The 119693-nt window shown below is 48.0% G+C and overlaps 4 protein-coding genes and 1 long non-coding RNA gene across 20 annotated transcripts; 3 read left to right on the top strand and 2 right to left on the bottom strand.

Moving 5' to 3' along the window:
- The first annotated feature begins 5807 nt into the window (after positions 1 to 5807).
- On the top strand, positions 5808 to 16204 carry LOC140419180 (uncharacterized). 2 transcript variants are annotated; one of them, XM_072502951.1, is made up of 2 exons: positions 5808 to 5954; positions 12869 to 16204. In XM_072502951.1, the coding sequence occupies exon 2, from the start codon at positions 13497 to 13499 to the stop codon at positions 14649 to 14651; it is 1155 nt and encodes a 384-aa protein (XP_072359052.1). In that variant the 5' UTR covers positions 5808 to 5954; positions 12869 to 13496; the 3' UTR covers positions 14652 to 16204. The 2 variants fall into 2 exon arrangements, with proteins under 2 accessions (XP_072359052.1, XP_072359050.1); XM_072502949.1 differs by lacking the exon at positions 5808 to 5954 and adding an exon at positions 11594 to 11978.
- A 17004-nt stretch (positions 16205 to 33208) lies between these two features.
- LOC140419175 (uncharacterized) lies at positions 33209 to 94950 on the bottom strand. Of its 13 annotated transcripts, none has more exons than XR_011945587.1 (3): positions 94842 to 94940; positions 81158 to 81220; positions 33209 to 33734 (listed from the first exon to the last, which is right to left on the bottom strand). XR_011945587.1 is itself a non-coding variant. In XM_072502937.1 (3 exons), the coding sequence occupies exon 3, from the start codon at positions 74315 to 74317 to the stop codon at positions 72944 to 72946; it is 1374 nt and encodes a 457-aa protein (XP_072359038.1). In that variant the 5' UTR covers positions 74318 to 74425; positions 78799 to 78934; positions 94842 to 94940; the 3' UTR covers positions 72800 to 72943. The 13 variants fall into 13 exon arrangements, 6 of the variants coding, with proteins under 6 accessions (XP_072359038.1, XP_072359040.1, XP_072359039.1 ...); XR_011945582.1 differs by lacking the exon at positions 81158 to 81220 and adding an exon at positions 78799 to 78934; XR_011945585.1 differs by lacking the exon at positions 81158 to 81220 and adding an exon at positions 78799 to 78893.
- Positions 33380 to 46872, top strand: LOC140419177 (uncharacterized). 2 transcript variants are annotated; one of them, XM_072502945.1, is made up of 5 exons: positions 33380 to 33436; positions 34767 to 34850; positions 39632 to 39741; positions 42718 to 42833; positions 45665 to 46872. In XM_072502945.1, exon 5 carries the CDS (start codon positions 45776 to 45778, stop codon positions 46727 to 46729), a length of 954 nt encoding a protein of 317 aa, XP_072359046.1. In that variant the 5' UTR covers positions 33380 to 33436; positions 34767 to 34850; positions 39632 to 39741; positions 42718 to 42833; positions 45665 to 45775; the 3' UTR covers positions 46730 to 46872. The 2 variants fall into 2 exon arrangements, with proteins under 2 accessions (XP_072359046.1, XP_072359047.1); XM_072502946.1 differs by having other exon boundaries at positions 42718 to 42840.
- LOC140419179 (uncharacterized) lies at positions 78655 to 81271 on the top strand. The gene is made up of 2 exons (XR_011945588.1): positions 78655 to 78789; positions 80994 to 81271. It is a non-coding gene; the product is annotated as an uncharacterized lncRNA (long non-coding RNA).
- Positions 94951 to 95144: 194 nt separating the features above from the next.
- LOC140419176 (uncharacterized) lies at positions 95145 to 101327 on the bottom strand. 2 transcript variants are annotated; one of them, XM_072502944.1, is made up of 2 exons: positions 101259 to 101327; positions 95145 to 99468 (listed from the first exon to the last, which is right to left on the bottom strand). In XM_072502944.1, exon 2 carries the CDS (start codon positions 99271 to 99273, stop codon positions 98248 to 98250), a length of 1026 nt encoding a protein of 341 aa, XP_072359045.1. In that variant the 5' UTR covers positions 99274 to 99468; positions 101259 to 101327; the 3' UTR covers positions 95145 to 98247. The 2 variants fall into 2 exon arrangements, with proteins under 2 accessions (XP_072359045.1, XP_072359044.1); XM_072502943.1 differs by having other exon boundaries at positions 100877 to 101271.
- Between the last annotated feature and the right edge of the window lie 18366 nt (positions 101328 to 119693).

Below are 119693 nucleotides of genomic sequence, written 5' to 3'. Positions count from 1 at the left end.
TGTATTTGTATCAGCTGCCTGTAGCGTTGCCATTTGTGGGTATTATTGGTACCTATGTAGAATATGTTGAACTTTCTGCTTATAAATGTGTTTTCTGTGAGGTGCACGCTGCCATCAGGTGACCGAATGCAAAAATACAAGGAGGTGCCTCAGGAGAGAACAGTGAAAACCCAGGGAGAATTCAATCACCAGTCTGGATGTGGATTATGGGGAATCGGGTTTAGCATACTGATAAGACGAACAAGAGTGCTAAAACAATTATGTTGCACAAATAGATACTTTCAGACATCCTTATCATTATGGCCTTTGAAACCCTTCAGCCAGTAAGCTAAGTGCCGTCTTGTAATGTCAGTAACTGAATTCTTAGTCTAGAGAACCGTTTACTTCCAAATTCCCTGCTTGGGGACTGGGAAGATATTGAGTTAATAATCTCCCTCTCTCTGGTCAGCTCAGCAAATTGCCTTTGGGTTCTCCCTGCTGGAGGTGGAGATACAGAGAGTTCACTCATCACCTTCCTCCTCTTTTGGTCGGGAATGTGGAGGTAAAATGGGTTAGTATTGCCCCTTTGCTGGGGAAGTGTGGGTACAGTGGATTAAATAATGCCCACCCACCTCTCTTTGTTGGGGAAGTGGGGAGACAGTGGATTAACAATTTCCCTTTCCCCTCTCTTTGACTAGGGATTATCGGTCTATGTTTCTGTGTGACCCTCAATTCAGTTCCCAGTGGGTGTGATGCAGCAACTTAAAGCTGACATTAATTTTAATGGGATGGACAATGGGAGAAGCAGGAACACCGAGATCTAAATATGATGTGTTTGTTTGTCTGAAATGGGAAAGTATCCGATTTCTCCTCAGCGGGAGGAAAGTCAATGAAGATATTTTGCTGAATCCTGGAATGAATGAGTTTTGCTCTGTCTCTAACCCAGGGTGTATCTGAGCTGGGAGCACTGGTTGTATGAGACTTGGGGACCAGACCTGTAGAAATCCGGGTCACATTGAACAGATCTGACCTTAGCAAAGTGGAAGCTCCATTAATTAAGTGGCTGTGCATTTAAATCACAATTGGAGGAAAAAGCCTTTATTATTTTTATTTTAGTTGCAAATATAACCAATAGATACTCATTGACCTGAATTAACGGTGTCCATCAGAGCGAGGGAAATGTTCACAAAACTGGGTTTACCGCTGGATTTATCAACCGTTCTGTTGATGATCTTCAAGGGGATGGCTTCATGTCCCACCACACAGGAGTAAGAAGCGCCGCTGGCCCACTCCTCCGCTGCAATGGATAACAGGCTGTACATGAAGAAGGAGCTATTGCCGTTCTCCGCCATCACCTCGGTGTTCTTGTAGTTCCCGGGATTCACCGGCTTGTCATTGACGGTCCACTTGACGAAGATCTCTCGGGGGGAGAAACCTCTCACTAAGCAGCTGAGGGAGACGAATCTCTGAGCGGAGACGTCTTCAGCCGAGGGCAGGAGGACAGAGACGGACGGTTCCCGCGGATTGGGATCTGCAGAAAATGTACAATAAATGTCAATAAAATGGGGAATTCCGGAGACAATGGAACCGCGGGTTGGATGTGAGAGAAATGTGTTTTGTGTTGGATTTTAAAGGTTTCCATTTCCCAGTTTGGGATCTGTCCGGTTTCCCAGCTCGAAGCTGAGGTGGACACAAGCCTTTACCCTGAGAATTTACGGATAATGGATTCGAAAGTTTCAGAAAGTGTACAGCAGGGAAACAGGCCATTCGGCCCGCCTGTTCTGTGCTGGTGTACAAACTCCACTCCAGGCTCCTCCCACCTTACCCCAAGAGGATTGGGAAACTGCCAATGTAACACCCTTATTCAAAAGGGAGGGAATCAAAAACGGGTAACTATAGGCCAGGGACAACAATAGCTGAGCATTTAAGCATACAGAGTGGAATCAAGCAGGGTCTGCCCGGCTTCGTGAAGGGTAAATCATGCCTGACAAATTTATTGCAATTCTTTGAGGTGATAACGAGAAGGCGAGAGAGAGGGGGACCAGTAGATGTGATATACATGAATTTCAAAACTGTGTTTAATAAGTGAATGTACTATTGCCATGGCTGCAGATACAAAAATGGAAAGGTAAGTGGTGAGGTATACAGAATATCCACAGAGGGACAGAGACAGCGTAACTTACTGAGTAAAAACTTGGCAGATGAAACATAATGTAGGAAAATGCGAGGTTAGACACTTTAGTAGGAGGAAGAACATAACGGAATATTATTTAGATGGAGAAAGACTGTAGAAAGCTAAAGTAACGGGGGAATTGGGGGTCCTCGTGCAGAAACCACACAAAGCAAGTTCTGCAGGTAATATGGAGACAAATTGAATGTTGACATTTATTTCAAAGGGAATAGAATATAAACATGGGGAAGTCGAGCTAAAACTATACAAGGCATTAGTTAGACTGCACCTGGTATACTTTGAATAGTTTTGGTGCCCTTATCTAAGGAAGACAATTGGTTTTGAAGGCAGTCCAGAGAAGGATCACGAGGTTGATCCCGAGTATGGAGGGATTTTCTTGTGGGGAGAGGTTAAGTAGGCTGGGTTTTACTTATTGGAGTTTAGAGGAATGAAGGCAGCCGAATCGAGACATGAAAGATTCTCAGAGAGCTTCTTAGGAGGTTGTTTTCCCTTGTGGGATTTCTGTTTATTTTTCAATGCCTGCCGATTTTCCTGCCAAAAGCTTTTTTCAAAGAGATTGAGGGAAGGATTACTTTGTTCATATGGGGAGGGAAGGTGGCCAGAGTTAGAAAGGTGCTGCTACAGAGGGGAAGCAGGCAGGGGGTTTGGGTCTTCCGAATCTGATGTATTACTACTAGGCGGCGAATGTGGAGAAGGTGCGGAGCTGGGTCAGTGGGGTTGATTCCCAGTGGATCAGAACGGACGAATGGAGGACAGTTTGTGCAGGGGGTCCGGATTGAAAGCACTAGCATCAGCGCCGCTCCCGATGGCCCCGGGGAAATACTCAGGGTGTCCCGTAATAATAGCTTCATTGAGAATTTGGAGGCAGTTTTGCCAACACTTCCGGTTGGGGGCAGGGTCAAGGGAAATGCCGATTCAGGGAAACCACAGATTTGAGCCAGGGAAGTGGGATGGAAATTTTCGGAAATGGGAGGAGAAGGGGATTAAGACACCAAAAGATTTGTTTCTTAGGGGTCGGTTTGCAAGTTTGAAGGAGCTGGAAGCGAAGTATGGGCTGGAGCAAGGGGAAATGTTTAGATACATGCATGTTCGGGATTTTGCCAGAAAGGAGAGACAGAGCTTCCCGGTGGAGCAGGTCTCCACATTGCTGGAGGAGGTGCCGATGACAGGGGGACTGGAGAAGGGGGTAGTGTCGGCGGTTTACAGAGCTATTTTGGAAGAGGAGAAGGCACCACTGGAAAGGATCAAAGCAAAGTGGGGGGAAGAGTTGGGCGAGCATATGGAGGAGGGGTTCTGATGTGAGGTGCTCCGGAGAGTGAATGCCTCCACCTCATGCGCAAGTTTGGGGCTGGTACAGCTGAAGGTGGTATACAGAGCACACCTCACGAGGGCGAGGATGAGCCAATTCTTTGAAGGAGTAGAAGATGTGTGTGAACGTTGCGGGCGGGCGGGTGGGGGGGGGGTGCTGCTAATCATGTTCATATGTTTTGGTCCTGTCCAAAGCTAGAGGAGTATTGGAAGGAGGATTTTAGGATAATTTCTAAAGTGATGCACGTGAAACTGGCCCCTATTCGGGGTGTCGGACCACCCAGGGTTGGAAACGCGTGCGGAGGCAGATGTTGTAGCCTTCGCCTTGTTGATCGCCCGAAAGCGGATCCTGATAGGTTGGAGAGCAACCGCTCCACCCTGTGCCCTGGCGTGACGGGGGGACCTATTGGAATTCTTGACTCTTGAGTAGGTTAAGTTTGAAGTGAGGGGAAGGATGGAGGGGTTCTACAATTCATAGGCATTATTCATTATGCACTTTCAAGAAGCAGATAACATCGAACATTAGTTGGGGCGGGTGGGTGGGAGGGTTGGGGGGAGGGTGTGTGTGTGTGTTAATGGCGACTATGGGTGATCCCTAATTCCTTTTTGTCATTTGTTTGTGTGAACATGCGGGCTAATGTTTGGGGTTTGGTGGGAGGATGGGATCGTTGTTATTGGTATGGGGATTGACATATTTGTTACTGATTATTGTTTATTGTTGGTGGGTGTAAGTTTGGGAGAAAATGTGAAAAAGGAGGAGAATAAAAAAAATATTTTAAATTTTTTAAATAAACAGTGCCAGTGACTGTGAAAGACCCCTAGACGCTACATTCCGGTGCCTGTTTGGGTACGCAGAGGGAGAATTCAGAATGTCCATATTACCTAACAGCACGTTTCGGGACTTGTGGGAGGAAACCGGAGCACCCAGAGGAAAACCCACGCAGACACGGGGAGAACGTGCAGACTCCGCACAGACAGTGACCCAAGCTGGGAATCGAACCTGGGACCCTGGAGCTGTGAAGCAACAGTGCTATACACTGTGCTACCATGCCGCCCATCCCACCCAGCAACAATGCACTGTTTTAATCAGACCCAAGAGTAGATTCAAGATGTCACGCTCGGCACAAGGATACTAGATATTATAGACTGTAAGATCCACAAACTCTGCCAAGGTGGCTGCAACTTAACAGGTTATTATGGACATTAAACTGTGGGCAACATTCGATTCTGTGACCAATATTTAGTTAACACGGATCTGAGTAAGGAAACTTTACAGCCACCTGTGAAGCTTAAATGTCTCGTTGTGTCAGGATGAACCAGCATTTGAGGAATATGAAATCTCGGGACTGTTGGTCTCCAAGTGTCATATTGAACACAGGAGAATGAGCTCGAATTGGGGCAGAGATAAGCGTGAGTGAGCATCGTAAACTGCTATTGTATAGCGGTGTTCTGGGTCTGAGTTTTAACCCTGCAGTTAATAGTCAGGGATACAGTATAATAAACCCTGAACAAAGCAAATGTGTGTGTGAGAAGCATCTGAAGCACCAGGAACCAGCTGAACCAGCAGAGCTGAATGTTTTCCAGTGCAGCCACAGTACTGAACATATTCCAGCTTCCAAGTCCACCTGAGAACCAACCTCCTGGCGATTCATCTACAGAAAGCTTCAGAGCCTCGTGAGAATTATTCGTTTCTAAAAATGCTTCACTCCAACTAAAGGATTAGTTCAACACGAAGACAACAGACCTGCAGCGATATGAAGATTGCAGTCTACATTCCATTTCCATCATTACAGCTTCAACTTGATCTGTACCTAATTTCTGTGTATGTGTCAGTGAGTGTGAAAGAGATGAGGAGCTGAGATGTTCAAACATCCAGGGAAATAGTGTGATAATAAATAAACTTTATTCCTTTAAAAATCACCAGTCAGCCTGCTGCTGAAATGTATTTTAAATAAAGAAATATCACTCTGAGGGGAAGAAAATATCACATAAACATCCTGATAGTGAACTGGAAAGGACCACTAAGTGTAATCAAACACTGTATAACCCCCTTCAGGTAGCTAGATAGAGGCTGAACCCTCTCACACTGAATGTCTACGTGATCCACAGACACCTCCAGGCGAAAAAACATCAGCTTCAGCCTGGGAGTGGGTGAAACATTAAAAAAACCTGTTGCCGTTTAACAGTTCGCCGGGCACTAGGACCCGGCTGGGAACAGAAACCTTCAGGCCCCGCCCACTAGCTGCAGCATCACCAAGACGCCTGCGCATGCGCCCTGCTTCCCCAAGATGGCGGCTGTGAACCAGGGTCTGGCCCCGGGAGAGAGAGCTGACCGGCGGTGATGTGACCTGAGGATCACCGCACCTCAGGCAAGGGGGCAGGTTGGGAAGGCGGTGCCTTCAGGAATAACTGGGAAGGTGATGTTTGGTCAGTTGCTGCAGTCTGTGTAGTGAAGGTGCTGTCACAGTGGTGTGAGGTGAGGAAGTACAGGATTATCGCCCAGCAATGATCAATTAAGGGGAATGTAAATCCAGCTCCGGCTGCTTTCAGATTGGAAAGGGAGCGAAGGTGTGTCCTCAGAGCTGGTGAATGTTGGGGCTTTGGCACTTTCTCTATAAATTAATTCCCTCCCTCCCTCCCTCTACCACCTCTACCTTTAAAGTCGTAGAATTTTACAGCACGGAAAGGGCCCCTTCGGCCCATTCACAATCTTTATTATTGTCACAAGAAGGCTTACATTAACACTGCAATGAAGTTACTATTAAAATCCCTGAGTTGCCACACTCCGACACCAGTTCGGATGCACTGAGGAATAATTCAGAATGTCCAATTCACCTAAGAAGCTGGTCTTTCGGTACTTGTGGGAGGAAACCCACGCAGACACGGGCAGAATGTGCAGACTCCGCACAGACAGTGACCCAAGCCAGGAATCGAACCCAGGTCACTGGCGCTGTGAAGCAGCAGTGCTAACCACTATTCTACTGTGCCGCCCATAAGATTATTAGATTACTAGGTCTGCATGAATTGTGTCCCAGGATGCTGTGGGAGGCCAGGGAGGAGATTTCAGGGGCTCTGACCCAAACTTTTAATTTCTGGCCACGAGAGGAGTTGCCAGGTGACTTGAGAACAGCTAATGTGGTCCTATTATTTAAGAAAGGTTGTTGAGATAAGCCAGGGAACTGCAGTCCAGTGAGTCTTACATCAGTGGTAGGGAAACTATTGGAGAAAGTTCTGATGGACTCTATTTCCACTTGGAGAGGTTTGATCAGGAATAGTCAGCATGATACTGTCAGAGGGAGGTCATGCCGAACAAATTTGATTGCATTTTTTGAGCATGTGACCAGGTGTGGATTTGGGGGTTGTGCAGTTGATGTAGTTTACATGGATTTCAATAAAGCTTTGGACAAGATCCCACATGGAAGACTTGCGGATAACTCAAAGATTGGCCAGATGGTTAACAGTGAGGTTGAGTGTCTTGGGTTACAGAAAGATATAGACGGAATGGGCAGAAAAGTGGCAAATGGAACTGGAACACTAAAAAGTGAGGTGACACACTTTGGAAGGGGTAATGTGACAAGGAAGTATTCAATGAACAGCATGACACTGGGAAGTTCTGAGCAACAAAGGGACCTTGGCGTGTTTGTCCAGAGATCTCTGAACGTGGAAGGGCAGGTTAATAGGGTGGTGAAAAAGACATATGGGACATTACTGTGAGCATTTCTGGTTGCTACATTATAAGAACTAGAACTACAAGCAGGAGTAGGCCATCTGGCCCCTCGAGCCTGCTCCACCATTCAATGAGATCATGGCTGATCTTTTGTGGACTCCGCTCCACTTTCCAGCCCGAACACCATAACCCTTAATCCCTTTATTCTTCAAAAAACGATCTTTATCTTAAAACCATTTAATGAAGGAGCATCTACTGCTTCACTGGGTAAGGAATTCCATAGATTCACAACCCTTTGGGTGAAGACGTTCCTCCTAAACTCAGTCCAAAATCTACTTCCCCTTATTTTGAGGCTATGCCCCCTAGTTCTGCTTTCACCCACCAGTGGAAACAACCTGCCTGCATCTATCCTATCTATTCCCTTCATAATTTTATATGTTTCTATAAGAGCCCCCCTCATCCTTCTAAAATCCAACGAGTACAGTCCCAGTCTACTCAACCTCTCCTCATAATCCAACCCCTTCAGCTCTGGGATTAACCTCTTGAATCTCCTCTGCACACCCTCCAGTGCCAGTACGTCCTTTATCAGGTAAGGAGACCACAACTGAACACAATACTCCAGCTGTGGCCTCACTAACACCTTGTACAATTGCAGCAGAACCTCCCTAGTCTTAAACTCCATCCATCTAGCAATGAAGGACAAAATTCCATTTGCCTTCTTAATCACCTGTAAACCAACTTTTTGCGACTCATGCACTAGCACACTCAGGGCTCTTTGCACAGCAGCATGTTTTAATATTTTATCATTTAAATAATAATCCCTTTTGCTGTTATTCCTACCAAAATGGATAACCTCACATTTGTCAACATTGTATTCCATCTGCCAGACCCTAGCCCATTCACTTAGCCTATCCAAATCCCTATACAGACTTCCAGTATCCTCTGCACTTTTTGTTTTACCACTTATCTTAGTGTCGTCTGCAAACATGGACACATTGCCCTTGGTCCCCAACTCCAAATCATCTATGTAAATTGTGAACAGTTGTGGGCCCAACACTGATCCCTGAGGGACACCACTAGCTACCGATTGCCAACCAGAGAAACACCCATTAATCCCCACTCTTTGCTTTCTATTAATTAACCAATCCTCTATCCATGCTACTACTTTCCCTTTAATGCCATGCATCTTTATCTTATGCAGCAAACCTTTGTGTGGCACCTTGTCAAAGGCTTTCTGGAAATCCAGATATACCACATCCATTGGCTCCCCGTTATCTACGGCACTGGTAATGTCCTGAACAAATTCCACTAAATTAGTTCGGCACGACCTGCCCTTTATGAACCCATGCTGCGTCTGCCCAATGGGACAATTATAGGAAGGATATGATTGGAGACAGTGCAGAGGAGATTCACCAGGATGTTGCACGGGATGGAACATTTATGAAGAGAGGTTGGATAGAACAAACAAAGAACAAAGAAAGTTACAGCACAGGAACAGGCCCTTCGGCCTTCTCAAACCTGCACTGATCATGCTGCCCGTCTAATCTAAAACCTTCTACTCGTCTGGGGTCCCCCATTCTATTCATCTAAATGCCACTATTATACCTGCTTCCACCACCACCTCTGGCAGTGAGTTCAAGGCACGCCCTACCCTCTGTGTTAAAGAATTTCCCTCGTACATCGCCTCTAAACTTTGCCCCTCTCACCTTAAACCTGTGTCCCCTAGTAATTGACTCTTCCACCCTGGAAAAATATTTCTGACCATCCTCTCTGTCCATGCCCCTCATAATTTTGTCGACTTCTGTCAGGTCACCCCTCAACCTCCGTCGTTCCAGTGAGATCAAACCAAGTTTCTCCAACCTCTCTTCACAGCTAATGCCCTCCATACAAGGCAACATCCTGGTAAATCTTTTCTGTACTCTCTCCAAAGCCTCCACACCTTCTGGTAGTGTGGCGACCAGAATTGAACACTATGTTCCAAGTGTGGCCGAACTAAGGTTCTGTAAAGCTGCAACATGACTTTTCAATTTTTAAACTCAATGCCCCGGCTGATGAAGGCAAGCATGCCGTATGCCTTCTTGACTACCTTCTCCACTTGCGATGCCATACTCTTAATGGTTCTGCCATTTGCTGTATATTTCCCCACTGTATTAGACCTTCCAGAATGCGTTACCTCACATTTGGCTGGATTAAACTCTATCTGCCATCTCTCTGCCCAAGTCTCCGACCGATTTCTATCTTGCAGCATCCTCTGACGGTCCACATCACTATCCGCAATTCCACTAACCTTTGTGTTGCCTGCAAACTTACCAATCAAACCAGTTACATTTTCCTCCAAATCACTTACATATACTACAAATAGCACAAGTCACAGCAGTGATCCCCACGAAACACCACTAGTCACAGCCTTCCATTGCTACCCTCAGTCTTCTATGACCGAGCCAATTCTGTATCTATCTTACCAGTTCAGCTCTGATCCTGTGTGACTTCACCTTCTGTACCAGTCTGCCAAGGGGCTTACGACCTTCATCAATCATCTCCGTCACTTCCTCAAAAAACACTATCAAGTTAATGAGACACTACCTCCTCTTCACAAAACCGTGCTGCCTATCACTAATACGTCCACTTGCTTCGAAATGGCAGCAAATCCTGTCTCGAAGAATCCTCTCCAACAATTTCCCTACCACTGACGTAAAGTTCACCGGCTTGTAATTTTCTGGATTATCCTGCATTTTCCTTTAAATTTTCTGGGTTATCCTTAGGTTTGGGTTGTTTTCATTGGAGCCGAGAAGGGGGCCGGTGCATGTGTGTGTGTGTGTGTGTGGGAGGGGGGGTGGGGGTGGGGGGGGGCGGGGGTGTGTGACCTGATCGAGGTGTACAAGATTATTAGGGGCTTGGACAGGGTGGATAGGGAGCAGCTGTTCCCCTCAGTTGAAGGTCAGGCACGAGGGGCCACAAGTTCAAGATGAGGGGAGAAGGTTTAGGGGGGTTTTGAGGAAAAACCTTGTTACCCAGAGGGTGGTGACAGTTTGGAACCCACTGCCTGGGAGGGTGGGAGAAGCGGGTTGCCTCACATCCTTTAAACACTTGGCATGTCATAACATTCAAGGCTATGGGCCAAGTGCCAGCAAATGGAATCAGGTAGGTCAGGTGCTTTTCATGTGTCGGTGCAGACTCAATGGGCCGAGGGGCCTCTTCACTGTTGCTGTTGATACAAAGTTCGGTGGCATCACAGACAGACTAGATGATAGCATAAAATTGCAAGAAGATATTGACAGACTCGGTGAATAGGCAAATTTGTGGCAAATGGAATTCAAAGTAAACAAGTGTGAGGTTATACATTTTGGACCAAAAAAGAATAGAAAAGAGTACTTTCTAAATGGAAAGAGGTTCGGTCCAGTGGATGTCCAAGCTGCAAACCATTCCTCCCAATCCTGGCCCTTCAAGAATTTAATGAAGGCCAAGGCAATCATTGGATTATTGAAAGACTTGACGGAGTTGTTGGATACCATTTTTCGGGTTGCAGGATAAAGCATAACGTAATTCACTCCCCACAGCCTTGAGCTGCATTTAAACTTCAACAAAGTCTCGAAGCTTCGTTTGTGTTGCTGCTGAAAAGTCCTGAATCCTCACTCCCTCCTGGGGCCAGGTGCCATCTCACCGTACCCGTCTCCAGGACCTTCTTTCAAGTTGTGGAAATGAAAATGAAATGAAAATCGCTTATTGTCACAAGTAGGTTTCAATGAAGTTACTGTGAAAAGCCCCGAGTCGCCACATTCCGGCGCCTGTTCGGGGAGGCTGTTACGGGAAGCGAATGTTTACAGGCCTGGGATGAAAACTATCCCTCAGCCTCAGAGACAGGATACGATGAACCCTTTCTAATTTGAAATGCCCAGGCTTCAAATCCAGTTGCGAAAACGTGGCAGTCGGTCCTTAAAGAACCTCACGGGAGCCTTACCCTCCACACTGAATGGACAGAAAATAACAGAATTTATGGGCAGCATGGTAGCACAGTGGTTAGAACAGCTGCTTCACAGCACCAGGGTCCCAGGTTCGATTCCCGGCTTGGGTCAGTATCTGTGCGGAGTCTGCACGTTCTCCCCGTGTCTGTGTGGGTTTCCTCTGGGCTCTCCAGTTTCCTCCCACAGTCCAAAGATGTGCAGGTTAGGTGGATTGGCTACGATAAATTGCCCTTAGTGTCCAAATAAAAGGTTAGGTGGGGTTACTGGGTTCCGGGGATGGGGGGGAGGTATGGGCTTGGCTGGGGTGCTGTTTCCAAGGTGCAGACTCGATGGGCCGATTGGCCTCCTTCTGCCCTGTAAATTCTATGATGAGCATCTGACAGACCAATGACTCGGATGTTCTTTCTCTGACCCTCAGTTCTCCATATCCTCCAGGACCTCCGCCAGCCACTCGGCTGGTTTTCAAAGGGTTGAATTCTTGCCTCCGTCGAGGAGGCATCTTGCTGAACGTTCAGGATTCTCTCCTCTGGATCATCGAGCCTCTTCATGGAGCTTTGCAGGTGGTGCTCACAAGCTCACAGATATTGAGTCAGCACACTCCGCCTCTGGTCAGTAACACGGATAATGTCGGCAGCCATAATTTTCGCCGCCTCCCAGAGCCCCGGAGAGCGCGGGGTCGAGAGACCTCCTGAGGGTCAGGCCGCCATGTTGAAAAGGCAGCTCCATTCCCGCTGAATCCACCTGCGCTGTTTTATCGACGCATTTCTTGATTCCTTTTGGCAGAATCCGACCAAACTAAACCCTGACATCTTCCAGGGACACGATCACAATATTAATTCAAGGATTAGGTAGATGGGAGCCGGGCAATCAGGTAAGTGACAGATTATAGGTGAGTGGTGCCAGAACCTGCGGAAAAACAGCTACTCCAGCTCCCATCTCACAAACCCGACATCCCCCCCCCTCACACAGACTTCTAATTGATGAGGGTGTCGAGGGTTATGGGGAACTGGCAGGTAAATGGAGAGAAAGCTGAAATGAGGAGGGATCTCTACTCGAAGATGTTGTGAAGCTTTGGAAATCTGTACCCCAGAGGATTTACAGTGCAGAACGACACCATTAGGCCCATTGACTCTGCATCACCCTTGGAAAGAGCACCCTACTTAAGCCCACACCTCCACCTAGCCCCGTAACCCAATAACCCCATCTAACCTTTTTGGACACTAAGAGCAATTTAGTATGGCCAATCCACCTAACCTGCACATCTTTGGACCATGGGAGGAAACCGGAGCACCCGGAGGAAACCCACGCAGACACACCGAGAACGTGCAGACAGTGACCCAAGCCGGGAATCGAACCTGGGACCCTGGAGCTGTGAAGCAACAGTGCTAACCACTGTGCTGACCATTGTGATAGGGGGATAGTGCAGGAAAACAGTGCTGAGGTTGGTCAGCCAATGATCCCATTGAATGGTTCAGGTTCGATGGGCCGAATGGCCGCCTGCAGTTCATATTTGTTGTGATCTCCTGGACAGGAAGCTGTGAGCTTGGATCTGTCAATCAACATGAATCAGCACCTTCAGGAGAATTGGGAGGGTGAATATTAGATACAGCAGAGTGAGAATGGAGGGAGATTGTGTGGGATGGAGATTTACAGCTTTCGCGGAATAAGAGAGAGGAAAAATGTTCCATAGAAACGAGAATTGTCTTTTCTAAGTTTCGATCCTGTACTAACAATGATGAATTTTGTAAATTGTTTTTACAGGATATTAGATGAGGAAGAATTACAGACAGAAATCTCAAACATTACGTCTCGATCTGACAGAGTCACTCGATTCCCTGGAGCCTGAACATCATCGGCCTTTGAATCTAGAAGGAGAAATGTTTACCCGAACTGTCACCTAAAGATTTCAAACATCAGTGTGACTGGAAAAGCACCGAGACCCACACAACACACACCCGGGTGAGAGAGTTCATAGACTCCCAGAATTTACAGTGCAGAAGGAGGCCGTTTGGCCCATCGAGTCTGCACCGGCCCTTCAAAAGATCACCCTGCCTAAGCCCACACCTCCACCCTATCACAGTAACCCAATAACTCCACCCAACCTTTTTCGACACTGAGGGCAATTTAGCATTGTCAATCCACCTTACCTGCACATCTTTGGACTGTGGGAGGAAACCGGAGCACCCGGAGGAAACCCACGCAGACACGGGAGAAAGTGCAGACTCCGCACAGACAGTTCCAGCGAACCTACTGTGGAAAGAGCTTTAACCAGTTCCACAGCCTGAATAAACATAACGTTCACAGCAGGGAGAGACCATACCCGTGTTGTGTCTGTGGAAGAGGCTTCAATTGATCATCCAACCTGGAGAGACACGAGGAGACCCAAATCATGGGGAATCCGTGGAAATGTGGGGACTGTGGGAAGGGATTCCGAGCCCCATCTGAGCTGGAGACTCATCGACGCATTCACACTGGGGAGAGGCCATTCACCTGCTCTCAGTGTGGGAAGGCATTCAGTCAGTTATCTAACCTTCAGGCACACCAGCGAGTTCACACTGGGGAGAGGCCATTTACCTGCTCTCAGTGTGGGAAAGGATTCTGTGATTCGTCCCACCTATTGAGACACCAGCGAGTTCACACTGGGGAGAAGCCATTCACCTGCTCTCAGTGTGGAAAGGGATTCACTCAGTTATCCCACCTGCGCATTCACCAGCGAGTTCACGCTGGAGAGAAGCCATTCGCCTGCTCTCAGTGTGGGAAAGGATTTACTGAGTTATCCACCCTGCGGAGACACCAGCGAGTTCACACTGGGGAGAGGCCATTCACCTGCTCTCAGTGTGAGCAGAGATTCATTGATTTATCCGCCCTGCGGCAACATCAGCGAATACACACTGGGGAGAGGCCATTCACCTGCTCTCAGTGTGGGAAGGGATTCAGTGATTCATTCACCCTGCTGAAACATCAGCGAGTTCACACTGGGGAGAGGCCATTCACCTGCTCTCAGTGTGGGAAGGGATTCACTCAGCCATCCAACCTGCAGAGACACCAGCGAATTCACACTGGGGAGACGCCGTTCACCTGCTCTCAGTGTGGGAAGGGATTCACTCAGTTATCCACCCTGAAGACACACCAGCAAATTCATACTGGGGAGACACTGTTCACCTGCTCTCAGTGTGGGAAGGGACTCACTCGGTTATCTCACCTGCAGAGACACCAGCGAGTTCACACTGGGGAGAGACCATTCACCTGCTCTCAGTGTGGAAAGGGATTCACTCAGTTATCTCACCTGCAGACACACCAACGAGTTCACACTGGGGAGAGGCCATTCACCTGCTGTCAGTGTGGGAAGGGATTCACTCAGTTATCCGACCTGCGGACACACCAGCGAATTCACACTGGGGAGAGGCCATTCACCTGCTCTCAGTGTGGGAAGGGATTCACTCAGTTATCCACCCTGCAGTCACACCAGCGAGTTCACTCTGGGGAGAGACCGTCCACCTCTCAATGTGCGATGGGATTCCTTGCTTCAGCGCACCTGCTGTGACACCAACAATTTCACAATTGATTACAGGGGTTGGATTCTGCTGTTATTGTTTCTGCTCTACATCCAGGACTGCATTTTGTTCATTCTGACAGGTGGTCAGTGGGGATGGTTGGAGAGTTTCTTTCTGCTGGACTGGCCGGTCTCACCACTTTGCCTCCAGTGGGCTGATGCTCATTAAGCCTTGTTGCTAATACCTGGCTTCAAATTGCACAAGGATCACAGTGTGAAAGGATGTTTGGAAGTTTGAAGATATTTAGTTCCTATTTCTGTTTGGAACCCCCCAAAGCATGCCACACTGCCATGGAGATGAGCCCTGGTAGTTACATGATTCTTTTGTTTAATTTATCTGGGTGTTCCTCACAGAAGAAAACTATCAGGGTGTGAGGGGCAAGTTGTCTGAGGTTGACTGGAATCTGATTGGTACAGGGAATACCTAATGTTTAAGGAATTATATATTTATCAGGGGTCGGTTAGGTTAGTTGGCAGGATGACTGGTTTGTGATGCAGAGCAAGGCCAACAGTGAGGATTCAACTCCCGTACTGGCTGAGTTTATTCATGAAGGCCCCACCTTCTCAACCAGGCCCCTTGCCTGAGGTGTGCTGACACTCAGGTTAAATCACCTCCAGTCAACTTTCTCTCTGTCAAAGGGGAGAGCAGCCTGTGGTCCTCTGGGATTTTTGCAACTTTTATTTTGCATATATACAACAAATATAGATTCCTTTAAGGAACAAAAATCTAACAGGAAAAGTGATGTAACCGGGGTGAACAAGAAAAGTTAAAGATTCCACGAGATCTATTCGAATTCAGCAAATGAGGATCAAGAAACTGATGAGAGCAAACCGGCGAGAAACGTAAAAACCGACTGGAAAAGCTTCTACAGGAATGTGAAAAGGAAAAGATTAGCAAAGACCAATGTGGGTCCATTCCAGGCAGAGACAGGAGAGTTTATAATGGGGAGTAAGGAAATGGCAGAGAAACTAAACAATGTGTGTCTGACTTCACAGAGGAAGATGCAGAAATTGTCCCCAAAACACCAGAGAACCAAGGGACTGGCAGAGATTAGTATTGGTGAAAAAGTCGTACTGGAGAAATTACTGGGCTTGAAAGTGAATAAATCCCCAAAAGCTGATGATCAACATCCCAGAGTGTTGAACGAGGTGGCTGTAGAGATCTCTATTCCTCATTCTAAATTCTCCTGACTCTATCTGGAACGGACAAAACTTTGCCTGAGCCAAATGTTTCCTTTTTACGTAGCCAGAAAACCTTTTACAGTCTATTTTTATGTATTTTGCCGGTTCACATTCTATTCTCCCTTTTCTTTTTCCTCGGTGCCTTGGTCGAAGAACGGAAGTAAATCCTCGAAAATGAATCCTCACTTGGACAAATTCTGAGACAATTAAGTTTCGACTTCCAGGACAGAGTAACTATAATCGTGGAGTGTGATTTTAGATTGTGTAACAGGACAAAGTTCTAGTTTATAGTTTACTGTGTAGGTTTCCAAGTTAAAGTAGCTTCTAGTTTGTTTGTTGTATTAAAAGTCATAAAACTTGAAGTGCTGTCGTCTGATCCTTTCATTTGTTGACTGGGAGTTTGATTTTTTAATAAGAAGTTGGTGACCTTTATGGGGGTCCAAATCCACAAGTTTTGTCTTCCTATTTGAGCCTCGGGCACCTTTCTGTCTCTATTGCTCGCGTCAATGACAGCCAGGTGATGGAGCTGAGGGCTGACTTTCGCTGAATTTAGCTGAGAATAACGGGGCCTGTTCCCCAGTAGGGGAACTGCCATGGGCGTCGCTACTAGAGCCAGAAAGGTGCTGGAGGCTTGACTGAAATGAAATGAAATGAAAATCGCTTATTGTCACAAGTAGGCTTCAAATGAAGTTACTGTGAAAAGCCCCTTGTCGCCACATTCCGGCGCCTGTTCGGGGAGGCTGGTACGGGAATTGAATCGTGCTGCTGGCCTGCCTTGGTCTGCTTTAAAAGCCAGCGATTTATCCCTGTGCTAAACTGGGAACTGGACCTCCAACCAATCAGGTTTTGGGAGGGGGGTGACAGGGGATGACGATGATGTGACCCCCAAGGTTCAGTACTCCCGTGTCCCAAGCGGGAAGTCACGGGAACAGGGTACAGAGGAGCTGAAGGGAATCCATGTGTGACCAGAACATTGTGAACATCCTGTTACTCTGGTTGTCTTTGATCCTCAAGTAATTTTCAGTTAGTTTTTTTAACCATGTTTCTGTTTCATCAATAAACCTTTAACAGGAAAATATTTGAATTTGTTGGACTTTTCCTGATTAAATTTGTTCACTTTCGGGTAAGTGGGTGAGAGGGCTTGGCAGGCTCTTGAACAGAAAGTGAGTCCCTCTAAGGTAATTGGCAAAGGAGCCAGAGGGGTAGAGCAGATTTTATTTTTCTTTTGACACAGTGTTTGAAAATGCAGTTCAGAGAATCGATCGTGACTGACTAATTTATCAAGTTTCTCTGAGGAAGTAACAAGGGATGTCAATAAAGGGGAACCTGTAGATGTGCTTTATCTGGATTTCCAGAAGGTATTTCCCGTTGTGCCACATCAAAGGTTATTACACAAAATAAGAGCTCATGGTTTGGGGGCAACATATCAGCATGGATAGAGGATTGGTTAGCGAACAGGAAGCAGCCAGTAGGTATAAATGGGTCATTTCTGGGTGGGTATGATGTGACAAGTGGAATGTCACCAGGATCAGTGCTGGGCTCCCACCCATTTACAATCGGTATGAATGTGGTGGATGACGGGATTCAATGGCGGCTAAATTTTCTGATCCCTCAAAGACAGGTCGGAAAGTAATTTGTGAAGTGGATTGAAGGAGTCTGCAAGTCAACACCATAATCCCAGCCAAGCTCATATCAAAGCTCCAAAACCTAGGACTTGGCTCCCCACTCTGCAACTGGATCCTCGATTTTCTGACCAACAGACCACAGTCAGTAAGAATGAACAACAACACCTCCTCCACAATAGTCCTCAACACCGGCGCCCCGCAAGGCTGCGTACTTAGCCCCCTACTCTACTCCCTGTACACACACGACTGCATGGCAAAACTTGGTTCCAACTCCATCCACAAGTTTGCTGATGATACGACCATAGTGGGCCGGATCTCGAATAACGATGAGTCCGAATACAGGAGGGAGATAGAGAACCGAGTGGAGTGGTGTAGCGACAACAATCTCTCCCTCAATGCCAGCAAAACTAAAGAGCTGGTAATTGACTTCAGGAAACAAAGTACTGTACACACCCCTGTCAGCATCAACGGGGCTGAGGTGGAGATGGTTAGCAGTTTCAAATTCCTCGGGGTGCACATCTACAAAAATCTGTCCTGGTCCACCCACGTTGATGCTACCACCAAGAAAGCACAACAATGCCTATACTTCCTCAGGAAACTAAGGAAATTCGGCATGTCCACATTGACTCTTACCAACCTTTACAGATGCACAATAGAAAGCATCCAATCAGGCTGCATCACAGCCTGGTATGGCAACTGCTCTGAAGCAAGAAACTTCAGAGAGTCGTGAACACCGCCCAGTCCATCACACAAACCTGCCTCCCGTCCATTGACTCCATCTACACCTCCCGCTGCCTGGGGAAAGCGGGCAGTATAATCAAGGTTTAGAGTAGGGAATATACAGTGAATGGTAGAACCCTCAAGAGTATTGAAAGTCAAAGAGATCTAGGAGTACAGGTCCACAGGTCATTGAAAGGGGCAACACAGGTGGAGAAGGTAGTCAAGAAGGCATACGGCATGCTTGCCTTCATTGGCCGGGGCATTGAGTATAAGAATTGGCAAGTCATGTTGCAGCTGTATAGAACCTTAGTTAGGCCACACTTGGAGTATAGTGTTCAATTCTGGTCTCCACACTACCAGAAGGATGTGGAGGCTTTAGAGAGGGTGCAGAAGAGATTTACTAGAATGTTGCCTGGTATGGAGGGCATTAGCTATGAGGAGCGGTTGAATAAACTCGGTTTGTTCTCACTGGAATGAAGGAGGTTGAGGGGAGACCTGATAGAGGTCTACAAAATTATGAGGGGCATAGACAGAGTGGATAGTCAGAGGCTTTTCCCCAGGGTAGAGGGGTCAATTACTAGGGGGCATAGGTTTAAGGTGAGGGGCAAGGTTTAGAGTAGATGTACGAGGCAAGTTTTTTACGCAGAGGGTAGTGGGTGCCTAGAACTTGCTACCGGAGGAGGTGATGGAAGTAGGGACGATAGTGACATTTAAGGGGCATCTTGACAAATACATGAATAGCATGGGAATAGAGGGATACGGACCCAGGAAGTGTAGAAGATTGTAGTTTAGTCGGGCAGCATGGTCGGCACGGGCTTGGAGGGCCTAAGGGCCTGTTCCTGTGCTGTACATTTCTTTGTTCTTTGTATCCCTCCCACCCGGCTTACTCACTCTTCCAACTTCTTCCATCGGGCAGGAGATACAGAAGTCTAAGAACACGCACGAACAGACTCAAAAACAGCTTCTTCCCCACTGTCACCAGACTCCTAAATGACCCTCTTATGGACTGATTTCATTAACAATACACCCTGTATGCTTCATCCGATGCCAGTGCTTTTGTAGTTACATTGTATATGTTGTGTTGCCCTATTATGTATTTTCTTTTATTCCCTTTTCTTCTCATGTACTTAATGATCTGTTGAGCTGCTCGCAGAAAGATACTTTTCACTGTACCTCGGTACAGTGACAATAAACAAATCCAATCCAATCCAAAGGACTACAAATAGGTTAAGTGTCTGGGCAAAAAACTGACAGATGGAGCACAACTTGGGAAAATGTGAATTGTCCACTTTGTCAGGAAGTATTAATAAAACAATGTTATTTAAATGGAGAGAGATTGCAGAACTCTGAGGTACAGAGGGATCGGGGTGCCCGATCCCAAGTTAGTCTGCAGGTACAGCAAGTGATTGGGAAGGTCCATGGAATATTATTGTTTATTGCAAAGGAAATCTAATATAAATGTAGGGATGCTTTGCTGCAGTTGTATAGTCATAGAGGTTTACAGCATGAAAACAGGCCCTCCGGCCCAAATTGTCCATGCCACCCAGTTTTTACCACTAAGCTCATCCCAATTGCCTACATTTGGCCCATACCCCACTATACCAGCATTCCCACATAACTGTCTAAATGCTTGTACCCACCTCTACTACTGCCTCTGGCAGTTCGTTCCAGATACTCGCCACCCTCTGTGTGAAAAAAATTTCCCCTCTGGTCTCTTTCATATCTCTCTCCTCTCACCTTAAACCTATGCCCTCTAGTTTTAGACACCCCTTCCTTTGGGAAAAGATGTTGACTATCTACCTCATCTATGCCCCTCATTATTTTACAGACCTCTATAAGATCACGCCTAAGCCCTCTATGCTCCAGGGTAATAAGTCCTGGCCGCATCCGAGTAAATCTCTTATGCACTCTTTCTAGTTTAATAATATCCTTTCTATAATAGCACCAGAACTGTACACAATACTCCAAGTGTGGTCTTATTAATGTCTTGTACAAATTCAGCAAGACGTTCCAACTCCTGTATTCAATGTTCTGACCAATGAAATCAAGTATGCCAAATACCTTCTTCTTCACCCTGTCCATCTGTGACTCCACTTTCAAGGAGCTATGAACCGGTACTCCTCGATCTCTTTGTTCTATAACTCTCCCCAACTCCCTACCACTCACTGAGTAGGTTCTGCCCTGATTCAATCTACCAAAATGCATCACACTCACATTTATCTAAACTGGTACTAACGACATAGGCAGGAAGGGGCATGAGGTCCTGCAGCAGGAGTTCAGGGAGCTAGGCAGAAAGATAAAAGACAGGACCTCTAGGGTTGTAAACTCAGGATTACCCCCTGTGCCACGTGCCAGGAGGCTAGAAATAGGAAGATAGAGCAGCAAAACACGTGGCTAAACAGCTGGTGTAGTAGGGAGGGTTTCCGATATCTGGACCACTGGGAGGTCTTCCGGGGCAGGTGTGACCTATATAAGAAGGACGGGTTGCATCTAAACCGGAGAGGCATAAATATCCTGGCCGCGAGGTTTGCTAGTGTCACACGGGAGGGTTTAAACTAGTATGGCAGGGGGGTGGGCACAGGAGCAATAGGTCAGAAGGTGAGAGCATTGAGGGAGAACTAGGGAATAGGGACAGTGTGGCTCTGAGGCAGAGCAGACAGGGAGATGTTGCTGAACACAGCAGGTCTGGTGGCCTGAAGTGCATATGTTTTAATGCAAGAAGTATTACGGGTAAGGCAGATGAACTTAGAACTTGGTTTAGTACTTGGAACTATGATGTTGTTGCCATTACAGAGACCTGGTTGAGGGAAGGGCAGGATTGGCAGCTAAACGTTCCAGGATTTAGATGTTTCAGGCGGGATAGAGGGGGATGTAAAAGGGATGGCGGAGTTGCGCTACTGGTTAGGGAGGATATCACAGCTGTACTAGGGGAGGACACCTCAGAGGGCAGTGAGGCTATATGGGTAGAGATCAGGAATAAGAAGGGTGCAGTCACAATGTTGGGGGTTTACTACAGGCCTCCAAACAGCCAGCGGGAGATAGAGGAGCACATAGGTAGACAGATTTTGGAAAAGAGTAAAAACAACAGGGTTGTGGTGATGGGAGACTTCAACTTCCCCAATATTGACTGGGACTCACTTAGTGCCAGGGGCTTAGACGGGGCAGAGTTTGTAAGGAGCATCCAGGAGGGCTTATTAAAACAATATGTAGACAGTCCAACTAGGGAAGGGACGGTATTGGACCTGGTATTGGGGAATGAGCCCGTCCAGGTGGTAGAAGTTTCAGTAGGGGAGCATTTCGGGAACAGTGACCACAATTCAGTAAGTTTTAAAGTGCTGGTGGACAAGGGTAAGAGTGGTCCTAGGGTGAATGTGCTAAATTGGGGGAAGGCTAATTATAACAATACTAGGCGGGAACTGAAGAACCTAGATTGGGGGCGGATGATTGAGGGCAAATCAACATCTGACATGTGGGAGGCTTTCAAGTGTCAGTTGAAAGGAATTCCAGTGACGAAGAAGGATAAATACGGCAATTTTCGGGAATCTTGGATAACGAGAGATATTGTAGGCCTCGTCAAAAAGAAAACGGAGGCATTTGTCAGGGCTAAAAGGCTGGGAACAGACGAAGCCTGTGTGGAATATAAGTAAAGTAGGAAGGAACTTAAGCAAGGAGTCAGGATGGCTAGAAGGGGTCACAAAAAGTCATTGGCAAATAGGATTAAGGAAAATCCCAAGGCTTTTTACACGTACATAAAAAGCAAGAGGGTAGCCAGGGAAAGGGTTGGCCCACTGAAGGATAGGCAAGGGAATCTATGTGTGGAGCCAGAGGAAATGGGCGAGGTACTAAATGAATACTTTGCATCAGTATTCACCAAAGGGAAGGAATTGGTAGATGTTGAGTCTGGAGAAGGGTGTGTACATAGCCTGGGTCACATTGAGATCCAAAAAGACGTGGTGTTGGGCGTCTTAAAAAATATTAAAGTAGATAAGTCCCCAGGGCCTGATGGGATCTACCCCAGAATACTGAAGGAGGCTGGAGAGGAAATTGCTGAGGCCTTGACAGAAATCTGGATCCTCACTGTCTTCAGGTGATGTCCCGGAGGACTGGAGAATAGCCAATGTTGTTCCTCTGTTTAAGAAGGGTTGCAAGGGTAATCCAGGGAACTACAGGCCGGTGAGCCTTACTTCAGTGGTAGGGAAATTACTGGAGAGAATTCTTCGAGACAGGGTCTACTCCCATTTGGAAGTAAATAGACATATTAGTGAGAGACAGCATGGTTTTGTGAAGGGGAGGTAGTGTCTCACTAACTTGATAGAGTTTTTCGAGGATGTCACAAAGATGATTGATGCACGTAGGGCAGTGGATGTTGTCTATATGGACTTCAGTAAGGCCTTTGGCAAGGTACCTCATGGTAGACTAGTACAAAAGGTGAAGTCACACAGAGTCAGGGGTGAGCTGGCAAGGTGGATACAGAACTGGCTAGGTCATAGAAGGCAGAGAGTAGCAATGGAAGGATGCTTTTCTAATTGGAGGGCTGTGACCAGTGGTGTTCCGCAGGGATCAGTGCTGGGACCTTTGCTGTTTGTAGTATATATAAATGATTTGGAGGAAAATGTAACTGGTCTGATTAGTAAGTTTGTAGACGACACAAAGATTAGTGGAATTGCGGATAGCGATGAGGACTGTCAGAGGATACAGCAGGATTTAGATTGTTTGGAGACTTGGGCGGAGAGATGGCAGATGGAGTTTAATCCGGACAAATGTGAGGTAATGCATTTTGGAAGGTCTAATGCAGGTAGGGAATATACAGTGAATGGTAGAACCCTCAAGAGTATTGAATTTCAGAGAGATCTAGGTGTACAGGTCCACAGGTCACTGAAAGGGGCAACACAGGTGGAGAAGGTAGTCAAGAAGGCATACGGCATGCTTGCCTTCATTGGCCGGGGCATTGAGTATAAGAATTGGCAAGTCATGTTGCAGCTGTATAGAACCTTAGTTAGGCCACACTTGGAGTATCGTGTTCAATTCTGGTCGCCACACTACCAGAAGGATGTGGAGGCTTTAGAGAGGGTGCAGAAGAGATTTACCAGAATGTTGCCTGGTATGGAGGGCATTAGCTATGAGGAGCGGTTGAATAAACTCGTTTTGTTCTTACTGGAACGACGGAGGTTGAGGGGCGACCTGACAGAGGTCTACAAAATTATGAGGGGCATAAACAGAGTGGATAGTCAGAGGCTTTTCCCCATCGTAGAGGGGTTAATTACTAGGGGGCATAGGTTTAAGTTGAGAGGGGCAAGGTTTAGTGTAGATGTCCGAGGCAAGTTTTTTACACAGAGGGTAGTGGGTGCCTGGAACTCGCTACTGGAGGAGGTGGTGGAAGCAGGGACGATAGTGACATTTAAGGGGCATCTTGACAAATACATGAATAGGATGGGAATAGAGGGATACGGACCCAGGAAGTGTAGAAGATTGTAGTTTAGTCGGGCAGCATGGTCGGCACGGGCTTGGAGGGCCGAAGGGCCTGTTCCTGTGCTGTACATTTCTTTGTTCTTGTTGTTCGAAACTCCATCTGCCATTCATTTGTCCGCTGGCCCAATTGATCAAGTTCCATTGCAATCCTAAATAACCTTCTTCACTCGTCATTATGCCACCAACCTTGGTGTCATTTGCAAACTTACTAACCATGCCCCCTACATTCTCATCCAAATCATTAATATAAATAACAAATAAAGTGGACCCATAATTGATCCCTGAGGCACACCGCTGGTCCCAGGCCTCCAGTTTGAAAAACAATCTTCTACAACCACCCTTTGTCTTCTGTCATCAAGCCAATTTTGCATGCAATTGGCTACCTGAAAATGAAATGAAAATCGCTTATTATCACAAGTAGGCTTCAAATGAAGTTACTGTGAAAAGCCCCTGGTCGCCACAGTCCGGCGCCTGTTCGGGGAGGCTGGTACGGGAATTGAACCTGCGCTGCTGGCCAGCATTGGTCTGTTTTAATTGTCAGCTATTTAGCCCTGTGTGAACCAGCCCCTGAACCTACCTCACCCTGGATCCGTGAGATTTAACTTGTGCAACAACCTACCATGCGGTACCTTGACAAAGGCTGTGCAAAGTCCATGTTGACAACATCGACTGCACTACCCTCATCTACCTTCAAAAAACACAAATCAAATTCGTGAGACATGATTTTCCACTCAAAGCCATGCTGACTGTCCTTAATCAGTCCTTGCCTCTCTAAATGCCTGTAGATCCTGCCTCTCAGAATACCTTCTAACAACTTACCCCCCACAGACGTTAGGTTCACCGGTCTGTAGTTCCCAGGCTTTTCCCTCTGGCCTTTCTTAAACAAAGGCACAACATTTGCTACCCTCCAATCTTCAGGCACCTCACCTGTGGCTGTCGGCGATTCAAATATCTCTGCTAGGGAACCTGCAATTTTCCCCCGAACCTCCCGCAATATCCTGGGATACATTTCATCAGGTCCCGGGGATTTATCTACCTGGATGTGCTCTCCGCTTTGTGGGTAATCTGCGATCCCAAAACCAAATTTTAACAGTCCCAGCTCTCCATACCTTCCATACTGTCTCTCCTAGCCTTGGCATCTAGGGATGGTTTTGCGAACCTGCCTGTGTCTCTGCACCTAGCAGTGTTTGGTGATAGAGAGGAACTGGAGCTTTACTCTGTATCTAACCCCGTGCTGCACCTGGCCTGGGAGTGTTTGATGGGGACAGTGCCGAGGAGGATATACTTTGTATCTAACCTTGTGCTATACCTATCGTGGGAGTGTTTGATGGGGACAGCATCGAGGGAGATTTACTCTGTATCTAACACCATACTTTATCAGCCTTGGGAATGTTTCATGGGACAATGTAGGGGGAGCTGTGCTGTAACTGATTGGAGAATGGTTCAAGCTGGCACTTGGTACTCATCCATCTAACCTGTGCATCTTTGGACTGTGGGAGGAAACTGGAGCACCCGGAGGAAACCCACGTAGACACGGGGAGGAAGTGCAAACTCGACACTGTCACCCAAGGCCGGAATCGAACTCCCTCCCTCTGATCTCCAGTCAGCCTCTGTTCGAATGAAAAGAGCCCCAGTTTCTCTAATCTCACCTGATAACTAAAGCCTCTCTTCCCTGGGATCATCTCAGTGAATCTCTTCTGCACCCTCTCCATGGCCTTGACATCCTTCCTGATGTGAGATCCCCAAAAGCTGATCTAATATTCTAACTGCAGCCGAACCAATGATTTGTACAGGTTTACATGACCTCTGTCCTTTTGTACTCCACACCCAGAATTATAAAACCTTGGATCCCATGTGTTTTTTAAACACTTTATCAACTTGTCCTCCCACATTTCAAAGTTTATGTATCTGAACTCGTTTTAGGGTTTTGGAGACATTAACATAACATGGCTGAAATACATTGACATCAAATGTCTGATATAATATGTGTTATGGGAGAGAGAAGTTTAGTCTGAGTTAGAAACTCAAGCAGGTGCTTCACTGCAGACAGATCACCATGGAAACGCTGATCAGACATTCTATTCCACAGAATCGTCCCATTGGAAACTCTAATCGGATCGGGGAGAGGACAGAGTTTGTTTGTTATTAACCTCAACATAAACTTAAACCAGAGTGCATAATGGAACAGATTAAATTCTAATGTGTGATGTTTATAGCTACAGTAATGGAATTATCAGAAATAATAGAATTAATAGGCAGGGTAGTTTAGGGAAAATGAGGAAATTACCGAAGAAACTTAACTGCTGGGAACCAAGAATGTGTCCTTGTAAATCACAGATTAGAGAAATTCCTGCATGAACTGTGTTCCGTACTGGGCACCAAACCTCAGGAAAGATACATTGCACTTGATAACAGTCCAGTACAGATTGACCATGAAGAAGTGAGGCTGGTGAACTGAGTGAATCCCTTCCCACACACGGAGAACATTAACGGTCACTCCTCAGTGTGAACAGGTCGATGAATCTCCAGGTCTGATTAAATCTATTCCATAATCCCCAGATTTCCAAGGTTTCTTCCAGCATGACTACATATCGTTCGAAAGGTCAGACCATCGGCTAAAACGTCATCCACATTCCGAACACGTGAACTGTTTCTCCCACATTGAACAGGGTCTTTGAACAAAGAACAATACAGCACAGGAACTGGCCCTTCGCCCCTCCAAGCCTGTACGGGTCATAATGCCAACCTTTGCCGAAACCCTCAGCGCTTCCTTGTGTCGTATCCCTCTATACCCATCCTATCCATGACTTTGTCAAGATGCATTTTGAACGCCGTTAATGTACCTGCTTCCACAACCACCCCGTGGCAATGCGTTCCAGGCACTCACCACCCTCTGCGTAAAATAAACTGCCTTGCACATCTCCTCTAAACTTTGCCCCAGGGACCTTAAACCTACGTCCCCTGCTGATTGACCCCTCCACCCTAGGAAAGAGTGCCTGCCCATCCATTCTGTCTATGCCCCTCTTAATCTTGTCGACCTCTATCAGGTCACCACTTAACCTCCGCCGTTCTAATGAAAACAGTCCGCGTCTATTCAGCCTCTCCACATCGCTAACACCCTCCAGTCTAGGCAACATCCTGGTAAACCTCCTCTGCACCCTCTCCAAAGCCTCCACATCCTTCTGGTATACTGTGGCGACCAGAATTGTGGACAATATTCCAAGTGCAACCTTAACAAGGTTCTATACAACTGTAGCATGACTTGCCAGTTTTTATATTTGATGCCCTGTCCAATGAAGGCAAGCATTCCGTATGCTTTCTTGAGCACCTTGTCCATTTGTGCTGTGAACTTCAAAGATCTGTGCACATGCACACACAGATCTCTCTGGCTTTCTATATTCCTAGGAGTCTTGCCATTTACGGAATATTTCACATCATAATATAATAATATTCTCCTTAACCAGTAATGCTACTCCCCCACCCCTTTTACATCCCCCTCTATCTCTCCTGGAGCATCTCTATCCTCCAATGTTCAGCTGCAAATCTTACCTTTCCTTTAAACATGTTTCTGTGATAGCCACAACATCGTAATTCCAAGTACTAATAAATGCTCTAAGTACCTCGATCTCCCCGCTATACTTCTGGCGTTGAAACAAATACTCTTCAAACCACTATGTTTGAGCAGACAGGGTGATGTGGTTCTCTTATTTTTGTTCTCCAATTCCCCTTCAGTTATTACACCTTCTACGCTAGCGCTCTGGTTCCCATCCCCCTGCGATACCAGTTTAAATCCTCCCGAATGACTCTAGCAAACCTCCCAACCAGGATATTGGTGCCCCTCCAGTTTAGATGCAACACGTCCTTCTTGTACAGGTCACACCTGCCCCGAGGAGATCCCAGTGGCTGTTCACCCTCCCCCTTCAGGATGTCCTGTGTTCGCTCAGAGACATCCTGGACCCTGGCACCAGGGAGGCAACATACCATCCTGGAGTCTCTTTCCTGCCACATAAGCGCCTGTCTGTGCCCCTTCCTCTCGAGTCCCCTATAGCTATCGATCTCCTGCACTTTGCCCTCCCCTGCTGAGCAGCAGAGCCACTGTTCAGGCTGCTGTTGTTGTTTTCCCCACTGGGCTATCCCTCCCCAACAGTATCCAAAACGGTATACCTGTTAGAGAGGGGAACAGCCATAGGGGATTCCTGCACTCCCTGCCTGCCCTTTATAGCAGTCACCCATCTGTCTGATCCAGTGAACAGACTGTGGAAATAACTAACCAGTTATACAGCCTAAAAAAGAATCACACCATTCACAGCAGGGAGACACCATGCACGTGTCCTGTGTGGACAAGGTTTCAACTGATCATCCAACCTGGAGAGACACAAGGACACCGGCACCATGGAGAAAGTGTGGAAATGTGGGGACTGTGGGAAACGGTTCAAATGTTCATCTCAGCTGGAAAATCATTGACGCAGTCACACTGGGACATAACGCTCACCGGCCTGCAGTTCCCTGGATTATCATTGCTACCCTTCTTAAACAAAGGAACAACATTGGCTATTCTCCAGTCCTCCGGGACATCACCTGAAGACTGGGAGGATCCAAACATTTCTGTCAAGGCCTCAGCAATTTCCTCTCTAGCCTCCTTCAGTATTCTGCGGTAGATCCCATCTGGCCCTGGGGACTTATCTACCTCAATATTTTTCAAGACGCCCAACACCTCGTCTTTTTGGATCTCAATGTGACCCAGGCTATCGACACACCCTTCTCCAAACTCAACATCCACTAATTCCTTCTCTTTGGTGAATACTGATGCAAAGTATTCACTTAGTACCTCGCCCATTTCCTCCAGCCCCACACATAGATTCCCTTGCCTATCCTTCAGTGGGCCAACCCTTTTCCTGGCCACCCTCTTGCTTTTTATGTACTTGGGATTTTCCTTAACCTCTTTGCCAATGACTTTTCGTGCCCCCTTCTAGCCCTCCTGACTTATTGCTTAAGTTCCTTCCTACTTTACTTATATTCCACACAGGCTTTGTCTGTTCCCAGCCTTCTAGTCCTGACAAATGCCTCCTTTTTCTTTTTGACGAAGCCTACAATATCTCTCGTTATCCAAGATTCTCGAAATATGCCATATTTATCCTTCTTCCTCATAGGAACATGCCAGTCCTGAATTCCTTTCAACTGACACTTGAAAGCCTCCCACATGTCAGATGTTGATTAGCCCTCAAACATCCGCCCCCAATCTATGTTCTTCAGTTCCCGCCTAATATTGTTATAATTAGCCTTCCCCCAATTTAACACATTCATCCTAGGACCACTCTTATCCTTGTCCACCAGCACTTTAAAACTTCCTGAATTGTGGTCACTGTTCCCGAAATGCTCCCCTACTGAAACATCTACCACATGGCCGGGCTCATTCCCCAATACCAGGTCCAGTACCGCCCCTTCCCTAGTTGGACTGTCCACATATTGTTTTAAGAAGCCCTCCTGGATTAGCAAGATCCTTCGCCAGTCTACTAGGGACGCAAAGGCCAGAATGCCGGCCTCTTTCGCCTCCTGCACTCCCTGCCCATCCACTACTCCAAATAGTGCTAACCACCAGCTTGGCTTGACCCGGACTTTCACCACCTTAGATAATGTTCCGACAACTCCCGTCCAGAACCCCTCCAGTGCCGGGCATGACCAAAACATAGGGACATGGTTCGCCGGACTTACTGAGCACCTCCCACATCTGTCCTCCAACCCAAGGAACCTGCCGATCCTGAATCCCTTTCAACTGACACTTGAAAGCCTCCCTCATGTCAGATGTTGATTGACCCTGAAACATCCACTCCCAATCTAGGTTCTTCAGTTCCCGCCTAATATTGGTATAATTAGCCTTTCCCCAATTTAGCACATTCATCCTCGGACCACTCTTATCCTTGTCCACCAGCACTTTTAAACTTACTGAATAGTGGTCACTGTTCCCTAAATGCTCCTGGGTGCTCCTTACAAACTCTGCCCCGTCTAAGCCCCTGGCACTAAGTGAGTCCCAGTCAATATTGGGGAAGTTGAAGTCTCCCATCGCAACAACCCTGTTGTTTTTACTCTTTTCCAAAATCTGTCTACCTATCTGCTCCTCTATCTCCTGCTAGCTGTTGGGAGGCCTGTAGTAAACCCCCAACATTGTGACTGCACCCTTCTTATTCCTGATCTCTACCCATATAGCCTCACTGCCCTCTGAGGTGTCCTCCCGCAGTTCAGCTGTGATATGCTTCCTAACCAGTAGCGCAACTGCACCACCACTTTTACATCCCTCTCTATCCCACCTGAAACATCTAAATCCTGAACATTTAGCTGCCAATCCTCCCCTTCCCTCAACCAGGTCTCTGTAATGGCAACAACATCATAGTTCCAAGTACTAATCCAAGCTCTAAATTCATCTGCCTTACCCGTAATACTTCTTGCATTAAAACATATGCACTTCAGGCCACCAGACCCGCTGTGTTCAGCAACATCTCCCTGTCTGCTCTGCCTCAGAGCCAAACTGTCCCTATTCCCTAGTTCTCCCTCGATGCTTTCACCTTCTGACCTATTGCTCCGGTGCCCACCCCCTTGCCATACTAGTTAAAACCCTCCTGTGTGACACCAGCAAACCCCGTGGCCAGGATATTTATGCCTCTCCAGTTTAGATGCAACCCGTCCTTCTTATCCAGGTCACACCTGCCCCGGAAGAGCTCCCAGTGGTCCAGATAATGGAAACCCTCCGTCCTACACCAGCTGTTTAGCCACGTGTTTAGCTGCTCTATCTTCCTATTTCTAGCCTCACTGGCACGTGGCACAGGGAGTAATCCCGAGATTACAACCCGAGAGGTCCTGTCTTTTAACTTTCTGCTGAGCTCCCTGAAAACCTGCTGCAAGACATCATGCCCCTTCCTGCCTATGTTGTTAGTACCAATATGTACAACGACCTCTGCCTGTTTGCCCTCCCCATTCAGGATGCCTGCTACCCGTTCGGAGACATCCTAGACCCTGGCACCAGGTAGGCAACATACCATCCTGGACTCTCTTTCACGTCCACAAAAGCGCCTATCTGTGCCCGTGACTATGGAGTCCCCTTTGACTATTGTTCTTCTGTGCTTTGACCCTCCCTTCTGAACAGCAGAGCCAGCCGTGCTGCCACTGCTCTGGCTGCTGCTGTTTTCCCCTGATAGGCTATCCCCCCCGACAGTATCCAAAGAGGGTTCGAGAGGGGGACAACCACAGGGGATCCCTGCACTGACTGCCTGCCCTTTCTGGTGGTCACCCATTTCTCTCCCTGCACCTTGGGTGTGACCACATTTATATAACTGCTATCTATGACGCTTTCAGTCACCTGCATGCTCCTAAGTGCATCCAACTGCTGCTCCAACCGAACGATGCAGTCTGTGAGGAGCTCCAGTTGGGTGCACTTTTTGCAGATGAAGCCATCCGGGACGCTGGACGCCTCCTGTACCTGCCACATCTCACAGTCAGAGCACTGCACCCCTCTAATTGACATTGCGTCAATTAATTAGTAACTTAAATTTAAAAGTTTTTTAAAAACGTTACTGTTAACTATATGTTTCCTAGCACTGGATTTCTACTATAAATGTGAAAGCTAAATACAGTACTCTCCGATCTCTGGCTTAGATACTCTTCTAAATTATAATTAAGTAATTAAGTAATTATGTTTAATTGGTTTAACAATGCGTAATTTTTAAATTTAGTTTAGCTTCCCTGCTGTTATTGCTGCTGTTAATCACATACAAGATTGATGGTCTTACAATATTTGGTTATTTCTGCTGATGTCAACAACCCGTATAACTGGCTGCAGTTTAACATTCTGGATTCGTCACTGATTTTTGGGGCTGCAGTGTCTCTTTTTAAAAACATCTTTCCTCTTTATTCAAGATATTTCCCAGGAACACACTTGCAATAGCGTTATGAACTTTTACTTTCATCTTAAATAGTTTTTGGTGCAAAATCTATAATTCAGTTTCTGAAACATTCTACTGTTCTCCAATTGGAAAATGCTGATTAATCATTGCTGACAATTCTTTCTGACTTACACATTCTTCCCTGTGACACCAGCATTATGAAACTAAATTATCAACATGAAATCAAACCGTAAAATATTTTACAGGCTCATCAATAGAAACGTAATCAATCAACATTGTTACCGATGAAGTTTGGAAGTCACTGAGTTGAATCATTTCTGACACAGCAGCAGCAACATTTGGTAAAGGTGGAACCCACAACAAAGACTGGTTTGAGACCCACTCAGCAGCGATGACATCTGTTGTTGAAGCAAAAAGCAAAGCCTACCCGATGCCCAACATAAACCCAAGAGCTAGAACAGTGCTAGAACTTGTTGAAAGACACCTTCATGACCTGCTCCTCCTCTGTTGTTAGGTTGTCGGCTGTACCTCATTTCGAGGGTGACATCTACTCAGGGTCATGTGTTTTCTTGTGTGGTCTTTCTGAGATTGGCGAAGGTGTTTCTCGACCCGCAGATCTTTGGCAGAGATCCCTCTCTGCCTCTTCATTGAGGCATTGGAATTCAAAAGTAATAATAATAATAATATTTATTATTGTCACAAGTAGGCTTACATTATCACTGCAATGAAGTTACTGTGAATATCCCCTAGTCGCCAGTCTCCGGCGCCTGTTCGGGTGAATTCAGAATGACCAATTCACCTAACAAGCAAGTCTTTCGGGGAGAACGTACAGACTCTGCACAGACAGTGACCCAAGCGGGAATCAAACCTGGGACACTGGAGCTGTGAAGCAACAGTGCTAACCACTGTGCTATTGTGCCGTCCTAGTGATGCAGTTTGATGGGCACGCTGTCATGATAGTGACTGATTGGCAGCAAACTCTTGCCAGTCATTACGGTCAATGTTTATTACATAAGTGGGGAGTGAAGAGGCAGGAGTGGAGTACATTCAGAGACAGGCAAGGCAGCACCCAGTTATTAGTCTTGGCCAGAACACCAGCTTTTACAGCATTGTTTCTCCAGAGTTATTAAAGCTTTTGATTGTCTCACAGGAAGGAAACACAGGTTCAGGTGTTGATGGAGACCTCGTGGATCCTCAGCCATCAATCGTAATTATATATAAAATCGAGGATTTGAAATATGTGAAGGTACAATCGATAAGTTTGCAGATGGAAAATTGTTGGTGTGGAAACTAGCGAGGCAAAAGCCTTAAATTATGTGATGATACAGATGGGCTGGTTATATGGGCAGAACAGTGGCAAATTGAATTTAACCAGGAAAAGTGGTAGCTCTTGTACAGAGTCAGTACAGACATGGTGTGCGGGTGACTTCCATCAGTGCTGGATCATTTTAGATAACACTAAACATTCAGTATCACGAGCAAGAGGGAAGAATATGGAGGAATTACTGATTCTGGGATTGAACCCAACAAGAATTTGCATCTTCTGGGGAGGAGAAAAAGGACCCATTGGGGAAAAAAACCTGAAGTTCTGCACTGTTCCACAGGAGAGCAGCATTTAATCATTTTGAGAAATGAAGAATAGCAGAATATGCATTGATAATTTGTTTGATTATTTTATTGGTAATCACGTTATTTTGTATTAACTGCTTGCGATGTCAATGGTGCGGCTATTACCCAACATTCCCTGCGACTGTGAATGTGCCCGAGTCACTCCACAGGAGCCCAGTGCGCAGTCGCAATGCTGGGCGTATCTGGAGCATGCGCAGTATCACTTTGCTCGGAGGTCCGCGAGTGCGGGAGCGGCCGTTTCGGGCGATGAGAGTTGGTGAGGCGGAGGGAGGAATGGAGCCGGGAGTCGGGGTGGGGAGGGAGTGAAGGCTTCATAAACACCTCCTGCTGGTCACAAGGCCGGAATAAGACCCTGCAAATCCCGCGTTTGCAGCTGCGGAGCTTTTATTCGGTATCAGGCCCAGTTCCACGGCCGCCATCTTTGTTTAGCGGCCACCTTGATGACGTAACAGAGGCGGTGCTTCCGGATCCTGGTGACCAGGAGAGAAAATCATTGTCTCGATGATTGACAGGCCCCTCCAGAGGGGAAAGGTGCTGCTGCCATGTGTGGCAATCTGAAAAACAAGAATAATAACATCAGAATTAGCAGCAGGAGTAGGCTATTCACCCTGCTCTGCCATTCAATAAAGGCATGGCTGATCCCAATGTACCCTGAATTACATTTTCCTGCCTTCCCCAAAAAACCTTGTCAACCCAGTGTATAAAAAAGGACTAACTTAACTTTGAGTTTATTCAGTGACCCAGTGCCACTACTCTCTGGGAAAGAAAATTCCACAAACTCAGCTTTGACAAAGCGTCATCCAGACTCACTGATACTGTCAGACCTGCTGAGATTGTCCAGTATTTTCTGTTTTTGTTTCAGATTCCAGCATCTGCTTTAAAGCAGTAATTTGCTTTTATCCACAGACTGATGACCCTCTGAAAGAAGACATTTGAAAAATGAAATGAAATGAAAATCGCTTATTGTCACAAGTAGGCTTCAAATGAAGTTACTGTGAAAAGCCCCTAGTCGCCACATTCTGGCACCTGTTCTAGGAGGCTGGTTCGGGAATTGAACCGTGCTGCTGGCCTGCTTTAAAAGCCAGTGATTTAGCCCAGTGTGGTAAACCAGCCCCTTTCTCCTTATCTCAGTGTCAAATTGGATAATTCTTATCTTTAAACTGCACCCCTTAGTTCTTGAATCCCCATGTGGGAAAATATTCTTTCATCAAAAGCCCTCAGAATCTTAGATGTTTCAATAAGATCACCTCTCATTCTTCTAAACTCCACCGGGTACAGACCAAACAGGCTCAATCTTGCTCCATAAAACAAACTCTCCTATCCCAGGAATCAGACTAGTGAAACTTCACTGAACTGCCTCCAATGCATGTATAGCCCACATTATATAATCCTGGGACTGGCAACAGGGGGAAAGAATGTTTGGAACTTCTATCCTGGACTCGAAGAGTGATGGATTTTGGAAACTCCTTTTACCGGGGGTTAGGAGAGGATTTACACCCAGTAAACTCAAACTAAGATAAATGTTTGTCTGATCTTAATTTCTAACCTCAACTAACATTTCTGACCATTGTAATTTCCTTTTACAGCTGCTTCCAAAGCTTCCGATATCTCTCCAGCCGAAGGTTGCAGCAGGAGATTGTAAACTTGGAAACACTGAAATTGTGACAGAGGTGAGTATTATTATTATTTATTATAAATTTAGAGGACCCAATTATTTGTTTCCAATTGAGGGGCAATTTAGCATGGCCAGTCTGAAGCTGGCACTCCCAGTGCAAACTTTGGTGTTGTGAGGTTGTTGCTGTGGTGAAAAGTGGCTGCTGCTCTCTCTCTCTCTCTGTTGCTGCTGCCGTTGCTCAGTTTGCTGCCTGTTTCCAGTGCTGAATGCTGCTGAGCTGCCTGGAGGAAGGAGAGGTGAGAGAAGGAAGGCGAGGGGAGAGAAGGACAACAACAAGGAGGCAACTTCAAAAACAAGATGGGAGTAAAGCCCTTTGGACTGCTTGTTTGCTGGGCCCCTCCCGGGATGAGGGCCCGGCTCTGCCCAGTTCTCCCAACTGATAAGATCTGCCTTCAGCAAGGACAAAACCCTCCATATTCTATCTGGTGTGCTTGTTCCAGCGCAGGGAGGATCGAGTGGGCTGTGTGTTTACTGAGCCCCCTCCCGGACTGAAGACCACACACACCAGCCGGGAGGAAGTGGATTCCATTGGGTGGGTGTTCCAGGGTGGGAGCACGGACTGTTTTGCTGAGTCCTACTTGGGCCGAAGACCTCGCGAACCAGCGCCACTTATCTCCTTGTGAACCTGCTTCTGGGCCTGGTGAAGCATGTCAGTTATGGGTCCAGGCAGCGGGCGACCGAGGGGGTCACCTGACCAGATTGTTTGCCCCTTTTCCGCGACTACACTCACAGCTGGGTGTCCCTAGAAAGGGAGTATGCAGTGTCCATGGGCACCATCATAGCCTCACATGCCCTGTGGGTACCGCAGGGGTTGGGGTGCTTTATTCACCCCTTTAAATGCACTCTCATTAGATTTTTTAAGTTTCTGCTGATCTTTGTCACATTCAGGCAGTGCCCCTAACTGGAGCTGCCCTTTTTGCTTTGTCCCTAAGTTTGTTTCCTTGGTTCTATTTTGTTGGTGGACCTCAAAAGAGTGGCCAATCCACCTAGCCTGCACATCTTTGGGTTGTGGGGGTGAGACCCATGGAGACACAGGGAGAATGTGCAAACTCCACATGGCGGTGACCCGGGGCCGGGATCGAATCTGTGAGGCAGCTGTGCTAGCCACTGCCACCGTGCCACCCTTTATCATGATGGTTCCAGTCCTATTTTATCACACACCTCCCAGTGACACTCACTATAACACAGAAACCTCAAAATATCAATGCTACCTTGCATCTTGCCCTCCCATTATTGTCTAATGATAACAGTAACAGAGTAACACACACCAGAATTGGAATATCAGATAGGTTGTTGTCTAATAATAATAGTGACAGACTTCCGGTGACGGCGGGCGGGAGGCGGCCGCACAATGGAGAGCCCCCGCTCGGGAACGGCAATTTCGGGGCTTTAAGCCCGGTCCCAGGGTCCGCGGAGGCGGCAGAAGAAGGGAGAAGGCACGGAGGAGGCACTGAGAAGACACAGGAGGAAAAAAAGAACAAAGAAAAATGTCGAAGGTGAGCAGAAAAACGGCCGAAAAAAACCCAGCTGGAGGTCCGTCGGGGAGTGGAAAGGTCACCGTGGGGTCACCAGGAAAAATGGAGGCTGGAGCACCAGGGAAGGCCGCACTGCTTACGGCTGAAGAAATAACCAAGGTGATGGCTGCGGAATTTGAAAAGCAGTTGGCGCAGATTGCGAAATGCATGGAGACGGTGAGGAAGGAGATGAGGGAGGCTTTGAGTGTGCTGGTGGAGGAGACGGTTTCCCCGGTGAGGACGGAGGTGGCGAGCGCAGTGGCGGAGGTGCGAGAGCAAGGGGAGGCGCTGAAGGATGTGGAGGAGACGGTATTGCAGCACGGTGATCAACTTACCTCGATGGGGAAAGAGATGCGGAAGGTGATGGACACGAACAAGAATCTGCGAGGAAAAATGGAAGACCTGGAAAACAGATCCAGGCGACAGAATTTGAGGATTGTGGGGCTGCCCGAAGGAGTTGAAGGACCGAAGCCGACTGAGTATTTTGCCGCGATGCTGGCAAAACTACTGGGAGAGGGGGAGGACCCCTCCCGATATGAACTGGATCGGGCTCATCGGTCGTGGAGGCCTGTACCAAAGGCGAGTGAGCCGCCAAGGGCAGTGACTCTGTGCTTCCGTAGGTACAGAGTGAAGGAGAAGGTCCTGAGCTGGGCCAAGCAGAAGCGGGTGGTGCAGTGGGCTGGAACTGGTATACGTGTATACCAGGACTTTACGGTGGAGCTGGCAAGGAGGCGGGCTGCCTTCAACCGGGTGAAGAGGGCACTGTACATTAGCAAGGTGCGGTGCGGCATTGTATATCCAGCGAAGCTGAAGGTGACTTACAAGCTCAGGGACTTTTATTTTGGAACGGCGGAAGCAGCGGAGGAGTTTGCGAAAGCAGAAGGACTATGGCAGAACTGACAAACTGAGGAATGGCCATGTGCCGATGTAACCTCATGACTGTAGTTTCTTCTTTTTTGTATCACTGCGCGCGGGTGTAGAGATTAAAGGAGCCAAGGTGGTATATATTTGGACGAGGGAAGGGATGGGACTCTCACTCGAAATGAGAGTTCTTTGGGGATAGGCGGGGTTTGTGAGCTAAAAGGGAATGTTTGGGCTTTCCTGGGGAAGGGCAAGTGGGAAAGGGACCCAGGCGGGGGCCTCCACGCTGGCCGGTGTGTGCCGGCCAGTGAACGGGAGTGAGGTGGGGGGAGAGGCTGCGGCCATCAGAGCCTGGCAGAACAGGGTCCGAGTGGTCTAGCCAGGGTGGAAAGTTGGGGGGTAAGGAACCGAGGGTAGGGGGAGGAGTTTTACAAGAGGCAGTGGACGGGAGGAGCTGGAGGCCTGGGGTGGGGGGGTGGGAGCTGTGTAAGATTAAGGGTGATTACGGGTAATCCCTGATTTATTTTTGTCATTTGTTTATGCAAACATGCGGGTTGAGGTTTGGGGGTTGGTGGGTAGATGGGATCATTGTTGTTATTATGGGGACTGACATATCTTGCTGATTATTGTTTATTGTTGATGGATGTAAATGTGGGAGAAAATGTGAAAATGGAGGAGAATAAAAAAAAATAATAATAATAGTGACAGAGTAACGTACACCAGAATTGGAATAACAGGCAGGTTATTGCCTAATCATGACAGAGTTACGGGGGTGGCTCGGTAGTTAGCATGTGTTGCCTCAAGCACTAGGTACCTGGGTTCGATTCCGACCTTGGGTCACTGTCTTTGTGGAGTTTGCACATTCTCCCCGTGGCTGCGAAGATTTTCTCCCACAGTCCAATGATGTGCAGGTTAGGTGAATTGTCAGTGCTAAATTGTCCCTGGGTGGGGTTACGGGGTTAGGGTGGGGGTTTGGCCAAGGTAGGGTGATCTTTCAGAGGGTCGGTGTAAACTCACTGGGCCAAATGGCCTCTTTCAGCACTGTAGGGATTCTATGATTCTACACTGGATCCAATGATGTGTTCACTCACACACTGCAGCCTGACCTATTGGAACTAACAATGTGTTTCTTACACTCAAAGTAAGTGAATCCTTTGCTCTTTCCCCTCTGGGTCCCATCTCCATTATTATTGTCTGATTGTCCCACTGAGACTCTCACTGTTATTATTGGACAGTCAGCCTGAGCCTGTGGCCGCTCTCACCATCTGGAACCGTCACAATGCCCAGGTGATTGACGGCAGCTCAGGACCAATAGGAAGAGGAGGGGTGGGACTGGGAGCAGCTGGTCCTCCAACTAATTGGTGTGAATGAAGGGCGGGGCCCGCTGTGATTGAAGCATGCGCAGTGTGGGTAATAGCGAAGGAGAAGAGCGTCTTCTTCAGATCCGAAATTGGTGAGAGGCGTTTAACAATATGGAGGGAGCGAGAGATCGCGGGGGTGGGCGGAAATGTTGTGTAAAGTTGTTGTAAGCTGCAAACCTCGGAAAAGAGTTTCCGGGACCCCATTTGTACTGAGCGGAGCTGCAGCTCCTCATGTTCGGCTCGGGTTAACAGCCGCCATCTTTATTGGATGTGCGTCAGGGCGCATGCGCGTTTGTCATCTTTGTCGGGGCGATGTTTCAATGAGTGGGAGGAGCTTGTTCCCCATTGTTCAGAATGGAGACAACCTGTCCATCAACCTGGATTAGTCTTTGAGTCCCAATGTCTTATTGATGATGGAAAGCGGTGGCAGAGATGGAAAGGAAAGGAAGCCAATCCTGCTCTCCGGATTTCACTGTCTTATTAGACATTCTGTCCCATGTATTCAAAGCTCTGCGGCTCTGTTCAGCCACATGTAGACCCAGAATAGAAATTCACAACTCTGAGTAGACGTCACCTCAAATCGAGGGACAGCTGATGACAAAAGGGTCAGTGTGCAGCGGGGGGCATGAGTGATCATCCTGGACCAGGGAGCAGGAGGAGAGAATGGTGTGAATTTCTATCCTGGACTGGCGGTGATTAATTTTGGAAACTCCTTTTACAGGGGATTAGTAGGGGAGGATTTACACACAGCAAACTCAAACCAGGAGAAATGTTTATCTTGCCTGAATTTTATTTCTGGACTGACAGTGATGCCTTTGTAAACCTCTTTCACCTATCTCTGGATCTGTAAAGACTTAATTAACTGCAAATGCTCACATTCTAAGCATTGTCTTGCATCTTTGAATTTGTCTACATATATGTTTCTGGAACATACCTCTTAATTCATCTGAGGAACGAGCAGTGCTCCGAAAGCTAGTGTTTGAAACAAACCTGTTGGACTTCAACCTGGTGTTGTAAGACTTGTTACTGTTCATTCACAGGGGCTTGGAAAGAGATTCGTAGACAGGAAACTCACAACCAGTCCTCACATCAAATTCTTCTAACACCACTGTTCAAGTTACCAGGACCTGAAGATTATCGACCTTTGTGTGTAAGCATTGAGTTCTATATCATTATCACTCACTGTATAAAAGTCTACCTCCTATCTCCCCTGTAGATCTTGTTCACAATCTTAAATCTGTGAACCGTAATCCTTATACAATCGACCGATGGGAACAGTTTTTAAAACTCTTTTGCTGGGTTTGCTGTTGTCGTTTCTGGTGCCTGGGTCGATGCCGGGTGGTCTGTCCGGCTTCATTTCTTTCTCATGTTTTTGTTGTGTTGAATCAGCTTGGACCAGTCCATTTAGGATCCAGAACACAATTGAAGTCTCCGCCAAGAATCAATTGATCTGTATCCAGGTCTGGGATGGATTCCAATAATTATTTTTTACAAATGTTTCTATGAGATCCCCTCATTAAAAAAAAAGATAGAGAAGCAGAATTAGCCCATCGAGTTTGCTCTGCCATTCGATCATGGCTGATATGTTTCTCATCCCCGTTCATCTTGTACCTCTCTTGAAATGAATGCGAACATTGCATTTGCCTTTCTAACTGCCAACTTTCCTTTATTTGTTCTTAGGGTGTGGGTGTTGCCTTGGCCCAATGTTGCTAATCGTAATAATGTTGCTAACTTTGGTTGGCTCTTAATTTGTTGCCCGTTGTGTCTTTACTTCATTTGCTCTGTTTCTATAACCTTTGCTCTAGACTCGCCAGGTATCTTTATGATACCGCCACGAGGTTCAAGTTCAAGTGCTGATCAATAACTCAATACACCAGTTAGTAAGTTTCAAATCAAAACACATTTATTACACACAGTCAATCACTACTCATGCATAAACTCTACATACTAGACTATCTCTAACACTATAAGGCCTATACTTAGCTTTGGAACTGGCCCACCAGGTCAGGGGAACAAATGGCCTTTTGTTCGATTCTGAGTCTGCAGGATTCAAAGCTGGTATAGACTGGTAGCTAGGAGCGCCTATCTCGTAGCGTGCGTTGACTGGAGACTTACTTGGTTGATGCGGCAGCTCGGCAGGTCACTGTCAAGGGTTGTTTCGAGCTGCTGAGTGACCCTGCCAAGAAGGACGAATTGAACTTGGGGACCCTACTTTATAGTCCCCAGGGGCTTCGCGCCAATCGGGGGGGACCCCGTACCTGGTTCCAAGTGATTGGACTACGTTCCGATCACTTGGATCGATTTCTCCAATACTGGAGCTGTTCCCTGATCGCTAGGCGGTTCCTGAGTGTCCGTTGACCTTCCTTTGTCTTTGCTCCTGCTGGCGCCGAGGAGTCTGGCTTGGCCTTATTTCCCTTAAATGTTTCCAATTGTTCCCGGGGATCGCTCATTAATATGCAGATGGATGCTGGTTTCAGTGCTGTCTGGGTTTCTGTAAGCTCTAATACACAGGAAACTTTGCACCTGCTAGTTTTTTTCCTGGCTTGACTGAATTTCCCTGCATTCTTTGCGGATCTCCAATTTAAGTTGGGAAGTGGCCAACCCAGTGGCTACATAATCAGTTCGCAAAGCATAATTTATATCAAAAATATCCATTTCAATGGCGGGTTTATTACCCAACATGTGTAGCAGTTGAGAATGTGCTCTATCCAAATGACAGAAGCTCCTCGCACATGCACAGAGTCCGGCTGTGACTGGAGCATGCGGCGTTCGGGCTGTGACCGGCGCATGTGCAGTGCAGGTTGTCGCTGACGGTGCGAGGAGCGGGAAACAATCGAGCGACTTCCAGGATTGGAGCCGGTGGGTGACTGGGGAGCAATTGAAGCTGCGGAGTGAGCGGGGAGGCTTCATAAATACCCCGTGGAGGCTTCAACTCCCGAGTAAAATGTTAATGGTCCGCGGAGTGAGCTGGGAGGCTTCATAAAGCCCCGTGGAGGCTTCAACTCCCGAGTAAAATGTTAATGGTCCTGTCTTAAACAGCACCGAACAGAGTGAGAGCTGAGCGGGGACAGGCCCGGGTTACCGGCCGCCATCTCTACAGAGGACAAGGAGCCGCAGGGAAGGGGCTGGTATAGCACAGTGGGCTAAGACAGCTGGCCTGTAATGCAGAACAAGACCAGCAGCGCGGGTTCAATTCCCGTTCCAGCCTCCCCGAACAAGCGCCGGAATGTGGCGACCAGGGGCTTTTCGCAGTAACTTCATTGAAGCCGACTTGTGACAATACGTGATTATTAATATTATTGTGCGCTGCGAGCCTAGACCGGATGCCAACTCTCCGAGATTGACTGGCTGGAGTCTCCAGGATTTTATTTGTGGGAGTCACTGGCTGGGCCAACATTTATTGCCCGTCCCTAATTTCCCTTATACCGAGTGGCATCTCGGAGGGCATTTAAAGAGTCAACCACATTGCTGTGGTTTGGAATCATGTCGGCCAGACCAGGTAAGGATGGCAGATTTTCTTTTCTATTCATTCACGGGATGTGGGTTTTGCTGCCTGGGCCAGCATTCACTGCCCAGCACTAATTGCCCTAGAACTGAGTGCATCTCAGACAGCATTTTAAGGGTCAACCAGCTGACTGTGGATCTGGAGTCACATGTAGGCCAGACCAGGTAAGGATAGAAGATTTCCTTCACTGAAGGACAGGAGTGAACCAGATGGGTCTTTGCAACAATTGACAATGGTTTCATGGTCATCAGTAAACTTCCAATGAATTCAAATTTTACCTTCTGCCTTGGTGAGATTCATGTCTGGGTGTCTGGAAAATCATTGGGACAGTAAAGATTTTTGAACATTTCCCTTCAGTGGATATAAAAATATTGAAAATGGGATAAAGGTTGTTTGGCTGACAGTCAATCACTGTCTTGTGAGGAAATGCTCCTTTTGCTTCCCAATTGGCCGAGGAAGGCAGTGTGTCACAAGGATGGATGTGTTGACCGATTAATGGCTGGAGGATGGGGGCAGGTCATGTGATCAAACCTCCAGGAATACATTTAATCAAAGTTGGTGAGGAGAGAATGTTGTGAATTTCGATCCTAAACTGACAGTGAGGTTTCTGTAAATTTACAGGATAATGGAAGTGGAGGTTTAACAGACGGGATACTCAAACCAAACGTCACATCGCAATCTGACAGAGTCACTCGATTCATCAGAACCTGAATATCAGCAGCATCTGGGTGTGGAAGGTAAAAGGTTTGTCTGTTCTGTCTGTGAGGGAAGATTTCAGGTCTCAGTGTGACTGGAAAAGCCACGAGATTCACAAACCCTGGTTAGGCCAAACCTGGAGAACTGTGTTCAGTTCTGGGCAACAAACCTGAGGAAGGAGAGAATGGCCTTGGAGCGAGTGTAGCACAGATTTACCTGAGTGATATCTGAACACCCCGGGGTTAAATTACAAGGCGAGATTGGACAAAAATGTCAGAGTCAGCTGCCTCACAGCGCTGAGGTCCCAGGTTCGATCCTGGCTCTGGATCACTGTCCATGTGGAGTTTGTACGTTCTCCCCGTCTTTGCGTGGGTTTCGCTCCCAAAACCCAAAGATGTGCAGGCTCGGTGGATTGACCACGCTAAATTGCCCCTTAATTGGAAAAAAAGAATTGGGTACTCTAAATTTATTTTTAAAAATAAAAAAAAAACATTATGGGCAGAGAAGGGCATTCGGTCCATTGAGTCCATGCTAGCTCTCTAATCGGCACGGTGGTTAGCACTGTTGCTTCCCAGCGCCAGGGACCCGGGTTCGATTCCCGGCTTGGGTCACTGTCTGTGCGGAGTCTGCACGTTCTCCCCGTGTCTGCTGTGGGTTTCCTCCGGGTGCTGCGGTTTCCTCCCACAAATCCCGAAAGACGTGCTTGTTAGGTGAATTGGACATTCTGAATTCTTCCTCTATATACCCGAACAGGCGCCGGAGTGTGGTGACTTGGGGATTTTCACAGTAATTTCAGTGCAGTGTTAATGTAAGCGTACTTGTGACACTAATAAAGATTATTATTATCTGGAGCAATCCAGTCAGAGTCATTCTCCTGCTCTGTCTCTGTATCCTCACAGGTTTATTTCTCTCAGGTTTCTATCCAATTAAAAAAAAAGATTTATTGTGTCTGTTTCGAAACTCCATCATAGGCAGCAAGTTTAAGGTCATTGCCACTGGCTGTGTAAAAACATTATTATTATACCTCCTGGACCATTCACATGCATAGATACAGAGCAACGTAGAAAATAGGAGCAGGAGGAGACCATTCGGCCCTTCGAGCCTGCTCCACCATTCATTACGATCAGAGCTGATTAGGCTCAATAGCCTAATCCCGCTTTCCCCCCATATCCTTTGATCTCCTTCGCCCTCAGTGCTACATCTAACTGCTTCTTGAAAACATGCAATGTTTTGGCCTTCATTAGTTCCTGTGGCAACAAATTCCACAGGCTCACCACTCGCTGGGTGAAGAAATTTCTCCTGATCTCTGTCCGAAATGGTCTACCCCGTATCCTCAGACTGCGACCCCTATTTCTGGACACACACACTATTGGGAACATCCTTCCTGAATCTACTTTGTCTCGCCCTGTTTTTTAAAAAAATATAAATTTAGAGTGCCCAATTCTATTTTTGCAATTAAGGGGCAGTTTTAGCGTGGCCAATCTACCTACCCTGCACATCTTTGGATTTGTAGAGGTGAGACTCACGCAAAACAGGGAGAATGCGCAAACTCCACACAGACAGTGGGCCGGGATCGAACCCGGGTCCTTGGCGACATGAGGCAGCAGTGCTAACCACTGCGCCACCACTTTTTATAGGTTTCTGTGAGAACCCCCCTCATTCTTCTGAACTCTAGCGAATACAATCCTAACCGATTCAACCTAATCTGCACATCTTTGAACTGGGAGGAAACCGGAGCACCCGGAGGAAACCCACACAGACACGGGGAGAAAGTGCAAACTCCACACAGTCAGGGTGGGAATTGAACCCTGGTGCTGTGAGGCAGCAGTGCTAAGCACTATGCCACCCTCTGTCTTGCAATCCTCAAGAGGAAAACAAATCCTTATCCCCATCTGAAATGGGTGCCCCCTTATTTTGCAACAGTGACCCCCTTGTTCCAGAGTCTCCCACAAGAGGAAACATCCTCTCCACATCCACCCTGTCAAGACCCCTCAGGATCTTATATAGTTCAATCCAGGTTTTCCCCCAAACTTTAAATCTGTGTCCAGACTGCTTGTACGACCAGTGAATGTAAACAGAGTTTCTTTGTCCACCCGATTGAAACCTGGCATAATCTTGTGTACCTGAATCAAATCTTCCCTCAACCTCCTTTGCTGGAACCATTCTGGTAAATCTCCTCTGCACATTCTCAAGAACCTTGAGATCCTTCCTGAAGAGTTGTAACCAGAGCTTTATAAAGATTCATAGAATAGAATTAGAGCCATAGAATTCCTACAGTGCAGAGGGGGGCCATTCGGCCCATCGGGTCTACACCTATTCTCTGAAAGGACACCATGCCTAGGCCCACACTCCTACCCTGTCCCTGTAACCCCATAGCCCCACCTAACCTGCACATACCCTGACACTAACGGGCAATTTATCAAGGACAATCCACCTAACTTGCTCTTCTTTGAACTGTGGGAGGAAACCTGAGCACCGGGTAGAAACCCACGCAGACATGGGAAGAAAGTGCAAACTCCACACAGACAGTCGCCAAGTCAGGAATTGAACCCTGGTCTTTGGTGCTGTGAGGCAGTCGTGCTAATCACCACCAGAAGCATAGTTTTGGTGTCAATATTACTGTTTATGAAGCTCAAGATCGAATTTGCTTTGCCAACTACTCTCTTAATATGTCTTGTAGATACACAAAACCCCTCTTCACCTCTTTCTCTCTCCTCCCAAAGAGGTCAGTTGGGTTTTTATGACAATCCAGCAGTTTTCATGGTCACTTTTTCCCAGTGCCGGCCCCACAAATGACCAGATTCATTCAGGTAAATTTCACAACCTCACCAACCTCTCACTCCCTATTTTCTGTTTTCAATCCATTTCACAGGGTGGTCGAAGGGGAGGCTTCAAAGTCTGGAGAATCAAACCAAGCTCACATCAAGATCTGACAGAGTTCTCAATTTATCATACCCTGAACATCATCGGAATATCATTGAACATGGAAGGAGAAAGCATTGTTCACAGTGCGGGGAAACCGTACACGTGTTGTGTGTGTGGACGAGGATTCAGCCGATCATCAGGCCTCACAAGCCACAAATGCAGTTGCACTGAGGAGAAACCGTGGAAATGTGCGGACTGTGGGAAAGGATTCACTGTCCCATCCAAGCTGGAAATTCATCGACGCAGTCACACTGGGGAGAGACCATTCACCTGCTCCAAGTGTGGGAAGGGATTTACTAAGTCATCCCACCTGCTGAGTCACCAGCGAATTCACACGGATGAGAGACCGTTTCAATGTCCAGACTGTGGGAAGTGCTATAAAGGTTCTGCGGAACTGATGCGCCATCAACGTGTTCACACTGACGAGAGACCGTTCAGGTGCTCTCATTGCGGGACTGGGTTCAGACGATCATCTGACCTCACTGTACATCAGCGAAGTCACACTGGCGAGAGGCCATTCACCTGCTCCAAGTGTGGGAAGGGATTTACTATTTCAGCCCACCTGCTGAATCACCAGCGCGTTCACACTGATGAGAGACCGTTTCAATGTCCAGACTGTGGGAAGTGCTATAAAAGTTCTGGGAATCTGACAAGCCATCAACGTGTTCACACTGACGAGAGACCGTTCAGGTGCTCTCACTGTGGGACTGGGTTCAGACGATCATTTCACCTTACTGCACATCAGCAAATTCACACTGGGGAGAGGCCATTCACCTGCTCCAAGTGTGGGAAGGGATTCACTCAGTCATCCGCTCTCTCCACACACCAGCGAATTCACACTGGGGAGAGACCATTCGCCTGCACCGAGTGTGGGAAGGGATTCACTCAGTCATCCACCCTGCAGAACCATTATCGAATTCACACTGGGGAGAGACCATTCGCCTGCTCCAAGTGTGGGAAGGGATTCACTCAGTTATCCCACCTGCTGAGACACCAACGAGGCCACAAGTAACCATAGTGATTGGATTTTGCTGTTACTCACATTCAGGACTGAACCATGTTCATTTGGGTCTCTTTCTGCTGATAACAAACTCCAGCCTATTTACAGGGGCTAATATTCTGGCTAAAAGTCAAATAAATTAGATTTGTGAGAAATACGCAGTGTGTTGAAACTTTTTAATATCTCTGACACAATGAAATGAAAAATGAAAATCGCTTATTGTCACAAGTAGGCTTCAAATGAAGTTACTGTGTAAAGCCCCTAGTCGCCACATTCCGGCGCCTGTTCGGGGAGGCTGCTACGGGAATTGAACCGTGCTGCTGGCCTGCCTTGGTCTGCTTTCAAAGCCAGCGATTTAGCCCTGTGCTAAACAGCCCCTGTTAGTTAGTTCCTTTTGAAATACCCTCGCTCTCCCCCGTCTCTTCCATCCTCACCTCCAACAAGAAGTGTGAGGAGCTTGTGGAGCATCTTTGTGACTGAGATGGAGTAAATCCGATCAGCTGTCTCTGCTGCTTCCCTACCTTCCATGAGCCCACCGGACCAAATTGTCTCTAAATTTCATCCTTTCCCGAGCCCTGAACCCACATCTTTCTCTAGTTTCTCTCCCATCTCCCCTCATGCCCTCACAGAGCTCATCTTGTCCATGAGACCCAGCTGCTGCTCCATCGACCCTATTCCCACTGAGCTACTGATCAGCCAACTACCCTGTGTCCATGGATGTTGTCAACATTTCTCTCTCTTCAGGTACTGTCCCTCTGTCCTTCAAATCTGCCATCATCACTCCCTCCTCAATAAAACAAACCCTTGACCCTGCCATCCTTACAAATTACTGCCCCATCTTCAACCTCTCTCCAAACTCTTTGAACATGTTGTCACCTCCCAAATCCTTGCCTATCTTTCCCAGAACTCCCATGTCTGAATCCCTTCAATCTGGTCTCTGCCCTGTCACAGTCGTGAAATACAAGAAACAATCAGAACCTCACCCGGAGAGAAAGACAGACAATCCGGGAACTTGGCTCCAATACGGATATGTTCATAACCAGAAGACAAGGGTAGGAGCACAGTCATTATCGAGAGACAACAATACCTGCTGGAGACAGACAGACAATAGAACAACACAAATCACAACACCAAGCTACCTAGACCCATATGCCCGAGACAGGAAGGAGAATTGGAGACAGACTGGAAGAACACAGACTCCAGACACATTAACCAAAAACAGATGGGAATATCTGAGGGGACAACAGATAGGACCAAGGAGGTTCTACCTGCTCCTTAAAATATCCAAACACAGAATAATAATTTTTATTACTGTCACAAGTAGGCTTATATTAACACTACGTGAAGTTACTGTGAAAAGCCCCCAGTCAACATACTCCGGCGCCTGTTTGGGTACACCGAGGGAGAATTCACAATGTCCAATTCACCTAACAAGCGCATCTTTCGGGACTTGTGGGAGGAAACCTGTGCAGACACTGGGAGAAAGTGCAGACTCCGCACAGACAGTGACCCAAGCGAGAATTGAACTCGGAACCCTGGCACTGTGAAGCACAGTGCTAACCACTGTGCCGCCATCAGGGAAATACCACCAGGCAGACCCATCGGATCAGACCGTGAGAGAGAAAATCCTGCCGAATCATTCAATTTACAGTGCAGAAGGAGGCCATTCGGCCCATCCAGCCTCCACCGGACCTTGGAAAGATAACCTTACTTAAGCGCATGCCTCCACCCTATTAAGGGGCATCTTGACAAAATACATGAAAGGATGGGAATAGAGGGATACCGACCCCGGAAGCATAGAATATTTTAGTTCAGATGGGCAGCATGATCGATGCAGGCTTGGAGGGCCGAAGGGCCTTTTCCTGTGCTGTACGTTTAGCTATTCTTTGTTCTTTGTTTATCCCCGTAACCCAGTAACGTCACCTAACCTTTCTTTGGACACTAAGGGGCAATTTCGCGGGGCCAATCCACCTAACCTGCACATCTTTGGACAGTGGGAGAAAACTGGAGCACCCGGAGGGAACCCACACAGACACAGGGAGAATGTCCAAACTCCACACAGTCACCCAAGGCCAGAATAGCTGAAACATCAACACACTGCTCCTGGTAGTTGATGGTGTAGTGGTTCAATAAATATAATTAGTGGATTGAAAAGGTGGGCAATATAGAGTAAAAACGGAATATGCTAGATGCTAGATTAACTCAACAGGTCTGGCAGCATCATAGAATCCCTACAGTGCAGAAGGAGGCCATTCGGCCCATCGAGTTTGCACCAACACTACACAAGAGCTCCCCACCCAGGCGCACTTCCCCCAACCTCTCCCCATAACCCCACTTCACCATTGGACTCTAAGGAACTGTTATAACCTGCCTACTTACCATTGGCTGGGGACTAATGACTATCCGACAATCCTGTGGGAGTATGAGCTTCCCCAATGAGGGGGGCGGAGAAACCACTAGTAAACTCCGAGTGTAAATAAAGCTGGCCAGTTCAGGAATCAGCAGGAAGGAGTATGTAGCAAGGGAAGTTACTACTACTGTTATGTATACATGTTATAGTAAATAAATGTTATTACTTTGTATCCTTAAAACTCGTGCTGGATTCTTCGTGGCCCTTACAAAACTGGCGACGAGGGTTAAACTGAATAGCTGTCTACACTGCTGAAGCCACCTCCCTGGATTTTTGTTGGATACAGGTTGGAAGTTGTTTTTTATTGTACCAAGCCTCTGTACGGACGTTTGGATGCTGCGCTGGAAAGCTGGAACCAGTACACACAACGGATGCGTTACTATTTCCGGGCAAACATCACCGAAAACGAGCGGCAGGTGGTCATATTGCTCACTGCCTGCGACCCGCATACGTTTGGGGTGATTAGGAGCCTTACGTACCCAGCTGCGCCGGACACCAAAACGTTTGATGAACTTGTGAATATAGTGGGGCAACATTTTAACCCAACCCCGTCCACGATAGTCCAGCGTTACTGGTTTAATACCGCTGAGAGGACCCCTGGAGAATCCCTTGCCGATTTTCTATCCAGGCTACGCAGGATTGCGGAGTACTGTGACTATGGTGAGACCATGTCAGAAATGTTACTCGACCGTTTGGTTTGCGGTATAAACAATGCGGCCACCCAGAGAAAGTTGTTAGCGGAGCCAACATTGACTTTTCAACAGGCCATTCAAATAATATTGTCCCGAGAGAGCGCAGAGCGAGGAGTACAGGAGCTACAGGGATTGGAAGTACATGCCTTGGGGCGCAACCCTTTCCATCCGAAAACGTCCCCCCCGCACTCCTGCGGTACCTTGGGCGAGGCAACGTCCGGACCGACGCCAGTGGCCGTCGGACATTCCTCCCCGAAGGGAGCCTTCTCCAGAGCCAATGGATGAGGAGCCATGTTCGTGTCAGACTTGTAGGCGCCGACCCCGTCACGGACGGCGGTCCTGGGGACGCCAGAGGCGCCGTCGTTCCGACCGAAACTGGGATCAGCCCAGGGGCCGTAACTGGGACCAGCCCAGAGGCCGTACCTTCCATGTGGATGAACCTGCGGCAACTACTCCTGAGGACGTGGAGACGGAGGACCGCTGCCTGCAGCTGCATTGTGTGGCAGCTCCCCGTGTGGCCCCCATTAAGGTGACAGTACGGGTCAATGGTCACCCGCTTGAGATGGAGTTGGATACTGGCGCAGCGGTCTCCGTGATCGCCCAGAGGACATTCGACCGCATCAAGCAGGGTATACAGACCCTTACATTAACCGACCCACAGGCCAGGTTGGCCACCTACACGGGGGAACCACTGGACATTGCAGGAACTACAATGACCCCTGTTGTCTATGGACGCCAGGAGGGGCGTTTCCCACTTATCGTGGTGCGCGGCCATGGGCCCAGCCTGTTGGGTCGGGACTGGTTGCGCCATTTGCGGTTGCAATGGCAGCACATCCTCCAAACAGTTTCTGAAGGGTTGACTGAGGTGCTAGGACAATACCCAGATGTATTCCAGCCTGGTTTGGGGAAAATAAAAGGGGCCGTAGCCCATATCCAAGTTGAACCAGGAGCCACGCCGCACTATTTCCGGGCGCGCCCAGTGCCTTACGCCTTGCTCGAGGAGGTAGAAGGGGAGCTCACTCGTTTGGAGAGTTTGGGTATTATCAGGCCCGTCCGTTTTGCTGACTGGGCAGCACCAATTGTACCTGTAATGAAGCCAGATGCCACAGTTCGCTTGTGTGGCGACTATAAACTTACAGTGAATACGGTTTTCCGACTCGACCGATATCCAATGCCTCGCATAGAGGATCTCTACGCGAAACTTGCAGGTGGACTCTCGTTCACAAAATTAGATATGAGTCACGCCTACCTGCAGTTGGAGCTGGACCCTGCCTCCTGACCATATGTAACGATTAATACACACCGGGGCCTGTATGAATATACACAGTTGCCATTTGGAGTATCCTCTGCCTGCGCAATTTTTCAACGTGTTATGGAGGGCATTTTGAGAGGTTTACCACGTGTGGCTGTCTACCTAGATGACGTTTTGATTACAGGGACGTCAGAGCAAGAACATTTGGAAAATCTGGAGGCTGTCCTTAGACGCCTTTCGGAGGCTGGAGTCCGTTTACGTCGCACAAAGTGCGTATTTCAGGCAAAGGAAGTAGTCTACCTAGGTTATCGGGTGGACCGCGAAGGTCTGCACCCCGTCGCAGAGAAGGAGCGTGCGATTCAACATGCCCCCCGCCCCGACTGACACTTCGCATCTTCGTTCTTTTCTCGGTCTCGTAAACTATTACGGGAAGTTCCTCCTCAATCTGGCAACTACGCTGGCCCCTTTGCACCTTCTGCTAAAGAAAAATCACACCTGGGTTTGGGGTCAGCCGCAAGAAACTGCTTTCCGGCGGGTAAAGCAACAATTGACGTTGTCTGGGTTACTAACCCACTATGATCCTGGAAAGCCTTTGCTCGTCACATGTGATGCATCCCTGTATGGTATTGGGGCCGTCCTGTCCCACAAGATGGAGAATGGGGCCGAGCGACCGATAGCTTTCGCCTCCCGCACATTGACTGCAGCGGAGAAAAAGTACGCGCAGATCGAGAAGGTGGGCCTGGCGGTGGTTTTTGCGGTGAAACGCTTCCACCAGTACGTGTATGGCCGCCATTTCACTATCGTGACTGATCATAAGCCCCTGCTGGGACTTTTCAGAGAGGATAAGCCAATACCGCCCATTGCTTCTGCACGGATCCAGCGCTGGGCTTTGTTGCTTGCTGCATACGAGTATTCTCTGGAGCACAAACCAGGTACGCAGATAGCAAATGCCGACGCACTGAGCCGATTGCCTTTATCGACCGGCCCCATGTCGACCCCCACGACCGGTGAGGTTGTTGCAACCCTAAATTTTATGGACACCTTGCCTGGCACGGCATCACAAATCCGTGAGTGGACCCAGACGGAGCCAGTCCTGTCAAAGGTTCGGCACATAGTCCTGTATGGTGGGCAGCATAGACAGCTCCCAGGCGAGTTGCGGGCATTTTCCTCCAAGCTGTCAGAATTCAGCGTGGAAGACGGTATCCTCTTGTGGGGGACACGTGTGATTGTCCCGGAAAAAGGCCAGGAGCTGAGACTATCAGACTTGCACAATGGGCATCCAGGCGTGACCAAAATGAAAATGTTTGCCCGGAGTTATGTCTGGTGGCCAGGCCTCGACACCGACATTGAGAAGGTGGCCCAAAACTGCTCCATTTGCCAGGAGCATCAGAAGCTTCCGCCGGCCGCGCCCCTACATCACTGGGAATGGCCAGGGCGGCCTTGGGCACGCTTACATGCAGATTTCGCAGGCCCTTTTCAAGGATCCACGTTCCTTCTACTAATTGACGCCCAGTCCAAATGGCTAGAGGTGCATAAGATGCAGGGGACAACGTCCTGCGCAACAATTGAAAAGATGCGTTTATCGTTTAGTACGCATGGCCTCCCCGAGGTGCTGGTCACGGATAACGGCAATCCATTCACGAGTGAGGAGTTTGCGAGGTTCACGAAGATGAACGGCGTCCGCCATATCCGCACTGCCCCTTACCACCCGGCTTCAAATGGGTTGGCAGAGCGCGCAGTGCAGACATTCAAAAGAGGCCTAAAGAAGCAGTCTTCCGGATCAATGGACACGAGACTGGCTCGCTTTTTGTTTACGTACAGGACCACCCCCCATGCAGTGACTGGGGTAGCTCCCGCAGAACTCCTAATGGGCCGGAGACTTCGCACCCGCCTTAGTATGGTTTTCCCGGACATTGGCGCAAAAGTACGCCGCACACAAGAACGGCAGGGACAGGGATTTTCTCGGCATCGGCTGATTCGGCAGTTTGCGCCCGGCGACCCTGTGTTTGTTCGGAATTTTGCTGGTGGTGCCCAATGGGTTCCTGGTGTAATCTTTCGCCAAACGGGCCCTATATCTTACCAAGTGCAAGCCCAGGGTCGTCTCCAGCGAAAACATGTAGACCACGTTCAGTCCAGAAGACCATCCCCTCAAAAGATTCCCCGCCCCCGGAGCTCATTTCAACAGCCGCAGAGACCAGAGACAAGGGAAGGTAGTCCTCACAATCTTCCACTGGTGCCTCACTCGAAGCCTGCGCAGGTCGTTACGGCACCGAATGGAGATAGAGACGCTGACATGACGGAGGCAGCAGACTCTGACTCCGAGATGGAGACACAGGATGCATCAGAGGGGGAATCCTCGGGTCCACGGGCCGTGGATGTACAACCGCGCCGTTCATCACGGAAGCGCCGGTCTCCGTCTCGTTACACGCCGCCTGATCCAGCGCCACGTGCAAATGGTGTCCGGCCTGTGGCCAAACGAGTCCGACGCCCTCCTTCGCCAGGAACTTCGGTGGATTCCTTGGACTTTGGGGGGGAGGGATGTTATAGCCTGCCTACTTACCATTGGCTGGGGAGTAATGACTATCCGACAATCCTGTGGGAGTATGAGCTTCCCCAATGAGGGGGCGGAGAAACCACTAGTAAACTCCTAGTATAAATAAAGCTGGCCAGTTCAGGAACCAGCAGGAAGGAGTATGTAGCAAGGGAAGTTACTGCTACTGTTATGTATATATGTTATAGTAAATAAATGTTATTACTTTGTATCCTTAAAACTCGTGCTGGATTCTTCGTGGCCCTTACAAAAGGAACAATTTAGCAAAGCCAATCCACCAAACCGGCACATCTTTGGACTGTGAGAAAACTGGAGCACCCGGAGGGAACCCACACAGACACGGGAGAATGTACAAACTCCACACAGTCACCCAAGGCCGGAATTGAACCCAGGTCGCTGGCGCTATGTGGCAGCAGTGCTAACCACTGTGCCACATCTGTTGCGAGAGAAACAGAGTTAACGTTTGTTGTTCCTTGTTGTAACAGTTCTGTAGAAGGGTGAATGGACTCTAATTTAAAGTCCATTGAAGTGGAAAGTGTTTTACTCAGAGGTTTGACACAGGAAGAACTTTTAGTCTGTGTGAAGCTCAATCTTCACTTACACAAAGCCCGCAGTCTGATTGGCTGGAGGACCAGAGTACATCCGGTCTTCCAAATCCTCCCATTGGTCGACATCGCTCAGGCAGGAAATAAGGTTTTGGAACCCGGGTCCATGTGGCCAATGGGAAGAACTCAAAATGATACAGATTCTCAGCCAATGAGGGAGATCTGGGATCAGCCCAGCCCCTCATTCACTCCGATTGGTTAGAAGACCAGCTCGACCTTTACGAAATGAGTGTTTATCAAATAGCTGCAGTGATATCAGAGTGTGGGTGGAGCTGGGCTGTCTGTCTTCACTGCAGCTATTTGATAAACACCCATTTCTTAAAGGTACATTCACTACAGCTATTTGATAAACACACAGTGCTTAAAGGTACTCTCACATAACAATTCTGAATTCTCCCTGTGTACCTGAACAGGCACCGGAATGTGCTGACTAGGGGCTTTTCACGGTAACTTCATTGCAGCGTTAATGTAAGACTACTTGTGACAAAGATTAGGATTGTAAAAAAAAATATTCCGGCAAATTTCCATCCCGCCCGTGATGATTTGCACGGGAATATGACCCCGACAAATGGGATGAAGCCAAATCTTTAAAAGTCAAAGTCTTTATTTCAAATTATTGCCGTGCTGTCAGGGGAAAGGGTTAACTTCTCTGCTTGTTTACAAAAGGGAGGAGGGAAACATTTGCAAATTTCCCACAGCTTGTGAGCTCCGAAACATAACTTCAAGGCTGAAGTTTATCTTCAGAGATTGAAACGTTTTGGTGCCTTTTCCAATTGTACCAGTAAATTGTGATTCACACTGAAAGGTTCCCTTTCATTCAGTAATTAGAACATTTCACTTTCTCAGCACTGACACTTTAGATCAAATCCCAATTGTTCTCTTCCCTTGTAGCTGGTGTGTGGAGAAGATCATGTTCACTGTAGATCTGTCAGCACAGAAACCGCACTGTGCTTCTGGATACACTCAGTCTGCAAGTAGATGAATCTTTTAAACATGACCCTAGTGAAGGTCTTCCCCTGACTCTAAGGAGTGAGATGTCCCTGTCGTTGATGCTGTCTCCTCTGTCACTGCTGTTTTTATTGCATCACACATGTTCCGTGGACCAGTCTCACAGCCCAAAACGGGAGGGCGGGAAGGTGTGACAGTCGATGGAACTTTGTGTGTGAGCAGTTCAGCTGGAATTCCATCCTTGCCGGGCACCTTTCTGCTTGCTCAGCAATCAATGACCTTTTCCAGCTCAAATGATGAGGGTTCCTTGTCCAACTCAACCAGGACAGGAAGCTGCAGGAGAGTCAAACAGAGACTGGGAGATGCCCTTCTCACAGGGATACAGCTCACTGTTGTGTTCAACCCAGCTCCTCCTCACTCTCTCACCATGACTGACACTGAGCATGCTCAGAGCACACACCCACACTGCACCTGTGGACTGGCCTCGTACACTCACTGATCGGGAATTTTCTGCAGCACGGGGGATTCTGGGTAACGCAGCCGCCATAGAGCAATTAGTAAACAGGAAGATTCTATTTCCCAGTTAGCAAAAACAGAGTATCCACAGTTAGGCAAGATGCTGGGCATGAAGCACAATAAGAGATTTGGATACTTTATTTAATACAGAAGCACATTATTCTGACATCACTTAGACATGGGCAGCAAACAGGCTGATCTACAGTATGTACAGTATTTACAACACCTGGGACACGGTAAATAATCTCATCAAATCAGTGATAGGTTTGTTTACTGTTCATAATTGTGACTGGGTCACACTCACGATTCATGCAAAATGCAACTCCCCAGGTTTTTTGACCCACTCCCTCCTGACCAGTTTTCACTCCATCTGCCTTAGTTTTTATCCAGCCATGTATGTTCAGCTCACACTGCCCAACAACCAGCCTCTCCTGCACAGGGTTTCCATCACCAAAAATCTGTCCTGATCCACCCACATCGACGCTACCACCAAGAAAGCACAACAGGAAACTAAGGAAATTTGACATGTCCACACTGACTCTTACCAACTTTTACAGATGCACCATAGAAAGCATCCTATCTGGCTGCATCACAGCCTGTTATGGCAACTGCTCGGCCCAAGACCGCAAGAAACTTCAGAGAGTAGTGAACACAGCTGAGTCCATCACACAAACCTGCCTCCCATCCATTGACTCTATCCACACCTCCTGCTGCCTTGGGAAAGCGGGCAGCATAATTAAAGACCCCTCCCACCAAGCTTACTCACTCTTCCAACTTCTCCCATCGGGCAGGACATACAAAAGTCTCAGAACACGCACAAACAGATTGAAAACAGCTTCTTCCTCGCTATTACCAGACTCCTAAACAACCCTCTTATGGACTGACCTGATTAATACTACACTCCTGTATGCGGCACTCAATGCCTTTGTTTATATATTTACATTGTGTACCTTGCGTTGCCCTATTATGTATTTTCTTTTAGTTTACTTTCTGTTCATGTACAAAATGATCTGTTTGAGCTGCTCGCAGAATAATATTTTTCACTGTACCTCGGTGCATGTGACAATAAACAAATCCAGTCCATATCGAAGGAGCAATCTGCCTCTCTTGCATTGGTGCACTGCATTTCCCTCATAACACAGTGGCATAGAAAGATGACAGAACAGAATGAAGGTACTCAACAAACTGTATCTGTGCCAACTTTCTGCAACTGTCACAATCCCCTGTCATTGGCCCTGAACTCTGCAGATATTTTTCTCCTCAAAAGATACGAACAGATGAGCAAGGAGCTGGAGTTGGCTATTCAGCCCCGTCTGCTCCACCATTTAATAAGCTCATGGCTGATCTGATAGTAAGATAGTTGTCCAATTCTCTTTTCAAGGCATCAATTGAATCTGCCTCCATCATATTTTCGAGCAGTGCATTCCTGATCCCACATGCAGCACAGAATGTTTTTCTTCACATCCTGTAAGACATAGGAACAGAATTAGGCCACTCGGCCCATCAAATCTGCTCCGCCATTCAATCATGGCTGATATTTTTCTCATTTCCATTCTCCTGCCTTCTCCCCATAACCCCTGATCCCCTTATTCATCAAGAACCTATCTATCTCTATCTTAAAGACACTCAGTGATTTAGCCTCCACGGCATTCTGTGGCAAAGACTTCCACAGATTCACCACCCTCTGGCTGAAGAAATTCCTCCTCATCTGTTTTAATTCCTCCTCATGACCTGAGGAAGGAACTGTGCCCCTAAAGCTGGTGAGTCGAAACAAACCTGTTGGACTTTAACTTGGTGTTGTAAGACTTCTTATTCTGTTTTAAAGGATCGCCTCTTTGATCTGAGATTGTCTTCTGCTTCTAGTTTTTTATACAAGTGGAAACATCTTCTCCATGTCCACTCTACCCAGGCCTCGCGGTATCCTGTAGGTTTTAATAAGATCCCCCCATATCCTTCTAAACTCCAACGAGTACAGACCCAGAGTCCTCAACCACTCCTCATATGACAAGCTCCATTCCAGGGATCATTCTTGTAAACCTCCTCTGGACCCTTTCGAAGGCCAACACGTCATTTCTTAGAAATCGGGACCAAAACTGCTCTTAATACTCCAAATGGGGTCTGATCAGAGCCTTATACAGCCTCAGAAATACATCCCTGGTCTTGTATTCTAGCCCTCTCGACATGAATACATTGCATTTGCCTTCCTAACTGCCGATGAACCTGCACATTAACCTTTTTTAAAAACATTTTAAAAAATAATTTAGAGTACCCAATTCATTTTTTCCAATTAAGGGGCAATTTAGCGTGGCCAATCCACCTACCCTGCACATCTTTGGGTTGTGGGGGCGAAACCCACGAAAACACGGGGAGAATGTGCAAACTCCACACGGACTGACCCAGAGCTGGGATCGAACCTGGGACCTCGGCGCCGTGAGGCTGCAGTGCACCTGCACATTAACCTTTTTTTTCTTTTTAAATTTAGAGTACCCAATTATTTTTTCCAATTAAGGGGTAATTTAGCATGGCCAATCCATCTAACTTGCACATCTTTGGGTTGTGGGGGTGAAACCCACGCAGGCACGGGGAGAGCATGCAAACTCCACATGGACAGTGACCCAGGGCCGGGATTCAAACCTGGGTCCTCAGCGCTGTAAGCAGCAATGCTAACCACTTGCACGTTAACCTGAAGAGAATCGTGAACAAGGTCTCCCAAGTCCCTCTGTGCTTGATTTCCTCAGCATTTTCCCATTTAGAAAATAGACTATGCTTCCATTTCTCCTTCCAAAGTGCATAACCTCACACGTTTCCACATTGTATTCCATCTGCCACTTCTTTGCCCACTCTCCTAGCCTTGCTCAGCATTGCTTGTTTTTCTAATCACTTTAAATGACTGCCCTCTGTTTGTAACCTTCCCCTAAATATGACTTGATAAATCGAACGTCTATTGCAGATCCTTAGTTTTAATGTGGTCAAATGCCTTTCCATTTGAGAACTGTTCGATAAAGTTATTAGAATTATTTGTAGCTGGGGCAGGACGTGGAGCAGTGATTAGCACTGGGACTACAGCGCTGAGGACCCGGGTTTGAATCCCGGCCCTGGGTCACTGTCCGTGTGGAGTTTGCACATTCTCCACGTGTCTGCATGGGTTTCACCCCCACAACCCAAAGATGTGCAGGTCAGTTGGATTGGCCAGGCTAAATTGCCCCTTAATTGGAAAAAACAATAATAATTGGGTACTCTGAATTTTTTTTTTTTTTTAAAGGATTATTTGAAGCTTCCCCACCAATCAGTTTTTTCCATGATCCTGAAGTGACCTTATTTTTATCGGGAGTTAACTGAAGTGTTTTCCTAACCTCTCATTATCTAAATTTCCATTCACCATTTTTCTGTCCACCTGACCCAGTCCGTGGCTTTCTCCCTCATTGTCTAAAACACATGAGCAACTTTTGTATAATCCTGATGCATATTTAAGTCTAAATCATTGATGTAAAACGGAATATTGTGGAGCCCCACTGGAAACAGACGTCCAGGCATCATTCAGTCCTGGATGTGGCTAACAGCAGCAACAACAGCTGAATCCAAACCCTGCTGTTGCCTGTGAACTTGCTGATGTTTGACTGAGTGAATCTCCTCCCACACACGGAGCAGTTAAACAGCCTCTCCCCAGTATCGCTCCCACAGTAGTACAGTGGCTAGCACTGTTGCCTCACAGCTCCAGGGTCCCAGGTTTGATTCCCGGCTTGGGTCACTGTGCAGAGTCTACGCGTTGTCCCAGTGTCTGTGTGGGTTTCCTCCGGGTCCTCCGGTTTCCCTCCACAGTTCAAAGATGTGCAGGTTAGATGGGTTGGCCATGCTAAATTGCCCTTAGTGTCCAAAAAGGTGAGGTGGGGTTATGGGTTAGGTTGGAGGTATGGGCTTAAGTCGGGTGCTCTTTGTAAGGGCCGGTGCACTCGATGGGCCAAATGCCCTCCTTTTGCACTGTAAATGCTATGATTCTGTTTCAGTGTGAACTCGCTGGTGTTTCTGCAGATTTGATTTACTTTTAAATCTGTTTTCACAGTCAGAACTTTTAAAAGATTTCTGATCAGTGTGAACAAGTTGGTGTGAAGTCACTTGGGATGACTTGAGTAAATTTCTTGTCACACACGGGGCAAGTGAATGGTCTCTGTCCAGTGTGAACTCGCTGGTGTTGCAGAAGCTGCAATGAACATGGGAATCTCTTCTCACACACGGAGCAGGTGAATGGCCTCTCCCCAGTGTGAGTGCGTTGATGTACCAGTAAATTCTTTCTACTTTTAAAGCTCTTCTCACAGTCAGCATATTTAAAAGGTCTCTGATCATTACGAACAAGTTGGTGGTCAGGAGGTGTGATGACCGAGTGAATCCCTTCCCATACACGGAGCAGGTGAACGGCCTTTCCCCAGTGTGAATACGTCGATGAGTTTCCAATTCAGACGGGTAATTGAATCCCATCTCACAGTCCCCACATTTCCAGGGTTTCTCCATCGTTATCGACAAGTTATCAGGTGTAGGTGGGATGCAGATTTTAAGTCATTTTCAGATCAGCCGTGAAGTTATTAAATGGTGGAACAGGGTCACGGAGCTGAATGTCCAATTGCTGCTTCTTGATTCCTTTTGTGCGAATGTCCTTATGTCTCTCCAACTTGGATCATCAGTTGAAGCCTGAGTACGGTGTCTCCCTGTTGTAAATGCTGCAATTTAATTTCAGGCTGTGTGATTGGTTAAAGCTGGTCTCTCTCTCAAATCGCTCCTCTCGAATCTACTGATAATTTAAAAGATTTCTATCAGGCTACTGTTTAATTTGTTGTTTTTGATAGAAAAAAGGCCCCACCCCATTAAATATTTCCTGAGAGTTGTCATCTCTCATTTTACAAAGTCATCACTGTCAATGCAGCATAGAATTTGCAAAGAAACAAACCTTTCTGTTGGGTTCAGTTTGTTGTGTGTAAATTCTCCAATTCTAACCCCCTGTCAAAGGAGTTTACAAAAGCCATCACTGGCAGTCCAGGATAGAAATTCTGAAGAAACAATTCTAGCTTCTCTGGAACATTTTTTCCTCTGTTGTTCCCCCAAAGCTGTAAATCCCCGTCCCACACACTCTCCCTCCTCCCTGGGCTGAAATCCGAACCCATCTCACCATCTTTCCTCCACTCCGTTTTCTCCCTCCCTCTCCTCTGCCTGGGTTCAGTTCTCCAGCTCCCGTCTGCAGACTAACAATAAAATCAATGGGTCTTATTGGGGGTTTGGGTCCTCCAGCAAGTGTTTGTGAATCCTCCCCGCCCACGTGCCAGGGTTTCCTTCCTTGCCAGAGATCAGAGTCCTCATTGATTAGAGTGCAAAGTGTAAGCTCTTATTTATTGTTTACCCTCCCCCATCCTCTGATGTGAACCATCCTCCAGTGTCTGAAGCAGGATGGTGCCCGTTAACCTGGGCCTGTTCCCGGGAGGGAGAAGCCCCGCAGCTGCAAACCAGGGAGCTGACAATGATTGTGAACACAGTAAGACGTCTTACAACACCAGGTTAAAGTCCAACAGGTTTGTTTCGATGTCACTAGCTTTCGGAGCGCTGCTCCTTCCTCAGGTGAATGGAGACATATGTTCCAGAAACATACATGTAGACAGATTCAAAGATGCCGGACAATGCTTGGAATGTGAGCATTAGTAGGTGATTACATTTTTACAGATCCAGAGATGGGGTAACCCCAGGTTAAAGAGGTGTGAATTGTGTCAAGCCAGGACAGTTGGTAGGATTTCGCAGGCCAGATGGTGGGGGATGAATGTAATGCGACATGAATCCCAGGTCACGGTTGAGGCCGCACTCATGTGTGCGGAACTTGGCTATAAGCTTCTGCTCGGCGATTCTGCGTTGTCGCGCGTCCTGAAGAACGCTTACCCGTAGATCAGAGGCTGAATGCCCTTGACTGCTGAAGTGTTCCCCGACTGGAAGGGAACATTCCTGCCTGGTGATTGTCGCGTGATGTCCAGTCATTCGTTGTCGCAGCGTCTGCATGGTCTCGTCAATGTACCTTGACTGAAGCTCCAGAACCCTCAGGGGTAGTGGTCCAAAGCTGCAACGCATCCTCGAGTAAAGAAATCCCTCCTCATCTCAGCTATCTCTCCATTTTCCTGCCAATTCCCCATAACTCTCGACACTTATTGAAATTCATTCATTCCTTTGTCACCTCAAACCTTAGCTACACAATGTTCCCCTTGCTAGCCTCTCAGATTCAACTCCACACAAGGTCATGTCAAAATCTGCTGCTTGTGAGCGCATTCACACTAATACCTGTTCGCCCCAAACCAGGAGTGACCAAATTCACTGGAGAAAACGGGACATCTTGGGGTGGGAGGTGCTGATGACAAAACCATTGATGGGGGAATGGGAGAAACCTGTTGAGACTGAAGATTGTGGAAATTGGAGACATGTGGGTTTATCAGGGGTATCAAGTGCACACCATTTACATGGTAAAGGAGGCCCAAGAGCTGTCCTGTATTTTCTGTAAATTAGTAATTTAAACAAGTAGTAATAATAAAGGCATGATGCATAGAAAGGGTATACAGTGTTCCTTAAAAGAATACAGTACTACCACTATTATCTGACATAATTAGATCAAAAATGCACAAATGTTAGCCTTGCTTTTATGGTAAAGCGTTTGCCTAGATACAGAAAGAAGGCAAGTACAAAATAAATAACATTTAATTTAATGATTTTAGGTCTGGCAAACTTATATTATCTCCAACAGAATGAGATTCATGTTTGTCAACCGTGCAATGAGGTGACATGTTGTGCAGGGCTTCACCTCATGAGAGATCTGGCTGATAAACAAGATGCCAGGTAGTACTGACTGTCCCAACATGTCATGCAAAATCTATTAAGATAAAGTAAACAATGATAGGGCGTGCAATACTGTGAGTGAACCCCCATGTGGTTTCCACAATTGTCAAAGTCATTATTGCATTCATAAACATCCAGGTTACCTGTCATGTTATATAAAAAAATACATGGCAAATAATAATGGCTGGTAGCTTTTTGCAGCCACCAGTAGTATCACAATTTAATATTTTTTTGCCTTCAAATATAAATGAACAAATGATATAATACTTGAATAAAAGTAGTGTTGGGTGGGGTTACTGGGTTATGGGGATAGGGTGGCGGTGTTGACCTTAGGTAGGGTGCTCTTTCCAAGAACCGGTGCAGACTCGATGGGCCGAATGGCCTCCTTCTGCACTGTAAATTCTATGAAAATTCTATGAGAAGTTGTTGAACTAGTTCAGCCAGGTTGAGAATGGTGGTGGATGGGAATTGTCCAGGCTTCTTTTATTCAAGTATTATATCATTTTTTTATTCAAATATTTATATCAAGTATTCCATATTCGTTTTTTAACCACCCTATCTACCTGTCTACCAATGGTTATGCACACCAAGGGCCCTCTGATCCTCTGTAGTTCCTCGTGTCCTACCATTAATTGTTTAGTCTCTTGTCTTGTTTGCAGATTCTTTACCAAGCGTGAAACCACAGGCTTACGGTGTGCTGTGTAAAACCTGACATTCCACGGGCCCCACTTTCCTGGAACAACATGAAGAATCTGCTGCTTTCCAGATCCCTTCATTTCCTCTCATCTGTTTAAAGCCACAAACAGAAAGGTCCAGTTTTCTCCTGGAGTTTGAGACAAATCAGCTTTCGAAATGATGCAGGGTTTCAGCCAATGAGGGAGGTCCAGGTTTAGTTTCGTTTATCATTAACTCTGATTGGTTGGAGGTTCAGCTGCTCCGGCTGGGTCCCTCAGTCCCTGGGTCCTCCAGTCCCTCACTCTCTTCCTATTGGTCCGGAGCTGCCGTCAATCACTCCCCGGGCCTGGTGAGCTGGAGCATGCGCAGTATTGAGATTAACTCCGGTTCAGGCGATCGTTTGGAAATTCTCAGCTGGTCAAATACCGCCGATTAAGTCGGGAGGGAGCCGGCGGGTGGGTCGGGAGGCTTCATAAACACACCGTGCAGGTCCCAAGTCCTGAATATGAACCTCAGATACGACATTTGACGGCGAAAGTTGCTCGGGCTTTGATCCCAGACAGACCCAGATTAACCGCCCACTGAGGCTCTGCCCCGCCTCCCATTCACTCTGATTGGTTGGATGACCACCTGCTCTCGTTCGGTCCTCCAACTTCCTATTGGTCCGAACCCGCCGTCAATCAGTCCCCGGGCATTGTGACCTGGAGCAAACCCTTCACCATCATTGTCAGCTCCCTGGTTTGCAGCTGCGGAGCTTCTCCCTCCCGGGAACAGGCCCAGGTTAACGGGCACCATCCTGCTTCAGACACTGGAGGATGATTCACATCAGAGGATGGGGGAGGGGGACAAGAAATAAGAGCTTCCACTTTTTACTCAAATCAACGAGGACTGATCTCTGGCAAGGAAGGAAACCCTGGCAGGTGGGCGGGGAGGATTCACAAACACCCGCTGGAGGCCCCAAATCCCCAATAAGACCCATTGGTTTTATTGTCAGTCTGCAGACAGGAGCTGGAGAACTGAACCCAGGCAGAGGAGAGGGAGGGAGAAAACTGGGAGTGGAGGAAAGAAATGGTGCAGATTGTGAGATGGGTTTGGATTTCAGCCCAGGGAGGAGGGAGAGTGTGTGGGATGGGGATTTACAGCTTTGGAGGAACAACAGAGGAAAAAATGTTCCACAGAAACTAGAATTGCCTGTTCAGAATTTCTATCCTGGACTGACAGTGATGGCTTTTGTAGACTCCTTTTACAGGGGGTTAGAATTGGAGAATTTACACACAACAAACTGAATCCAAGCGGAAGAGACAAAAGGACATCTCCACAATAAGAATCATGAAGCAACAATTGGACATTTAGCCCCGTGAGCCTGTTCCACCATTTAATAATATCATGGCTGATCTGATAGTGACCTCAAATCTGCATCTCACCTACACCTGATAACCTGTCGATAACCATGGAGAAACAGTGGAAATGTGGGTACTGTGGGATGGGATTCAATTACCAGCCTGAATTAGAAACTCATTGACGTATTCACACTGGGGAAAGGCCATTCACCTGCTCCATGTGTGGGAAGGGATTCACTCGATATCACACCTCATCACACACCAGCATGTTCACACAGGTAAAAGGCCATTCACCTGTCTGGATTGTGGGAAAGAATGTCATACTTTGTCAAACCTCCAGACTCACCATCAGGTCCACTCTGACCAGAGACTATTTAAATGTGCTGACTGTGAAAAGAACTTTGAAAGCAGAAATAATTTACTGTTACACCAACGCACTCACCTGCTCCATGTGTGGGAAAGGATTCACTCAGCCATCGAGCCTCCAGACACACCAACGTGTTCACACTGATCAGAGAACATTTAATTGTTCTGAGTGTGAGAAGAGCTTTAAAAGTAAAAATTATTTTACACTCACAGAGGAGATGACATACACCTGCTCCGTGTGTGGGAAGAGATTCACTTGTGGATCGAACCTCCAGACACACCAATTTGTTCACACTGATCAGAGACCTTTTAATTGTTCTGAATGTGAGAAAACATTTAAAAGTAAAAGGGATCTTCTGAAATACCAATGCATTCACACTTGGGAGAGGCCATTCACCTGTTCCGATTGTGGGAAGGGATTCACCCGATTAGCCCACCTTCCGAGACACCATCGAGTTCACACTGGGGAGAGACCGTTCTCCTGCCGTCTGTGTAGGCAGCAATTAATTGATTCATCCGACCTTCTGATACACCAGTGGGTTCACACTGGACAGAGACCGTACACTTGCCCCGTGTGTGACAAGAAATTCACTCAGTCATCCCACCTGACTACACACCAACTTATTCATATTGATCAGAGACCTTTCAAATGCTCTGATTGCGAGAAGGGATTTAAAAGTAAATGGAATTTGCTGAAGCACCAGCGAGTTCACAGTGGGGAGAGGCCGTACACCTGCTGTGTGTGTGGGAGGGGATTCGCTCAGTCAAACAACCTGCTGCGACACCAGCAAGTTCACAGGCGACAGCAGGGGATGGATTCTGCTGTTATTGCTGCTGTTAATGACATCCAGGATTGAATGATGTCTCGATGCCTGTTTCCAGTGGGGCTTCACAGTTTTCTGGTACAACAATTGTATGTATGGTTGACATTGAGGGAGAAAGCCGTGGACAGCAGGAAGATATCAGTGGACTGGTCACATTACAAATGGAATTCAATCTTTAAAAACATTTTCCAATTAAGCGGCAATTTAGCGTGGCCAATCCACCTACCCTGCACATCTTTTAACTTGGGGTGAGACCCACGCAGACATGGGGAGAATGTGCAAACTCCACATGGACAGTGACCCAGGGCCAGCATCAAACCTGGGACCTCAGCGCCATGAGACAGCAGTGCTAACCACTGCGCCACCCTGCCACCCCGGAATTCAATTTAATAATAATCTTTATTATTTTCATAAGTAGGCTTACATTAACACTGCAATGAGGTGACTGTGAAAATCCCTTAGTCGCCACATTCCGGCGCCTGTTCAGGTACACGGAGAGTTCAGAATGTTCAATTCACCAAAAAAGCATGTCTTTCAGGAATTGTGGCAGGAAACCGGAGCACCCGGAGGAAACCCAGGCAGGCATGGAGAGAATGTGCAGACTCCGCACAGACCAGTGACCGAAGCTGGGAATCGAACCTGGGACCCTGGCACTGCGAACAGTGTTAACCTCTGTGCTACAAACAGTGAGAGATAATGAATTTCAGAGGGAAAACAAGACAAGGAAATGAACTATTAGTCGGATGATACTGAGAACGTAGAGCAAAGAGAGGCATTGGAGTCCCTATCCACAGGTAGCTGGATAGATCGATCAGGCAGCCAAGAATCCTTTCTTGGATGAGGCCTGGAATATAAGAGCAAGGAGATTATGCGAGAAGCGTTCTGGTAATTGCATTCATAGATCATAGAATTTACAGTGCAGAAGGAGGCCATTCGGCCCATCATGTCTGCACCGGCTCTTTGAAAGAGCACCCTACCCAATCCCACACCTCCACCCTATCCCCACAACCCAGCAATCCGACCCAACACTAAAGGCAATTTTGGACATTAAGGGCAATTTTAGCATGACCAATCCACCTAACCTGCACATCTTTGGACTGTGGGAGGAAACCGGAGCACCCGGAGGAAACCCACGTACACACGGGGAGAACGTGCAGACTCCGCACAGACAGTGAACCAAGCCGGGACCCTGGGACCCAGGAGCTGTGAAGCAATTGTGCTAACCACCATGCTACCGTGCTGCCGTGCATTAATGAACTATAAGTCATTATTCATTAATTAGTATAAACCTGAAGTCAATTTGATCATTTATATAATTACAGTCAGTGTTCTGCTGATCAAATCGTGAGGATAAAGTTGAAGCTGAATGACAAGCGATTGTAACAGTGAAAAAGTCTTAATTCTTCAGTAAGTTAAAATCCGAACTGTTTAGGTAATAAGAATGAAGAAAATCATTTCAGTTAATTCCTGATAAAAATAACATGACTTCAGGCAAATGGAACGAGCTGATTGTTGAGTGGCTGATGAATCTTTATTTATTTTAACCTTAAGTTTATTGTTGCTTCAGTCAGTTAATAATGGAATAAATAAAGGCAATGACAGGGCATCCCAGTCCTGTGGAGGGCACATCCTGGTCACTGCATTCATCAATTATAAAGTGAGACAATTCATTAATTATCACAAAACTGAAATCAATCTGATCATCGTTCACAGAATCGTGGTCCATTCATCAAATCCAGGGGATAAAGATGAAGTTGACATTGTAAGAGTAAAGATGTCTGAATTTCTCAGTCAATTAATCATTTGAGAGGTTTAGATATTAACAATTAACAAAAACGGATGGTGCGATGGCACACTGGTTAGCACTGCTGCCTGAAGGCGCTGAAGACCTGGTTTCGATCCTGGCCCCGGATCGCTGTCCGTGTGGAGATTGCACATTCTCCCTGTGTCTGTGTGTCTTACCCGCACACCTAAAGATGCGCAGGGTAGGTGAATTGGGCACGCTAAATTATCCCTTAATTGGAAAAATAAGAATTGGGAACTTTACATTTATTTTAACAAAACAATTATCAAAAACATTTCAGTTAATTCTTGATAAAAGGTGACTTCAGCTCAATGGAAGAAGCTGATTGGTGAACATAAGAACTAGGAGCAGGAGTAGGCCATCTGGCCCCTCGAGCCTGCTCCGCCATTCAATGAGATCATGGCTGATCTTTTGTGGACTCAGCTCCATTTTCCGACCCGAACACCATAACCCTTAATCCCTTTATTCTTCAAAAAACTATCTATCTTTATCTTAAAAACATTTAATGAAGGAGCCTCTACTGCTTCACTGGGCAAGGAATTCCATAGATTCACAACCCTTTGGGTGAAGAAGTTCCTCCTAAACTCAGTCCTAAATCTACTTCCCCTTATTTTGAGGCTATGCCCCCTAGTTCTGCTTTCACCCGCCAGTGGAAACAACCTGCCCGCATCTATCCTATCTATTCCCTTCATAATCTTATATGTTTCTATAAGATCCCCCCTCATCCTTCTAAATTCCAACGAGTACAGTCCCAGTCTACTCAACCTCTCCTCGTAATCCAACCCCTTCAGCTCTGGGATTAACCTAGTGAATCTCCTCTGCACACCCTCCAGTGCCAGTACGTCCTTTTTCAAGTAAGGAGACCAAAACTGAACACAAAACTCCAGGTGTGGCCTCACTAACACCTTATACAATTGCAGCAGAACCTCCCTAGTCTTAAACTCCATCCCTCTAGCAATGAAGGACAAAATTCCATTTGCCTTCTTAATCACCTGTTGCACCTGAAAACCAACTTTTTGCGACTCATGCACTAGCACATCCAGGTCTCTCTGCACAGCAGCATGTTTTAATATTGAGAAGCTGATGAATCTTTATTTATTTTAATCTTAAGTTTATTTTGCTTAAGTCAACGAATCAAATAACTAAAGGCCTGGCCGGGGATTCCAGTCCTGCTCCACGTGGGAAAACCAGGAAACTTCTCATGTGCAGAACAATCACAAGTGCAGAAAGTGACATCAGCTGGAGCAGCAAGAAGCAAAGGGCAGTGGGAGAGAGGTATGTTTGTGATTGGTGGAGTATTTCCAGTGGGACTCTAGATTTCCCAAGACACGATTCCATGCTTCTTGAGTTCTCTATCAATGCTTTAAAATTTAACATGGGGACAGGATTAAGTCATTTGCGGTCCTCTTTTTGACAGTAAGAAAGAAAGCTGCAGACTTTTATTATTAATTCATGGGATGTGGGCTTCACTGGTTAGGCCAGCATTTATTGCCCATCCCTCGATACCCTTCAGAACGTGGCTGGGAGTTTCCTTCTTGAACCGCTGCAATTCTTCAGGTGTAGGTACACCCACTGTGCTATTAGGGAGAGTTCCAGGAATTTCTCCCAGCGACAGCGAAGGAACGGTGATATATTTCCCAGTCAGGGTGGTGCGTAACTTGGAGGGGAGCCACCAGGTGGTGAGATTCCCAGTGATCTGCTGCTCTTGGCCTTCTAGATGGTCATGGGTTTGGAAGGTGCTGACTAAGGAACATTAGTGAGTTACTGCAGTGCATCTTGTAGATGGTACACACGGCTGCCACTGTTCGTCAATGATGGATGGTTTGAATATTTGTGGAAGGGGGAGCAATCAAGCGGACTGCTTTGTCCTGGATGGTGTTGAGCTTCGAGTGTTGTTGGAGCTGCACTCATCCAGGCAAGTGGAGAGCATTCCATTACACTCCTGACTTGTGCATTGCAGATGGTGGACAGTCTTTGGTGGGGGGGGGGGGGGGGGGGGGGTCAGGAGATGAGTTACCCTTCATAGGATTCCTAGTTTTTGACCTCCCCTGGTAGCCGCAGTATTAATGTGGCTCGTCCAGTTCCGCTTTTGATCAATGGCACCCCCCAGGATGTTGATTGTGGGGGATTCAGCGATGGTAATGTCATTAAATGTCACGGGGCGATGGTTAGATCCTCTCTTGGAGGAGATGGTCATTGCCTGACACTTGTGTGGCACGAATGTAACTTGCCACTTATCAGACCAAGCCTGGATATTGTCCAGGCCTTGCTGCATTTGTACATGGACTGCTTCATTATCCGAGGCGTTGCGAATGATTCTGAACATTGTGCAGTCATCCACAAACCTCCCCACTTCTGACCTTATGATGAAGGCAGGTCATTGATGAAGCAGCTGAAGATGTTTGGGCCGAGGACACTACCCTGAGGAACTCCTGCAGTGATGTCCTGGAACTGATGGTTGGCCTCCAACCACCACAACCATCTTCCTTTGTGCCAGGTACGACTCCAACCAACAGAGAATTTTCACCGATTTCCATTGACTCCAGAATAGCTGGGACTCCTTGATGCCATACTCGGTCAAGTGCTGCCTTGATCTCAAGGGCAGACAGTCTCACCTCACCTCTGGCATTCAGCGCTTTTGTGCATGTTTGAACCAAGGCTGTAATGACTGCAGGAAGACATCAATAGACTGATCAGCGGGCCAGAAAACTGAGGTCAATCCAGAGAAACGCAGGGTAAGAAATACATTGGGGGAGGAAAAACACGACAAAGGGAAAGAATATGAATGGTATGATAGTGAGATGTAGAGGGACAGAGGGGCGTAAGAGTGCATGGCCACAGATCCCTGAAGGTGACAGGAGAGGTAGATACGGTGATAGTAAAGGCAGAGAGGATACTTTGTTATTCACGGAGACATAGAGTACTGGAGCAGGGAATATTCCCAGCAATTTCTATTGGAGGAAAGACCTGAAACCCCTCTCTCCACAGATGCTGCCAGAGCTGCTGAGTATTTCCAGCATTTTCTGCTTTTATTATAGGATCAGGGAGGTTATACTGGAGCTGTCTAAAACACTAGTTAAACCACAGCTGCATTACTGAGTACAGTTCTGGTCACATTACAGGAAGGATGTGTTCATACCAGAGAGGATGCAGAGGAGATTGACGAGGATGTTGACACAAATGGAGAATTTTAACAATGAGGAAAGATTGGAGAGGCCAAGATGGTTTTCTGTGGAACAGAGAACACTGAGGAGAGATTAACTGAGGTGTTTAACATTATGAGGGGCCCGGATAGAATGGATAAGAAGGATCTATTTCATTAACAGATCAATGACCAAGAGGTTTAGATTTAAAGTAATTAGCAGAGGGTTGGGAGTGGAAGGGGGAAATCATTTCAGTGGCAGGAGTCTAGAACTCGCTTTCTGATAGGGTCATAGAAGCAGAAATCCCAATCACTTTAAAATAAATGTCTTGGATATCCAATTGAAGGACTGGGACATACAGGACATAAGAACATAAGAACTAGGAGCAGGAGTAGGCCATCTGGCCCCTCGAGCCTGCTCCACCATTCAATGAGATCATGGCTGATCTTTTGTGGACTCAGCTCCACTTTCCGACCCGAACACCATAACCCTGAATCCCTTTATTCTTCAAAAAACTATCTATCTTTATCTTAAAAACATTTAATGAAGGAGCCTCTACTGCTTCACTGGGCAAGGAATTCCATAGATTCACAACCCTTTGGGTGAAGAAATTCCTCCTAAACTCAGTCCTAAATCTACTTCCCCTTATTTTGAGGCTATGCCCCCTAGTTCTGCTTTCACCCGCCAGTGGAAACAACCTGCCCGCATCTATCCTATCTATTCCCTTCATAATCTTATATGTTTCTATAAGATCCCCCCTCATCCTTCTAAATTCCAACGAGTAACAATCGACTGAGATCTGCAAAATGGGATTAAGCTGAATATCTCCACTGCAGCCAGTACTCACACGATGGGCCAAATGGCCTCTCTCTTTACCAGAACTTTTGAGGTTTTTACTCTGATAGTTGGAGTTTGTTTCTGATGATAATAGCCTCAAAGGGACTGGAGTGTAACATTCTAGATATTGGTGAAATAAATCAGCTGTTTTAAACACGTTGTAGATTTTTGTCTTTCCCGCCTGAGTGTTTAACATCACCTGGCTGGAGCTCAGAAAGGACAATCTCACCTCATAGAATCAGAGAATTTACAGTGCAGGAGGAGGCCATTCGGCCCATCAAGTCAGTACCAGCTCTTGGAAAGAGCATCCTACTTAAGCCCACACCTCCACCCTACCCCCATAACCCAGTAAACCCCACCTAATCTTTTGGACACGAAGGGCAATTTAGCATAGCCAATCCACCTAACCTGCACATCTTTGGAGTGTGGGAGGAAACCGGAGCACACGGAGGAAACCCACGCAGACACGGGTAGAACGTGCACACTCTGCACAGACAGTGACCCAAGCCAGAAATCGAACCCGGGTCCCTGGCGCTGTGAAGCAACAGTGCTACCCACTGTGCTACCGTGCCGCCCTTGCATCCAAGCTCCCGGATTGTCTGTCTTTCTCTCTGGGTAAGATTCTGTTTGTCTCTTGTATTTCACTGTGACAGGACAGAGACCTGATTGAAGGGAGTTCATGGGAAGGAAACATGGGAGTTCTGGGAAAGATGGGCAAGGATTTGGGAGGTGACAACATGTTCAAAGAGTTTGGAGAGGAGATGGAGGTTGAAGATGGGGCAGTAATTTGTCAGGATGGCAGGGTCAAGGGTTTGTTTTATGGAGGGGCGATGATGGCAGATTTAAAGGAGAGCGGGACAGTACCTGAAGAGAGAGAAATGTTGACAATATCCTTGGACACAGGGTAGTTGGCTGATCAGTAGCTCAGTGGGAATAAGGTCAATGGAGCAGGAGCTGGGTCTCATGGACAAGATGAGCTCTGAGAGGGCAGGAGGGGAGATGGGAGAGAAACTAGAGAACGATGTGGGTTCAGGGATCGGGATAGGATGAAATTTAGAGACAGTTTGGTCCGGTGGGCTCGTGGAAGGGAGGGAAGCAGCAGAGGCAGCTGATCGGATTTACTGAATCTCAATCACAAAGAAGCTCCACAAGCTCCTCACACTTCTTGTTGGAGGTGAGGATGGAAGAGACAGGGGAGAGCGAGAGTACTTCAAAAGGAACAAATTTGTATCAGAGATATTTAAAAGTTTCAACACACTGCGCATTTAACAAAAATCTAATTTATTTGACTTTTAGCTACAATATTAGCCCCTGTAAATGGGCTGGAGTTTGTTATCAGCAGAAAGAGACCCAAATGAACATTGTTCAGTCCTGAATGTGAGTTAACAGCAAAATCCATTCACTGTGGTTACTTGTGGCCTCGTTGATGCTGCTGCAGGTTGGATGACTGAGCGAATCCCTTCCCACACTTGGAGCAGGTGAATGGTCTCTCCCCAGTGTGAATCCGCTGGTGCCTCCGCAGGTCATATGATCGAGTGAATCTCTTCCCACACTGAGCGCAGGCAAATGGCCTCTCCCCAGTGTGAATTCGCTGGTGCTTCTGCAGGTTGGATGACTGAGTGAATCCCTTCCCACACTCTGAGCAGGTGAACGGTCTCTCATCAGTGTGAACTCGCTGGTGCCTCTGCAGGTCGGATGAGTGAGTGAATCCCTTCCCACACTTGATGCAGGCAAATGGCCTCTCCACTGTATGAATTCGCTGATGTACGGTGAGCTGAGATGATCGTCTGAACCCAGTCCCGCAGTGAGAGCACCTGAACGGTCTCTCGTCAGTGTGAACACGTTGATGGTACATCAGATTCCTAGAACGTTTATAGCAATTCCCGCAGTCTGGACATTGAAACGGTCTCTCATCAGTGTGAACTTGCTGGTGTGCGGACAGAATGGATGAGTGAGTGAATCCCTTCCCACACTTGGAGCAGGTGAACGGCCTCTCCCCAGTGTGAACTCGCTGGTGACTCAGCAGGGAGGATGAATCACTGAATCCCTTCCCGCACTTGGAGCAGGTGAATGGTCTCTCCCCAGTGTGAACTCGCTGGTGCTTCTGCAGGTTGGATGACAGAGTGAATCCCTTCCCACACTCTGAACAGGTGAACGGCCTCTCCCCAGTGTGAACTCGCTGGTGACTCAGCAGGTGGGATGACCGAGTGAATCCCTTCCCACACTTGGAGCAAGTGAATGGTCTCTCCCCAGTGTGAACACGCTCGTGTCTTAGCAGGTGGGATGACCGATTGAATCCCTTCCCACACTTGGAGCAGGTGAATAGCCTCTCCCCACTGTGAACTTGCTGGTGTGTGGACAGAGTGGACGACTGAGTGAATCCCTTCCCACACTTGGAGCAGGTGAACGGCCTCTCCCCAGTGTGAACTCGCTGGTGTCTCAGCAGGTTGGATGTATCACTGAATCCCTTCCCACACATGGAGCAGATGAATGGTCTCTGCCCAGTGTGAATTCGCTGGTGTGTGGACAGGCTGGATGACTGAGTGAATCTCTTCCCACACTTGGAGCAGGTGAATGGTCTCTCCCCAGTGTGACTGCGTCGATGAATTTCCAGCTTGGATGGGGAAGTGAATCCTTTCCCACAGTCCACACATTTCCACGGTTCCTCCTCCGTGTGACTGCATTTGTGGCTTGTGAGGCCCGATGATTGACTGAATCCTCGTCCACACACACAACACGTGTCTGGTTTCTCCCCACTGTGAATGATGCTTTTTCCTTCCATGTTCAAAATCCAATGATATTCAGGATATGATAAATTGAGGACTCTGTCAGATTCTGATCTGATGTTTGGTTTGAGTTTCCGGACCTTCAAGACTCCCCTTCGAACACCCTGTGACACGGATTGAAAACAGAAAATAGGGATGAGTGAGAACCCATAAAAACACAAAGGCAGGTTGTGAAATTAAGCTGAATGAATCTGGTCATTTGTGGAGCCAACACTGGGAAAAAGTGACCATGAAAACTGCTGGATTGTCATAAAAACCCAACTGGCCTCTTTGGGAGGAGAGAGAAAGAGGTGAAGAGGGATTGTGTATCTCTACAAGACATAATAGAGAGGAGTTGGCAAAGCAAATTCGATCTTGAGCTTCATAAACAGTAATATTGATTCAGAAACAGTAATATTGATTCAGAAACAGGGAAGCCAGGCCTCCGGTGACACAGTGATTAGCACTGCTGCCTCACAGTGCCAGGGACCCGGGTACAATTCCGGCCTTGGCAATTGTGTGTGTGGAGCTTGCACTTTCTCCCAGTGTCTGCGTGGGTTTCCACGCGGTGCTCAGGTTTCCTCCCACAGTCTGAAGAATGGCAAGTTAGGTGGATTGGCTTTGATAAATACCGGTTAGTGTCCAGGAATGTGCAGGTTAGGTGGGGCTATGGGTTTACAGGGACAGGGTGGGGGTGTGGGCCTAGGCAGGGTGACCTTTCAGAGAGTCGCAGACTTGATGGGCCAAATGGCCTCCTTCTGCACTGTCGGAACTCTATGGTTCTAATTCTATTCTATGAATCTTTATAAAGCTCTGGTCACCACTCTTCAGGAAGAATGTGAAAATTCTTGGAGAAGGTGCAGAGGAGATTTACCAGAATGGTTCCAGCAAAGGAGGTTATGGGGAGATTTGATTCAGGTACACAAGATTATGCCAGATTTCCATTGGGTGGACAAAAAAACTCTGTTTCCATTCACTGGTCGTACAAGCAGTCTGGACACAGATTTAAAGGTTTGGGTAAAACCTGGATTGAACTATCAAAGACCCTGAGGGGTCTTGACAACGTGGATGTGGAGAGGATGTTTCCTCTTGTGGGAGAATTTGGAACAAGGGGGTCACTGTTGCAAAGTGAGGGGTCACCCATTTCAGATGGAGATATGGATTTTTATTCTCTTGAGGGTAGTAGGACAGGGTGTGGCACAGTGGTTAGCACTGCTTCCTCACAGCACCAGGGACCCAGGCTATGACTCATCTTTCATTCCCTCACCTACAGTATAAATATCGCCCACTTTCTCTGTCTTTTAAATGTGAGCTCCTTTCTCTCCCCACTGATGCTGCCAGACCTGCTGAGATTTTCCAGCATTTTCTCTTTTGGTCCCGGGTTCAATTCCGACCCTGGGTGATTGTGGAGTTTACATGTTCTCCCTGTATCTGTGTGGGTTTTCTCCGGGTGATCCGATTTCCTCCCACAAATTCAAAGGTCTGCAGGTTCGGTGGATTGGCCATGCTTAAATGGCCCTTAGTCTCCAACAATGTGCAAGTTGGGTGGGATTATGAGGGTGGAGTGGGGAGCTCTTTCGGAGGGTCGATGCGGATTCGATGGGCTGAATGGGGTCAATCTGCACTGTAGAGATTCTATGACTTTGGAACACTCATCTTTAAAAGGCAGTGGAAGCAGTGTCCTTGGATATTTTTAAGGCAGAGCTGGATAGATTCTTGAAGAGCAAGGAGGTGAAAGGTTATCGGCCGATGGAGCAGCACGGTGGCGCAGTGGTTAGCACTGCTGCCTCATGGCGCCGAGGACCCGGGTCCGATCCCAGCCCCGAGTCACTGTCCAGGTAGAGTTTGCACATTCTCCCCATGTCTGCGTGGGTCTCACCCTCACAACCCAAAGATGTGCCGGGTAGGTAAATTAGCCACAATAAATTGCCTTTTAATTGGGAAAAAGAAAAGAATTGGGTACTCTAAATTTAAGGGAACAAAATTGGAAAATAAAAGAATTAGGTACTCGAAATTCTTTTAAAAAATTAGATCAGCCGCAAACTTATTGAATACCGGAGCAGACCTGAGGAGACGACTCCCAGTTTGTGTGTAAGGAGCAGTCTCGAGGGGGCGCATAATTTTTTCAGTGACTCAAAAATCTTTTTTACTGTCCTAATGAATATACAGAGACGCAGGCATGAATCTCACCAAGACAGACGGTAACATTTGAATTGAGTGAAAGTTTACTGATGACCATGAAACCATTGTCGATTGTTGGTTCACTCATGTCCTTCAGTGAAAGAAATCTCTGTCTGGCCTACATGTGACTCCAGATCCACAGTCAGCTGGCTGACTCTTAAAATGCTCTCTGAGATACACTCGGTTCAATGGCAATTAGGGATGGTCAGTGAATGCTGGCCCAGCCAGCGACACCCACATCCCGTGAATGAACAGAAAAGAAAATCTGCCATCCTTACCTGGTCTGGCCGACATGATTCCGAACCACAGCAATGTGGTTGACTCTTTAAATGTCCTCCGAGATGGCCGAGCAAGCCACTCTGTTTAAGGGATATTAGGGATGGGCAATAAATGTTGGCCCAGCCAGTGACTCCCACAAATGATTAAAATAAAATCCCGGAGACTCCAGTCAGTCAATCCGGGAGAGTTGGCATCCGGTCCAGGCTCGCAGCGCATGCGCCCTACGGCACCTTGTCCTCTGTAAAGATGGCGGCCAGTAACCCGGGCCTGTCACCGCTCAGCTCTCACTCTGTTCGGTGCTGTCTAAGACCGGACCGTTAACATTTTCCTCGGGAGTTGAAGCCTCCACAGGGTATTTATGAAGCCTCCCGGCTCACTCCGCAGCTTCTATCGCTCCCCGGCCACCCACCGGCTCGATTCCTGAAAGTTGCTCGATTGTTTCTTTCCCGCTCCTCACACCATCAGCGACAACCTGAACTGCGTATTCGCCGGTCACAGCCCGAACGGTCACAATGCCGAGGGAGTGATTGGCGGCGGTACCGGACCAATAGGAATTGTGAGGGCGGGCCTGGAGGACCGGACGGGAGCAGCTGGTCCTCCAACCAATGGTAGTGAGTGAGGGGCGGGGCTGGACTGTGAGTGAAGCATGTGCAGTGCGGGTGATGGGCAGACGGGTCCACAATGGGTAAAGGGGGGGATGGCGGGGCGGAGGATCCGGTGGGTGGACGGATTGTTTCCGGAAACCCCGGGAATAAACTGAGCGCATCCCCCCTCCCCCCGTTTACACTGAGCGGGGCCGCAGCTTCCAGATCAATGAAGAGCCGCTTTGTATCAGGTTGGCCATTGGTTCCAGAGGTCTCCAGCGTCACTTCTTTATCAGTGAATCATTGAATGGTTACAATGCAGATTGAGGCCATTCAGCCCGTCCTGTTTGTGCTGGCTCTCTCTGCCAGAGCAAATCAGCTCCTCCCACTTCCATGTCCTTTCACTAACGAGACCAGCAGCAAATATTCCCCATCCCCAGTTACCTGTGGAGAAGATAATGTTTGACCTTCTTGAACCGCTACAGTCTGTGTGGTGAAGCTGCTCCCACAATGCTGGAATTACAGGTTATTCACCTTATTGGTTAGGAATCGAACGGAGTGATCAGGGATCATCCAATTAGTAGGGTCCAAACTGAAGGACCGCCCAAAAGAGCACGAAAACCCCCCCAAGAATAAGAAGAAGAGTTCGCCACATGTTCGTCCTCTCTTGGACCTGGTACCCCGGTCCGGCCATCTCCAATTGCAGCAACACCAGAAGCAAGTCCAAGTTTAACGCTCGCTACCAAACAGATGAGCCCAGCTGAGCAGCAGTTACTCCTTCGGACTCGATAGATCCAGAATCGAACAGCGGCTACTGTTTCTCTGACCTAAACCGGGTGTCCGAAGTTAAGTACAGATTGTCATAGTCGATAGGTGTAGTTAACCAGTAGTGTTTATGTTGCATGACTAATTGTGTGTAAATAAAATAGCCTTGACCTTGAACTAACTAACTGGTGTTTGGCTCTTTGATCGATAGCCGGTTGAACCTTGTGGTGGTATCATTTGATACCTGGCGACGCGAAGCATTAGAATATAGATAACATTGAAAGAAGTTCAAACTCACTGATTGCCATAATTGGAACTGAGCCACAAAAAGGACCGAGTAAAAGAGCAAAAGAAGAAAAGGCAACAATTTGATTGGTCGATTGGCCTCCTTCTGCACTGAAGGAATTCTATGGTTCTGAGACTCCATTTGTCAACAAAATATTCATCAATAATTTGATTTTCTGCAATTTTGATTCGTCGTCTCAGATTGAATCAAGGCATCAGAAACAGGAACAGGAGTCGGTTATTCAGTCCATGTTCTAAACATGCAGGATATTTTGAAGCAAAGAGATTTTCTGAAGCATCAACACCAGGATGTGTAAAGAAATGGGACAGGAGCCTGGGTCTTTGCTGCATCATCAACAGGTCAAGAGTCAAGGATTGCTTCCCGAGATTGGAAGGTAACTCACGTAGTTCCCGCATTCCAAATCAGAGACAGGGAACGACAGGCCCCACAATCACAGGGAAGATGCTTGAGGATCCTCACAGATTCATTTTCTGATCACTGGGGTAGAGAAGGAACCATTAGAGATTCTCAAATGGCTTCTGAAAAACAAGGTCACGTCTTAATAATAACAATAATCTGTATTGTCACAAGTAAGCTTACATTAACACTGCAATGAAGTTACTATGAAAAGCTCCCAGTTGCCACATTCCGGCGCCTGTTCGGGTACACAGAGCGATAACTCAGAATGTCCAAATTACCTAACAGCACGTCTTTCGGGACTTGTGGGAGGAAACCAACGCAGACACGGGGAGAACGTGCAGACTCCAACAGACGGTGACCCAAGCCAGGAATCGAACCTGGGACCCTGACCCTGGACATTGAATTCTCCCGAACAGGCGCTGGGATGTGGCAACTAGGGGCTTTTCACAGTAACTTTATTGCTGTGTTAATGTAAGCCTACGTGTGACAGAGGATTATTATTATAAATAAATCAAATCAAAACTGGCTCGTTGGTCCAGGGGTAAGATTCTCGCTTCAGGGGTTGTGCTCTATGAAAATGTGAGACGTCCCGTGTTCAAATCCCGGTTTTGACCTTTGATGTTGTTTCTTATTGGGGGCAGCATGGTAGCATAGTGGTTAGCACATTTGCTTCACAGCTCAAGTGTCCCATGTTCGATTCCCGGCTTGGGTCACTGTCTGTGCCGGGTCTGCCCGTTCTCCCCGTGTGTGCGTGGGTTTCCTCCGGGTGCTCCGGTTTCCTCCCACAGTCCAAAGATGTGCAGGTCAGGTGGACGGGCCATGCTAAATTGCCCTTAGTGTTGGGTTTGGTTACTGGGTTATAGGGACAGGGTGGAGTTGTGGGCTTGGGTAGGGTGCTCTTGCCAAGAGCCGGTGCAGACCCGATGGACCGAATGGCCTCCTTCTGCACTGTAAATTCTATGATAATCTATGAAACCTGGGTGAGGGTCACATTCAGGAGAAGTTATTAAAATGGAACCACATACAGATAAACTATATCAGGATTTACTGATATTTCCATTTGAATCACTGCTCCTGGCACCTGACACCTCTTAATCCATCACATCAACACTTGGACTAACTGACTGCGCTGAGGTCTGCCTTGGATTAAAAACTCGAGGACTACTTGTCATCACAGAATCCTAGACATTTACAGCACAGAGGAGGCCATTCAGCCCATTGTGGCTGTGTTGGCTGAAAATTCCTTGTGTCGGCTGAAAATTCCTTGTCCAGTCTAATCCCACTTTCCACCTCTTGGTCTGTAGCCTGCAGATCACACAAATTCCATATTGGGGTGTCTTTAATACGATGAGGTTTTCTGTCTCTACCTCCCTTTGAGACAGAGTTCCAGATCCCAACCACCCTGAGTGAAGAAAATCCTCAATTCCCCTCTAATCCTTCCAAGAGATACTTAAATCTCTGCCCCCAGGTTACTGACCTGTCTGTTAATGAAATAGGTCCTTCTGCCGTCTGATCCACTATATCTGGGGCCCTCATAATGTTACACACCTCAATTAAATGTCCACTCAGCCTCCTCTGTTCCACAGAAAACAATCGATCCAATCGTTCCCCTTGTTAAAATTCCCTAATCCTGGAAACATCCAGAAAAACCTCTTCCGTACTCTCTCCAGGAAGAATGTGATTGTACTGGAATGTGGTGACCAGAACTGTACTCAGTGCTCTCGCTGTGATCTAACTAATGTTTTTTAGTTCTAGAATACCCATTCTCTAACCTTCAATGTGATGGAAACTGACAGCTGCAACCTGTCAGCATTTGAAAGATATTTACAAATGATTCGAGAGTTTCTTACAGTTGGGATCTTTCTCTGTTCTGTCCATTCAAGGTGTTTGATAACAGACTTTCTCCTGTGAATATCCAGCTGGAGTTTTGGGCCTTGATGTGTTTCCTTGTTCATCTTGTTGCCTCTAAACATTGAATCTTGTGGTTTCAGACACCAGAGAATCAAACTCCCAGCAACAGATTGTCTTTTACTGACTTTCTTAACAGCTCTGCAATAATACAGGCCTAGTCATTCCTTACATAGTTCTGGTCCTCAGTGAAATACTTAAATGATGAGCTTTAGATGTTCTTCATATATTCCACAGGAAACTAAGGCCCTGTCTCTACCTCCCTTTCAGACAGAGTTCCCCCTGCCCGCCAGAGAATAAGGGAGTGAATCTGAACCGTGTCCCCGGGAAAGGAGCACCTTCGGGACCAGCCATCTGCCTTTCCATCGGGGACCGGAACCGATGGGGACCTCGCCGCAAACCACCCATCAAGGAAGCCCCCAAAGCTGGCCTACCTTTCAAATCGGCCCAGGGGGAGGTATATGAAGCCCATCTCCACTCATTAACGCCAATCGCAGCTGGAAATCGGAGTGGGAAATCATTAACCAGTGGCTCTGTGCGGGAAATCATTAACCACTGGCTCTGTGTGGGAAAACATTAAACCAGTGGTTCTGTGTGGGAAATCATTAACCAGTGGCTCTGTGTGGGAAATCATTAAACCAGTGGCTCTGTGTGCGGCAAATCATTAACCTGTGGCTCTATGGGCGGCAAATCATTAACCAGTGTCTCTGTGTGCAGCAAATCATTAACCAGTGGTTCGGTGTGCAGCAAATCATTAACCAGTGGCTCTGTGTGCAGCAAATCATTAACCAGTGGTTCTGTGTGCGGGAAATCATTAACCAGTGGCTCTGTGCAGCAAATCATTAACCAGTGGCTCTTTGTGCGGCAAATCATTAACCAGTGGTTCTGTGTGCAGCAAATCATTAACCAGTCGTTCTGTGTGCAGGAAATCATTAACCAGTGGCTCTGTGTGCAGCAAATCATTAACCAGTGGTTCTGTGTGCGGGAAATCATTAACCAGTGGCTCTGTGCAGCAAATCATTAACCAGTGGCTCTTGTGCGGCAAATCATTAACCAGTGGCTCTGTGTGCAGCAAATCATTAACCAGTGGTTCTGTGTGCAGGAAATCATTAACCAGTGGCTCTGTGTGCGGGAAATCATTAACCAGTGGCTGTGTGTGCAACAAATCATTAACCAGTGGCTCTGTGTGCGGGAAATCATTAACCAGTGGTTCTGTGCGGAAATAATTAACCAGTGGCTCTGTGTGCGGCAAATCATTAACCAGTGGTTCTGTGTGCAGGAAATCATTAACCAGTGGCTCTGTGTGCGGGAAATCATTAACCAGTGGGTCTGTGTGCGGCAAATCATTAACCAGTGGTTCTGTGTGCGGGAAATCATTAACCAGTGGCTCTGTGCAGCAAATCATTAACCAGTGGCTCTTTGTGCGGGAAATCATTAACCAGTGGCTCTGTTTGCAGCAAATCATTAACCAGTGGTTCTGTGTGCAGGAAATCATTAATCAGTGGCTCTGTGTGTGGCAAATCATGAACCAGTGGTTCTGTGTGCAGGAAATCATTAACCAGTGGCTCTGTGTGCGGGAAATCATTAACCAGTGGCTGTGTGCGGGAAATCATTAACCAGTGGTTCTGTGCGGGAAATCATTAACCAGTGGCTCTTTGTGCGGCAAGTCATTAACCAGTGGCTCTGTGTGCAGCAAATCATTAACCAGTGGTTCTGTGTGCAGGAAATCATTAACCAGTGGCTCTGTGTGCAGCAAATCATTAACCAGTGGTTCTGTGTGCGGGAAATCATTAACCAGTGGCTCGGTGCAGCAAATCATTAACCAGTGGCTCTTGTGCGGCAAATCATTAACCAGTGGCTCTGTGTGCAGCAAATCATTAGCCAGTGGTTCTGTGTGCAGGAAATCATTAACCAGTGGCTCTGTGTGCGGGAAATCATTAACCAGTGGCTGTGTGCAACAAATCATTAACCAGTGGCTCTGTGTGCGGGAAATCATTAACCAGTGGTTCTGTGCGGAAATAATTAACCAGTGGCTCTGTGTGCGGCAAATCATTAACCAGTGGTTCTGTGTGCAGGAAATCATTAACCAGTGGCTCTGTGTGCGGGAAATCATTAACCAGTGGGTCTGTGTGCGGCAAATCATTAACCAGTGGTTCTGTGTGCGGGAAATCATTAACCAGTGGCTCTGTGCAGCAAATCATTAACCAGTGGCTCTTTGTGCGGGAAATCATTAACCAGTGGCTCTGTTTGCAGCAAATCATTAACCAGTGGTTCTGTGTGCAGGAAATCATTAACCAGTGGCTCTGTGTGCGGGAAATCATTAACCAGTTGCTGTGCGTGCAGGAAATCATTAACCAGTGGCTCTGTGTGCGGGAAATCATTAACCAGTGGTTCTGTGCGGAAATAATTAACCAGTGGCTCTGTGTGTGGCAAATCATGAACCAGTGGTTCTGTGTGCAGGAAATCATTAACCAGTGGCTCTGTGTGCGGGAAATCATTAACCAGTGGCTGTGTGCGGGAAATCATTAACCAGTGGTTCTGTGCGGGAAATCATTAACCAGTGGCTCTGTGTGCGGCAAATCATTAAACAGTGGCTCTGTGTGCGGGAAATCGTTAACCAGTGGCTGTGTGTGGGAAATCGTTAACCAGTGGCTCTGTGTGCGGCAAATCATTAACCAGTGGCTCTGTGTGCGGCAAATCATTAACCAGTGGCTCTGTGTGCAGCAAATCATTAACCAGTGGTTCTGTGTGTGGGAAATCATTAACCAGTGGTTCTGTGCGGGAAATCATTAACCAGTGGCTGTGTGTGCTGGAAATCATTAAACAGTGGCTCTGTGCGGCAAATCATTAACCAGTGGCTCTGTGTGCGGCAAATCATTAACCAGCGGCTCTGTGTGCGTGAAATCGTTAACCAGTGGCTGTGTGTGGGCAATCATTAATCAGTGGCTGTGTGTGGGAAATCATTAACCAGTGGCTCTGTGTGCGGGAAATCATTAACCAGTGGTTGTGTGGGAAATCATTAACCAGTGGCTCTGTGCGGCAAATCATTAACCAGTGGCTCTCTGTGTGGCAAATCATTAACCAGTGGCTCTGTGTGCAGCAAATCGTTAACCAGTGGTTCTGTGTGTGGCAAATCATTAACCAGTGGCTCTGTGTGCAGCAAATCATTAACCAGTGGCTCTGTGTGCGGCAAATCATTAACCAGTGGCTCTGTGTGCGGCATATCATTAAACAGTGGCTGTGTGTGCGGGAAATCATTAACCAGTGGCTGTGTGTGGGAAATCATTAACCAGTGGCTGTGTGTGGGAAATCATTAACCAGTGGCTCTGTGTGCGGGAAATAATTAACCAGTGGTTGCGTGGGATATCATTAACCAGTGGCTCTGTGCGGCAAATCATTAACCAGTGGTTCTGTGTGGTAAATCATTAACCAGTGGCTCTTTGTGCGGCAAATCATTAACCAGTGGCTCTGTGTGCGGGAAATCATGAACCAGTGGTTCTGTGTGCAGGAAATCATTAACCAGTGGCTCTGTGTGCAGCGAATCATTAACCAGTGGTTCTGTGTGCAGGAAATCATTAACCAGTGGCTCTGTGTGCAGCAAATCATTAACCAGTGGCTCTGTGTGCGGGAAATCATGAACCAGTGGTTCTGTGCGGGAAATCATTAACCAGTGGCTCTGTGTGCAGCAAATCATTAAACAGTGGCTCTGTGTGCGGGAAATCATTAACCAGTGGCTGTGTGTGGGAAATCATTAACCAGTGGCTCTGTGTGCGGGAAATCATTAACCAGTGGTTGTGTGGGAAATCATTAACCAGTGGCTGTGTGTGGGAAATCATTAACCAGTGGCTCTGTGTGCGGAAAATCATTAACCAGTGGCTCTGTGTGCGGGAAATCATTAACCAGTGGCTGTGTGTGGGAAATCATTAACCAGTGGCTCTGTGTGCGAGAAATCATTAACCAGTGGTTCTGTGCGGGAAATCATTAACCAGTGGCTGTGTGTGCAGCAAATCATTAACCAGTGGCTCCGTGTGCGGGAAATCATTAACCAGTGGCTGTGTGGGAAATTATTAACCAGTGGCTCGGTGTGGGAAGTCATTAACCAGTGGCTCTGTGTGTGGGAAATCATTAACCAGTGGCTCTGTGTGTGGGAAATCATTAACCAGTGGCTGTGTGTGCGGTAAATCATTAACCAGTGGCTCTGTGGGGGAAGTCATTAACCAGTGGCTCTGTGTGTGGGAAATCATTAACCAGTGGCTCTGTGTGTGGGAAATCATTAACCAGTGGCTGTGTGTGCGGGAAATCATTAAACAGTGGCTCTGTGCGGCAAATCATTAACCAGTGGCTCTGTGTGCGGCAAATCATTAACCAGCGGCTCTGTGTGCGTGAAATCGTTAACCAGTGGCTGTGTGTGGGCAATCATTAATCAGTGGCTGTGTGTGGGAAATCATTAACCAGTGGCTCTGTGTGCGGGAAATCATTAACCAGTGGTTGTGTGGGAAATCATTAACCAGTGGCTCTGTGCGGCAAATCATTAACCAGTGGCTCTGTGTGTGGCAAATCATTAACCAGTGGCTCTGTGTGCAGCAAATCGTTAACCAGTGGTTCTGTGTGTGGCAAATCATTAACCAGTGGCTCTGTGTGCAGCAAATCATTAACCAATGGCTCTGTGTGCGGCATATCATTAAACAGTGGCTGTGTGTGCGGGAAATCATTAACCAGTGGCTGTGTGTGGGAAATCATTAACCAGTGGCTGTGTGTGGGAAATCATTAACCAGTGGCTCTGTGTGCGGGAAATAATTAACCAGTGGTTGCGTGGGATATCATTAACCAGTGGCTCTGTGCGGCAAATCATTAACCAGTGGTTCTGTGTGGTAAATCATTAACCAGTGGCTCTTTGTGCGGCAAATCATTAACCAGTGGCTCTGTGTGCAGCGAATCATTAACCAGTGGTTCTGTGTGCAGGAAATCATTAACCAGTGGCTCTGTGTGCAGCAAATCATTAACCAGTGGCTCTGTGTGCGGGAAATCATTAACCAGTGGTTCTGTGCGGGAAATCATTAACCACTGGTTCTGTGTGGTAAATCATTAACCAGTGGCTCTTTGTGCGGCAAATCATTAACCAGTGGCTCTGTGTGCGGGAAATCATGAACCAGTGGTTCTGTGTGCAGGAAATCATTAACCAGTGGCTCTGTGTGCAGCGAATCATTAACCAGTGGTTCTGTGTGCAGGAAATCATTAACCAGTGGCTCTGTGTGCAGCAAATCATTAACCAGTGGCTCTGTGTGCGGGAAATCATGAACCAGTGGTTCTGTGCGGGAAATCATTAACCAGTGGCTCTGTGTGCAGCAAATCATTAAACAGTGGCTCTGTGTGCGGGAAATCATTAACCAGTGGCTGTGTGTGGGAAATCATTAACCAGTGGCTCTGTGTGCGGGAAATCATTAACCAGTGGTTGTGTGGGAAATCATTAACCAGTGGCTGTGTGGGGGAAATCATTAACCAGTGGCTCCGTGTGCGGAAAATCATTAACCAGTGGCTCTGTGTGCGGGAAATCATTAACCAGTGGCTGTGTGTGGGAAATCATTAACCAGTGGCTCTGTGTGCGAGAAATCATTAACCAGTGGTTCTGTGCGGGAAATCATTAACCAGTGGCTGTGTGTGCAGCAAATCATTAACCAGTGGCTCTGTGTGCGGGAAATCATTAACCAGTGGCTGTGTGGGAAATTATTAACCAGTGGCTCGGTGTGGGAAGTCATTAACCAGTGGCTCTGTGTTTGGGAAATCATTAACCAGTGGCTCTGTGTGTGGGAAATCATTAACCAGTGGCTGTGTGTGCGGGAAATCATTAACCAGTGGCTCTGTGGGGGAAGTCATTAACCAGTGGCTCTGTGTGTGGGAAATCATTAACCAGTGGCTCTGTGTGTGGGAAATCATTAACCAGTGGCTGTGTGTGCGGGAAATCATTAACCAGTGAACCAAGTTAATTTTCAGAGAACCACTTTCACTTGGAATTATTTTTCCATGGAAGTGGCTGATCAGCCATGATCGTATTGTAGAGCAGAGCACACTCAATGGGCTGAATGGCCTGCTTCTTTCCTATGTACCTGTCCTGGGAGTGTTGGGGACAGTGTAGAGGGGGCTTTTCTTTGTATCGAACCCCGTGCTGTATTTGTCCTGGGAGTGTTTGATGGGGACAGTGTAGAGGGAGCTTTACTCTGTATCTAACCCCGTGCTGTACCTGTCGTGGGAGTGTTTGATGGGGACAGTGTAGAGGGAGCTTTACTCTGTATCTAACCCCGTGCTGTACCTGTCCTGGGAGTGTGATGGGGACAGTGCGGAGGGAGGGAGCTTTACTCTGTATCTAACCCCGTGCTGTACCTGTCCTGGGAGTGTTTGATGGAGACAGTGTAGAGGGAGCTTTACTCTGTATCTAACCCCGTGCTGTACCTGTCGTGGGAGTGTTTGATGGGGACAGTGTAGAGGGAGCTTTACTCTGTATCTAACCCCGTGCTGTACCTGTCCTGGGAGTGTTTGATGGGGACAGTGTTGAGGGAGCTTCACTCTGTATCTAGCCCCGTGCTGTACCTGTCCTGGGGGTGTTTGATGGGGACAGTGTAGAGGGAGCTTTACTCTGTATGTAACCCCGTGCTGTACCTGTCCTGGGAGTGCTTGATGGGGACAGTGTAGAGGGAGCTTTACTCTGTATCTAACCCCGTGCTGTACCTGTCCTGGGAGTGTTTGATGGGGACAGTGTAGAAGGATGGAGCTTTACTCCCTGTCTAGCACGCTGCTCTGTGTAGATCAATGTGGGTCACACTCCAGCTTTTCACACTTTGAACCGGTGTTTTCTCTTTCTGCACCTGTGTTATCCATGTCAAGTGTTTAAATATTGAGGAGGAACAATGTTTATGTTGAAACCCGATCGAGCCCCTCGTCCGGAACCTGAGCCACAGGCTACAGCTGGTGTGTAACCTGTAACCAGATCCCAGCAGCATTAAAACAAGCTGACAACCGACAGTAGCTCCTTGTATAGCGAAAGCTGCTCCCGGACTGTCAGCAGAAACAGGACCGAAGAAGACCCTCAAGCTCTTTGCCATAAATATGAAGCTAATGAGGTAATCACGATTTTCAGTCAAATATATTCAACCCCTCCCATCTCTCTCTGTACCCCGAAGCCCGACCTTGCATAGAAATTTGGGAAGGACACAAAGGCGTTTGTGGGAGCGAGGTGAAGCAACAAGAGGGGATGATAATGGGGGGGGGTGGAAGGTAGTGGAGAGGATTTGAGAGGGAAGGTGGACAAGGCTGCGTCATGGGGACGGCTGCGGGGTGGGCGGGGGGATTAAGGAGAGGATCCATTCCAGAGGAGGGGGGTCCTAGAGGCCTCGGGGAACATAGAACAGGACAGCGCAGTACAGGCCCTTCGGCCCTCGATGTTGCGCCGACCTGTGAAACCACTCTAAAGCCCATCTACACTATTCCCTTATCGTCCATATGTCTATCCAATGACCATTTGAATGCCCTTAGTGTTGGCGAGTCCACTACTGTTACAGGCAGGGCATTCCACTATTCTCATTCCTTACTATTCTCTGAGTAAAGAACCTACCTCTGACATCTGTCTTATATCTATCTCCCCTCAATTTAAAGCTATGTCCCCTCGTGCTAGACATCACCATCCGAGGAAAAAGCCTCTCACTGTCCACCCGATGCAATCCTCTGATCCTCTTGTATGCCTCAATTAAGTCACCTCTTAACCTTCTTCTCTCTAACAAAAGCAGCCTCAAATCCCTCAGCCTTTCCTCATAAGATCTTCCCTCCATACCAGGCAACATTCTGTTAAATCTCCTCTGCACCCTTTCCAATGCTTCCACATCCTTCCTATAATGCGGCGACCAGAATTGCACACAATACTCCAAATGCGGCCGCACCAGAGTGCTGTACAGCTGCAACATGATCTCATGGCTCCGAAACTCAATCCATCAACCAATAAAAGCTAACACACCGTATGCCTTCTTAACAACCCTCTCAACCTCGGTGGCAACTTTCAGGGATCTATGTACATGGACACCGAGATCTCTCTGCTCATCCACACTGCCAAGAATCTTACCATTAGCCCAGTACTCCGTCTTCCTGTTATTCCTTCCAAAATGAATCACCTCACACTTTTCTGCATTAAACTCCATTTGCCACCTCTCAGCCCAGCGCTGCAGCTGATCTATGTCCCTCTGTAACTTGTAACATCCTTCCGCACTGTCCACAACCCCACCGACTTTAGTGTCATCTGCAAATTTACTCACCCATCCTTCTACGAGGGGAGGTTACTGAGATCCCCCCGCCCCCCAGCATGATGGGGTCTGGGGGAAAAGAGTCGAACCGCAGAATCCCTACAGTGCAGAGAGAGGCCATTCAGCCTATTGGTTCTGCACCGACCTTGTGAAAGAGAACCCAAATCTAGGCCGACTCCCACCCACCTGCACATCTTTGGAGAGGAGGGGGTGGGGGAGGGGAAGAGAACCTGGGATGAAGAGACTGTAGAATAAGTGGTCCAAAGGAGAGGTGTTGGTGGTGTTCGGGATACCGGGGATCCTGTGTGTGAGAGGGCTCCTGTGAGTGTCTGGGAAAGGGGTTCCTGTGTCCGCAGGCGTGTGTCTGGGGGAGGTGGGGCATCCTGTATCTGGGTGTGGGGGGGTCCTGTGTGTGGAGGCAGGGAGGGGGGGGAAGAGATGTCCTGTGGGCGTGTGTCTGGGGGGAGGTATCCTGTGTGTGTGTGTGTGTGTGGGGGGGGGGGGGGGTCTTGTGTGTGGATGTGTGTCTGGGGGAGGTGTCCTGTGTGTGGGTGTGTGTCTGCGGGCAATGTCCTGTGTGTGGGTGTGTGTCTGGAGGAGGTGGCCTGTGTGTGGGTGCATGTCTGGGGAAGTGTCCTGTGTGTGTGGGGGGGGTCCTGTGTGTGGGTGCGTGTCTGGGAGAGGTGTCCTGTGTGTGGGTGTGTGTCTGGGAGGTGTCCTGTGTGTGGGGAGGTGTCCAGTGTGTGGGTGGGTGTCTCGGGGAGGTGTCCTGTGTGTGGGTGTGTGTCTGGGGGCAATGGCCTGTGTGGGGTGTGTGTCTGGGGAGGTGTCCTGTGTGTGGGGGAGGTGTCCTGTGTGTGGGGGAGGTGTCCTATGTGTGGGGGAGGTGTCCTGTGTGGGGTGTGTGTCTGGGGGCAATGTCCTGTGTGGGGTGTGTGTCTGGGGGAGGTGTCCTGTGTGGTGGGGAGGTGTCCTGTGTGTGGGTTTGTGTCTGGAGGAGGTGTCCTGTGCGTGGGTGTGTGTCTGGGGGGAGGAGGTGTCTGGGGAGGTGTCTTGTGTGTGTCTGGGGGCAATGTCCTGTGTGTGGGGTGTGTGTCTGGGGGAGGTGTCCCGTGTGGGTGTGCGTCTGGGGGGGGGGGTCTGGGGGCGGTGTCCTGTGTGTGGGGGTGGTGTCCTGTGTGTGGGTGTGTGTCTGGGGGGTCCAGCTCCCCTCACTGACCCCCTGTTTTGTTTGCTTTACAGGCCGCGGGGCAGGACGTTGTTGCTGGCAGTGAGGCCTCCTCTCCTCCCCCTGCTCCTCCTCCTGGGCACGGGGCTCGGCTGCCCCTCCGACTGCCTCTGCTGGAGCCCCAACCGGACGGTGAGCTGCTCGTCCCGGGGGCTGGAGTCGCTGCCGCGGGGGATCCCGGCTGGCACGCGGGCACTGGACCTAAGTGACAACCGGCTGGAGCGGCTGGACTGGGGCCCGGGACGGGGCCTGAGCCGCCGGCTGGAGGAGCTGGAATTGGGCCACAACCGGCTGCGGGAGCTGGAGGCCGGCGCCCTGGGCGGCCTGGAGCGGCTGCAGCGCCTGGGCCTCGGCCACAACCTCCTGCGCTACCTGCAGCCCGGAACCCTCCGCGGCCTGGCCGCCCTGCGCAGCCTGGAGCTGGCTGGCAACCCGCTGCTGCTGCTCGGCGGCCACACCTTCCGTGGCTTGGCCGCCCTGCGCACCCTCAGCCTGGGCTCCCCTGAGCTGGCCTGGGCCGGCCCGCGGGCCTGGGCTGGCCTCAGCGGCCTCAACCAACTCACCGTCCGCGGTGCCGCGCTGACCTGGCCACCCGGTGCTGCCCTCTCCCCCCTCCTCAACCTGACCGCCCTCCGCCTGCTGGCCTTCCCCAAGGCCGCCGCCCTGCCCGGCCGCCCCTTCCAGGACCTCTCCCGCCTCCGTCTGCTGGAAATCGACTCCTGGGCCTCACTGGCCCAACTCGGCCCCGATTGCCTCCTAGGCCTCAATTTGGTCTGGCTCTCGGTCACCCGTTGCAACCTCAGCGCCATCCCCTACGCCAGCCTGAGGACTCAGGCCTACCTGCGCTTCCTCAACCTCTCCCACAATCCCATCGGTGCCATCCGCGGAGCGCTGCTGCAGCATGTGACCCGCCTGGAGGAGCTGTGATTGGTGGGCGGCCGTCTGCGCGTCATCCATGACGCTGCCTTCCGCGGCCTCGTCTACTTCCGGATGCTGGACGTCACGGCCAATCAGTTGGCCAGCTTGCCGGCTGCTGCCTTCCGCTCGCTGGCCTCCCTCCAGAGCCTGGGCCTCGGCCTCAACCCGTTGGCCTGCGACTGCCGCCTGCTCTGGATCGTCCGCCGGCGCCACCGCCTCCGCTTCCTGGGCCCCCAGCTGCCCACCTGCACCTCCCCGCCGTCCCTCCACGGCCGCCGCCTGCCCGAGGCCGCCGGCTCCTTCCCTGCCAGCACCTTCAGCTGCCGCCGGCCCCGCATCCACGACAAGAGGCCGCAGCGGCTGCAGGCCCGAGAGGGCCAGACCGTCACCCTCCGCTGCTCGGCCGATGGCCAGCCGCCGCCCCTCATCCTGTGGCTCAACCCACGGCGCCAGCGGCTGGGCCACCCCGAGGCGGGGATGAGCCTCCCCGGGGCGGGGAAGAGCCTCCCTGGGGGCCTGGGCCTAGTATCCGAGGATCTGGGCCTGAACCCCGAGGACCGTGGCCTCCTCCCTGGACGTCCGGACCCCAGCCTGCCCCCCGCGCCCCCACTCCTCTCCGGCCCCGCTGTGGGCCGCAGCCGCCTCCTGCTAGACGGCAGCCTGCAGATCACCTCGGTCCGCCGCATGGACTCCGGCACCTATCGCTGTGTGGGCCGCAACGCCGGCGGCAACGACACGGCCTCGGCCTCGCTACAGGTGCGGCCGCTCTCGCTACAGGAGCTGGGACTGGCTGGGCGCTCCGACTCCCGGGCCAAGGCCGGCCTACGGCCCGGATATCCCTTCGACACCCACACGCTGCTGGTGGCCACCACCATGGGCTTCGCCTCCTTCTTCACCGTGGTGTCGCTCTGTTTCACTTTACTCTTCATCTGGAGCCGGGCCAGCGGGCCCATCAAACACAACAACATCCATGTTGACTTCGTGCCACACGCGGGCGGGGGTGGCAGAGGTGGCGACGGGGACGACGCCAAATTCAACATGAAGGTGGTCTGAGGGCTGACGTCACTGTCCGAGACGTCACTGCGACCCCATCTATGCCGCAATTGCTAAAGGACAAGTGTCCCATATGCCTTTTTCACCATCCTATTAACCTGTCCTTCCACCTTCAGAGATCTCAGAACAAACACACCACGGTCCCTTTGTTCCTCAGACGCCCCAGTGTCATGCCGTTCATTGAATGCTTCGTTGTCAAATTACGCCTGCCAAAGTGTGTCACCTCACATTTTTCAGGGTTAAATTCCATCTGCCACGTTTCTGCCCATTTGACCATCCTGTCTATATCTTCCTGTAACCAAAGACACTCAACCTCACTGTTAACCATCAGGCCAAGCTGTGTGACAGCCACAAAGGTAATGATTCTACCCCACACATCGTCATCTATGGCGTTTATATAAATGACAAACAACAGGGGACCCAGCGCAGATCCCTGTGGTACGCCACTGGACACTGGCTTCCAGACACTAAAGCAGCCATCTGTCATCTTGCTCTGTCTCCTACAGCCAAGCCAATTTTGAATCCACCTTATCATGTTACTCTGCATCACATGTGTATTTGTCTTCTTTATAAAGTCTCCCATGTGGGATCTTGGCAAAGGCTTTGCTGAAATCTATGTAAACTACATCACTACCACTATCGACATACCTGGTGTCAATCAATCAATCAAAATTTGTTAGGCATGACCTCCCGCTGACAAAGCCATGCTGACTATTCCTGATCAAACCTTGCCTCTTCAAGTGGAGATAGATTCTCTCCTTCTGAATTTTCTCCGATAGGTTCCCAACCACTGATGCGAGACTCACTGGTACTTAGTTCCCTGGCTTATCTCTACAACCTTTCTTAAATAGTGGGATCATATTAGCTGATCTGCAGTCCTCTAGCACCGACCTCGTCGCTAAAGAGCAATTAAAAATTTGGGTCGGGGCCCCTGCAATCTCACCTCCCACAGCATCCTGGGACACAATTCATCCAGACCTGGAGATTTGTCCACTTTTAAGCTTGCCAACACTTCCAATGTCTTGTCACTCCCTCTGTCAATTCGCTCAAGAACCTCACAGTTTCTCTCCCCGAGTTCCAAGTCTATCTCCTCATTCTCTTGGCTGGAGACGGATGTGAAATATTTATTCAACACCCAACCAATGTCCTCTAAAGTTTCTCTCCATTTAGATAATAAAATTGCCTTTTTATTCCTCTGACCAAAATTGATAACCTCACACTGATGCATGTTAAATTCCATCTTATCAAATGTATTCTGGAAGTCCAAACACATCTACAGTACCCCCATTATCCGCCTGGCTTGTTACATCTTCCAAGAACTCCAACAAATGAGTCAAACACGATTTACCCTTTACAAAACCACACTACAAAGTCTTACAACATCAGGTGAAAGTCCAACAGGTTTGTTTCGATGTCACTAGCTTTCGGAGCGCTGCTCCTTCCTCAGGTGAATGAAGAGGTATGTTCCAGAAACATATATATAGACAAATTCAAAGATGCCAGACAATGCTTGGAATGCGAGCATTAGCAGGTAATTAAATCTTTACAGATCCAGAGATGGGGTAACCCCAGGTTAAAGAGGTGTGAATTGTGTCAAGCCAGGACAGTTGGTGGGGGATGAATGTATCGCGACATGAATCCCAGGTCCCAGTTGAGGCTGCACTCATGTGTGCGGAACTTGGCTATAAGCTTCTGCTCGGCGATTCTGCGTTGTTGCGCGGCCTGAAGGCCGCCTTGGAGAACGCTTACCCGGAGATCAGAGGCTGAATGCCCTTGACTGCTGAAGTGTTCCCCCACTGGAAGGGAACATTCCTGCCTGGTGATTGTCACGCGATGTCCGTTCATTACCACACTGACTCTGATGGATTGCGGTTTGGCTTTCCAAAAGTCCAATTACTACTTCCTCAATAATGGATTCCAACAGTCTCCCAACAACAGGCTTAAACTAACTAGTTTCCTACTTTTTGAACAGGAGGGGTTACATTAGACTTTTTCACTAATGCAGTGACATTGTCACTGGGTCAGTGTCTCCCCCCCTGATCTCTATGAGGTTGTTTGCGGAGAGGAGCTGGAAGCGGCGGATAGTGAGAGTGGAGAATGTCCATTGGGGCTGGTTTAGCACACTGGGCTAAATCACTGGCTTTCAAAGCAGACCAAGGCAGGCCAGCAGCACGGTTCAATTCCCGTACCAGCCTCCCCGGACAGGTACCGGAATGTGGCGACCAGGGGCTTTTCACAGTAACTTCATTTGAAGCCTACTTGTGACAACAAGCGTTTTTCATTCATTGTTTCACATTCAGCAGTCGGGCCGCACTGAGGATTTGTAAACCCCGCCTCCCGACACCTCACAATGCCAGGGCAATGATTGACGGCAGCTCCTGACCAATAGGGTGAAGAGGGTGGATTCGAAAGGCCAGTCGGAATCAGCTGGTCCTCCAGCCAATCGGAGTGAACGAGGAGGCGGGACTAGGCCGAGTGAAGCATGCGCAGTGCGATTAATGGCGGCGTTCTTTCTCGGATCCATGATCCGGAAAGGTGGGAATGGCCGGACCGAGGGAGAGCTCAATTAGGCGCGTCGTTGTACACACTTCTTAAACATGTTATATAAACCGAAAATCCTGAAAAATAACCTACCGGTATCGGGGAGGGGACCTGAGCGGGGCCTGCAGCTTTCTCACAGACGAGACTAAATGGCGGCCATCACTCTCGCGCGTACTAGAGGAGCTGCGCATGCGCATTCGTCGACGTTCTTGGGGCACGAGCAGCAATACGCGCGCGCGCATCCACCGTCTGTATTGGGGCAGCAGCGGAGCGCATGCTCAGTCGCCATCATTGTTGAGGGCAATATTTTTGGAATGTTTCACCATGACAGACTGTTTCAATCTGAGTTACAAATTCTTATTTATGAGGCAGAACAATGATACATGTCCAGGGCAGTGACAATAATTCGTATTTATTGTGCCTTGACAAAATCAAGCAATTTAACACATCTCAGAGAAACGTTATAAAATAACAATGACACTGAGCAACATGAGGAGATATTAGGAGAATCTTAATGGAGGAAAGTGAGTGAGAGAGTGAGAGAGATTTAAAGAGGAAATTCCAGAGCTTGTGGCCCAGTCAAATTATAAAAGGCCAGTAATGATGGACCGAATAAATCAGGAATGCTGGAGTGGGCAGAAATAAATTAGTGCAGAGATCTTGAAGGGGTGTGTGAGGAGATTACAGAGATCAGGATGATCACAACTATAGGAAACGAAGAATGGGAAATTTCAACTTTTGGTACTTCTTAAAAGGAAAGTGAGCACAGGGGATGGGTAAACAAGACTTGTTTGTATTGTATTTGTTTTATTGTCACATGTACTGAAGTACAGTGAAAAGTATTCTGTGTACAGTCATAAGTTCGGATATGGAGATGTTGGCATTGAACTGGGGTGAGCACAGTAAGAAGTCTTACAACACCAGGTTAAAGGAGGAAGGAGCAGTGCTCTGAAAGCTAGTGATTTGAAACAAACCTGTGTAAGGACTTTAACCTGGTGTAAGACTTCTTACTGCAGTCATAAGTTCATAAGATACAGGAGCAGAATTAGGCCATTTGGCCCATCGAATCTGCTCCACCATTCTATCATAGCTGATATTTTCCTCATCTGCTCCCTACAATGCTAAAGACCAAGAGCGGGATTGCAAAATCAGCCAGAGCATCTCCTCGCTAGAACACATGTCCTCAGAGCAGGAGTAGGAAATGTAGCCTGACATCTTCAATGTGATCATGGCTGATTCCATCCTGGCCTCAACTCCACTTTCTCCATAAAGCATTCTCCATAAACCTTCAACCCATCACCAATTAAAAATCTGTCTAACTCCTCCTTGAATTGTCACTACATCCACCACACTCTGGGGTAGTGAATTCCACAGATTCACAATCCTTTGGGAGAAGTAGTTTCTCTTCTTTACCTCAATTAGATCGCCCCTCATTCTTCTAAACTCCAGAGAGTCTAGGCCTAAACTGTTCAATCTCTCCTCATATGACAAACCCCTCATCTCTGGAATCAATCTAGTGAACCTCCTCGGAACTGCCTCCAATGCGACTACATCTTTCACAAATAAGGGGACAAAACTGTGCACAATACTCCAGGTGCGATATTACCAATGCCTTGTATAGTTGCAACAACACTTCCTTACTCAATTCCTTTTGCTAACATTCCATTTGCTTTCCTTATTATCTGCGGCACCTGGATGCTCGTTTTCTGTGACTCATGCACAAAGACACCCAGATCCCTCTGCATAGGAGTTAAACTCCATTTGCCACATTTTGGCCCACTCTCCTAACCTATCGATATCCATTTGTAAGGTTCTTATTTTCTCATTGCAGTTTACTGGCCCACCTATATTTGTGTAATCTGCGAATTTGGTTTTTGAACCTTCTATCCCTGTATCCAAGTCGTTAATATAGATTGTAAATAACTGGGGCCCAAGGACCGAACCCTGTGGCAGCCCACTAGTTACATCTTGCCATCCAGAATAAGAACTATTTATCCTGACTCTCTGTCGCCTGTCCTTCAGCCAGTCTTCTATCCAAGCTAATAAATTATCCTAATCCCATGTGATCTCACTTTGTCAATTAACCTTCTTTGTGGCAACTTATCAAACGCCTTCCAGAAGTCCAGATATACTACATCTACAGGATCCCCATTATCCACTTTGCTTGTTACATCTTCGAAGAACTCACAATTCTTTAGTCCAGAAATTAACTTCTTAGTATTTGGAATGGTGGAATGTGAATTCAGTTTTTTAAAATCTGGATTTAAAAGTCTAATGATGACCATGAAACCATCGTTGATTGTCATAAAAACCTATCTGGTTCACTCATGTCCTTTAGGGAAAGAAATCTCCTGCCCTTACCTGGTGCAGCCCACATGTGATTCCAGACCCACAGCAAAGTGGTTGACTCTTAAAATGCCCTCTGAAATGGCTGAGCAAAGCACTCAGTTCAAGGGCAATTAATGATGGGCAGTAAATGCCCAGCCAGCGACACCACATCCCATGAGATAATTTTTTTTTTAAACTTGAGGAAGGATGTGAAGGCATTGGAGTGCAGAGTCCAGAGAAGATTCCCAAGAATGTTTCCAGGGATAAATATGAGAAGACGTTGGGTCTGTTTTCCGTGGAGAAAAGAAGGCAGATTGGAGACTTGTAGAGGTAATCAAGATCCTGAGGGCTTTAGACGGGGTAAATAATTAAAATCTATTTCCCTTCTGGAGTACATCAAGAACTAGAGAGCACAGATTCAAAATAATTAGCAAAAGGAGTAGAAGTGATGTGAAGAAAAATGTTTTCACCCAGAGGGTGGTTGGAGTCTGGAATGAACATCTTAAGAGGGTGATGGAGGCAGCTCCAATCAAGGTATTTAAACGGGAATTGGATTGTTATCTGAAAAGTAAGAATGTGCGAGGTTACAGGGATAAGGCAGGGGAGTGGGATTAGGTAGAATGTTCTTTCAGTGAGCAGTGCAGACTCGATGGGCTGAATGGCCTCCTCCTGAACTGTAATGATTCTGTGGTTCTGTCAGTACAGGTCCATCATCAGCATTGGAACTGAAACTCCGATCATTACACCAACACAGAACCACACTGGAATTTCAGAAAACTGGGAAATCTTCCGAGGGCAACTGACACCAACATCAGGTGAAATTCACCAACCACCCAATGTCTCCAACAGATTGATAGGATTGATGAAAGCTCAGTGTTTAATCTGGGAGAAGGTGAACCAGAGAACGAAAATAATTCAGAGTAAGAAAAGATGACAATAATGTCCCAATCAGTATCAGGAGATCAATCAGTCTCCTCTTATCATTGAGGAAACCAAACATTCAAAACAGTGTCTGAATCAAAGCTGATTTAATCAATATTTATATAGAACATCAATGCACACCCCAGCTTTCAGGCTTATTAATACCAGCAGCAACAAACTCTAGCTGTCAGAGTGAAGATGGTTCAGTCCAGATGTGATAAACAGCAGAATCCAAATCCAATCCCTGCAGTCACTTGTGAACTCGCTGGTGTCTCAGCATGTGGGGTGACTGAATGAATCCCTCCCCACACACTGAGCAGATGAACGGCCTCTCCCCAGTGTGACTCCGCTGGTGCTTAAGTAGGTTGGACTTCCAAGAGAAACCTTTCCCACAGAAAGAACAGATGAAAGGTCTCTCCCTGGTTTGAGTGTGTTCATGTGTCAGCAGATCCTTCCGGCTTTTAAAGCTCTTCTCACAGTCAGGATATTTAAACGGCCTCTGATCAGTAGGAACAAGTTGGTGTGTCAGCAGATCGAATGAACGGGCGAATCCTTTCCCACAAACGGAGCAGGTGAACGGCTTCTCCCCTGTGTGAGTGAGTTTATGGCTCAATTGATCTCTTTTCCTTTTATAGTTTTTCTCACAGTAAGAACATTGAAAAGGTCTCTCCTCACTGTGGATACCATGGTGTGACAGTAGACCGTATGAGGTTGTGAAGCCTTTCCGGCACACAGAGCAGGTGAACGGTCTCTCCCCAGTGTGAACTCGCTGGTGTCTCACAAGGTGGGATGATTTAGTAAATTCTTTCTCACACACAGAACAGGTGAATGGTCTCTCCCCGGTGTGACTGCGTTGATGAATATGCAGCTCAGATGGGTAATTGAATCCCTTCCCACAGTCTCCACATTTCCACAGTTTCTCCCCGTTGGGACAGCACTTGTGTTTTGACAGGTTTGATTTTTGGCTGAAACATCGTCCACACACAGAACACGGAAACATGTTCTCCCCATTTCTCTCCTCACTGTGGATACAATGGTGTTTCAGGAGGTGGTACGAAGTTCTGAAGCCTTTCCGACACACAGAGCAGAAGAACGGTCTTTCCCCAGTGTGAACTCGCTGGTGTCTCAGAAGGTCAGATGATTTAGTGAATCCTTTCTCACACACAGAACAGGTGAATGGTCTCTCCCCGGTGTGACTGCGTTGATGAATATGCAGCTCAGATGGGTAATTGAATCCCTTCCCACAGTCTCCACATTTCCACGGGTTCTCCCCCATGGGACAACACTGTGTTTTGACAAGTTTGATGATTGGCTGAAGCTTCGTCCACACAAGGAACAGGGAAACACTTTCTCCCCATTGTGAGCTTTTTAAAAAAATTCCATGTTCAAAAGCTGATAATGTTCTGGCTCTGATGAGTCGAGTGACTGTTACATCCTGATGTGATATTTACAAATCACCCCTTCCAATATCCTGAAAAATGAATTCAAAGAGGAGAAAAAGAGAGTGATAAACTGAAAGGCAGCTTGTGAAATGGAGTTGGATGAATCTGGTCATTTGTGGGACCGGCACTAGGAAATGTGACCATGAAAACTTCTGGATTGTCATAAAAAACAACTAGTTCACCAATGTCCTTCTGGGAAGGGAAGCTGCCACCTGATCTGGGCCTACACCTCCTGGTCTGGGGGAGAGAGGAAGAGGGAGGTGGGAGTGGGAAGGCTTGAAGGAGAGGATTTTATCTAAAACTCGACCAGAGCTCTCATGTAACATCCAAAACCCTTAACCTCCACTATCATCTCCAAACGTCCCTCCAAGTCACAAAACGTCCTGAATTGTCTGACTCAGTACTGGATAAGCAGAAATGTCCTCCATTTAAATATCGGGACGAGGAAAGCAATCGTCTTCAGTTTCTGTTACATATCCCACTCCCTAGCTACTATCTCTATTGCAACTCTTTGAGGCTGAACCAATCTGTTCATAATCTGGTTGTCAAATTTCATCCCAAACTGTTTTTTTGATGACACATCACTAAGACTGTCTAGTTCCACCTCAGTAACCTTATCCAGATGTGCTGCTGCCGCATCTCATCTGCTACTGAAATTCATTCATTCCTTTGTCACCTCAATCCTTAACAACTCCAAATGATTCCCTTGCCAGCCTCAGGTTCAACTCCACACAAGGTCATGTCAAAATCTGCTGCTTGTGTGCAGATTCACACTAATACCTGTTCACCCAACATCAGGAATGACCGAATCCACTGGAGAAAAGGGGACATCTTGGGAGGGGGGGGGGGGTATGGTGGGAGATGTTGATGACAAAACGATTGATGGGGGAAGGGTGAAACCTGTTGAGAGTGAAGATTGTGGAAACTGGAGACATGTGGCTTTATCAGGGGTATCAAGTGCACACCATTTACATGGTGGAGGAGGCCCAACAGTTGTCCAAAACCAAAAATATGCCCTTATAACATTCCAAATATAAAATGTGTGACTTACACTCTGCCTGTTCTACCCACCAAGTGTGCACAGAGCTCTCTTGGACCTTAGACACTCCATGCTGGTCCCCAACATATAAACACAAAAACGCAATATCCCCTCCCTTGACAGACAGAAGCCTATTCCCCTAATCCTAACTACCATTGCCCACTCAGGTCATTCCCATCAAACGTCCTCCCCCAACTCAGTCAGAAGCCTTTCTATCAACCCCCCTCCCCATCTCACTCACAGGTTCCTCTCTTCAGACCTCCTTCCTCACTCACTCCAACTACCCTGCTCACTCACAATCTACTTTCCCCAACCTCCCCTCCGCATGCTCATTCCCTGTGGCTGTGATAATTTAAATTCCAAACATTAACTGTTTCTATCCACAGAAGCTGACAGACCTGAACATTTGTCCACATTTTATGTCTTTACTTCCGATTTCCAGCATCCGCAGTATTTTGCTCTAATTTGAACCATCTGACCGAAAAGCCACCCAGTCAGCTCAGCGGAATGTCCTCCAGCTGTTTTGTTTGGATTGTTGTCACCATCCGGGTCACTGAGAGCCCGCCCACTCGTCTGGCCGAATCCGCGCATGCGCTTCGCTGCCCGCCGAAACAAGATGGCGTCCGTTAACCGGGGCCTGTTCCCAGGAAAAGGCCCTGGAACCGAAAGCACGGGACCTCCAGGCACCTGTCGGGGCTTGCAGTCTGCACCAGGTGTTTATGAAGCCTCCGCTCCCTCCCCATCCCGACTCCCCACTCCATTCCTCCCAGCGACCCTCACCTGCCGAAAAAAAACTCTCCAGCACTCACATGCCTCGGAGCAAAGTGACACTGCGCATGCTCTATATAAGCATTGCGCCGGCGTACTGGGCTCCTGGGGAGTGATCAGGGCAGATTCACAAACGCTGGGTATGTTGGGTAATAACAGCATTACTGAAACTCCGAATAGGTAGACGAAGATATATTTTGTTGCCTCGTTGAAATAAAAGACAAATTCGTGTAAATGGGTGTGTTATGTTCTATTTTCCAAAGTGATTTAAATGGCTGCTCTAAACAAAAGCAAACTGCTGCCGATGCTGGAATCTGAAACTAGAGAAAATGTTGGAAAATCTCAGCAGGACTGGCAGCATATGTAAGGAGAAAAAAAGGGCCCAGATGCCGCTTTGTCAAAGATAAAAGCCGTAAAAGTGGGACATATTTATACTATAGGGTGAGGGAATGAAAGATGAGTCATAACCACAGAAACCAAGGGAAAAGAGTGCTAAAATGTGCAGGTTCGGTGGATTGGTTATGCTAAATTGCCCCTTAGTGTCCAAAAGGTTCCTCGGGTTATGGGGATAGGTTGGAGGCATGGGCTTAATTAGGGTGCTCTTTCCAAGGGCTGGTGCAGACTCAATGTGTCAAATAGCCTTCTTCTGCACTGCAAATTCTATGATAATGGCAGTCCCCAGAGAGAATAAAAGGGCAAATAGCAGAGAAACTAAAATCAGAGAGTAAGCTGTGACAGATGTAGATGTTGAGGGAAGGGGAGACATGACTGGGAGAGAGGTAAAATGAGATGAAGGGGGGAAGGATTGGATTGGATTTGTTTATTGTCACGTGTACTGAGGTGCAGTGAAAAGTATTTTTCTGCGAGAGCTCAACAGATCATTAAGCAGCACGGTAGCATTGTGGCTAGCACAATTGCTTCACAGCTCCAGGGTCCCAGGTTCGATTCCGGCTTGGATCACTGTCTGTGCGGAGTCTGCACATCCTCCCCGTGTGTGCGTGGGTTTCCTCCGGGTGCTCCGGTTTCCTCCCACAGTCCAAAGATGTGCAGGTTAGGTGGATTGGCCATGATAAATTGCCCTTAGTGTCCAAAATTGCCCTTAGTGTTGGGTGGGGTTACTGTGTTGTGGGGATAGGGTAGAGGTGTGGACCTTGGGTAGGATGCTCTTTCCAAGAGCCGGTGCAGACCTGATGGGCCGAATGGCCTCCTTCTGCACTGTAAATTCTATTATAAATTCTATGATAAAGTACACGCAAAGAAAAGGAAATAAAAGAAAATACATAATAGGGCAACACAAGCTACATAATGTAACTACATAAGCACCGGCATCGGGTGAAGCATACAGGGGTGTAGTGTTACTGAGGTCAGCCCATAAGAGGGTCGTTTAGGAGTCTGGTAACAGTGGGAAAGGGGGGATCAGATAGGGGGAAAGAGTGGGGGGGAAATATACATAAAGACAGACAAAGAAATAAAAGGTAAAAGACAGTTAAAATTAAATTGAATGAAAACAAAGGGGTCGAGGTGGGCTAGAACTAATCATCTGAAGTTGTTGAATTCAATGTTGAGACCGGAAGGCTGTAGCGTGTCGAACCGGAAGATGAGATGCTGTTCCTCCAGTTTGCGTTGAGCTTCACTGGAACATTGCAGCAGGCCAAGGACAGACATGTGGGCATGGTAACATGGTCTTGTGTTAAAATGGCAATCAACGGAAAGGTCAGGGTCCTGAATGCGCAGAGACCGAAGGTCTACGTTTGGTTTCTCCAATACAGAGACCACATTGGGAGCAGTGAATGCAATAGACCAAATTGAAAGAGGTGCATGTGAAACGCTGCTTTAACCTGGAATGAATGTTTTGGGCCTGGGATGTTAAGCATGGAAGAGGTAAAAGGATAGGTGTTGCACCTTCCGCAATTGCATGGGAAGATGCCATGGATGATGGGAGAGGTGTTGGGTATGGTGGAAGAGTGGACTAAATTATCTCGTAGGGAATGGTGTTTGTGGAATGCTGACAGAGGGAGTGGAAGGAAGATGTGTTTGGTGGTGACATCACGCTGAAAATGGCAGAGGATTATGCTTTGCATACGGAGGCTGGTGGGGTGAAATGTGAGAATGAGGGTGATTCTATCCATGTTCTTGGAGGGAGCGGACGGGGCGAGGGTAGTGGTGTGGGAGATGGACCGCACACTGTTGATGGCCCTGTCAACAGCTGGAGGTGATAAATGATGGTTGAGGAAGAAGGAACACATTTGAAGCATCACTTTGGTAAGTGGCATCATTGGAACAAATGCGACGGAGGCGGAGGATCTGAGAGAAAGGGAGGGAGTCCATACAGGGTGTAGGGTGCGAAGATAGCTGTGGGAGTCAGTGGGATTGTAATAGATATTAGCAGATAGTCTATTGCCGGAAATGGTGCCAGCAAGGTCAACGAAGGGAAGGGAGGGGAGGAGTCTGAGATGGACCAGTTGAAAGTGATGAAGGGGTGGAAACTGGAAGCGAAGTTGATGAATTTTTCCAGTTCCGGACGAGAGCATGAAGCAGCACCAAAATAGTCATCGATGTACCGGTAAAGGGGTTGTGGGAGGGGACCCAGGTAGGCATGGAACAAGGAATGTTCCCCATAAAAAGGCAAGCATAGCTCAGACCCATGCGGGTACCCATTGCTACCTTTGATTTGGAGAAAGTGAGAAGAATTAAAGGAGAAGTTGTTGAGCGATAGAACAAGTTCAGCCAGGCGGAGTAGGGTGGTGGTGAATGGGATTTGGCCAGGCCTCTTTTGTTCAAGTATTGTATCATTTTTTATTCAAGTATTTATATCAAGTATTCCATATTATATTTTTAACCACCCTATCTACATGTCCACCAATGGACATGCACACCAAGGCCCCTCTGATCCTCTGTACTTCCTAGGGTCCTACCATTGATGATTTATTCCCTTGCCTTGTTTGCAGATTCTTTACCCAGCGTGAAACCACAGGTTGACCATGTGCTGTGTAAAACCTGTCATTCCACAGGCCCCATTTTCCTGGAACAACATGAAGAATCTGCTGCTTTCTGTCATGTTGGGTGTTCCAATACACAAACAAACCAACATGGTTGTAGATGGTACAACTCTGTTTTATTATTCTGTATAATAACAACTGTTAACTTCTGGCTGTGGTTCGTACTTCACCAGTTAACCTGTGGACCCAGCCCTAGCACTATCTTAGAGAGGCACTCAGCACATGGTGTATGTCTGAGTGTCACGCTGTGAGCTCTGTGCTCTGAGCTATCTCCTGGTGGAATGAGCGGGAACTGTGGTGTTCCCTGTTTTATAGTGCGTGTGCTCTCACTGGTGATTGGCTGTGATGTTGCGTGTGTGTTGATTGGTCCATCGACCTGTCCATCAGTGTGTGTGTGTTTGCACCATGATATGTTAATATGGATATCATGACATCCTCCCTTTTCACAAGAATATGTGCCTACATGGTAATAAATATTGGTGTGTACTGAGTGCGGCTGAGTATGTGTGTGCAATATTTACAACATGTACATGAGGCTAAACAATATACATAGGAAGGTGTCAGGTGCAACATAGCAACGAGGTTGTACCACAAACAAAACAAGTGCAATCATCAAATATCGAAAGAGAACTCCTGGAACGACAAAAAGAGAAACATGTTAACATTGTTGCACAACAATTCAGTGAGTCCAATGTGCAAACAGGCTCATAAGTCCAGCCTAGTAGGTGGGTGACGAATTTGGGTTGACCGCCTCAAGCGTGGGTCAGGATCCACCGGCTGAGGAATGGGCCTGGCCATGGGCGATAGAGGAATAGGCAGAGTGGCAGGAAGCTCCATGAAGTCGACATCAGGGACAACAGGAGGGCATGGCACCGGTGCATGATCACGTAGCGAGCGTGGAAGCAGCCGAAGGGCCCGCCGATTACACCGGCGAATGGAACCAGGAACGAGGCGGAGAACCTCGGCAGTTGCCGACCAGCCACCCTCTGGTAGGTGTATGCGGATGTTGTCTCCAGGCGCCAGGGCAGGAAGATCAGTTGCCCGAGTGTCATGTGCCACCTTCTGCTGAGCACGCTGCTGTCGCATCATTTGCAGTACTGGAGCACGGTCGGGTTTAGGAACATGAATGGACGGCACAGTGGTCCTGAGGGCACGACTCATCAACAGCTGGGCTGGTGAGAGGCCTGTGGACAGTGGGGCCGAGCGTTAGGCCAGCAGGGCTAAACAGAAGTCAGATCCGGCATCAGCAGCCTTGCAGAGGAGCTGCTTCACGATATGGATGCCCTTTTCCGTCTTGCCATTTGACTGGGGATGCAGAGGGCTGGCTGTCACGTGTGTGAAGCCATATGAAGCGGCAAAAGAAGACCATTCTTGGCTCGCAAAACAGGGCCCATTGTCCGACATGACGGTAAGCGGAATGCCATGGCGAGCGAAGGTTTCTTTACATGCTCTGATTACAGCTGATGATGTCAAGTTGTGCAGGCGTATGACCCCCGGATAATTGGAAAAATAGTCAATTATGATGACGTAGTCCCTGCCGAGTGCATGAAAAAGGTCCACACCCACCTTTGCCCAGGGGGATGTTACCAACTCATAGGGCTGAAGCGTCTCAGGGGGTTGCGCCGGCTGAAACCTTTGGCAGGTGGGGCAGTTGAGCACCATGTTGGCGATGTCGTTGCTGATGCCCGGCCAGTACACAGCTTCTCGGACCCTCCGCCTGCACTTTTCAACCCCGATATGACCTTCGTGCAATTGTTCGAGGACAAGCCTGTGCATGCTGTGTGGGATCACAATCCGGTCCAACTTTAGGAGGACACCATCAATGACGGCCAAGTCATCCCGGACATTGTAGAATTGTGGGCACAGCCCCTTGAGCCACCCTTCCGTCATGTGGTGCATCACATGTTGTAGAAGGGGGTGAGCCGCAGTCTCACGGCGAATGTGGGCCAGACTTGCATCAGTAGCTGGCAGATTGGCCGATGTGAAGGCTACATGTGCTTCGACCTGACAGACAAACTGCTCTGGACAGGGCATCCGCGATGATGAGGTCCTTTCCCGGGGTGTAGACCAGTTGGAAGTCGTACCTCTGGAGCTTGAGCAGAATGCGCCGGAGACGAGGCGTCATCTCATTGAGGTCCTTTTGTATGATGCCGACCAGGGGGCGATGGTCGGTCTCCACAGTGAACTGAGGAAGACCATACACATAGTCGTGGAATTTATCTATGCCGGTTAACAAACCCAAGCACTCCTTCTCAATCTGCGCATAGCGCTGTTCTGTGGGGGTCATGGCCTGCGAGGCATGGGCGACCGGGGCCCATGCTGCAGTGTTGTCCCGTTGCAGGAGTACCGCCCCAATGCCGGACTGGCTGGTATCAGTCGAGATCTTTGTATCTCGTGTAGTGTCGAAGAACGCCAATACCGGGGCGGTGGGGAGCTTGATCTTGAGCTCCTCCCATTCCTTCTGGTGTGCGGGAAGCCACTGGAACTCCGTAGTCTTCTTCACTCGGTGGCGAAGAGCCGTTGTGTGGGAGGCAAGGTTGGGAATAAACTTCCCCAGGAAGTTGACCATCCCGAGAAAGCGTAGCACTGCCTCCTTGTCTGCCGGCTGCGGCATGGCTGCAATAGCTGTCACTTTGTCTGCATCCGGACGCACCCCTGACCGGGATATGTGGTCCCCCAGCTCAGTTTGGCCAAAAGAACACTTGGCTCGGTTGAGGCGCAGGCCGTGTTCTCGTATCCGAGCAAAGACGCGCTGGAGACGACTGATGTGCTCCCGTGGTGTGGTGGACCAGATGATGACGTCGTCAACATAGAAGCGCACCCCTTCGATGCCCTCCATCATCTGTTCCATGATTCGATGAAACACCTCAGATGCCGAGATGATGCCAAACGGCATCCTATTGTAGCAGTATCTGCCAAAGGGAGTGTTGAAAGTACACAGCTTCCTGCTGGACTGATCCAGCTGAATCTGCCAAAAGCCCTTCGAGGCATCAAGCTTGGTAAAAAGTTTAGCCCGGGCCATTTCGCTCGTGATTTCTTCCCGTTTGGGTATGGGGTAGTGTTCCCTCATGATGTTATTGTTCAGGTCGTTCGGATCGATGCAGATACAGAGTTCGCCAGAGGTCTTTTTTACGAACACCATGGAGCTGACCCATGGCGTAGGCTCCGTGACCCGGGAAAGCACTCCTTGGCCCTGCAGATCCTGCAGCTGCTGCTTGCGGCGGTCCTTGAGTGGTGCTGGGACTCTACGAGGTGCGTGAATGACTGGGGTGGCATCCGGTTTGAGCCGTATTCTGTAAGTGTAGGGCAATGTGCCCATGCCCTCGAAAACCTGCTGGTTGTGGGCGAGGAGTGAGTGGAGCTGTGCCCTAAAGTCTGCATCCGGGAAATCGGACGTGCTTTCTGGAGACAGAGTGTGTACCCACTGAACGAGGTGGAGGATCTTGCACGCCTGTGCGCCGAGCAGAGAGTCCTTCGAGGATCCAACTATCTCAAAAGACAGTGTGGCTGTGTATGAATTGTGTGCAACCTCGAGCTGGCAAGACTCCATGGTCGGGATAACATTACCGTTGTAATCAACCAACTGGCAGCGGGATGGCCAAATCGGTAGTTTGACCTTCAAGGTGTAGAAGGCTGACCATGCACAGAGATTGGCGGAGGCACCAGTGTCTAAACGGAATGTGATTGGTGATTGGTTGACCGTTAGGGTGGCACACCATTCATCGCCCGGATTAACGCTGTGCACTGGCATCGGCTGGTGGGTCCTACTTGGGGACATCCAATTTCTGTCTATTACCGCAACGCGGAAGGCTTCCCGGTCGTCGGTATCACCAGTCTGTACGTCATCAGGGTATGACTCGGTGTATGGAGGCTGAATGGCCCGCACGTTCCTGTGAGGCTGGTGGAATTGCGGAGCATTGGCAGGTTCAGCTGCTGGACAGCAGGCAGCGTAGTGGCCCATCTGGCCACAGCGGAGGCATTGTCGAGTTTTGGCTGGACATTGCCGCTTTAAGTGTGCGGATTCCCAGTTGCCGCACGTCGTGACATCATGGCGTTCATTGCGCCACCACGCATGCGCAGTCCGGTCCTGCGTAGAGCGCGCCTGCGCATCACGTCCTTCTGCGCCGACGTCCCCTCTTTTGGCGCGTACAAGTGCGGGAGGCCTCGGAAAGCGCGCAAAATGGCCACCCTCGTCCGGGCCACGGGCCGGGAGGTACTCGATCGACTGGACCCGCTCGGCCTCGTAGGACCCCTGCCGTGCCGATTCGGCCGCCTGGAATTGGGAGTACCGGCTGGTCGCGTTTTCATGAAGGATGCAGGTTTCGATGGCGGTAGCTAGGGTGAGGCTCTTTATTTTAAGGAGCTGCTGTCGTAGGGTGTCCAAGGTGACCCCAAAAACTGTCTGGCCCTGAATCATGGAATCGGAGGTGGCCTCATCGCCGCAGGACTGCGCGAGGATACGAAGGTGTGTCAAAAAGGATTGAAAAGGGTCATCCTTACCCTGCAGGCGCTGCTGGAAGAGGTACCTCTCGAAGCTCTCATTCACTTTGACGCTGAAGTGTTGCTCATGTTTTAGAAGGACTGTCTTGTACTTGGTCTTGTCCTCGCCTTCTGCGAATGCCAGGGAGTTGTAGATGTGGATGGCGTGTTGCCCTGCCGTGGAGAGGAGGAGGGCGATCTTCCTGGTGTCCAATGCAGTCTTCCTGTCTGTGACTACTGGGAAGAGCTGGAAGCGCTGTTTAAACAGCTTCCAGTTGACACCGAGATTTCCAGCGATTTGGAGCGGCTGCGGCGGGCTGATGGTGTCCATGGCGCAGGATGGCAGATCTCTGAAGATGTGCAGGTAGGTCTCACAGTTGCTGGCGATTTTCCAAGCCTGGTATCATGTCGTGTTGGGTGTTCCGATGTACAAACGAACCAACACGGTTGTAGATGGTACAACTTTCATAGAATTTCATAGAATTTTACAGTGCAGAAGGAGGCCATTCGGCCCATCGAGTCTGCACCAGCTCTTGGAAAGAGCACCCTACCCAAGGTCAACGCCTCCACCCTATCCCCATAACCCAGTAACCCCACCCAACACTAAGGGCAATTTTGGACACTAATGGCAATATAGCAAGGCCAATCCACCTAACCTGCACATCTTTGGACTGTGGGAGGAAACCGGAGCACCCGGAGGAAACCCACGCACACACGGGGAGGATGTGCAGACTCCGCACAGACAGTGACTCAAGCCGGAATCGAACCTGGGACCCTGGAGCTGTGAAGCAATTGTGCTATCCACAAGGCTCCCGTGCTGCCCCAAATAAAACTTTGTTTTATTATTCAGTATAATAACAACTGTTAACTTCTGGCTGTGGTTCGTACTTCACCAGTTAACCTGTGGACCCAGCCCTAGCACTAACTTAGAGAGGCACTCAGCACATGGTGTATGTCTGAGTGTCACGCTGTGAGCTCTGTGCTCTGAGCTATCTCCTGGTGGAATGAGCGGGAACTGTGGTGTTCCCTGTTTTATAGTGCGTGTGCTTTCACTGGTGATTGGCTGTGATGTTGCATGTGTGTTGATTGGTCCGTCGACCTGTCCATCAGTGTGTGTGTGTGTGATTGCACCATGATATGTTAATATGGATATCATGACACTTTCCAGATCCCATCATTTCCTCTCATCTGTTTAAAGCCACAAACAGAAAGGTCCAGTTTTCTCCTGGAGTTTGAGACAAATCAGTTTTCAAAATGATGCAGAGTTTCAGCCAATGAGGGAGATCCGGGATCAGCTCCGCCCCTCATTCACTCCGATTGGTTGGAGGATCAGCTCGGTCCTCCAGTCCCGCCCCCTCTTCCTATTGGTCTGGAGATGCTGTCAATCACTCCCCGGGGCATGGTGAGCTGGAGCATGCGGAGTATTGAGAGTAACTCCGATCAGAAGATTGGGGGACCTGTTCATTGACGGGACGTTTGCGAGCTTAGGGGCGCTGGAGGAGACGTTTGGGCTACCACCGGGAAACACTTTCAGGTACATGCAGGTGAGGGCGTTTGTGAGGCGGCAGGTGAGGGAATTTCTGCTACTCCCGGCACAGGGGGTTCAAGATAGGGTGATATCGGGCGTATAGGTTGGAGAGGTCAAGGTGTCGGCGATATACCAGGAGATGAAAGAGGGGGAGGCTTTGGTAGAGGAGCTGAAGGGAAAATGGGAGGAGTTGGGGGAGGAGATTGAGGAGGGGCTGTGGGCTGATGCCCTAAGTAGGGTTAATTCCTCTTCCTCGTGTGCCAGGCTTAGCCTGATACATTTTAAGGTGGTTCATCGAGCGCATATGACGGGGACGAGGCCGAGTAGGTTCTTTGGGGTGGAGGACAGATGTGGGAGGTGCTCAGGAAGTCCGGCGAACCATGTCCATATGTTTTGGTCATGCCCGGCACTGGAGGGGTTCTGGACGGGAGTTGCGGGAACAGTATCTAAGGTGGTGAAAGTCCGGGTAAAGCCAAGCTGGTGGTTAGCACTATTTGGAGTAGTGGACGAGCCGGGAGTGCAGGAGGCGAAAGAGGCTGGCATTCTGGCCTTTGCGTCCCTAATAGACCGGCGAAGGATCTTGCTAATCCAGGAGGGCTTCTTAAAACAATATGTGGACAGTCCAACTAGGGAAGGGGCGGTACTGGACCTGGTATTGGGGAATGAGCCTGGCCAGGTGGTAGATGTTTCAGTAGGGGAGCATTTCGGGAACAGTGACCACAATTCAGTAAGTTTTAAAGTGCTGGTGGACAAGGATAAGAGTGGTCCTAGGATGAATGTGCTAAATTGGGGGAAGGCTAATTTTAACAATATTAGGCGGGAACTGAAGAACATAGATTGGGGGCAGATGTTTGAGGGCAAATCAACATCTGACATATGGGAGGCTTTCAAGTGTCAGTTGAAAGGAATTCAGGACCGGCATGTTCCTGTGAGGAAGAAGGATAAATACGGCAATTTTCGGGAACCTTGGATAACGAGAGATATTGTAGGCCTCGTCAAAAAGAAAAAGGAGGCATTTGTCAGGGCTAAAAGGCTGGGAACAGACGAAGCCTGTGTGGAATATAAGGAAAGTAGGAAGGAACTGAAGCAAGGAGTCAGGAGGGCTAGAAGGGGTCACGAAAAGTCATTGGCAAATAGGGTTAAGGAAAATCCCAAGGCTTTTTACACGTACATAAAAAGCAAGAGGGTAGCCAGGGAAAGGGTTGGCCCACTGAAGGATAGGCAAGGGAATCTATGTGTGGAGCCAGAGGAAATGGGCGAGGTACTAAATGAATACTTTGCATCAGTATTTACCAAAGAGAAGAAATTGGTAGATGTTGAGTCTGGAGAAGGGTGTGTAGATAGCCTGGGTCACATTGAGATCCAAAAAGACGAGGTGTTGGGTGTCTTAAAAAATATTAAGGTAGATAAGTCCCCAGGACCTGATGGGATCTACCCCAGAATACTGAAGGAGGCTGGAGAGGAAATTGCTGAGGCCTTGACAGAAATCTTTGGATCCTCACTGTCTTCAGGGGATGTCCCGGAGGACTGGAGAATAGCCAATATTGTTCCTCTGTTTAAGAAGGGTAGCAAGGATAATCCAGGGAACTACAGGCCGGTGAGCCTTACTTCAGTGGTAGGGAAATTACTGGAGAGAATTCTTCGAGACAGGATCTACTCCCATTTGGAAGCAAATGGGCGTATTAGTGAGAGGCAGCATGGTTTTGTGAAGGGGAGGTCGTGTCTCACTAACTTGATAGAGTTATTCGAGGAGGTCACAAAGATGATTGATGCAGGTAGGGCAGTGGATGTTGTCTATATGGACTTCAGTAAGGCCTTTGACAAGGTCCCTCATGGTAGACTAGTACAAAAGGTGAAGTCACACGGGATCAGGGGTGAGCTGGCAAGGTGGATACAGAACTGGCTAGGTCATAGAAGGCAGAGAGTAGCAATGGAAGGATGCTTTTCTAATTGGAGGGCTGTGACCAATGGTGTTCCGCAGGGATCAGTGCTGGGACCTTTGCTGTTTGTAGTATATATAAATGATTTGGAGGAAAATGTAACTGGTCTGATTAGTAAGTTTGCAGACGACACAAAGGTTGGTGGAATTGCGGATAGCAATGAGGACTGTCAGAGGATACAGCAGGATTTAGATTATTTGGAGATTTGGGCGGAGAGATGGCAGATGGAGTTTAATCTGGACAAATGTGAGGTAATGCATTTTGGAAGGTCTAATGCAGGTAGGGAATATACAGTGAATGGTAGAACCCTCAAGAGTATTGAAAGTCAAAGAGATCTAGGAGTACAGGTCCATAGGTCACTGAAAGGGGCAACACAGGTGGAGAAGGTAGTCAAGAAGGCATACGGCATGCTTACCTTCATTGGCCGGGGCATTGAGTATAAGAATTGGCAAGTCATGTTGCAGCTGTATAGAACCTTAGTTAGGCCACACTTGGAGTATAGTGTTCAATTCTGGTCGCCACACTACCAGAAGGATGTGGAGGCTTTAGAGAGGGTGCAGAAGAGATTTACCAGAATGTTGCCTGGTATGGAGGGCATTAGCTATGAGGAGCAGTTGAATAAACTCGGTTTGTTCTCACTGGAACGAAGGAGGTTGAGGGGCGACTTGATAGAGGTCTACAAAATTATGAGGGGCATAGACAGAGTGGATAGTCAGAGGCTTTTCCCCAGGGTAGAGGGGTCAATTACTAGGGGGCATTGGTTTAAGGTGAGAGGGGCAAGGTTTAGAGTAGATGTATGAGGCAAGTTTTTTACGCAGAGGGTAGTGGGTGCCTGGAACCCGTTACCGGAGGAAGTGGTAGAAGCAGGGACGATAGTGACATTTAAGGGGCATCTTGACAAATACATGAATGGGATGGGAATAGAGGGATACGGACCCAGGAAGTGTAGAAGATTGTAGTTTAGTCGGGCAGCATGGTCGGCACGGGCTTGGAGGGCCGAAGGGCCTGTTCCTGTGCTGTACATTTCTTTGTTCTTTGTTGTTTGTAATGTGGAAGGAGGCGAAGCCCCCCAGCGTGGAGGCCTGGATAAATGATATGGCTGGGTTTATCAAGTTGGAGAGGATAAAGTTTGCCTTGAGAGGGTCTGCGCAGGAGTTCTACAGGCGGTGGCAACCGTTCCTAGACCATCTCGCGGAGCATTAGATGAAGGTCGGACAGCAGCAGCAGCAACCCGGGGGGGGGGGGGGGTCATCGTTCGTGGGGTGGGGGAGGGGAGGGGAGGGGGGGGGGGAAAGGGGGTTTCTTTGGGGGGGCATTTGAGCAAGAAAACACATGAATGATCCGGAAACTGACATGTACGGGATGAATCCAATGTACAAAGTTCTGTATCTTATTGACTTGCCATGTTCATGTCTTGCCACGCGAGTTCTTTCTTTTTTTTGATACGGTGGGGGGGGGGGGGGGGGGGGGGGGTTTGTAAGGTGGAAAATATTGTTGAAAATTTTTTAATACAAACATATTTTTTTAAAAAGAGAGTAACTCCGATTCAGGTGATCGTTTGGAAATTTTCAAACGGTCAGATACCACCGGGTAAGTCGGGAGGGAGGGATGACATTTGACGGCAAAAGTCGCTCCGGCGGAAGTTGCTCGGGCTTTTATCCCAGAAAGGCCCAGATTAAGCGCCGCATGAGGCTCTACCCCGCCTCCCATTCACTCTGATTGGTTGGAGGACCACCTGCTCTAGTTCGGTCCTCCAGCTACGCCCCCTCTTCCTGTAGCTCCGAACCTGCCGTCAATCAGTCCCCGGGCATTGTGAGCTGGAGCAAACCCTTCACAATCATTGTCAGCTCCCTGGTTTGCAGCTGCGGAGCTTCTCCCTCCCTCCCGGGAACAGGCCCAGGTTAACGGGCACCATCCTGCTTCAGACACTGGAGGATGGTTCACATCAGAGGATGGGGGAGGGGGACAAGAAATAAGAGCTTACACTTTGCACTTAAATCAATGAGGACTCTGATCTCTGGCAAGGAAGGAAACTGGCAGATGGGCGGGGAGGATTCACAAACACCCGCTGGAGGCCCCAAACCCCCAATAAGACCCATTGGTTTTATTGTCAGACTGCAGACAGGAGCTGGAGAACTGATCCCAGGCAGAGGAGAGGGAGGGAGAAAACTTGGAGTGGAGGAAAGAAATGGTGCAGATGGGGAGATGGGTTTGGATTTCAGCCCAGGAAGGACGGAAGGAGAGTGTGTGGGACGGGGATTGACAGCTTTGGGGGAACAAGAGAGGAAAAAATGTTCCAGAGAAACTAGAATTGTCTCTTTGAGAATTTCTATCCTGCACTGACATTGATGACCTCCTTTTACTAAGGGTTAGAAGTGGAGAATTTGCCCACAACAAACTGAATCCAAGCTGAAGAGACAAAAGGACATTCGCACAACAGGAATCATGAAGCAGCAATTGGACATTCAGCCCCGTGAGCCTGTTCCAGCATTTAATAACATCACGGCTGATCTGATAGTGACCTCAAATCTGCATCTTACCTACATCTGATAAACCTGTCGATACCCATGGAGAAACCGTGGAAATGTGGGGACTGTGGGATGGGATTCAATTACCCGTCTGAATTGGAAACTCATGAACGTAGTCACACTGGGGAAAGGCCATTCACCTGCTCCACGTGTGGGAAGGGATTCACTCGGTCATCATACCTCATCATACACCAGCATGTTTACAGTGGTGAGAGGCCTTTCACCTGTCTGGAATGTGGAAAGGGATTTAATACTTTATCAAAACTCCAAACTCACCACCAGGTCCACTCTGACCAGAGACCATTTAAATGTGCTGACTGTGAAAAGAACTTTAAAAGCAGAAATAATTTACTGTTACATCAACGCACTCACACTGGAGAGAGGCCATTTACCTGCTCCGTGTGTGGGAAAGGATTCACTCAGTCATCGAGCCTCCGGACACACCAACGTGTTCACACTGATCAGAGATCTTTTAATTGTTCTGAGTTTGAGAAGAGCTTTAAAAGTAAAAATTATTTATTGATACATCAACGTACTCACACTGAGGAGAGGCCGTTCACCTGCTCCATGTGTGGGAAGAGATTCACTTGTGCATCGAACCTCCAGACACACCAATTTGTTCACACTGATCAGAGACCTTTTAATTGTTCTGAATGTGTGAAAACATTTAAAAGTATAAGGGATCTTCTGAAACACCAACGCATTCACACCGGAGGGAGGCCATTCACCTGTTCCGATTGTGGGAAGGGAATCACCTGATTAGCCCACCTTCTGAGACATCGAGTTCACACTGGGGAGAGACTGTTCTCCTGCCGTGTGTGTAGGCAGCAATTCATTGATTCATCCGACCTTCTGGTACTCCAGCGAGTTCACACTGGACAGAGACCGTACACTTGCCCCGTGTGTGACAAGAAATTCACTCAGTCATCCCACCTTACAACACACCAACTTATCATATTGATCAGAGACCTTTCAAATGCTCTGATTGCGAGAAGGGATTTAAAAGTAAATGGAATCTGCTGACACATGGTTCACAGTGGGGAGAGGCCGTACACCTGCTGTGTGCGTGGGAGGGGATTCGCTCAGTCAAACAACCTGCTGCAACATCAGCAAATTCACAGGCGACAGCAGGGGATGGATTCTGCTGTTATTGCTGCTGTGAATCACATCCAGGATTGAATGATGTCTGGATGCCTGTTTCCAGTGGGGCTTCACAGTTTTCTGGTACAACAATTGTATGTATGGTTGACATTTAGGTAGAAAGCCGTGGACAGCAGGAAGATATCAATGGACTGGTCACATGGGCAGAACCATTACAAATGGAATTCAATCTTTAAAATTTTTTTTTAGAGCATCCAATTTTTTTCCAATTAAGCGGCAATTTAGCGTGGCCAATCCACCTACCCTGCACATCTTTTAACTTGGGGTGAGACCCACGCAGACGTGGGGAGAATGTGCAAACTCCACATGGACAGTGACCCAGGGCTAGCATCAAACCTGGGACCTCAGCGCCATGAGACAGCAGTGCTAACCACTGCACCACCCTGCCACCCCGGAATTCAATTTAATAATAATCTTTATTGTTGTCATAAGTAGGCTTACATTAACACTGCAATGAGGTGACTGTGAAAATCCCTTAGTTGCCACATTCCGGCGCCTGTTCAGGTACACAGAGAGTTCAGAATGTTCAATTCACCTAAAAAGCATGTCTTTCAGGAATTGTGGGAGGAAACCGTAGCACGCGGAGGAAACCCAGGCAGCCATGGAGAGAATGTGCAGACTCCGCACAGACCAGTGACCAAACCTGGGAATCAAACCTGGGACCCTGACGCTGTGAACAGTGTTAACCGCTGTGCTACAAACAGTGAGAGATAATGAATTTTAGAGGGAAAACAAGACAAGGAAATGAACTATAAATAGAATGATACTGTGAACGTAGAGCAACAGAGAGGCATTGAAGTCCCTATCCACAGGTAGCTGGACAGATCGATCAGGCAGCCAAGAATCCTTTCTTGGATGAGGCCTGGAATATAAGAGCAAGGAGATTATGCGAGAAGCGTTCTGGTCACTGTATTAATGAACTATAAGTCATGATTCATTAATTAGTATAAACCTGAAGTCAATTTGATCATTTATATAATTGCAGTCAGTGTTCTGTTGATCAAATCTTGGGGATAAAGTTGAAGCTGAATGACAAGCGATTGTAACAGTGAAAAAGTCTGAATTCTTCAGGAAGTTAAAATCCGAGCTGTTTCGGTAACAAGAATGAAGAAAATCATTTCAGTTAATTCCTGATAAAAATAACGTGACTTCAGGCAAATGGAACAAGCTGATTGGTGAGTGGCTGATGAATCTTTATTTATTTTAACCTCCAGCTTATTGTTGCTTCAGTCAGTTAATAATGAAATAAATAAAGGCAATGACAGGGCATCCCAGTCCTGTGGAGAGCACATCCTGGTCACTGGATTCATCAATTGTAAAGTGAGACAATTCATTAATCAGCCCAAAACTGAAATCAATCTGATCATCATTCATAGAATCGTTGTCCATTAATCAAATCCAAGGGATAAAGATGAAGTTGACATTGTAAGAGTAAAGATGTCTGAATTTCTCAGTCAATTAATCATTTGAGAGGTTTAGATATTAACAATTAACAAAAACGGATAGTGCAATGGCATACTGGTTAGCACTGCTGCCTGACGGCGCTGAGGACCTGGTTTCGGCCCCGGATCGCTGTCCATGTGGAGTTTGCACATTCTCCCTGTGTCTGCGTGTGTCTTACCCCCACAACCTAAAGATGTGCAGGGTAGGTGAATTGGGCATGCTAAATTGTCCATTAATTGGAAAAAAAAGAATTGGGTATTTTAAATTTATTTAAATAAAACAATTATCAAAAACATTTCAGTTAATTCGCGATAAAATTCTCGATAAAATTCTCGACTTCAGCTCAATGGAAGAAACTGATTGGTGAGAAGCTGATGAATCTTTATTTATTTTAATCTTAAATTTATTTTGCTTAAGTCAACTAATCAAATAACTAAAGACCTGGCCAGGGATTCCAGTCCTGCTCCACATGGGAAAACCAGGATACTTCTCATGTCCAGAACAATCACAAGTGCAGGAAGTGACATCAACTGGAGCAGCAAGAAGCAAAGGGCAGTGGTCGAGGGGTATGTTTGTGATTGGTGGAGTATTTCCAGTGGGATTCTAGATTTCTCAGGTCATGAATCCATGCTTCTTGAGTTCTATATCAATGCTTTAGACTTTAACATGGGGACAGCATTAAGTCATTTACGGTCCTCTTTTTGACAGTGAGAAAGAAAGCTGCAGACTTTTATTATTCATTTATGGAATGTGGGTTTCACTGGTTAGGCCAGCATTTATTGCCCATCCCTCGATGCCCTTCAGAACGTGGTGGGGAGTTTTCTTCTTGAACCGCTGCAGTCATTCAGTCCACCCACTGTGCTGTTAGGGAGTGAGTTCCAGGATGTTCTCCCAGCGACAGGAAGAAACAATGACATATTTGCCAGTCAGGGTGGTGAGTGACTTGGAGGGGAGCCTCCAGGTGATGGGGTTCCCATGATCTGCTGCTCTTGGCCATCTAGATGGTAGTGGTCATGGGTTTGCAAGGTGCTGACTAAAGAACATTGGCGAGTTACTGCAGTGCATCTTGTAGATGGTACACACGGCTGCCACTGTTCGTCGGTGATGGATGGTTTGAATGTTTGTGGAGGAGGAGCAATCAAGCAGGCTTTCTCCTGGATGCTGTTGAGCTTCTTGAGTGTTGTTGGAGCTGCACTCATCCAGGCAAGTGGAGAATATTCCATTACACTCCTGACTCGTGCATTGCAGATGGTGGACAGGCTTGGGGAGGGGGGGGGAGGGGGGTCAGGAGATGAGTTACCCTTCGTAGGATTCCTCATCTTTGACCTGCCCTGGTAGCCGCAGTATTAATGTGGTTCGTCCAATTCAGTTTTTGATCAATGGCACCCCCCAGGATGTTGATTGTGGGGTATTCAGCGATGGTAATGTCATTGAATGTCAAGGGGCGATGGTTAGATCCTCTCTAGGAGGAGATGGTTATTGCCTGACACTTGTGTGGCACGAATGTAACTTGCAACTTATCAGCCCAAGCCTGGATATTGTCCAGGTCTTGCTGCATTTGGACAAGGACTGCTTCATTATCAAAGAAATCGCAAACGGTGGTTGACATTGTGCAGTCATCCGCAAACATCCCCACTTTTGACCTTATGATGAATGCAGGTCATTGATGAAGCAGCTGAAGATGGTTGGGCCGGGGATACTACCCTGAGGAACCCCTGCAGTGATGTCCTGGGGCTGAAATGGTTGACTTCCAACCAGCACAACCATCTTTCTTTGTGCCAGGTACGACTCCGAGCATAGAGTTTTCACCCTGATTCCCATTGACTCCAGATTAGCTAGGGCTCCTTGATGCCATACTTGGTCAAGTGCTGCCTTGATGTCAAGGGTAGACACTCTCACCTCACCTCAGGCATTCAGCGCTTTTGTGCATGTTTGAACCAAGGCTGTAATGACTGCAGGAAGACATCAATAGACTGATCAGCGGGCCAGAAAAGTAGCAAACTGAGGTCAATTCAGAGAAGCACGGGGTAATAAATACATTTGGGGAGGACAACACGGCAAAGGGAAAGAATATGAATGGTATGATAGGTGTAGAGGGACAGAGAGGCGTAAGAGTGCATGTCCAAGGATCCCTGAAGGTGACAGGAGAGGTAGATATGGTGATTGTAAATGCAGAGAGGATACTTTGTTATTCACGGGGACATAGAGTACTACAGCAGGGAATATTCCCAGCAATGTCGACTGGAGGAAAGACCTGAAACCCCTCTCTCCACAGGTGCTGCCAGAGCTGCTGAGTATTTCCAGCATTTTCTCTTTTTATTATAAGATCAGGGAGGTTATACTGGAGCTGTCCAAAACACTAGTTAAAC

This window comes from Scyliorhinus torazame, chromosome 5, assembly GCF_047496885.1.
Source record: "Scyliorhinus torazame isolate Kashiwa2021f chromosome 5, sScyTor2.1, whole genome shotgun sequence".
Lineage (NCBI taxonomy): Eukaryota > Metazoa > Chordata > Chondrichthyes > Carcharhiniformes > Scyliorhinidae > Scyliorhinus > Scyliorhinus torazame.
Note: the sequence above shows the minus strand (reverse complement) of the source record. Positions and strands in the feature narration are given on the sequence as shown.

Excerpts from the sequence above, each read along its gene's own strand:
- LOC140419175 (XM_072502936.1), bottom strand. The coding sequence starts at position 78,536 with ATGGAGTCTCAGAACCATAGAATTCCTTCAGTGCAGAAGGAGGCCAAT. Across the intron at positions 74,426-78,407 it reads AGTTCCAATTATGGCAATCA|GGTGTTCGAAGGGGAGTCTT; the intron begins GTGAGTTTGAAC and ends TCCGTGTCACAG.
- LOC140419176 (XM_072502944.1), bottom strand. The coding sequence starts at position 99,273 with ATGGGGGAGAACCCGTGGAAATGTGGAGACTGTGGGAAGGGATTCAAT.
- LOC140419177 (XM_072502945.1), top strand. The coding sequence starts at position 45,776 with ATGGAAGGAGAAAGCATTGTTCACAGTGCGGGGAAACCGTACACGTGT.
- LOC140419180 (XM_072502951.1), top strand. The coding sequence starts at position 13,497 with ATGGGGAATCCGTGGAAATGTGGGGACTGTGGGAAGGGATTCCGAGCC.